This window comes from Ursus arctos, unplaced genomic scaffold, assembly GCF_023065955.2.
Source record: "Ursus arctos isolate Adak ecotype North America unplaced genomic scaffold, UrsArc2.0 scaffold_8, whole genome shotgun sequence".
NCBI classification, from domain to species: Eukaryota; Metazoa; Chordata; class Mammalia; order Carnivora; family Ursidae; genus Ursus; species Ursus arctos.
In genome coordinates this window covers 61,600,901-61,745,079 of record NW_026623100.1, presented here as the reverse complement: position 1 = coordinate 61,745,079, position 144,179 = coordinate 61,600,901, and the positions used below count along the sequence as shown (strand labels likewise).

Below are 144,179 nucleotides of genomic sequence, written 5' to 3'. Positions count from 1 at the left end.
AGGTGCCTGTCCCATTGCTGTCGAACCAGCCCAGATCAGGTCTATGAAGCCAGATGGTGCTGCCTCTTCCAGAACCACCTCCTTGTCTTCCTCCAGGAAAGAGGAAGGACCACACCTTTTGTCCCGGTTGAAGGAAGCCAGCAGTCATTCCCAGGTCTCGATTTTACCACCGCCTATCAGCAACTCAGAATACTTCCCACGTCCTCCCCTCCTCTCTGTGCTCCAGGCAGAGTTTCCACCTGTCAGGGAAGGGTTTTTGCAGTGTGCCCAGGAGGCAAAGAAAGAAGCAGGGATGGAAAACCCAAACCTCTCTCCAAAATCATGGAGAAGAGGCAATCTATGTTTTTCAAGTCAGTCTGGATTTCAAACACGCAGTGCCACTTGCCTGATGAGTTCCTGGCATGCTTATAAGCCCCACCATGGCTCCATCTGGGAATCAGAAGAAGTTGTGACAACCTGTAGAGCCATCCAGCTGACTAAGGGGACAGGTTCCCGAGCTGGCTGGAACTGTTGCTGTGGCATCACCCACGCTGAAGATAATGATGCCATGAAGGAAGTTCTCTCTGTTCTGGAAACCTAGAGGAATGTGTGCATGTCCTCCCGTCCAGCATTCAGCCACATACATACTCCCTGTCCTCGGTACAATTTCCGTGATGGCACGTCTTAGAGAGCACTGCACGGCGTTCGTCTGCCCAATGGGCTGCCTGAGTTGTAGATGGTGCATAGTGTCTTTCCAGAATTGCAAGACTTTCTTTTTTCTTTGGGATTACATTTAATCTTTTCCATGCAGTTTGCCTTTCTGGGAGAATGTTCTCAGGGATGAGTAACTTTGGTTTGCCCAGATGGTCTTCCTTTCAACTGCTTTCCATATTTTAATGATTCCTTATTCTTATGTATCTATTTTTCAAAGTGATGCATTTGATTTGGGGTTTTAGGCTGAAACCCAGCTTTTTACTACAAATTCCTGCCCGTATGCCATCGTTTTATTTTATATATGAGCTGATGGGGTGAAGTGTGGCAGTTAGTTGACACCATTTGGGCACCATTTCTCAAAGTAAGGTCTGTGAGACACCTGTGTGCACAGTGCTCTTCCGAAAAATTCAGACTGCTGGGTCTGGTTGCAAATACAATGAATGGACATTCTGGTGGAGCAGGAGGAGGCCTTGTAATCTGCATTTTTCACAGGCACAGCAGGTGAAGCCTGTACACTGTGGAGTCTGAGAACCACCGTCCCAGCTGAAGGAGCAGGTGTGATGTTTCCTGATGTCCTCCCAGGCTGCCTTTCTCCACGCAGCCCCTCAGGCTGGGGTTGGGTCTTCTCGCCCACCCTTGGGGCTTTCAGTAACTTTCCTATTGTTCAGAATCTTGCTGGCCAGGCTGAAGGCAAGCTGCACTGTTGAAGTTGGGTCCCATGGAGAGGATTCTGCCCCCAGTGCCTGGCATGGGCAGAAGGGAGCACCTCGGAGATGGGTGCTTCCCCCAGGTTCCCCCATGGAAGCATCACAAAAAATGATGACATTCGAATTGCATACTGAGATTAACAAATGCAATTTCCTGCAGCTGCAAAGTGCTGGTCTGGAGGCTCTGGTCTCCCCAGCCCTGGTCAGGCACCCGGAGGGCTGAGGAGATGGAACTCGAAGCACACCCGTGGTCCGTCTGTTTGGAAGCCCTGCGTTAGATGCCTGTGGCACTCGTCCAGGTAAGAAAAGAATGGAGGCCTGTAGGAATAGAGAGGAGGGGACCAAGCAGCACACATCCAGGGTGGGGATTTTAGATTTTAACAACTGATTAGATGTGGGGAACAAAGAAGAGAAGATGTCAGAGGGCGGTGGGGTCTGAGCCCAGATGGGATGTTGGGCCATGGACAGAAGTAATGATGGAGCCCAGCCTTGTTGCTGAGGGAACTGTTCTTTCACTTCTCACCTCTCTCCATGTCCTGCCTGAACCCATGTGCTCTTCCCCAGTCATCTGTTCCACGCGCTACTCCGAGAGGTCTGAGGCTGCGGAAGTGGGAGATGACTGCTTTCCCTTCCCAGCCCCTGGGCTCCTGCTAATAACCGTGAGGGACCAATTGCATGTTTCCCCGTTTTATTTCTTAGTTGAGTGAGGCACACACAGCCTATGCACCTTGTTCCCTGATTTGTCATGGGCTGAGGCAGGGGCTTCACCTCTGGCGTTTTCATCCTTAAATCAGTGTCTTGTGTGTTTTTGCAATCATCAGCACACTGACACACAGCAGACACATTTTGCTCTTTCTATCCATCCTGTGCGCTGTGGGTGGGTCAGGCTTCTCTGCGGCATTCTACAGGGGGGCCTCCTACGCTCAGAGCCTCTGTGGTGGCACCAAGTCTCCTGGCCTGCAGGTGGCAGAGCGGGGAGGGAGCTCTGCTTCCCTAAGGATGGCGCCCCCTTCTGCTCTGGGAAATCATCAAATTCCTTAGCCCAAAGTGCAATGCTCTCTGTGCCTTGCACTCCCCAATCTATCTGCCAGTCCTAAACGGCACCAATAGAAGGGGTCCGCTTCCAGGTAGGGCAGACCCAGGACACAACCCAGGGGATGGGTTAGGTTTTGTGGAGCCTGGAATTTATACAATTTTAAAACAGGGGACTGCAAAGGAGGGCGCGCAAAACCTCAGGTCACTTTTCCCTCTGCTTGCATCTCGCCTGGCACAGACGCAAAATTACAGTATCTTTGCATTTGAAAACATCACCTTCATCCCAGAGCCCTTGAGGACCATTCTACAGGTCAAGCTAATTATTAGATCATGAGAGAGCGGCTCCAGTGTGTGCTGTCTGCGTGAGCTCGGCCGCTGCCGAAACACCCGGGGAGGGCAAGTGACAGGCTTGCGAAGAGGAGAAGAATGAAGGGTATCAGGTCTGGACAGCAAAAACCAGCTCCGAGCTCACCGCTGTCAGGGAGCTGCCTCAGAGGCAGAGGACGGGAGGGAGGCCGTGGCCGTGGCTGGAGGAGGCCGTAGCCGTGGCTGGAGGAGGCCAGGGCACGTACAGACCTCTTCTCCGGAGAAAGCATAGCAGTGGGAATTATGCAGCCAGCTCAGCTCTTTGCATGCATTACTTCCTTCAATTCCCCAAACAACCTTTTAAAGTGGGGGTTATTGGGGTGCCTGGGTGGCTCAGTCGGTTAAGCAACTGCCTTCGGCTCAAGTCATGATCCCAGCATCCTGGGATCGAGCCGCCACATCAGACTCCCTGCTCAATGGGGAGCCCGCTTCTCCCTCTCGCCTGCTTCTGCTCTCTCTTGCGCCCATTCTCTCTCTCAAATAAAGAAATAAAATCTTAAAAAAAAACAATTAAAAAATAAAGTGGGGATTATTATTACTGAGTACCACGTGAAAACTGCAACCTCACAGCCAGCACGTGGCAGAGCCAGGGTTCCACCCCAGAGCGCCCTGGGTTAAGATCCCCTCTCTCTCCTATTTCTTTCACACACACGCAGAGGCCTCACCTTGCATTTATAAATGACACCCGCTGACTTCACCCCAGACCTGCCTTCCGTCAGGACGTCCCCTGGGCTGGGCAGTGTGGCAGTACGAGGCGTGCACGCCGGCCACTAGACGACACCTTAGTCATGTTCTTCTGGCCCCCGGAGGGAGGTTGCACGAGGCTGATGACTTGCAGGTGTGCTCTGTGGAAACCTCGGATGTCCAAGGAGCTTTCTGGAATGGGGAAAAGAAAGGGAGGCGGCTGATGGGGAGGGGTGGAGGAAGGGGTAGGGTGGCTCAAGAAACCTCCCTCCCAAATCCAGCCAGAGCAGCTGGCTCCTCCCTCATAGGATGGGCTGGGTTTCCTGATACACGTTCTTTTGAACAGAGGGTTCTGTACCCCCAAAACGTTTGCATGTCCATGTGGGTCCTACCAGCCCTGCACCCACCACACTGGCTGACTGGGGGGCAGGGTTATGCCAGGTGATCCGGGGAAAATGGGTCCTTAGCTTCTCTCTTAAGGCACTCTGGTGAAGTGTGTGAACCCCTCTCAGAGTCACATTTTTTAAATGCATGGAAGAGAATACATCAGAGTACAAAGGAAACCAATTACATTGAAATGCAGTTATCAAAATATTTTTGAAAACCTCAAATTGTGATGTCGTATCACACGTGCTTCTCTGTTACCACATCAGCAAGATCTAGGGACAGGTCTGACAACCGCCGTCATTCCGAAGCCGTGATGTGCTTAAACAACCATTTCAGCTCCGTCTGCAACAAGTGCGCCGTGTCTGTGATTTCCACCGCTGACAAATCACAGACGCCGCTAAAACGTCTGAGATCCCTTGCGAACCTTCCTAATAGCTGGAAAAGCTGCATTTTGGCTCAGTTAGTGAAAATAAAGATGCAAAAACCTTTCCCATCCAAGTTCACTGACTCCTTGAATTCTGCCCACGGGCCCCACGCCCTAAAGTAAACCTGTCAGCACGGGATATGGTAGCTATTCAAATTCTTAGCCCGAATCACGGGGTGCGGGGGTTGGTATTTTCTTCTGGCTCAGCTGGGCCCTTAGTGCTTTCTCCGTGCTCCACGCCCCGGTGACCAGAGCAGAGGAACATTTCTTCAACTTCTCACCGGATTCTGATCCAAGTGCCTCTGGCCCCGAGCCTGCCCCCTAACCTGTGTCTGCACCAGGGAAAGCTGCCCCAAGACCAGAACACTCATTCCTACCCTAGCCTGTCCTCCTGTACACACTGCAAGCTCATTCCCCGTGGAGTAGCTCCTGCCCCCTTGAGTCTCTCCGTCAGGGGACCACAGCTCTCCAGCCGGCAGCTCCCCCTGCCTCAGGCGGGCCTGTGCCGGAGCAAGGACCTTGTGGTGGGTGGTACCAGAGGCGCCCCCACCCTGTCCCCGCACCACCCAGAGCCAGTGCCCGAAGCGCCCCACCCCCAAGGCGACTTCGCCCAGGGGCTTTACAGTTGGGGGGTGTCCAGCATGGGCCCCTCCCTCCTGCGTTCTTCGAGATTGCGAGGCTCATACTGACCGCAGCTCCAGAGTGCTCTCACACATGACCTCCTTCTCCAACCTTCCATTTTGGGCCACCTGCAAACGTCCGCAAGTCTGCTGTCGGCAAGTCCCTGAGACACGGAGCCAGCGGCTTACTGTGACCGCCCTGGCGGTCTCCTCGGGGCCTTCTCCCCTGCCCTCTCCATGCGCCTTCACACTCTGCAAGGGGACGCGGGAGTAAAGAGCAAACGACCTTCCTCTCGACTCCCCCAGGCTTCGGAGCGAGGCTCAGCCTGACGCCTCAGGTCCGCTTCCATCCACACCTTCCCACTCCGAGGCCTGAAACCACTGAGGTCTGGGGCCTGTGGTGGCTGGTCAGGCACACAAGTTCTCCAGGCCCAAGGCCACGTAATGTGTCAGGGAGGATTGTTTGAGGCCCTTGACTCCCTCTCTATGGATCTTTCCCCTGTGTTTGTCCCCCATCCCCAACTCTAGACATCCAGTGTCTGCACACCTTCACGCCCCTGGCCTGTGAGGTTTGTTCCCATGAAAGCATTTAAAGCTCCCTGGCCCAAAGCGGACATGACCAGCTCAGTTCGGACCTCTCCTGGCTCTGGGAACATAAGAACTGAAAGAACATAAGCCCCCAATCTTGGGAAGCAGGGAAGGGGTTTGGAGCCATGGACTCACCAGAGGGTGGGGGGCGGGGCTCACTGGGCAAAGCCCCTCGTTCAAACCTAGAGGCTTGGCAGCTTCCCTGGCAGTGCGTGGAGGCTGTGTGAGGGCTGTGGGTCAGCCTCCAAATAAAACACAGACCTCCAGATCCTCTGGCCTTGGCCTGGGTCCACTCCTGCCTTTGTACTGGTGAGGACAGAGGGCTGACCCTCTCCTTTCCTATGTGGTTCCAGATATCTTCGCACCAGCACTCTGGTCCTCTTCCTCTTGGGCTGAAGACACGTGGCAAAGAGGGTGCTTCGAGCAGGCTCCCAGGTGGGAAAGCCACAGAGGCAGGACTGACCATGTTTTCTTCCCTCCTAGAAGCTTCAGGGCCCCCCTCCTGCCAGCTCCTAGCCTCTTCACTCACCATTCCCTTCATTCCCTCATGCGTTCTGGCCATAACTGCCCGGTGACAGCCCCCCAACACACCAGGCCCCTGCAGGCCTTTGGGACTTTGCACACACGCCTCCCTGACTCGATGCTGTTCCCTTGCTCGTCTGCCTCAAATGGGTCAAACCCTGGCTATTCTGCTGGGCCCCCCTGTGAGGGCGGGACCACGTCCTGCTCTTTGAACCCCCGTGCCTGCCACAAAGCTGGGCTCAAAGTAGGTGTTCCGAAAATATTTATTGGATGACTTTAGTATGCTCCAGCTGTGTACCATGCACTTTGCACTGTCTAAAGCATCAATGTCGTGTCTTCAGCAGCTCGATAAGCCAGGTGGAGAAGCAAGATAACAGCCCGGCCTGGCAGGAGATTTGCTCACTGAATTAGACATATGAATAAACAAGATTCAAGGAAAAAGAGGAGCAAAGCATGCAAGTGTCGTCTCTGCCGCTGGCGGCCTCCAGAGTGCGCGTGTCCACCTGCTCATTTGTCCTACGAGCAGGATCAAAATGTTGATTTTCTATTTATGTGTATTTATAGCCTTCTACTTCACTCTGTTTATATTTCCTGAGCGTTTGGGTGCGCATGAGAGGTTTGCACAGGAATTTATACCATCTAATTTAGAAATAAATAGGCATTTATGGGAGGGCAGGCTGCAAGATGTTTCACGAATGAGAGTATGGGATGAAGATGACTTTAAACCGTGCTGAGTGACAGCCTCCTGCTGGAGGGAATGCGAGGAGGGCTTCCTGGGCTCTGCCCCCCTCCCTGCCTCACGCCTCCCCCGTGAAGGGGGACACAGCCCCCTCCTTGCTCTGACTGCCTTCCCAGGAGATGGGGACTCTCGGTCTGGGCTCCAGCCCCTGTTGGCCGGAGCCATTGCCCTCCCAGGCCTGGGCAGTGAGTGGGGACGGAGTCCTCAGGCTAGCCCACTCCCTCGAGGAGAACCTCACTTGGTCCCCGGGGGGGGGGGGGGCTCAGTGGCGGGAAGGGGTCTCAGCCAAGCCAACCTAGGACAGCAGTTGACGTGAGAGCAGATGGAATGGGTTTCAGTTCAGCTTTCCCAACAAAAACCACTTGGAATTTATGTCCCTGTACATACCGTTCCAGGTTTCTGCTCAAACTCATCCTCCACGGAAAGCCGACACAGACGGCGGGAAGGACAGAGGCCACCTTTTCGTGGCCTCATTTTCAACCTGCTGTCAGGGATGGAGCTGACACTTGGCAGCGTGATTGGTCCTCCAGCAGACCCACGAGGTACAGATCGTCACCCTGTTTTACAAATGAAGAAACTGAGGTGCGGAAGGCTGAATAATGCTCCCTCCCCCCAAAGATGTCCATGTCCTAAACCACAAAACCTGCAAAGAATTTCCCATTCGTAGCAAAAGGTGCTTTGGGCCCGCGATGAAGGGTTTCGGGATGGGGAGATATCCCACATTATACCGATGGACCCCACGGCATCACCAGCATCCTCATAAGAGGGAGGCAGGAGGCCAGAGTCAGAGGAAGAGGCCCAGCAATGGAAGCAGAGGTCCCAGTGATGCCGGGTCCCCAGCCAAGGAACGCGGGCAGCCTCTAGAAACCGGAGAAGACACGGAAACGAAGACACGGAAACGGAGAAGACACGGCCTTAGAGCCGGAAGGAGCGCAGCCCTGCAGACACCTTGGTCTTAGCCCAGGGAGGCTGATTTGGGTGCCTTTCCTCTAGAACTGTATGCTGGTACAGCCGTGTTGTCCAAGGCATTTGTTTCAGTAGCAATAAAACCCGAGTCTACCAGGCATTCCTTCCCCCTGGCCACAGAGCTGGAAGAGGCAGAGGTGGCTTTTGAACCCAGGTCTGTCTCCACAGGTTCAAAAGATGTTAAGAAACTCTTCCTCAGAACCTGGAGCCCCAGAGCCGAAGGGGCTCTTGCTTAGCCCGGTAAGGGAGGCGCCCGGGGCTGCAGCCGAGCTGAGGGACAGAGGCTTGAGGCCCTGGGGGGGCCTCCAGGCTGAGTCAGGAGGTGAGGCGCCGTTAGACCAGAGACGCTCACAACTTCCAGTGGCTTCCTCCTAGAGGACTTGCAACTCTGTGTTCCCGCAGGGTTTAGGACGCAGGTGCTGCCCCACCGTGCCCGCTGCCGGCTGGGGGGAGGGGGACAACAGAACAGCTTCTGCCTGCCTTCACGGGGAACAGCCGAGAAGCATCGTGGCCCTCCCTGACACGCTCAGAGGAGCAAGCCCAGCTCTGTGTGACCGACCATGGGACCTGGCATAAATCACTCAGTGGCTCCTGTCCTCAGTTTCCCCATTGGAAAAACAGGAAGAAAATACCTACCCCGGGGCTGCTGGAAGGGTCTGTTGCACGTGGGTCTAAGGGGAGCCGAGTCTCAGCGGGCGTGCAGTCCCGTGGGCCTTGTACCTGCCCTTCGTCAGGCGCTGGAGTCCATTCTGGCTGGTAGGTGCCTCTGTTGTACCGGTGGCCAAATGATCTTGAGGGCGCCCTGGGGTCCAAGTCACGTGATCTTAGCTCCAATTACCTGCTCCAGCCACAACACCTGGTACACGTGCCTCTGCGGGGTTTCCCTCCGGTTCTGGGCCTCCAGTCCCCTGCAACAGAGAGAAGTAGCCTCTGGAGAACTGCCTCGCGGGGGACACATCTGGCAACCTGGCCCCTCTGGCCAGCGGCCCTTTAAACGGGAGCACATTGCTCCTGCCACCCCCCTTTGCCAGAATGCTGGGGGAGGCCAGGCACGGATGTCCCTTCCCCCAGGAAGTGCGGGCGCATGGGGGCCCGGAGCCCAGGAGAACCAGGGGAGAGAGCCAGCAGCGGCAGTCTCTTCAAGTGACTCGTTCCGGATCTGTTTGGAAAGTTGTGTTTGGTGACACATCTACTCATGTCGCTATATTTATCGGTGAGAGAGGCAGGGTATTTTTGAATGGATGTAATTTCTGGCTCTTTCCCTCGAAAAGAAACTTCTCATTCCTATTCCTCTCTCCCTGCCTCTGCTTCTTGCACACTTCTTCTGTATGCAGACACGGATGCGCACGCAGACCCAGAAACACACGCACATGCCCGCACGCAGAAAGGAGGACCCTTGGTTCAACAACTACTATCCCACGACTCTCTGTGGTTGACTCTTGCCTCTCTAGCATGGCAGACAGACAGACAGATAGAAAGGCAGAGAGAGGGAATGGAGGGAAAAGCTTGGAAGAAATTGTGGGTTGGATCATTTATTTTTTTCTTCCAACTTGACTGCACACTCACTCAGGATGAGGGAAATGGGCCAAAGGCAGGAGAGAAGGCCCGGAGAGTCACCTGCCAGGCCAGGGGTGGGAGGGAGAGGGGGTGAGGGGTGGAGCAGGCGGGAGGCCTCAGGTCCCCTGAGCAATTTGCTCTCTTTTGTCCGGTGAGACTGCTGAGCCGACAGAGGTCGCATGCTTGCTGCTGAGCCTAAGCTGAGCGCTGTGGGGAGAAATCAGCAAGAAGACCCACGATGGCCCGGCAAGCTTGAGAAACACAGCGGGACCTGCTTGCTACAAGGGTGACACCTTCAGTGCTGCTTTTAAATTCAAATAACCAGCAGCCAGGAAGTAAATCAGGGAGGTAGGAGCCTGGACACATAGCTACATGGTGGACGGGTCCAGGGTGCTGTCTCCCGAGAGCAAAGTCACAAGGTTTTTCTCCCAAGTTCCCTCTAGAAGTCTTATAATTTTTGGTTTTACACTTAGGTCTCTGATCCATTTTGAGGGGATTTTCGCATGTGGTGGGAGACACGGCTTGAGGTTTGCTCTTTTCTTCCTGCATGTGGATATTCCATTGTTTCGGCCTCGCGCTTTCAACAGGATATCCTGTTTCCCATTGCCTTGAAACCAGATAATGCGTTTTCTGCAACTTTGCTTTTCTGGGTCAAAACTGGCTTGGCTCTTCAAGTTCCTTTGCATTCCCATAGAAGTGTTAGCACTAGCCGGTCCCCGCTAGTCACAGTTTTGCCGAGGGTCTTCCTGAAACTGCACTAAACATCCACATCGACCTGGCGTGACCCGCCCTCCTCACGAGCCCCGACTTTAGGGCTTCCCCTCCTGCCTGTATCTCAGAGAAAGTTTCTCTTCCCTCTCTGGATCTGCCCTCACCATAGCTTGCTCTCGGTTGTTATTCACCACGTCCAAGGCTGCGGCTGGAGGTGGGGTGGGGGGATGTTCTCTGCTCTGCTCTGCTCAGCTTAGCATGCGTGGCCCTGCCCCTCCCCCGCCAGAGATAACTGGTCCCTGCATTCCCCCCCCCCCAGGGTTCACTTTCCCTTCTCCCAGCTGCAGGGGGTCCTCACCTGTGCCCCAAGGGCAACAGCGCTTGTTGCCCTTTACCCAATGGCCTATATTCTTTCTCTAAGGGAAACAGGGAAAAGGATCTGGGCAGGCTTCCCGCTTTTCCTGAAGCACCATTCCTACCCCAGACGGGGACCCAAGAGGGTTGCCCGCGCCTCCCAAGGGCGCTGTAGCTTCCTGCAGGCCCCACACTTGGCCTTCAGCAGTCTGCTCAGAACTTTGTTTGGATTGTTCTTTCCCGCTTGTGTGGGGTCCAACACCTGTAACAGGTAAGTGAGCACCGGTGTCGTCTCTGCTCAGAGGTGCGCGCTTTCCCTAAGATTTCAGCCAAGTGTATCGTCCACTTCAGCTCCGGGAGGAGTTCAAGGAAAGGGGTCATCTTGTGGAGTGTCTGGCCTTGCTTTTGATAAAGGTGAGAGCGATGCTCTTTGCAGAACTGTAGCGCTAAGCAAAAGCCAGCACTCCTCCAGCCTTTTTGAAATTTAAAGTCTAGAAGCTTAATTTATTGAGTGATGTAAGGGGGATCTTTGAAAATGGAACGGACGCCTTGACGTTCCGAATAGGGTGCACTACCCCGTGGGTCACCGTTCAGTAGCAGACACTAACAAGTCTCCCCCTTCCCTAACCCCCTCGCCCCCACTTGAATTCTCTCTCCAGGAAGCTAGTGTTCCTATCCCAGCAGGAGTGTTTAATGCGACCGCAGCAGAATGTCTCTATTCTTTACTGCTCACTGTTATACACAGGATAATGCACTTTGCATTCTGCTCTATTGCTTTGCTGTTTTCACCTGGAAATTCATGTTTTGGAGACCTTTTCCTGATCGACAGAAAGAGGTTCTCATGTTAGTGGCTCTGTGAGGACCTGCTGTCCCTCTGGGGTCCGCACCTCCAGCGGTGGGGGAAAGACAGGGCCAGGGTTGTCCCTGAGGGGTGGGGGTGGCAGGTGCACACTCCAGGTTAACCATAGCTAACTAGTTCTGATCATCTGCTGGGCTCATTAAATAAATGACCTTAGTAAGTCCTCTTAAGCATCTCTACAAGGCAGGACTATTTGCAGCCCCATGTCAGAGAGGAGGAAACCGAGGCTCTAAGTTCAAACAAGAGCATCTCCCTGACAGTCGCTCAGCGTGGAGGGTGGGGCCCCGGCTTCTCTGCTGCCAGCCCACTGCCCCGTCCAGACACCACGGGCACACGCCGGAGGCTTCTCCTCAGCCTGCTGACAGCTGGGCCACAGGGGGAAGGAAAGAAGATAGACTCTTCAGGGGACAAGCTGGTGGTCCTAGGCATGCTCTGGCCCAGACCCACTGGCCACCAGGCCCCAGCAGGACATGCGTCTGCACATGTGCCTTCCTGGCAACATTTGGGGATGAAGGGATTAGAGGCCACCCAGCCCAAATGTAATTGCTAAAGGAGTTCAGTCGAAGGAGGATTACCTGGGGATTGGTAGGAAGTCTCCCACAAATCACGGTGGCTGCCGGTGGCAAAGATTACTTGGGGATCGGAAGAGGTCCTGTTGGATGAGGCAGAGACAAGAGGACATTGCTTTCTTGGGGTTCTCAGCACCCCGCACAGGGCCTAGGCAGGGAGGGAGCCTTGACCGACAGGACCCTCCCTGGAGACTGGGCTCTGTGCACAGGGCATCTTTGGGGCGTCAGGGCCCTGGGTCCTCCTCCCTTCCCTCCTTGAGCCTCACAGTGCTACCAAGTCTACCAAGTGGGGCTCCTAGAACACCAGCAGGCCCCTGGCACGGAGGGCACTTGCCGGGCAGCTGCTGGGGAGACAGGGTTTGCCCTCAGCTTGGCCCCCATTGTAAACCCTCCCATCTGAGCGCACCGTCCTTTCTCTGCATGAGGCGGACAACTGTGCCCCTCCATGCGTTCTGTCCTGCTCCCTTGCGCCCAGCAGGGTCAGAGCTCAATCAACAGCCCTGTGATGACTGTCGCCAAGGACGTGCCTGCCCGGGCACACTCAGGGAGGTAACCCCCTAAGGGTCCATGACCCCATGCTGCCACCTGGCGGTCACAGGAAAGGAAATGACAGGGATCCAAGACGATGAAATGATAAGGCTGCCGATGGCTATCAGATGCGGAGCTCTTCCCTGGACGGCATCCCATAACACTTTCCACAGACCATCTTGTACACCTAACATCTCATAGCGAATAAAGTGCTGCTGCTATTTGTGACCAGAAACATCACTCGTGTTCTTTTAGTTAATCCTTACTACAACTCTGGCAGGTCAAGATTTAGTCTCTCTACCAAAGAGAGGGCAGCAAGGTTCAGAGATGTTAGGTAACTTCCCAAGGTCACACAGCAAGGGAATGGAAGAACTAGGACTGACACCATTATGCATTTGGAGCCAAGCTCATGTTTGTTTGAGCCCCATGTGCTTTCCCCCAGAGAGTCTCTTGATCCTCACATGGGCTCTGGGCCAGGGGAGGGGGTCTGGCAGGGAGGACAGGTCCCACCATGAGAGAGACTCAAGGGTTGGGAAGCATCTGCTTTTGTCTGCGATCAGCCCTGGACAGACACTGAGCTCGAGGTCACAGCCCTGCAATCTTCAAAGTCAGCCAGGCATTTTCCAAACAAGCGTCCCGTGTACACAAGGCGGGCACAGAAATGTGGATTCGAAGGCACAGCCTGGGAGGAAATGCACATCTCTGGGAACCACGATTAAGGAAGCCTTTTAATTTTCCTGTTTATGCTTTGTGTCTCTGTGTGTGTGATATTTCTCCCAGAGCATCCGAACTGCATCATATGAAAAGTAACATCACCAGGAAAGACCTCGGACATTGTCTGGCTGAGAGTCGGCACTCAGTAGTGTGGTTCAGTGAAAAAAGGAAGGAAGGAATCCAGGGAAACTAAGGCAAAGAGAGGGAGAGAGGTGTTCCCAGGGTCAGAGAGCTACCACAGAATTGGATCCAGACTTGGGTCTCCCGATACCTGCCTGTTCTCTTTCCACCCCCTGAACGGTACCCGGAGTGGCTGCCGGGTCGAGCAGGTGGAGGGAAGTCCAGTGTGCCAGAGCAAGGCACTAGGGAGCAAGTGAGGATTTTAGAGCAGGGGAGTTGCCAACCAGAACTATGCTTTTGCCATATAGCCAAGTCCTTTCCTGTTCTTTCATTTGGCTATGAAAAAACTTTTTTCAGGAGAGAGGGAGGGAGGAACTGATCTTACAAATCCTACACCCAGGCCTGTTATTATGTCCAGCCCTGGGCTGCATTTGCAGCCCTGTCTCCTGATTTATTGACAAGGTCACTTGGCCCAGTCTTGTTCTCAATTCCCACACCTGTGCCCACTCCCTAGAGAGCTCCCTGAGGGAGCTGAGGGGTGATGGAGGTGAGCGTCAGCATCCTCCTGGTCTGCCCCGGGCTTCAGGTGACCCCCCGCCCCAGCTACCGTGGGCCCCACTGTGGGCCCCACAGGCCGCGCCCTCTGATGTCACTATCTTACTTCATTCTCACCACAGCCTCAAGGGAAAGTATTTCCCTTCAAACAGACTTGAGGTTTTGAGCAGTTTTAGGTTCACAGGAAAATGGAAGGGAAAGTACAGAGAGTTCCCGCATACCCCCGGCCCCATGAGTGCCCATCCTCCCCGCAGCAACACCCCCCACCAGAGTGGGACCTTTGTTACAGTCGACGAGCCTACACTGACATGTCATCGTCTCCCAGGGTCCACAGTGGACAGGAGGGTTCACTCTGGGTGTCATACATTCTATGGGCTTGGACCAGAGGTGGTACTTGTGGGCGCCTGATTCCAGAGGAGGGCGGCTGGGCCCAGAGAGTGAGGGTCAGGCCGCACAGACAAGAGGTGGCAGGGATCCGGCCCTGGTCTGTCCACTCTACGCGGGGCCACAGGGCTCCCTGCAGAGGGCTGCTGTGGGGCAGAGCCCCTGAGCAGTCTGAGCTGGGGGGGGAGGGAGTGGGGGGGGAAGGAGGCACCAAAGCTAGTCTCCCTTGCGGTCACAAGGCCTTTGTCAGCCCGTACTGACTTTCTTGCATCTCACTGGTCGGGCCGTGTGACGTGGAAGGGTTTGAGCCGTTCTCCCCCTTTGTGGGATTCAACAGGCTGGCACCTGAGACCTGTCTGAACTGTCCCCCTTCCTGGAGGTGATTCGACAGGTGGCCATTTCTACGGTGACTCGGAAGGACTGACCAGATGTCGGAACATCCACACGGCTCCACTTACTGCTGAACTGAGTTACTGTTCCCTAAGGAGCCTCCGTCCCCAGCTTCCTCTGCCTGTCTCTCATAGTCGGGGTGTCTGGGTAGGTCCCCCTTCTCCCCACTGGGGTACTTCCGGGCCTCCTCCGGGATGCGCGGAACCAGCCCTCCTGGGGCAGCAAACGCTCAGCCTCTTTCGGGACTGGCCTGGCTCCTGGCAGCGCCCCGACCCTGGAGCTGCCTCTTCTCCCGAGGCCATGTGGGCCCACGGAAAGCGCAAGGCTCTGGAGTGACACCCTCGGCGTTGGCATCTCAGCCCTGCCTCTTGTGTCCGTGTGGCCCTGGGCGAGACCCTCCGGCTTCTCAGCCCACAGTTGTGGCATTGTTCCTCCCAACGAGGCATAAAGACTGGGGCTGGTGGTGCAGGCACCTGGGTGGCGGCAGGTGCTCCAAAGCGGGTGGTCCTGTTCCCGAGCCGGATGGGATTGCCGCTGGCCGGCTCTAGCTCTGAAATACCTCCCGTCTAGAAAAGATGCCGAAAGGGGCTGCTGGACAAGGGGGTCAAGGGGGTCCGGAACCCAGCCTTCAATTATCCAGCTGACAAGTAGGAATCAATTCTGGTACAGCCAATGACAACTCCATCACCCACGCTGGGGATCCATGCGCCCTATTTGATTTTCATTCAGGAACCAGGATCAATAGTGACCTCTCCACGGGGTGCTGGGGCTGCGAGGGGCTTGTTAGCATGAAGGCCCCCCTCCCCCATCAAAGGCCAGGCGGCTCCTCACTTTCTGCCTCCAGCCCAGTGGAGGCGGCGCTCCTCTCTTGGACTGCATCGGACTTCTGGGGAGTTTGTTGGCTGTAGTCCAGCCTCCCCCAGTCTCTTCGGTTGGAAAGTGCAGACGTAGGTCCAGGAGCCTTCTTTGTCAGCAGCCTCCCCGTGTCTCTGGTTTGGGAATCTCTGCCTTAGAGCATCCGCGGGGCACCTGCTGCCTCCCTAGGGAGACAGTCCAAGAAGCAATGGTGGTGACGTGAGCTCGTGGAGGAGGAGAACAGGATCTTATGGTCAGTTATCCTTACAGAAGGGGCCCTATTAGTGTGGCGGAGAAACACAGACTCCAGAATCCCACACACATCAGGGGAAACACCAGCTCCCATGCCGATGCTAGCGGCAGATCCTTCTCCCATAACTCCTAGCTTTTAGTGCCTTCTCAACATTAAGATGGGAACGCTAATATCTATTTCAAGGAATTCCTGAGGGGGATGCACAACACAGGGCCTGGGGCACAGAGTAGATATTTAACTTCAAATCCCAGCTTCTTGGCCCTACTTTGTAACTCTGGACTCAGCTGGTGCAATACCAGGCATGGCCAGAAGAGGGTGCTAGAAGGACACTGCAAGGCATACGGAGCAAGCGCTCCCCCTCCTGGCCCGAGGGTGCATTTCTCCTCCTGCAGGGTGACTGCACGTGGCATCTGGGCTCCCCCACGCAGGGGTGCTCTCTCCATGGTGTTTTCCCGGCGGGGTGGGGGGTGGGGGGAATCCTGCGCTCCACTCCGGCCCGCTGGTGCCCCAGTGAACTTCTCCACCACCCAGTGGGCTGCTGTCTCCAACGTGGTCTGAATCTCATCCAACTTCTTCATTCCTTCTTCAGGTCCTGCCCCTCAGCCCTAGAGGGGGCAGCTGCTGCCTGCACCTTCGGCTCCTGTCTCCCTTAGAGTCCTCCACGGTCCCTGCTAGTAGTTAACCACCTTTCACTAGCTAATAACTGTCTGTATTAAGTTTTCCCTATTCCAACAGCTGGTGTGATTTTTGTCTCCTGCCTGGACCCTAACATCTAGTTGGTGTTGTATGACGGCAGTGCACCTGCTCTCCGTCTCCAGCAAAGCGCTTTCACATGACAAGGGACGACTACCACACACCACCAGAAGCTGCGACAACCCTAGAAGTTGCGTCCCCAACGTGAACTAGTCACTTTCTTCTTCAAAGGACTGCGGAGTGCTACCCGTTACACTTCCCGGGACGGTGTGGGGGAAACCACGAGGAGTGAAGGGACAGCCTCGTCTAGCATTTTTGCAGTTTGCATATCAGAAAAAAACCAAGGTCTTCCGTGGAAATCACGCACCGCTCAAAGATTATACTTTGAGAAAAACTAATAAACCAAAGACCAAAAACAGGTGATAAGGGCCATGACCCAAGAGGCAGGGAGCCGAGCTCTTCCAGGCCCAGATGATGTGGGACTCAGGAAAGACCCGAGCAGCTCAGCCTGGTTGTCCTCAGCTGTGCCCCTGGGGAGACACCTGGGCCCACGGGGAGCTGCTGAAGCCGCTGCACATGACCCACTTCCTACTCTTTGTGGTTTGTGGAGTCAGCGTAGGGAGGAAGGTGTGTTAGCAAGAACCCATCTGCATTGTTCTTTGGGGATACATGACCCCTATGGACCCCACCAATAGGGCAAGATTCTGGCACCCAAAATGGGCAAAGCCAGCTGAACTGCCCCCTGTACCCCTAGCAGAAGGTTGGCTCAATGAAGCTTCCTTCTGGCTGGTTGTGTCACTTTCCCCATCTCAGCTGCGGACGGTCGGGCTGCAGCGGTCCTCGGCATGGAGCCCCTGCAGCCTGGTGTGCGACCCCAGCTCGTGGCTGGGTGGAGGTGGGTGTGTGGCATGATTGGGCATGACCCTGCAGATGGAGCCCCAGGGTTCCAGTGGTGAAGTCTGGGCTGTGCCTTCCCCGTGGGGATGTCCTGCCCATCACGGCGGCGGAGATCCCCGCCTGTGAACCATAAGCCGAAGGCCAAACTCCAGACTAAGGTCAGATGGAGAGACGGTTCCAGGGCACTGCTGTACTCACACTGGGGGTCACTGTGGCCCCTTAAGAGGTGGGGATTTGGCAAGGGTTGAGCTACAGACCCGGGCTGTGACTCCCGATGATGGCCACTAGGTGTCACCATCGCACCGCCATCAGCGGCCCCAGTGGGGCCTGATTCCACTTGACCCGGGCAATACCGTGGCGAATGGCCAATGCGGGGTGAGTGAAGGCGCTTTTGAACGTCCACGCTCACAAAGTTGTCAGAGGAGCAGTGGCTCCCAGGCCGACGGAGGAGAGCACCGTTGGGTTTATTTCTCCAGAGAGTGGGTCCCAGTAAGAGCGGCTGCGGCTGGGGGCTCTTTTTTCCTGGCTAGTGGCTGCCCCTGAATGATGATGACGGATTGGAATCCTTAGGACCCGGCTCCTGGAGTTTGCGATGTGGAAGGGACCTTAGAGACCTCCAACTCCAGCCCCTTCACTTTAGAGAAGGAGACCCAGAAAGAGAAGGCTACTTCCGGAAGCGCACACACAGCTGGCTGGAGGCCGAACCGGGAGCCTTACACGCCGGAGTCCTTGTCCAGGGCTCTGGTCTCTCCTTCACTCATTCTCTTGAGCATTTACTGAGCACCTACTAGATGCTTTTTTATTTTTATTTTTTTGTGGCTGGACATAATTGGATACCGTTAAAGATGTAAGATGACCTGCCATGCCACGGACCAAAGCAGGGTGGCCCCGCTGGGGGTCCGTTTCCTTCCCCTCGGTCCAGAGAATTTGCCAATATCATCTACTCTTCATGCAAAACACGGCCAAAAGGAAACCAGAATTCAGACAATAATGGAATCGGACAGACGACGGGACAATTCCACAGATGAGGCAGCTCACTCAGGGGACGCCTGCTTGGGCCGCGGTGGCTGCAGTCTCCGCGGGGCCACCTGAGCGGGAAAGAGCCTTTGGAAGGTGGACGCTTTGAGGCTGCAACCTCTGTGGCCGCCAGGGGGCAGTGTTTCATCACCTCCTGAGCGGTCAGAGAGCAGATTTTTCCCAGAACTGAAGAAAGTCAATCTTTTAGGGGAATGGAGGGGTGTTTATAATAAGAGTCTGAGCATGGAAAAGAGAAAGATACATCGTCTGGATTTGAAATGATCTCTCAAAGGCAGTGATTTCATCATTCTGTCTGTCTCTGCTCTCACGCCAGCAGCTTTATACTTGACACCGCTGTAAAGCTGGAGAATTACGTCTCTGGGTCCAACCCTTTCCACCGGCTCTTCTCCCGTGGTCCGGAGTTGGGGGCACTTGGTGGTCTCAGAAAGAATGTTGTGGAATCTCCCCAGCCCGTGGAGCGTCAAGCCAGCCCCCCGCCTCTCCTCTGAGCTTCTCCAGCCTGCAAAGTCGGGCCCAATGACCCGTCTGCCTCTGTCTTCTCGGATAAAGCTGTCGCCCGCTCTGCTGCAGCCCAGGGCTGCTGTATCGTTATTGACCATTCCGCTGGGATATTAAGCACTTTTGGCTTAGCTGGGGGATGGTTAATCAACAACCTTGTCAGAGTGATGGATTCTTCTAGGATTATTGCTTAATTAGCTTGTTTGGAGGTAAAAATAAACCAGGACATCAGTTCTCTGCGAGCGGGGAGGAAGGGACCGAGGCAGCTGGGAGCGGGGAGGGAGGACTCCGGGACAGAGCCCGGGCGCAGAGTGTGGCTGGGCTGGTGCCAGTGGGAGCTGGAATTCGTGAGGCATCTTACAGCCACTGCGGTTGCTGCGGCCAAGAGTGCTTGCGCCGTTTGGGATTAAGCCCTGCATCGGGCTCTGTGCTCAGCACAGTCTCCTTGAGATTCTCCCCTCTCCTTCTGCCCCTCCCCCTGCTTGCATGCCTTCTTTCTCTCTCTCAAATAAATCTTTTTTAAAAAAGTTATTTCAGGGGATTTTTATGCACAATAAAGTTTGAGAGTTATAGGCCTAACCCTGATCAGTGTTGGACAAGTCATTTCCGCTGCCATTGGCCTTCCAATGATTGCGCTCCATGACCAACACCCCTGTCCACACCCACAGGCCCCAGTCCTCATCCTTCTGTTCTGATGTCCTGATTTCGGTCTGTCATCCGCCTCTCCCATCTTACTCATTTTCTATTGCTCCCTGCCACGCCCCATCTGTCTGCCCCACTCCCGGAACCTTCCTTCTTCCTCTCGCTCTCCATATCCTTCTGCTTGTCTTTCCTTCTCTCCTTCTCTCCTTCCATCTCTCTCTTCTGTTGGCACCTGGCACTCCTTACACTCCCTTCTGTATCCTCTCCTGTCTGGAAGCGGCTGGAGGCCTGAGAGTTCCTGAGACACTTGAAGTTCCCCCAGTGAGATGCACTTATGCGCCATTTAGAAGGCAGAGGAGGGGCAGAAACCTTAGTCCTCTGCCTCCAGCGGGGGCGCAGGCACGAGGCTTCGGGAGATATGAGCTTTTGCCCGGCAATTACCCCACCTTAGGGCTGAGGCGGGCAGCTGTGACCACAGCTACCGTTCCCTGCAGGGTCTGGCTAGGGGGCGGCAGCAGCTCCTCATTCCCTGAAAGCTAGTGGTCAGCCTGGGAGTCATTGGCCACCTTCTCTGGCCTTTGCTCCTCCGGCCACTCCAGCAGCTCTGTAAGCACCTTGGTCCCTGTGTTAAATCCTGTTAAAACAGGAACAGAGTGGTTCCTCTTTTCCTGCCTGACACCACCCGAAACACTCTGTTCTTCCCATTTAACCTCCCTATTGCAGGCCCCGCCCCTTTACCTATTCCCACCCCTCCCCCCAACTGGCTGGTCTAGAGAATGGAAAGTTTAAAATACTTAGTTCTGGATAAGCTGTATCATCGTTAGTCTTAATGTCTAGCGTCGGTGAGTCGACCATTCAAGGTTGAGAACTCCCCGTGGAACTGAGCGGCGATATCTGAGCTTCTCCAAGGATTCTGTCCAAGGAGCTCAGGGGCCTTGCAGGAGCAACAGGGAAGGAGCAGGGCAGGGAAGAGGCAGGACACAGTCATGACAGGTCCCCTGTGAGTTCCCACCGTAAACCCTGCCTCTGCCCCCCTTGGTCCTGGAGGTGGCAAGAAGCGAGTCGGCAAAGGGGCCCACTTCTGCTCAAGAGAGAAGCAAGGCTGACATCACCCCACGCCACTGTGTGGAACTGCTTTCTGGGGCTGGGCTGTGTGTGTGTGTGTGTGTGTGTGTACCCACTGTCAGATGTTCCCCCTCGCTGGGGGGTTAAGCCCCAGCGCCGAGGAGCAGGCCTGTCCTCTCCTCCAGGCAGGGCCGGCCTAGGTCCCGCAGCTGCAGCGGGCCCAGCCACGGAGTGGAGGGATGTGGGTTTCAGTCTGGTATCAGCCTCCTGTAATGGGGCAGCCACCTCTTCTCGGGGCCTAGAGGGTCTCATCTATGGAATGCCAAGGGGAGCCTGGCCACCCTGCTTCCCCATGGAGTGAGTGGCTACAGGCATGGAGGCTCTGGGAGTCTGAGGCCACCCCATTTGGTCCTCGAGGGCTCCCGTCCTGCCCCGTCCCTCTCCCCGGTGCCAGCTGTGCTCCATGCCCACTGCATTTCCAGGCACAACCTAACCTGCTTCAGGGGGACATTCTTGACCTTGGCTGAAGGATGTGGGGAGCCCTGAGAAGGTAGAGCCTGGGGACAAGCGGCCTGGTCTGCCCTGTGCCAGTGTTAAGGGTCCAGGCCCTTCCCTCCAATGCAGAGATGGGGGCAAACTCCCCCCAGCCCCACGCAGAGAAGCCAGGCCTCTCCCCCAGGGCCACGCAAGCCCCCCAGCCCCGGTGTGGCTCTGAGAGTCAGCTTTTCAATTAATCAATTGAGTAAATGCTCCCTTTATATCCTGTTAGTTTAAAGAGAAAAGGAAAGACTGGTTCTTGAGCAAAGCGCTGTGAGGGAGGAAACTACTCTGCGTCCTCTGGGCACCAGTCCGAGGGAGCATGGCCGTCCCTGGGCTGCGCGCTGCCGAGCCTAGGTCTGCAAAATCCTTCCAGAAGTCTGGGGTGACATGTAGTAGGGGCAGCAAAGTACGCAAGTCTGTTGGGTTTTCCACCTGGGTGTTCAGGTGAAGTCCTGACAGAGGTGGCTCATTCATTCTTTCGGGCACCAGCCCCCCACCCCGCTCCTTTGTTAGCACAGTCTGTGTTGATTGGTGGGCACCAGTGCTCTGCACGCAGCGATCTCACGTGAGAGCCCAGGACTCCGGGGCCTCAGGCATTAGCTCTGCCTGCCTCCTAAGCCCATGCCGAGCATTGTGGCCGTCTATCCTGGTTACCTAAGCAGGGGGCCTGGAGGCAAAATGACCTGGCCCAAGCTTGCTGTGTGTCTGTCCTGCCATAGTTGCTGAAATGATCACGAACTCTTTGCAACAGGTTAGTTGGCTGCCTTTGTTCTCCGTGCCAGGATGTGCCCACTTCCGAATGCTGACCTTGTTCCGAGCGTGGGTGCTTGCCGTGGTGTACCCCTGCCCCATACCACCTGCCTTCTGATGGGGTCCGCTCAGAAGGTCTCCACCCTCCTGCCCTCTCGACACACGTATTTGTAAGGGTTCTCCCACTGGGCAATGCCTCTGGACACGCGTTCTCAAACCGCAAATTCCCAAGCGGGGTCTGGCCTGGTCACTCTCTGGAAACTTCTCTGCTGTAGGGGGCCATGCTCTTCTGGAGACACTTTTATAGATGAAGAGGGAGGGAGACACCTGCCTTGCTGGCTGGGTTTTTCCTTCCCCAAACATTTTTTTAAATCCAGAATTACGATCCTGCTTGTCACAGAGTCCAAGACCTTTATGGGAACTGTGTTTTATTTTGCCATTTGGCTGCAAAACAATCAGGATACAGACAGCGATAAGTATGATCATTTTGTAACACCCCGCGGACCGCTCCCAGGTCACCCCCAGCACCCTGTGGGTGGGCAGACTGGCTCATTCTGGCTTTTCCTAGAAATGTATTGGACTGGAGGGAAGGGGCCGAGATGAATCTTCTCCCCTTTTTCCCACAGTGGGAACATCTGCTTCATCATCCAGGGCATCCCAGGCTGGTGTCCCAACGTGGTCAGAGGACCTGCTCTGTGACCTCGGGCTTACTAGAGCCTGACCCCTTCGTGGCCCAGGTTCCTCAAAGGCAGCTTTGACTACATTTCAGGCAGGGCAGGTTTCAACGTATCACATTCATGGGGGCGGCACCGCCCACTGCAAGGACAGCCAGATTCCTGAGCGACCACTGGGAGCTTGTCCTAGAGAAAGACACAGATGCTCAAATGCAGAAGGGCCAGGGGAGAGTAAAGAAGCTTTTCCTTCCCTTGAGGGAACACAGAGGCCTGGACCCGCTCCCACAGATACTGTGTGGGACCAGCAGACAACGGAGGAAGCACATGGACCCCGTGCTGCTGAGGCTGGGCCCGTTCCATCACACCCATGGCCACCCAGTGGACAGGAGTATCTCCACCTCATTCTCCAAAATTCCTCGGAGGCAGCCACTGCAGGTACTCTGCCCTTAGTCCACACTGCAGCCCGTTAAGCACCTGAGTGCCTGTGGCAGAGTGGCGGGCAAGGGCTGGAGTGAGCAGGCTGGAGGGGCTGAGACCAGGAGCAGCTAGGACGACAACAGCCCTGTCCTCTGGGCCGGCAGAATGCTGGTCTGCTGGCTGTGGATTCCCGTAGAAGGGTGGCTTTTCTCATGCGCACATCTCTTGGATTCAAGTGATATTCTTGTATGGATATTTCTTCTACAACTATAGTCAGCCAACTTTCCTGGCCACGTGGTAAAGACTTGATTCTTCTTCTCTATCTCCCTCCTCTTCTCTTGAGTCTTAAACTCTTGTCTCAGTCTGTTTACTAGTTTGCTTATTTATTTTTCATAAAAGTCCAGCCTAATATATATAATTTAAAAACTCCAATTGTATAACAAGGCAGGGAGAAAAGCGGCAGTCCCCTGTCCCATTCGCGCCTTCAATTCCTCTCTCCAGATTCGTTCTTTGATGCGTACCTCCATATTTCCAAGTGATATGCCCGCACGGTTATCCCTGGACTTGTCAATGTTAAATGCCTAACTTCTCATGCTGGAATATTGGGCTGGCATGCTCCTGAGCCATTCCATACCTGCACTTCTCCCCTCCTTTCTCCAATAAATTTATGTCACATCTTTTTTTGTTAAATCAATATTCAATTTTTAGTTTATTACAATTATGTATGTACTGTTCACTGCTGAGTGAAAAAAATACTCTAGGATCACTTTTTTTTTTCTATAACTTTTTGTTCTTCCAGGAGTTAATAATTGCCTCATTTAAAAAATCTGCTTAGTCTACGTCATTATCCTAGTAACTCTTCCAAAACTCTCCAGCAAAATTTTAAAACTCTTCTGAGCACAATTTTACCCATGATTAAGCAATCAGATAAACTACTGGTTCCATTTTTTCCCAAAGATCACTCTTCCTCCTCGTTGGTCTTCTTCTGCTCTCTTTCTGCAGGACTTTCCTAGCTAGTGAAGGACCAGGGCTGGATCTTGTTTCCTGGATGCCAACTCTTCCTCTCTTGTGGTTTCTGCCCTTGGAGTATGCAAGTCATTTTTTCTGTTGGATACAGTTCTCTTTAAACGCCCGATCTGGAAGGCTGGACACCCTGGGTTCTACAGTAATCACCAAGTGTATGTTGGCCAAAGCAGGTAGGGAGTTTCACCTCTCTAGAGGCAAATCCAGACTCCCAACTCTCAAAAAGAATGTCTTTGGTCTACAGGACAGGAGAGGTGGATTTACTAGGAGAAAACTGTTGTTGGTAGATCAGCAAGATTAAGACCACTGCTGCTCATACGTCACCTTCATGCAGAGTAGGAGAAAGTGGCCCATTCCCCAGGATAGTTTACTTCCATATAGTGGTAAATTGTTATAAATAATAACTTTGTTACACTGAGGCACTTTGCTGCCATATTGAGAGTAGATCAACACGCATGTGGAAGACATTAGCTAGACAGACTCTCAGCAGAGTGTGACTTACAGTACATTAAACCTCTGGACTTGAAATCAATTAAGATCAACATAGCCTTAATTCTCCAAGCACCATATACCAATACATTGGGTGTTAGCATTTTTTAAAGCATGAGCTTGATACTTTAAAACTATTTTAACATAAACATGGCCTGCAAGAGGACAACGAGGGTACATGCTTCATTCAAAAGAAATAGGTATGATGGGAGGGGAGGAAGAAGAGTTGTCTGGTTGCATATGTCTATATCCTACTTTACTAAGTGAGAGCAGAACAGATGGGTTAAAGATGAGAGAGAGGAACAGAAGTGTTCTCCCAATGGGAGTACATGCCAGCTTGCCTGGTGGGTCCAAGCAGACTGATGAGGGGGCTTTAGCAACCCTAACCTCTGGGGAGAAGCTCACTTAGCTCATCTGACAAGGCCTTTGCTTGTTCTAGTGAGAGCCTCATTTCCCAGAGAGGCCAAATAAACAAGGAGAGGGAATTTTCCTCTTGGTTGGATGTTGGCCAATAGTGAGAGTCTCTTTGCTAACCTGGGAGTGATGGAAATCCTGGAAGAAAGTAACTTTGACTTTGTAGTAGCAAAATAAGAGAATGTTGGGCAGAGTTGAAATGTGCCCTGGTGGGGGGGTGCCAGAGTGGCTCAGTTGGTTAAATGTCTGCCTTTGGCTCAGGTCGTGATCCCAGGGGCCTGGGATCAAGCCCTATATTGGGCTCCCTTGCTCAGCGGTGGGTCTGCTTCCCTTCTTCCTCTGCCCCCTACCCCTGTGCTGCTTGCTCCCTCTCTCTCACTTTCTCATTCTCGCTCTCTCAAATAAATAAATAAAATCTTAAAAAAACAAAAAACAAAAACGGAAAAAGAAATGTGCCCTGGACTCAGGAAAGCAGATTTCAAAAGGGTAAGAGGATCAACAGGTCAGACAACAAGCCTTCTATAAAAAAAATATAGGTCATGATGTACTAGAGATTATAACAAGATAATGTTAATTATCTGCTTTCCAGTAATCCTGATGGGCAAGAAACTAGACAAATAGCTGATAACAGGAAGAACTGGGTTGAAGACAACATTTACAAAAATTGGGACAAGAACAAAGGAAGACACGAACCTGAAAGGGCAATTTCTCTCAGTCATTTGGGAAATTGTTATTGAGTGGTTCCTCTGTGCTACGCTTTTTGCTATGTGCTAAGGAGATAGCAACAAAAAGACATTTCTAAGCTTACAGTCCAGCAGGGAATACAGACATCAAGCAGGTAATTAAAAGCGTGTTGAATCAGCAAACTACAAATAGAGGGGAACTTTCTCAGCTTGACAAACAGTATCTATGAAAATCCCACAGCTAACATTATATTTGGTAAAACACTGTTTTCTCCCAAGATCAGGAACACCAAGGAGACAAGGGTGTCTGCTTCCTTCACCTTTAGTCAGCATTGTCCTAGAAGTTCTAGCCAAGGAAATTAGATAAGAAAAATAAAAAAGGCATCCAGATTGGAATGGAAGAAATAAAACTACTTGTAGTTCTACAGATGACATGACTCTGTAGATATAAAATCTTAAGGAATCCCCTAAGAACCATCAGAACTCATAAATGAGTTCAGCATGGTGGCAGAATATAAGATCAACGTATGAAAGTCAATTTTATTTCTATACATTAGCAATGAAAAACCTGAAAATGAAATTATTTATAACGGCATCAAAAATATAATACTTAGGAATAAATTTAACATAAAAAATGCAGGACTCCTACATTGAAAACAATAAAACTTTGCTGGAAGAAATTAAAGAAGATCTAAAACAATGGAGAGAAATCTCGTGTTCATGGATCAAAAAGCTTTAGACTGTGAAGCTGGCAATATTCCCCAAACTGATCGACAGATTTATGTAATTGCTGTCAAAATCCCCCTCTTTTTTTCCTGCAGAATTTGTCAAGCCGATCCTAAAATTCATACGTAAATGCAAGGAACCCAGAAGTATCAGAGCAAACTTGAGAAAGAAAACCAAGCTGGAAGACTCATGCTTTCTGATTTCAAGACTTACTACAAAACTGTAGCAACCAATACAGTGTGGTACTGGCATAAGGACAGACATAGATCACTGGGACAGAATGGAAAATTCAGAAATAAATCCTTAGATTATGATAAGTGGACTTTTGAAAAGGGTGCTAAGACAATAAAATGGGGCAAAGAATAGTCTTTTCAACAAGTGGCACTGGGACAACTGGATATACCCTTGCAAAAGAACGAAGATGTTACATCACACCACATACACAAATTACCTCAGACAGGACCAAAGACCTAAATGTAAGAGCTAAAGTATAAAACTTTTAGGAGAAAAACACAAGAGTAATATTCATGATCTTAGATGAGGCAATGATTTCTTGTATACAACATTAAAAGTGTGACACAAGAAAAAAGTAGGTAGATTGGACTTTGTCAAAATTAAAAATTTGTGTTCTATAAATGATACAACCAAGAAGCTTAACAGACAACCCGTAGTATGGAAGAAAATGTTTGCAAGTCACATAGGTGATAATGGACTTGTAACTAGAATGAATATATAATATATATATAAAGAACTCTCACAAGTGGGTAACAAAAAGTTAAATAAGCCAATTTAAAAATGAACAAAGGACCTGACTAGACATTTCTCCAAAGAAGATACACAAAGGGTCAGTAAGCACCGAAAAGAGGCTCAACATCACGAGCAGTCAGGGAACTGCAAACCAAAACCACAGCGAGGTATCACTTCACACCATCGAGGACGGCTATAATAAAAATGACAGACAATCATAAGTGTTGGCAAGGATGTAGACAAGTGGGAACGCTCATTCACTGCTGGTGGGAATGCAAAATGGCGCAGTGGCTCTGGAAAACAGGCCCTGAAAATGTTAACATTGTTACCATATGATCCAGCAATTCCACTCCTAGGTATACACACAAGTGAAATGAAAGCTCACATCCATGCCAAAACCTGTATACAAACATTCACAGCAAAATTCTCCCCGATATGCAGAAAGTAGAAACAACCTGAATAAATGTCCATCAATGGATGAATGGATGAATGGATGAAAAAAAGATGGTATATTTACAAAATGAAATATTATTTAGCACTAAAAAAAATGAAGTCTTGATACATACTACCACGTGGATGAAAGAAATCAGTTACAAAAGACCACATGTTGCATGAGTCCAATTATGTAAACTGTCCAGAATAGGCAATATAGATTCAGAAAGCAGATTGGTGGTTTCCCAGGACTAGAGGGGCGGGGCAAACATAGGAAGTGACTGCTATTGGTCATGGGGTTTCTTTGTGTAGTGATGAAAAATGTTCTAAAATTATATTGTGGTGATGGTTGCACAGCTCTGTGACTACACTGAAAACCACTGAACTCTGTATCTCAAATGGATAACCTGTATGATGTGTGAATCACATTTCAATAACACCCTAAAAAAGGTAAGGAGTGGGCAACAACAATAAAGAGTTTTGAATGTTATGATCAGGGTAGTGTGATAGTGAGTAAATAATATGAGAACCCAATCGGGTTAAGACCCAAAGGATCAGGACTTATGTAACTAACCCCAGGGCTGAGCAGACAATAGGGGAAAAGGACATGAGGTTGGGAAAAGAATGAAACACTAGAGGGAATAGAGGTAATGCTGGGGTGGTGGGAATAGAGCACAGGAAGGAGGAGAGACATAAGTTATGGTTAGGTAAGTGGGCAGCAGCCAGATGATACAGGCCGCGTTCGTGACTTTAGATTTTTCTCGAATAGTAACAGGAAGACATCAGAGGGTTTTAACCTGCGGAGTACAGTGATTGGATGTGAATTTTTAAAAAGTGTGCTTAGGGGGGCGCCTGGGTGGCACAGCGGTTAAGCGTCTGCCTTCGGCTCAGGGCGTGATCCTGGCGTTGTGGGATCGAGCCCCACATCAGGCTCCTCCGCTGGAAGCCTGTTTCTTCCTCTCCCACTCCCCCTGCTTGTGTTCCCTCTCTCGCTGGCTATCTCTGTCTCTGTCGAATAAATAAATAAAATCTTTAAAAAAAAAAAAAAGTGTGCTTAGGCTGCAGGAAATTGACTCAAGTGAAGTGGGTGGATATAGGAAAATCAGATAGGGAGCCAATGCAAAAGTCAGGGAAAGAGATGATGTCTGAGAAGTCCAAATTGAAGTAGTTCGAGGGGAAAGTGGGAGGTGAGGATGTAGAGACAATTAGCTCTAGTACGAAGTTTGGCTGTAAAGGGAGGAGATGGAGTTGTGGCTGGAAGGGAATAGGAGAGGGAGGAAATTTAAAAGATAAGCATGTTTCGATGGGAATTGGAAGACTCCAGAAGAGAGAGAGAGAGGAAGATTTAGTATTCAGAACACAGAGGAGAGAATTCATTCCTTCGGGGTCTTGTGAAGGGGGAAGGTAATGAGATCCAGAACACCCTCAGAGACAGATGCCCTCTAGCATAACAGGAGGAAGGTGGGAGGTGGCTATAGATGAAAGTGAGTTTGTAGATTTGGATGCAGAACTTCTTCACTCTCCTGCCTCCAATTCTGCACAGCAACCCATCAGCCAAGAGTGAATGGATCTACTTTAAAAGTATGATGTCAGAGGGCCATGATTAATGAGGAAGACAGGGGAGTACTCTTAGGGATGATGACAGGCATTAGTGAAAGAGGTGAAACACACATAACCTTGCATCTTATATTATACTTCCTTCTTACCTAATGTTCAGAACAGGAAGTGTAGAAAAATTAGTTAAGAGGGAATTGGGACCCTGTATAGGAGAAAGAATAATGAGAAATAGTCCAGTTATTTCCAAAGTTCAGGCTTTAGGTCCTGCATGCTGAATTAGCTTAAAGATACAATTGAAGAATCATTCCTGACGTTAGAAATCATGCTGATTGGAATAGGAATCAGGCAGACTGGAAATGGGAAATATTCACATGCTCTATTTTTAAAAAGAAATGAAAGGGGAATTCAAGAAAATACAGGTGAATCTAATTAACTTTGATCTTTGCAATGTTTGTTAACTTGTGTTCGTTAAGATGCACCAAGAGTTCATCGGGAAATATTTATGCTAAAATATCATTTCTTTATGGAGAGAATGACTGTGTCTTGATTTCAAGGTACACAGTTGGGGTTTCTGCTATAGTAGTGTGGGGTGTGGGCTATGTATCTCTAAGGTCTGTTCCCTGAAAATAAACACATAGAAGAAATGTGACATAGGCATTAATTTTTCAGCACACTCCTGCTAGAGGGATAGATGCTAATGCCTACAGATGTGTGAACAGCTGCATAGTGAGGTAATGGTAGAGCACGGCTGGACCCAGCTCTCATCTCCCCAGGGTCTGATCATTTCTGTTGCTCCACACATTAGCCTTTCCTGCGATGACTGATTGCCTTTTCTCTTTGGAATTTCAAGTTAAGAATTCTAGAGTGAAATTGGGCCTCAATGTGAGCCAGGAATCCATCAAAATCCTAGAGGAGAACATAGGCAGTAACCTCTTTGATGACGACCACAGCAACTTCTTTCATGACATGTCTCCAAAGGCAAGGGAAACAAAAGCAAAAATGAACTTTTGGGACTTCATCAAGATAAAACGCTTCTGCACAGCAAAGGACACAGTCGACAAAACTAAGAGGCAACCCACAAAATGGGAGAAGATATTTGCAAATGACACTACAGATAAAGGGCTGGTATCCAAGATCTATAAAGAACTTCTCAAACTCAACACCCAAAAAACAAATAATCAAGTCAAAAAATGGGCAGAAGACATGAATAGACACTTCTCCAAAGACGACATACAAATGGCTGACACATGAAAAAATGTTCAATATCATTAGCCGTCCAGGAAATTCAAATCAAAACCACATTGAGATACCACCTTACACCAGTTAGAATGGCAAAAATGGACAAGGCAGGAAACAACAAATGTTGGAGAGGATGCAGAGAAAGGTGAGCCCTCTTACACTGTTGGTGGGAATGCAAGCTGGTACAACCACTTTGGAAAACAGTATGGAGGTTCCTCAAAAAGTTAAAAATAGAGCTACCCTATGTCTGTACCCCCAAAGATACAGATGTAGTGAAAAGAAGAGGCACATGCACCCCAATGTTCATAGCAGAAATGTCCACAATAGCCAAACTATGGAAGGAGCTGAGATGCCCTTCAACAGATGAATGACTAAAGAAGATGTGGTTCATATATACAATGGAATATTACTCAGCCATCAGAAAGGATGAACACCCACCATTTGCAATGACATGGATGGAACTGGAGGGGATTATCCTAAGTGAAATAAGTCAAGCAGAGAAAGACAATTATCCTATGGTTTCACTTATATGTGGAACATAAGGAATAGCACAGAGGACATTAGGGGAAAGAAGGGAAAACTGAAGGGGGGAGTCAGAGGGGGAGAGGAACCATGAGAGGCTGTGGACTCTGGGAAACAATCTGAATGTTTCAGAGGGGAGGGGAGTGGGGGGAATGGGTTAGTTCGGTGATGGGTATTAAGGACGGCACGTGTTGTAATGAGCACAGGGTGTTATACATAAATAACGAATCATGGAACATTACATAAAAAACTAATGATGTACTGTGTGGTCACTAACATAAAATAATAACAACAACAATAATAATAATAATAATAATAATAATAATAAAAGAAACTGGGCCACTATTTTATACCACGTACAAAAATCAACTAAAAAAGCATTCAAGACTTGAATATAAGACCTGAAACCCTAAAACTCCTAGAAGAAAACATTGGGGATAAGCTCCTTGACATGGATCTTGGCAATAACATTTTAGATTTGATACCAAAAGCAAAAGCAACAAAAGCAAAATAGTCAAGTAGGCCTGATAGACATTTTTCCAAAGAATACATACAAATAGCTAACAGGTGCATGGAAAGGTATGGAACATCATTAGTCATCCGGGAAGTACAAGCCCAAACCCCAATGAGATATCATCTCACACCTGTTAGAATGGCTATTACAGAAGAGACGAGAGATAACATGTGTTGGTGAGGATGCAGAGAAAAGGGAACACTTGTGCACTGTTGGTGGGAATATAAATTGGTGCAGCCGCTGTGGAAAATAGTATGGAGTTTCCTCAAAAAATTAACAATAGAACCATCATATGATCCAGCAACTAACTACTTTGGTGTATTTATTGAAGGAAACAAAACACTAACTCGAAAAGTTATATTTACCCCATGTTCACCACAGCATTACTTACAAGAATCAAGAAATGGAAACAACCTAAGTGTCCATCAGTAGATGGATGGATAATGAAAATACATTTTAAATACAAAGGAATATTACTCAGCCATAGAAAACAAGGACATCCTGCCATTTGTGACAACATGGAGAGAACTTGAGGGCATTATGCTAAGTGAAATAAACCAGAGAAAGACAAATACTGTTATGATCTTATTTATATGTGGAATCTAAAAACAAAACAAAACAAAACTCATAGATACAGAGAACAGACTGAATGGTTGCCGAAGTTGGGGGTGGAGGGGGGGGGAAATGGGTGAAGGTGATCCGAAGGGACAAACTTCCAGTTACAAGATAATTAAGTCCTGGGATGTGATGTTCAACACTGTGGCTATAGTTAACAATACTGCTTTGTGTACGTATTTGAAAGTTGCTAAGAGAGTAAATTGTAAAATTTCTCATCACAAGGAAATGATTCTAGAGCTGCCATGTCTTACCTGCGCTCTGGGGTTTGCTCCACTCCTTGCTTCAGTTGTACATGACCAGGTTCATCCACTGAAAAATAAACATCATCATTATAACAGTTCAAAATTTGTTCGCTTAATATAGAGCAAGGCAAATGATACCCTCCTCCCTTGAAAGATCTGAGTCTAGTCTTATCAAACCTTTCCAGCTAATTTCAACCCAGCAGGAGGTCTCAAGCCCCCATCAGAGCCTATCTTTCACTACTCCCTGAGTAGGTAGGCAGTGAGAGGCATAGCCGAGGTTGACCAGCTGGCTGAGCCAGCCAAGGTTGACCAGCTGGCTGGGCCAGGAGGCTCTTTCTAAAGCTCACTGGGAGTAAGTTGAATGTACAGTGAGCTCAGCAGGTGTTTTTCAGTTCCCTCTTGGATTTATGACTCCCACATAATCCTCTGCTTTATTAAGCTATTGGAAAAAAATAAAATCTGTCTGCCAAGATCCTAAAGCAGCCTTGGCAGCCAGCAATATATAAAGGCAGTAATTGGAGGCAGGGGGGCCGGCAGCTTGGCTGGCCTTTGACAGACTATCCAATATCCTCAGGGAGAAAAATGCCCCCTGGAATCAGGAGAGGAGAGGTGGCCTGGGACTGTGCCCTGTGTCTGGGAGAGGAAGGTACCTCACCTCCATTTCTGTCAGGTAGAGTCCTCTTCCATCCTTGGAGAGGTTCTGGAAAGTCTCTAAAGAGGAGGAGAGAAATCAGGACAGGTCAAGGGACATAAAAGCAAATATGGTGATTCTACGTAAAGTACTCTCTCACTCTCTGCAGTGTGCCCAGCCCTCCTCCTTGTCTCTTGCCAGCCAAATCCCACACCTGTGGGACAGCTCTCTGACCGCTCTGGCCCACACACGCTTCTCCCTCTTCTCAAGTCCTTGCACTCTGCACCCTTCCACATATGGCTGAGGGGATGTGTGGGCCTGTCTTATAAAGCATACTGTAGGACGCCTGGGTGGCTCAGTCAGTTACGTATCTGTCTTCAGCTCAGGTCATGATCCTAGGGTCCTGGGATGGAGCCCCGCATCAGGCTCCCTGCTCTGTGGGGAGCCTGCTTCTCCCTCTCTTTCTGCCTGCGGCTCCCCCGCTTGTGCTTTCTTTCAAATAAAATTAAAAAAAAAAATATTCTATGGGCACAGTTTGGGGAACCTCCCTTGTCCAACTGAGAATTGTCTGGAGGTTTATACCTCACCCTTCTCTTTTATGCTCCCCTGACTCTGTTCTCTTTATTAACTGCCTGGCTCAGAGCTGTGGGGTTTACAGACTCCTGCTGGGGACGGGGTGAGGATTAAGGTACGGCAAGGCCCCACTTCTACCCCAAACACAGCTCTTGAGCTGTATTATGGCTTGAGGTTTCACATAGGATTTCACTGAAAAAAAGGGGTAGGCTGTTAAGAAGTGTCCAAATGTCTGACCTACATAGTTGAATTTCTGGAGCCCTGGGAACCCCCCCATACCCCCACCTATTCACTCGTGTGTGAATTCCTTCAGCAGAGACCCCAGTCATTCATTGCAAGACTACAGTTTAGGTTTAAACTGTAAACAACATGGAGAGGGGACACAGTGAGTTAAATTAATCTTGTTCCTAAAAGACGCACTAAATAGGGTGATGAGGAAATGAGAGACCTGGGATAGGGGAATGTCCTGGACAGAAAGAGTACAAAAGGGACACAGGGGACCCAGACTGACTATACCATTACACAGGCTAACGTTGGCTCTGCGTCTTGGAGCAAGGGCTCCTCATGCACGACTCCAGCCCACCCCGCTACTGAGGCCCTGTCTAGGCCTGGGGCAGGAGGGCATTCCTGATCCTCTCCTATGTTTCTTGGTCATTGAGAAGGTCTCCAGGATGTCGCCCAGGTGACACTTACTTGCCATGGCTTCAAGCCGCAACAGGAGGCAGACCAGGCTAGGGAAGCTGACCCTGCCGCTGTTGTCACTGTACCGGAGGGTCATGAGCTCCAGCAGCTCGTCGCTGACGGAGGTCCCTGCAAGGAAGTCTGGGCCACGGGGCGGGTTGGTGAGTGGGAGGAGCTGGGAGCAGGTCCGGTCCTCTGACATGCGAAGTCTGAGAAGCCCGCCCGGAGTGGTGGCCTTCCAACACTCTTTCTTATTCAGTCTGGCTCAGGGGCCAGCTCACTCCACTTCCTATTTTTAATGGGTTTAGAGTTGCCTCCTCCTCCTTGGCTGCTGGGCCCCGGTGACATTGTTCTGGAGTTTGGCCAGATGCCAACTCTAGATACTCAAGACACTGACTGCTCTGGGGACACGTTAGCCTTCGCCACCATCAGATAATTTCCATGTATACGGGGGCTTCCAGGACCCCTGGAGTTTGCTCCCAGCCCTGCCTCTATCAGGCCTCTCTCTGTTGGTGACCTCGTGAAACCACCTTGTTCCCCGACCCCATGACTGCCTCTGCGTCTTCGGTGTGAATGCTGCCAGTGTGAGCAAGTATGGTCCCTGCAAGTGGGAGATTCAGTCCTAAGTTGGTGGGTCAGGAAAGAGGCTGGTCCTCAGAGAGGAGACCATAGTCAGAAGGTGGCCACAGGTGGGCGAGACACAGGCACCTTGCTCTCTTTGGGCCTGGCTGTCCTGCGTGTTTAGCTATGAGCTCCAGGAGGCACCAACCCCATAGCAGACAACAGCTAACTGGCGAACGGCCATGCCTGCAAGCCTTGGGGGCCAGCAGAACCTTGCAAGCCAAACCATCCATCAAGGGGGTGAGCCTGGTGGCCTGTGGGCCCCGTGCACCAGACACATTCTGTTTCTCCAGCAGGATTAATAAAATATGAATTCGAAATGCCATTACATAGGTCATGCACTCTCCAGCTCGCCACATTAAAAAAATCACCCTTTTCTTATGCTCAGCTCCATGGCCCCTTTCCATTATCTGCTTGGTCCTTGAAGACTTTTTAGTTGGATTCCAACTATTCTCTGCCTCTCTTTTATTGTTCCGGAGTCATTAGTGTGGTCTCCTGGAAGATTTCATTTTTTGCTGTAGCTATTCACGGGTTCTGAGAGTGTGGTCCCCAGACGAAGAGCATCGGCCTCACGTAGAAACCTCTTAGAAATACAAATTCTTGAGCCCCACCCAAGCCCTCCTGAATCAGAAGTTTTGGATGAGGGACGAGGCTCATCAATCTTTGCTTTAACAAGCTTTCAGGGGATTCCAGTATACACCCAAGTTTGAGAACCCCTGCTCTCTGGTAGGAAGAATTAAGGGGAGGACAGGCGCTAAGGGAGAAGAGGCTTCTCCCTGCTCTCTGGGCCGGGGGCCCTCAGGAGAGAGAACAGTGGAGCCTCTCCTTCCAGCATTTACCTGGGGGACTCTGATCTTCCTTTTTTTTTCAAGGAAGGTGGCAGTTTTCTGACTTAGCCTGTTTGCAATCCACTTCTGCCGCTGGCACAGGGCGGATCACAACTCCTGATCAGAGCATAGTGGAGACAATCAAGTGAGATGACCTGAGCACGAGCTCTCCCTGAACCCTGAAGCTCTCAGGCGCCCTACGGTACCCCTATCATCATCCCAGGACTGCAAGCTCCTGCCTTCTTGAAGCAGACAGATGGCATCTGACTTCACTTAGCTCCAAACCCTCTGTGAGGAAAGCACATCCACGGGCTCTCAGGGGTTTAACCCTGACAGCCCCGAGGTTGAGATGGAGTCCCTAAGGCCAGCTCCAGTTCTGGGAGGGGCTCAGTGACGTGGGGTTATTGCCACACAGAGCTGTTTAGAGACAAAAGGCAATTGGGAAAATTTACTGGCACACGAGAACTCAGATTGGGAAGGACGGCGTCTGAGCCATGAGCCTGGAGGCCCATAGAGGCTGGGGTAAACCAGGGGAGGACATGGAGGCTGCCGCCCTGCTCTCTCCTGAGCACCCAGCTCTGACACGCCAGCCTTGCCGACAGCATGGGAGCGGCGTGCACCTCGCTCTCTCTCCCTCTCTCTGTCTCTCACACATGCATCCCACCATCACCACGGCCCCAGTCATGACGGCTCCAAGGAGCCCCTTGCTTTACCTGTATCCTTTATAGCCTTCCACAAATCCAAACTCAGGAAAACTCCAGAGCGCTGCTGAGTGTTCCAGAAAACATTCTGATTTGGGAAAGGAAGCAAAAAGTGCATGTGAGTGCCCTCGCCCACCTTGAACAGGATGTCCTGGGGAGAGAGAGGTCCTGGAAATCCCTTTCCCATCCCTGGAGGCTGCTTTAATAAACCTTGAGTGGGCCCAGCTTGGAGGCAGCTCGCTAAGGCCCCGGGGAGGCAGCAGTGGGCGCCACCTGGTGACACCGACCACCCTGGCCGCCCGCAGTGGGGCTGTGGGTTCCCCTCCCAGGCCTGTACCTTCCTCTCTCCCAACCTCCTTTCGTCCTTCGCCACCTCCTGGACTGGGCTCCTGACACGTGGCACCGTGCTGCGTCCGGAAGGGGGAGAGCTCTCTCAAGACTCTGCAGAGGCTGGTGGTTAAAAGGGCAGGTTTTGCAACCAAACCACTGGGTTTAAACGCCGGCTCGACTATTTACCGCCGCGCGACCGCGGGCAAGTGACTTCATCTTTCCAGGCCTCAGTTTCCCCACCTGCAGCACAGCGCCAAATGCAGTACCTGCCTCACAGGATGGCTGCTAGGGGTCAATGAGCACGTCATTAGGAAGAGCTCAGGAGGGCGCCTTGAGCGGTAGTGAGTGCGTGTAGCAGGCAGGTGGGGACCGCGTCCCGGGTCCTGGCCCAGCTGTGGGACGTAGCGGCCCTAACACAGCCTTGGCCAGGGCGGCTCTCTGTGCACCCCGGACTTTTCTACCTCTCCCCGGTTCTCACCTGAGCCCTGATCAGCCCGGCCCTCCCTGGGTGGGAAATGGAAGCTCGGGCAGGTGACCTGCTGGAAGGAAGCATGCAGCCGCCCCCTGGCTGGACTCGGGCTCCCGTCTGGGCCTCTGCTCAGCTGCCCCACAGGAGTTGTTCCAAGGCAAAAATCCCCAGCAGGTGCGTGACCCAGGCCCACAGGGGCAACGATTACTGTGAAATAGCAGCCCAAGAACGTTTTCCGGCCTTATGTGGCTTTTGGTGAGTATATAGAAAGCCCTCAATTGGGAGTCTACTCACTCATTCACTAATTCATTAGTTTGGTCCTTTGTTGGGCATTTTTGCATGCCTGCTGTGTACGAGACACTAAAAAGGTGCTGGGGGAAACAGATGAACGTGAGGGCGCCCCTGCTCTGCAATCTAACGGGGTTGGGGGGACATATCAGCCATTATAATGCCCTGTGCGTCCCCCAAGTCAGGGACTAGGTGATACATCAGGGGATAGCCCCACGAGAACCCCTTATTATTGTGGGTTCAAGTGTTAGGAGCTGAGGGGGACGTAACTGGGCTTGGGGGCAGGCGAAGCCTCCCAGGGAAGAGATTCCTGAGGCTGGACCATCAGGGAGTTCGGTCCTGGCCAGGATCCAAGTGTCACAGCTGGGGGCTGCAGGAATGAGTGGGAGGAGTCCAAGGACTCCTCCTGGACCCCAAAGCAGGGTCTCAGCTCCAGGGTCTTGTGTACAGCTCCAATAAGCTTAGACCTTGTCCTGAGAACAATGCGGAGGCCACACTGAGGCCACAGGCCACATGGGTGATCTTGTATCTGGCAGATGACAGGAAGGGAATGAGATGAACCAGAGCCCTGGGGAAATGTCTCAAGGAGCCGGGGCGGGGGGGAGGGACAAGGGGGGGCAATGCTGGCTGGCAGTCTTAGCTACTGTCCACCGTGACCCCTCTCTCCTTCAGTCTCCTAGAGCGCCCCTCACCCTGCCACGTACTCGGGCATTGCCTTGTATCTTCTAGTGGTGCGTGTGGTCTCCCTGCACAAAATGTGAGTCCTCTTGAGGGCAGGGCTGGGTTTCTCTTCTTTAGTGCCCTCAACTCTGTGCACATGGGGCACCCAGTAGAAATTTGCTAAACGGGACACAAAGAGAACATGCTGGTGGGGCGCCTGGGTGGCACAGCGGTTAAGCGTCTGCCTTCGGCTCAGGGCGTGATCCCGGCGTTATGGGATCGAGCCCCACATCAGGCTTCTCCGCTATGAGCCTGCTTCTTCCTCTCCCACTCCCCCTGCTTGTGTTCTCTCTCTCGCTGGCTGTCTCTATCTCTGTCAAATAAATAAATAAAATCTTAATAAAAAAAAAAAAGAACACGCTGGTACCTGGCAGTGGACAAGCCGGCCCCACAGCCTTGCAAACTCCTCTTGCTCAAGCCGTCCGTTCACTTTCAGCTAGTGGGGAGTTAAGAGTGGACCGTGCAGCGCGTGGGGAGCAGAGGCCCCGCCCACAGAGCCAGAGACAGTTCCATCCATCAACTAGCAGCACCGTCAGCCCAGTGTCACCTGGGTGTGGCTGCACCCCAGCCAGCCCCCACTGTCTCTGCAGGGACCTGGCTTAGCTTCATTTTACAGAGGGAAATGGACAACTAGAAGGAGAAAGATGCCCTGAGCAAAGGGGGCCAACATCACGTGCATTCAGGGGAAGAGAGAGCCCAGAACACAGCCTGCACAGGGTGGAGTGGGGCCCCTAGCAGGGGAGAGTGGGGAGGAGCATGAGGGGTCATTGCAACCCCCAAAGCAGCATGAGGATGCACTTGAGCCAGCCCTGGTCACCCTATAGCAGTACGATGGGTTTACGAGAGCCAACGCGAGGAAAGGAATCTATCTCTGAGTTGCTGGAGGGGAGCGGTGGGTGGGCCGGAGGAGGGGTAGAACAGACTTGTCTGCTTTGCAGGGCTCTGGCAGACACCACCTCCCCCAGGGTTACCCTGGGGCTGTGGGGGGGCCATGGGGCCCTTCTGATTCATCTGCGGGGGATGGGCAGTGTCCCCAAGTGACTCCAAACGAGGGCCAGCAGAGACAGGGCTTGATTTACGATTTCATCGAAAAGCGCTCTTGTTCGACAGTCGCCGGCCTCCCATTCCCGGTCGGGCCTTGTTAACAGTGAAGGAGCCGGATCGGTCTCACTCCAGGGAGGCTGCATACACTGAGGGGAGGGTCACAGGGTGCAACTGGGAGCCAGTCTCTCCAGGGGCGGGCAGGGGGTGACTCCTTGGAGGTGGCAGTCAGGACAGGAGTCAGGAGCCCTGGGTTTGATTCCCAGCCTGGCCACTGGTGCCCACGGACTCCTCCCACCCCGGCCCCCAAAGACGTAGCTGGGGCATGGTAGCACTAAATGGGGTATGGCTGCTGTGTAGACCGAGGCGTTTTCTCCAAGTTTCGGGGGTGGTTCTCTTGACTGAGTTGGGGCTTGTTGAACAAGGGATTGAGGGAAGACTCAGCCAGTGGAAAGGGGATGGGTGGGTGGAACACAGCCCCCACTGGTGCTGCCAGGAGGCCATGCAGAATGATGCTAGGACACAGATTTGGAGGCTGCAAACGTCAAATCAGGCACGACTTCTGACTGGCTGTGGGATTACTTAACACACTGCTTAGCCTCTCTGAACCCCTCTCTGTGTGATGGATCACACTTCTTACGTCACAGGGGTTATACTGCAAGGACTACAAGGAAAAGGGTATCCCAGTTCTATTCTCAGCAAGCCAAGATGCTTGACAAATGATAACCACTGACATTGTTGCTGTGGTTGTTCGGGAGAGGTAGTGAGTTAGCACAGAATCCACAGGAACCTGGGCTCTTCGGTGAGCCCTTAGAACCGAAGAAGAGAAAACACTGCCAGTGAAAAGCATTCCTAATGTCCTAATGAACAGGCTCTTAGAGTTGCCAGAGGAGGGGAGGGGGGACTGCAAAGGATACATCCATCAGAGCCACGATGCTCCGGCACTCGTCCAAAGAGAACGTGTCCCCTGGAGTTCCTGGAAGGATGGAAATGTTGGGGGTGTGGCTGACTCAGCAGTGGGGGTGAGGGTGGGGCCAGTAGGCCTGTGGGTCTGACCTTACCTTTCAGGAGCTCCTGGTTGAGAAGGCTCTGAAGCTGGGTGGCATCCATGTTCAGTCCCTGCACCAAACAAGAGTGGGAGACAGGAATCCCATCAGTGCCCAGGAGCTGAGGGGCACACCTGCCTGACTCTGACTTCCAAGCCCTTGTGCCCACCCAGCACATCTAGCCTGTCTTGAAGCCGTTCCCACTCGCTCCAGGGCATGGTGACGCTCCCTCCCTGAACGTCTGTAGTGCTCATCACTCCGGTCGGTTGATACCACGTGGCGGTCACCTTGCATTCCGCTCTTCCTTCATCATGGGACCGAAAGCCGTAGTTGCTTCCTCCCCCCATACCTGGCACTTGGCAGCCCCTCAGGAGAAGTGTTGTTGAGTGAATCAACTCAGCCCTATAGGTGTGTTTCCCCGTCTGCTTCCAGAAAGGGATGGAGAGAAAAGAGGACTGTTGAGTGTGTGAGTGTGAGCACGTGTGTGCACGCGTGCGCAGACAGAAATGAAAGTGCCAGGATCTAGGCTAAGAGAAACTGCTCTAATTGAGCGCATCACTTAGCACTAGTCTTCGTCACCACCGAAGCAAAAAGGAAGACATGGTTTTCCTTGGATTAAACACAGGAAGCAGGGGCGCCTGGGTGGCACAGCGGTTAAGCGTCTGCCTTCGGCTCAGGGCATGATCCCGGCGTTGTGGGATCGAGCCCCACATCAGGCTCCTCCGCTATGAGCCTGCTTCTTCCTCTCCCACTCCCCCTGCTTGTGTTCCCTCTCTCGCTGGCTGTCTCTATCTCTTCAAAAAACAAACAAACAAACAAACAAACAAAAAAACCAGGAAGCAAAGGAGGCTGAGGGGAGAGACACTTTTCTCAGCCTGAACTTCTGAAGTTGTTAACTGCATTCCATTTTCTCCTAGGGACGCTGAGCAGCTGTATGGGGGCCATCTTTCATGGTGACTCCACAGAGAAGCAGAGCCATGCTGCGCAGGGCCATTTCTCACATGCAGGCTGGTAAAAGCGGGTGGGGGGCGGGTGTGATGTGACTTCAGCACTCTGGGGGAGCTGCACACGGGGGACGTGCCAGAGTGAGGTCCCTCAGCAGGGGGCTTTGCAGAGTGGGACTGGGTCAGGCACCCCACAGACCCACACACATGCTGTCCCCAGGGTTGGCCTTACCACCTAACTGAAAGCAGAAGCAGCCCTACAGCCTGTCCTCAGGGGAGAACCCCTTTTAACGCCCCTGAGAAAAACATGCTGCCAGTGTTTAGTTGGCCCTCGGGCCATCCCTCCCACGTCTCACTGGCTGGGTTACGTCAGGAGAGTCAGCACTGTGTGCCCACTATCGACAGAGTGTTTTCCTCAAAAGAATCACGGCACCTAACTTCCAGAGCAGAGGGCAAGGAACTCTAACTTATGTGGAGTCACCAACGAGAATATAAGCAGCTTTAGGACGTGGGCCCTGTCTCCTTCCTTCTGCATGTCTCCCTACCCTAGGACAGTCCCTGACCTGCACCAAAATGTTTGAGGAGATGAGGATAGGAGTGGAGATGAAGATTGCCTTAAACAAATACCCACAGAATTGCACGCCGGTCTCCACCACCTCAACACAAGAGCCCTGAGGACTGATGCCGCGCATTCCCGAAGCTTAGTGTGGTACTTGGAATCATCCTAGGTATTTGGTACCTGTTTGCCAATTGAATAAACGGATAGATGGACATGACCTGACTGAGAGGCTGGGTTATAGCACCATCACCACTGTCACGGATAGATGGACATGACCTGACTCAGAGGCTGGGTTATAGCACCATCACCACTGTCATGGCTGATGAAGGTAACTCACAGTAGTGGTAACGTGTCATTGCGTTTGCTGAAGGCTGGCTAAACAGATACAAGAGATCAAGAGAGGACTCAGTGAGTGCACGCACACACATTTTGCTTTCACCTTTCCTTTGAGGCTACAACCTCTGAGGATAGTTCATAGGTTGTGCAGAACGATGCCAGGTTGGCCCTGTTCACGGGTGCTCAGCCAGGGGGTGAAAAGGGGGTGAAGGTCAGTCTATTTCACTTCTGAGCTCTGCACCTTGGCACAAAGCTGCATATGTCTTTTATTTTAATTCCTACAAAGGCCCCATCTGGACTACCAGTTACCCTCTATGAGGAGACATTTGGTGGTTGTTTGGAAAAACCCTGATTAGAGGGAATCTGTACCATTTGTCACACGACAAATTGTATTTTTTATTTCAGACGGGCAGGTGCGTGAACCACGCTGAGGATTTTGCCATCTGCCCCTGAACGAAGCCTGGTCTCAGGTATCCTGATTAGGTCCTGCTGATTGCCTCGGGGCAGTAAACTGAGTTTGGACATCTGCTCTGGGGGAGCTAATCTGTCTTAATTCAATGCAGATTGAGTACCTTCTCTGGGCCAAGGACAATGACATATTGGGGACAAGGAACGCATATGATACCATCCTTGCCTTTGGGAGCTCACACACTGGGGATAATCATCTGGGCACACCTTGTTTTGCATCAAGTGAAGTGCCTTCTGAGTCAGCCTGGATGTGGACCTGGATCCTGGGCCCATATTGATTTCAAGGAGGTCCATATTGAGCGACTCCTTGAAACACATTCCGCTCACGACAGGCACATTCTTCATTTCTCCTTGCTTTTCCCTCTGGGCCCAGGCTGCCTGAATAATTTCCCTTTAAGCGGCTTCCTAGTTACCCTACTAGCCCTCTGAATGCCTGGCATCCTTCCTGTCCTTGGCCTCTGCCTGGCCCAAGACTGGCATGGTACACATGGTCATATCTATCACTTTGCACTTCCCAAACCAACATGACTATTATTGGCAAAAAGCCCATTGTGCAGAGCCCTTGGCAACTGTTTTTATCCTGGCAAGTCAAGGAGTTCTTTATAACGGTTTATTAAACCATTAAGAAAATCCTCTGTGCACATAGGTGACTTGGCAGGAAAGACACCGTTGGTGCTTTCTGAAGCTGGCTAGCTCCTGGGAGGAATGATGCCAAGGGAGGTGGCAGAGCAGAAGGAAAGATTTCAGAGGGTAATGCCAATTACTTGTTTCAAGATTTAAAATACCCGCCCTTCCATCATTAGCCCCACCCTCACCAAGCCCTACATTCCAGCCCAGATGTCACCCAGGCTGGATGCTACTTCTCTCCAGGGTTTGGTAGCCAGATCAGTTCTGGAGACATCCAGGGAGAGAGTCTGATAAAATGACCCACCAAGTCACTTTTCTTCCCTGTATCCTGACAAGGGCCTGGGGTCCCACCATCACTCGTCCCCGTGCTGAGTACTATACCTGTTGAGCGTATTTGTGGAAGATGCTTTCTTGGGAGTCATTTTCCAGAAGACTTGCCTGGATCAAAGGGAAAATAGTCAATATCAGATTTCTGGGCAATGAAGCTATCTGTCTGGTACAGCGAAGGCACAAGAACCACTCCCCACACCTGCATCTGAGACAGAGACTTCATCCAGCAATCAGATAAAACTTGTAGGGGAATGAGAACACCAAAATTTGTGGAAGGAAGATGATCGGTTCCAGCCTGACCTTGGAGGCTTGGTCTTTTCCCCTCTGCCCTGCCCCTTTGAGCCATCATCAGCCCATTATGGTGTCTCTGTTTTCATTGGTCAGTGCTGAGGTAAGAAGGAGACAGATTTTCCTAGGACTAGGATGTGGCCAATAAAGTTTGCCAATCAAACCTTCGCATACCTACCTTTGGCGCTGTAAGGTTGAAATTGCTGTCCAGAGTCCTAGAAAACGAGGGAAACAGTGTGACAAGGATGAATGGCTCAGTATTTAAAGGAAGCTTGCACATGGAGGACACCCTAGATGGCACTGGACATTTACAACAAGGATCTGAGTGAAGGGCCCTCAGCACACTGGGATGTGACATGGGCAGCCGTGACAGCAGACAGATAAGCATCATAACCACATGTCCAGTCTATTGACTGGCCATCATCTGGTCCTCAAACTATTTAACAAATGGCTTCTCTCACAACCAGATACAGGTACAGTGACCCCCATTGCCAAGACGGCAGATACGCTTTGTCTTACGTTCCAGCCCTGGAGGTACAGTGGCCATCTGGCATGAGGGACTGAGGCACCACCCATGCTCAACTGTAAAGATGGCCGTGATTATAGTGACGTCTGCCTCAGGCCCCACAGGGGATAAGGTGCCCAGCAGGACGTATACTTGCTGATCCCAGTCTTGACCACTGACTTAGCACTAAAGACTCTCCATGACGGGACTATCTTTCAGGCCCATATTGCACTGTCTCCCTGACGTACCCCGCCCCCCTTTCTGGTCATATTTCAGACAACTGCCGAGCATGCCATGTACGATCTTCCTGGGCATATGGCTGACATTGTGCTCACCCACTTCCCTGCTTCTGCTCATGCTTTTTTCTACCTGCACTACCTTTTCCTTTAAACAGTAGACAATGTTTTCCATCAAGGACTAGCTCAAATGCCATTTTCTCCGAGAGGCCTTCCTCAATCCCTCTTGCCCGAGGTGGGTCCGTCTCCTCTGTCCTCCCATGTAACTCTGCACTTCCAGTGAGCAATGGCCCCCATCCTGGTCATGGTCTACTTGTTGGTTCAGACTCTCTTGCCACCCTTTGTGGTGAGCTTCTTGCAAACGAGGCCTGTGCCGTGTCCCCTACTGACACAGTATCTGCAGCCCAGGATGACACACTGTGTTTTTATAAAATGAAGTGGAATCGAACATTCAGAAGCCCAGTGTTTCTGTACCTGTCATCATCTGGCATCTTCAGGAAGATTCGGAGCAAAAACTCAACTGCTTCACTTTGGGCAGAGATGACTACCACGTAGGTCCCAGGTCTCAGATTGAAGGACTTTGTGACATTGCACTTGGTTTTAAAAACTATGCCCTCGATAGCATTTCTGAACTGAGAAAAGAAGGTGGGTGGCAACCTCTTCCAGAAGGGCTGGAACTGGAGGAAAACATGAAGATGGTCAGAAACCCCTTGTCTGCATGGACCCAGCCCCTGGGAGAGACCCACCACCTTCCAGACCCCTTTCCATTCACCAAAACAGTATTACAGGCCCTGAAAAGAGAGACTGTGCTTACCTGGGTTTTCAAAATGCCACAGAATTCAGAATGTTATTTGATATAGACAATGACACCACAATGAATGCAAAAAAAATATTGTACATGGTTTTATCTCATTAAATCCCACAGTATCCTGGGTTTTGGGGTTCATCTCTCTGCTTATAAAGACTTCCATGGAAACCAGTGAAATTGTTCCAGCACTGAATTACTTTTGGAACCCCTGATGCCCCTTCTCTCCTGAACTGTTTACAGTCCTCTTTGGACTGTATAGCTCAGCAGAGTTGGACGCCTCCATTCCCTTCATTTTGTCTTCCCAGCAGAGCCCTGGAATTTCTTCTCATTGGAGAATAATAGGCTCTGATCATTTTCCTTTTATTTCAATATTTTCGTAGAGATAAAACAATAAATAAAATGCAGTTCCCATTACCAGATGTCACATACGTATTACATAATAAAAACCCTTTACTAAATAAATTTTCCCCAATACAGTCGAGCACAGGGACTCCATTTAGAATGGTTACGCAGCGTGAAATGATTATTTGTGAGCTCTGCCTTGGGGAGAAATAGGGAGAAAGGGAGAGTTTCTTTTCAGAGGGTGGGAGCAGGGCCGGGCTACAGGATGAGACAGGAGGCAGGTCCCTGTCCCAGGTAGGCACCAGGGGCTGGATGCAACCAAAATCACCAAAGTGATTTTGCAGATGCTAACAGGGGCCCCAGTAGGTTTGGAGCCTGACTTGTGTGAGCCCTTCTGGCAAAAGCAACGACGAGAACAGTTCTTCTCCAGAAAGCCAGCACCGCCCTATGGCTCTGGGTACGTACGTGTGTAAGCACATGCACGTGCACATGGGGAGGCACCATGTACAGAAGTGTGTGTGCCTCCTACAATCCAGAATTTCCCTGCTTCCCTGCTCTCCTCTCTCCATTGGACTCTTGCAGCCTCGTCCAGGCTCCCTAGCCTCTGGGGTACACTTGCTCAGCGGCAGCCAGAAGTGTGAGTCTGTGACACGATGGGAGGCTCTTGGTCTAGTGCACAGAGACCCAGCATCAAATTAATGCAGGCCTAGTTGCACACAGACCTGACCCTGTAGTTCTAGGGATGGGGCTTGTGCCTTTTCCTGGGTCAAATCCCCACTTCTCGCTCCAGCTCTAGAGATTTGTTCCTTGCACCTGAGTGCCTCCCTCGAAGCCCTTCCAGAAGTTCTACTCCCATGACCAGGGTGCTGGAAATGAAAATCAGATCCTAAACCCCGCTCTGTGGCTGGGCCGCTGCTGTCCGTGGCCTCCCTGCTGCCCGCTTTCTGCCCGGGCTTCTGAGTATCCTCTGCTTGGAGAGCCCCTGTCCTGGCCTTTGCCTACCTATTGGGGCACCCCTGAAAGGCCTGGAGGAGTTTCCCTGGACCCAGAAGCATGCTATAGGTACTACCCGTTGGTTGTGGCTACATCCTTGGTCCCCAGGCACACGCACCTCCCCCGGCAGCCACAGCCCCATAGAGCCCACATCCATTTAAGGGGTCTGCGTGCCCGTTAACTCTATCTGTCCTTCTCTATCCTTGCTCTTAAACACCCTGTACCAATGCCGAGCCAGCATATCTGCTCAGGAGAGGTGGCAATTTGGTTGTAAGAGGAGCTAGATATGCCCTGAAGGTGCATTTGCAGAGCGCGCATCCTTTGGGAGGTGGATTCGGGGGCTGACAAAGACTATGAGGCTGAAGTCCCCCTCAGATGCCGAGAGCTCTGCTTCTTATCTTAAATAGGAAAGAACCGGCTGCATCAGTCTTATCTATCGGAGGCCAAATTCTCAAGGATGCTTTCACGGTTGCAGCCCCTCTTAGATTTCAAACCAAAGAACAGCTCGAGGGGTCCAGCCTTTAGACCAGGACGGCAAAAATATGTCCTGCACGGTCGATCTACTTGGAGATTCTAAGTTTGTTACAAGACAGAGCAAGACTAAATTTGTAGCCACCGAACAGCAGGAGATGAGCCAGAGTTACGGGTGTTGGAAGAGGCGTAGCAGTTTACCAGTGCACGGCTACGGAGGCATGGGAAGGTGCTGAGTCATACCTGAGGGTCCACCTGCAGGGAAGAAAAAGAAAGGCCGATTCAGGAACTAAACCAAAACACAAAGGCAAGCAGATCCCAGCAGCCTGGCTCAGGGCCCCGCGTTCCTTCCTCCTGCGGTCAGCCTCTTCCCTGCACACCCCATGGGATGGGAGCATGACTCATTCCCTATGCAGAGATGTGGAAAGAAAACCTAACCTGTTATAGGTTGTAGGGAGCTCAAGGGGGAAAGAAACAGAGGAGGAGTCTCTCCCTTCGTCAGCTCAGCCACATGTGGTTACTTTTTATAGCAATGATGAGAAATCAAGGGAAGAATGAGATGTCGATGGGGCAGGGGTAAGGCAGAACCTAGATCAAATGTCAGTTTCCCAGCATCAGGAGCTCCAATGCAAGGAAATTTCTTTTATTCCATCGTGCCACTGTAAAATATGGCGGGAATTTGTTCTAGACCTCCCGGTGTTTGTAGGGAAGGTACGTGTGCATCTGACTAGGGAAATGCCTACATTCTGTCTTTCCATGTGGCAAAGGAAGCACTGAGGATGCAGCCCCATTTTTTTTTTTTTTTTTTTTTTTTAGAAATATTGCAGCCCCATTTTTAAACCACTCTGCCATCCACAAGGTGCTTCCCTGTAACCCTGAAAGCAGACGCTGGGACCGTTTTATGGATGTGGAAACAGTCCCAGCAGTCTAAGGAACAGAGGTGGGAATAAAGCAAGCTGCTTTGCTTCCTTGGTGATTAAGACCCACTGCCCAACACCGTCTTCCATGGTTACTGTGGGTTTTGGTTCTTTCCCCCTGCTGATACTACCCCCGACCCCCTGCAACCATGTGTACAGACCACTTGATTTGCCCAGGCAGACTTTTCTGGAGACCAAGAGTGAGCTGGAAGGAGGTGGAAAGTCCCAGCCTGTGAGGAGGGGGAGCCTTGGGGTGAAGATGAAATGGCTTGTCCGCCCCTGTCCTTTTCCTCTGCCTATTCAGACACCACCTGTGTTTGTTGTGATGGAAGACATAGCGGTGCTCCCGGAGTTGAGGGTCGCAGGACCACGCCAGGGCCAGAGAACCGTACGTAGCCGTCATACAAGCAGCATTTACCCACAGACACCATCAGAGCCCTACAGACTTCTGAGAGTCTGGTGGCTGGCATGCACATAGTGTATTTCTCAGCTGAACTGGGAAAGGAACCCAAGTGTCTCTTGAGTTGCCATAGTCTGGACAGTTTTTTGGTGTTTAACTCAGTCAGGATCCTGAGAGATCCATTGGGACCTGCAGGGAGCCTGAGGAGACCTCAGGTCTGAGAGTCTTTTTAGCAAAGTGTACAGCTGAGAAATGCATCTCTGGCTGAAAAGTAGATAAATGGGCTCGGCAGCATTTAAAAACAGATAGGATTACAATCGTGCCAGGGCTCCTGAACTATAAAGATTTTGAGCAAATCAGTTAACACAAACAAGGCTGCCGTGATATGATGCCTCATAGATGGCAATGTGAACAGCTTCCCCAGTTGTGTGCTGAAGCAGCCCTCTTTCCCTCTCTGGGCTTCTGTCTCTCATCAGAAGAGGCAGTAGTCCTCATCAGGAGAGAGTAGCAGGACTATCCTCTCCTGCTACTCTCGCCTCGTGAGAGAGAGAGAACTAGTCAATCCTGGCTGGGTAGACCAGATGCCTCAATTCCTCCCCAGTCCCCTTCCTTTTTTCTTCTCAGAGGTGAGTTAGGAGACTCTGAGGACAAGAGTCCTCTCAGAAGGTACCTGAATCACTTAGGATTCTTGGTTGGAAGCAAAGGAAACCAACCAGGATGGGATGAGCAAAAAGCCATTTACAAGAAGTCTAGAGAATGCAGCTGGGAAAGTGGGTGGGAAGCAGTGGGAACAGCTACACAGCTGGATGCCAGCCCAGGATCTGTCTGCACTGCTGCTGCCGGGCCCCAAGATTTGCTATGAATAATCCCTTGGCTGGTCCTACCTCAAGAGTCCAAACCCAAAGTGACTGAGATTGTGGGGATGGGGGAAGCGGGCATGAAAGGAGCATTTAACTGGACAAGACTGGCTCACACATCTACCCCTTTGCAACCAGGGGGTGGGGAGAGGAAATACTTGGCCTCTTTGGTTGCTGCGGTGGGAAACTAGGCCCTGCCTTCCACCAAGTGGAAGAGCGTTCAGGTGCGTGGTGGTGAGGACAATGACAACTGCCTATCGCTGCACCTTTCAATGTTCTTTGATGGCCTTGGCAGGTTTCAGGCACCTCAGAAGTACTGTGCCAAACCCCAACCATTGCTTCTCCATTGATATCACACAACTGGGAAGTAGAAATGTGCTCAGAACTAGAACCCAAAGGCCTCTCCTTCTTCTAGAGCCAGAATCACTGTTTTCCTTCAAGCCGTGAGCATCACGAGGAAAGCAAGCACCTAAGCCCCACTGAGAGACCGGGACCTGGGACCAGGAGCTCTGGTATCAAGCACTTTTCTGTCACCTCCTAGCTGTACCTTGGGCAGGTCACTTATGCTCTCTCAGCTTTGGCTTCCACATCTATAAAATGGTTTTTGAAGCAATGAATATGAACACACTTCAAAGTCTGAAGTGCGGTATCACTTGAAGCCTTCTCATTAGAGTGAACTACGGCCAGGACACAGGACTGCCCCAGCGTGAGCAGAGTACCCAGGAGCTCTGCCTGTCACACATGCGCTGACCTGTGCTTCTGACTGTTGCCCTAGGCTCAGTGGACAGGAATGAAGATTATTCCTAGAGATGTTATAATCAGAGCCCCAGCCACAGAGGTGATGGTTATGTTTGACTGAAGGCCTGGGGGACATCTGCGCCCAATCCCCCACTCTGCCGTTAACTCGGACCATGTCACTTCACTTGCTGGGCCTCAGTTCCTTCATTTCTACCATAAAGACAGTGGTCTTAGTTATCTCAGTGCAGAGAGGGTGTGGAGCATATGATTTAAGAACCATTCACTTTATCTTTGGTGTGCATTAAATTATTTGGTAAAGGAGGTGGGAGCAGAGGTATCAGATTTTCTTTTGTAGCACTTTTAAATAGTATTTTAAAAAATGAGCTCCCTGATTACTTGCTCCCAGTGGGGTGTGTGCAGACTTGCGGGTGGGAGGATGGTCCCTCAGGAACTGCAAAGCTTGTTGGGAGTGCCATGGTGGGAGAGGACGCCAGATGGAGAGGAAAACCTGACCTTGGGTGAGTAGCCAAGCAGATGCCCACAAGCCAACCACTAAGCTGTAGGGCTGGATATTGGTTTAAATACAAGAGAAAACATACCTCCTGGTTTTATACCCAGGACTGGTTTTTTTCCTTAAACTCCTTCCAAAGTTTAGTCAATGATTCTCAAACTTTAATTCACATAAGTGGCACCCAGGGAGCTTGTTACAATGTGGATTTTCAGACTCTGTCCATGGAGGTTCAGATTCAGAAGGTTTGGGACGGCCCCAGAAACCCGCACTGCAGCAACAGATGGTCTTGGACAAGACTACGTTTTGAGTGACAAGCATTTGAGCCTGCAGCATACCAGGAAATGCTGACAAGTGACACTGGAAGGAGGTGTGTCCCACTGCAAGCCTGGTCAAGCCTGATCTCCTGTCAGGCCCAGGTTTTTATTTATTGAACCAGGTGAACCCTAGAGCCTTTTGTGTTTGATCTCTGAGCCCTTTGTGTTTGGAATCTCCCAGCCTGGTCAGCTGCTCTCTCTGCCCAAAGAATGCACAAATGCCTGAAAGGGTAAGCCCTGATACAGGCTGCCTTACCTTGAACACCTTGAAGCTTAGCGGAAATTTGTCTCTCGCCTTTAAATTCTGCGGCATGACGTTGACGGACATGATGACATTGTTGCTTTCCGTGCCTTCTGGCACAGAGAAGATGTACTGCGTGCCCCTCGGAAGTCCTTCTGCATGAGAAAGAGCTGTCACTGGAGCTCGGCTGGGCTTCTATGACTCCTAGACCTAGGCATGCTGATTCAGAAAGCTCTGGTGGCTTGTGTTGGAAACTCTGGATTTGGAGACCTAAGGCTCGGGTCCCAGTCCCCACAGTTACTAGCTGTGGCACAACCTTCTTCATTTTGTAAGCCTCCGTCTCTTCCTCTTAAAAACAAGGAGGGGAAGTATATCCCCCCTTGGTGAAAATGTTTCCTTAACAGTAAAGTTGAGGGCTATTTTTATCATAATAAGAACTCAGATATGTATGAGCTTGTGCATTGGCGATAACCATCAGAGCCTTGAAATGATGTCAGTCCCCAAGCACCAATGGAGACAGAGGAAAACAGGCAGAGGGGTGGCAACTCACAGGACTCTACTACCCAGGTGTGCTCATCAGAGCCAGAGCCCAGCGCTTTGGGAGCTCTTGGGAGCGCTTTTGGGAGACAGAAGTAAGGTGATTAAGGCAGATTCAAATACATGGAAGAATGAAGGTAAGTCAGGATAGAGATGAATCAGTACACATCAGCAGGGTCAGGTCACAGGTTGGGAAGCTCTGAGAGGGGAACGGACAGACGCAGAGGCTCCTCCTTGCGAGGGTTGAACACGATGATGCATCCAAGTGTACCTAGCGGTGCCCAGCACGTACTTGCTCGCTGGCTCCCTTCCCTCTTTCCCACGCAAGGAATTGCTAAGAATAGCCCCAATGTAACATTTTGCTTAATTCATTGATATACGCTATATCCAGGGAAGGGGACTTTGGCCCAAAAGTCAGACAGATGAGGCTCTGGAAGGTGAATCAGTCAATTTACTGCCCAAGTGTGACTTGGCAGTTCCTTAGAGTCCACCCGTGGCCTCCTGGTGCCTAGGTTCTCCGACCGGCAGAGTGAAGATCCTGGAGGTTGAAAAGAGGGACACCTGGGGAGTCATTCAAGCAAGCCATTCTCAACAGGCAGGTGCCAAGGAGAGGGAATGGTCACATCTAGGTGCAAACACACACTCACACACACACTTGTTTGCACAGCTTCTCCGCTCGAGGATGCGTAAGCATACTCAGGTTCGTGTTCACGGGGAGCTAGTTCACTCATCTGTGTGGCAAATGGGGAGCTGGAGGTGCGGTGAAAATATGTGACCCTCCCAAGGTCACATTCAACAAAATTCATCTCAGGGGAGCCCGAAGACAGGTTCTGAGGTGCCCACCTCTGGGATCTCAGTGTGCTGCTCCAGGATACACCAACCAGCATGGGGCAGGCATATTCTCTTATGTCTGGATGGTGCTTTTTGGGGCAAAGGGATAGTGTAACCCAAGCCCTGACTTTTGTCTAGTGCTGTTTCCACAGCTCCCCACCGTCCTGGGTAATTACTGGAGAGCAGTGAGCCTGTCTTCCTCCTGGGAGATGGAAGTTAGTAGGATGGTGGGGGAGCATGACAGGGCAGGGGAGGCACACTTGAGATTCTCCCACCCAGCCCACCAGCAACGGTTTCCCTTGAAGAAGAACAGCTGTCCCTTTAGACCAGCAGATTCCTCTCCTTTCAAGTTCAGGCTGATGGTCTAGAATCAAAAGCCATTGAGACTTGAAGCCAGGACAGGGCTAGGGCTGGCTGTTCCACCTAGCAGAAGATTACCAAGGTCATAACTACCTGTGGTGTCTCCTGGAGTTGTCCGATTCTTAAACGTCATTTGGGACCATCTGTCATGAGGCATGCTTCCTTCATTCAGACCGACTGGAAATTGGTTACATATATACAGGCAGGAGAAGTTGTCTTGGAAATCTTGACATGACATCCTGTTATAAACAGATACAAGTCATTTTACCGGTTTTGTCCCTAGGGTGAGGGTTCCCATCTCTCCACTCTACCTTTGTCCATCAGTTCCAGTATTTGTGGACTTACCCCTGTCCTAGCCAAAGACCTGAGCCTCATTCTGGCTCACTCACGGTCAAGTACACTTCGCCCTCCTGTTGGGAGGGCAGGACTGAATAAAATTCTGGGTTCCGCATGTCCCTCTCATGGCCATGAAGGATGACTGTCGTCTCCCTCTGCTCTGGGTCCTACATGGTGCTAGGAAAACTGCTGTTCCCTCACACTCTACCCCAAATTCATTGTTGAGATCCTTATCAGAACAGTTTCAACATCTAAAGTCCCACCTTGTATAATGCCCAGTGCTTATCACATTATACTCAACTGATAAATTGTTGGGCACGACATCTGAAACTAATGATATACTTTATCAGCTAATTGAATTTAAATTTTAAAAAAGGGCAGAAAATAGGAAAAAAATAAAATCCCACCTTGTATTGTGATTAAAGTGGAGATATTGGAAATATTTTTCCTTTCTAATTTACATTTGTCTCTCTGCTTCTTGATTCCTTAGACCCAGCGTCCTTTTCCCATGTGCTAAATTCATTTAAATACTCTCCTAAGCAAACCATACAACCTCTCAGGGAAATGTCCTTATTATCCTTTAAGATGTGAGCACATGGCTGAGAATGTGTTTTTAAAACATCTAGTCCTACATAGCTGTCGGGTGAGGACACTGATGTCTCACCCAGAGCTCCAGAGTCAAGGCTGGGAGATTAATACTGAATTGCTCTTTTGGAAGACTGTGGAGCTCCAGGGGGACGCTGGGTCCTCATAAGGTGGTGTGGAAGGCACAGCTGTGATAATCAGGCATCCTGGCTTCCAGGAAACTACTGATTTCAAAGCTTTGGGGCCAGCATTCCCTTTTACCATTAACATTTCCTGGAAGTTCCAACATTTTAGAACTGAAACACCTTTCACACAAAGAGAAAGCACACAAATAATCTCCCATCCACAGCTTTTGTGTCTTGGTGGAAAAAAAGAGTCCCCTTCTACACAGGTCTCTGCAAAGCTAATCTCTAGTCCCACGGAAGTTTAGGGAAAGGGGTAGGGATTGAGGGTGCGAGCAGTAAGTGAAGCTAAAAGAAAAATACCAGAACTCGCCATCTTCCTTATTCTCACACAGCAGTCTTTTCTGCTGGTCGTGGGCTTTCTGCCATTCCGGAGACCTGAGTGCGGACAGACAGACAGGGTGAGAGCTCCCGAAGCGCTGCATCTCAGCAAAATGTGCCCCAGCAGGAGCCCTGGCCTCCGTTAGTTCTGGGGGTGCACGTGGAGGGTCTCATTCTCTCTAGGGACAGAATTCTGTCATTCTCTGTACGCTGGTAGCTTCTAAATGGTCTCCAGTCAGATCCTCTTCCCTGAGCGTTAGACGGATACACGCTACGGGCCATGCCGTGTCTCCACCTGAGCCCAGGGTGACCTGGAAACCAACCTATCCCAAACCGCACCTCTCTTCTCGCAGGGCCGTGGGAAGGCGAGAAGCCACGTCCTTATACCTCCCATGTGCAAGCAACCACCAAATAGTGATTTATGATTCCACCTCCAAAACTCCTCTCAATGCCACCCACTTATGTCCAGTCCTCCTGCAGCTCTCCTGGTTCATGACCCCTCACCCCCTTCTTGGACTTCCCACTAGTCTCCCACCACGCAGTCGTGTCCACTTCCCTATCCACTCTCCACACTGCCATCAAAATGATCTTTCTAGACCCGAAATCAGATTTCTGACATCTCCCTGCTTATAACACATCGGGGGTTCCCTTTCCCTCTCAGGATGAAGTTCAAGCTCCTGAAACAGGACCTTGGCCTCTGCGTACCTCTGTGGCTTTACCGAGCAGCTCCCTACTGCCCCCCACACCCCACCCTTAAATTCTGCGCTCAGAACATGAATGTCTTCATCTCCTTGGAAATACCTGTCCCTGCCCTGGCCTCGCCGCCAGGCTCCCTCTGCTTGGGCTAGTCTTCCTCCTCTCAGTCCTGTAACCCGAGGACGTCACTCATCTTTCCTCCTAAAAGCCACCTCTGTTGGAAACCTTGCTTGTGCCCCCGTAGTGCCCCTACTCTACTTCGAGAGTCAGTGCCCCCCCCCCGAACCCACAGAGCGCCCTGTACCACTTACGTCTCAGCACTTAGTACCCCGCGTTTCAAGTGCTGCTTTCTTTCTTGCCGTCCCTCACTGGACTCCGAGCTCCACGAGCTCAGGGAGACTCTCTCACCATTACATCGTCACAGGGGTTAACACACCATCTTGGCACGCGGGCATGCAATAGCTTTCTGCTTGCCTAATTCATAGAGTTGCCCAGTTCACTGGGATAATGTATCCCAGAAGCCAGTCCTAGGGTCTGTGGGGCAGGAGGAGGCCCTCACAGGCAGAAGGGAGCTGCTGTCATTTCTTCAGCCAGCTCCTCGTAGCAGAGACATGCTCATAAGCAACAGGTCCCAGAGGCGCAAACGTGTCATGGCTCTGTCTCTAGGAGTGGCTGGCGTCCTGCATCGAGGGCCTGGGTCAGCTCTGTGCTGGGAGAGCAAGGCAGGGCCCACCACTTAGGCTTCGGGCGGCAGGCTCAGCCAGTGAGATGTGTTATTGTAAAGCGGCAATTTTATAATTAAGTGATAATTACATTTTCTGCAGTGTGTAAGGGAAAATAAATGTAGTGTAAATCAATATGCTATCGATTCATGCAAGTTTGCCTTTAAGTGTGTGCGTCTGAAATTTCAATTATGGCCGAGATTAGACCATCCGGCTCCCTCCATCCATCTCCACTCCTTAGAAAGCAGGGAGGGCACTGACCATCTGCACGGAGATGGTGATCGTGTGGCCCTGTCACTTTCTTCCAGTCCCTTCCTGTCACTTTCTGGAGGGACGTGGTGAACCTAAGCACAGCCAGGTGCGTGACCCTCAGAGCGCTGCCAGGCCCACCTCGCTGTTCTCTGCCCTGCACGTGTCTCGCCCTGTTGAAGGGCCTTCAGAAATCCCGTGCCCGTAGGGTGTAGACCCAAATTCCCAAGCTGGCATTGGGCTCTCTGGCCCCAGCTCCCAGCACTTCTCTCCCTGGACGCACTATAAGCATTCCTGGCTCAGCACAGTTGTCTACATGTCCCCACCTTCCTGGTGATAGCTTTTTTTTCCTGCTTGAACTTAAGTTCGACTCTATCCATGAAGCTTGCCCTCAACATGCCAGCCCATGGGAAGCTTCTCTTCCTTAAGGTCTGGTGCCCCTGCTGCCTTCACCAGTCACGCGATATTTAGCACAGGAGACGTGGTGGAATCTGTCGCCTCTTCTCCTCCCCAGGGCAAATGTGTCATTGACATTTGCCCTTCCTGCACTCCAATCCCAGCAGCCAACCCTGAGTCAGGGCTTCTGTTAATCACATAGCCCCCCTGGGCCATATTGGCAGCTTGGGGTAATGACTGAGAAAGGGAACTGGCAAAGGACAGAAGTGGCTAAGATTTATATCGGAAGAGGCAAAGGATATCCCCAGGAAGGAAGAAAGAATAGAGGCAAGATAAAAGGAGAAGGGGAACAGCGAGTGAAAACACAACGCTGCCCATGGTTCATGCGCCGCAATTTCAGGCCCCTTCTGTGGAGGGGATTCAGCGGCTCTGTGCTCCAGGGGGCATCTGAGGTCCCACCAGGTTCTTCTATGAATCCATGTTGCCTGCTCCCCCTCTTCCGCCTGTTCCCCCTTCTCTACCCCCAGCTCCAGTGTCTGTGCATCTTCCGTTTGCTGAGTGCCCGCTCGAGCAGGCACACAGGCTACTGGGGCTCAAACGTCAGGCTGGGTTCTGGGCAGCCCGAAAGTAGGGCAGGGACGCTGGCCAACTCTGCATTTGCCTTCCAGAACTCACTTCTCACTGTATTCACTGCTGTTGGGTGCTGTTCACCTGTTTGTCTGAACGCTTTGCATTTCCTTTCCAGCCTTGTTCTCTTTCCCACCATTGCCTCCCCCTACCCTGCCGGCTGCCAGAGGAGCAGGGAGCCTGTCCCTGGCTGGCCCTCTAGGGAGAGCTGTCTTATTCTTAGCCACGGATGGGGACGAGAGATCAGTCTTCTTGGCAGCTGGGAAATGCGAGCCCAGCTCCAGGGAACCACTGACCACAGAGCCGCGTCCCCACTGGCCAGCTGGGGCAGAGAGCAGCTGAGTGGTACACGGCCAAGGGGCCTCTGACACTCGCTCAGCTCCGGTCACTCCTCCTATGGGCAAGGTGTGAGCCCAGACACCAGTTACACATCGGAGTCCAGATCAGTAGGGAGGACGGACAACCCAGGAGGCCAGATCTTTGCCTCAGTGCCCCAACTCCCCCCAAAATGAAGTCTTTTCCTGATGGTGTCATCAGGATCAAAATCCCATGGGGTCCCTTATGGGATGACGCTCCTTCTCTCCATCTCTCTCTGCCAAGTAGAACTTAACATCTGTCCTACTCCTTCCCCAACCCTTTAAAAAGTCAGCTAATTCTGGGTATGTGGGTTCAGAGTGCTAGACTGTAGCCTTCTGGGGGCTGGACACTGGGTCTTGTCATCTGTACACATACCACAGCACCACCTAACACAGTACACTCAGTGCAGAGAGCACACAGGAGGGGTCTAATAGATGCATGCTGAATGGCATCATGGGAATGGGAGATGGACCAACAGCCACACATAGGTGTGAACTGGACAGGCCTGCAGTGAGATGCACACCAGGTGAGACAGGGGCCGCCCTCCTGGGGCAGGTGCTCTCTGCACACCAGGCCTTCATGAAGGCTGGAGAGAGGTTTCCAGAAGCCATACCCATCACTCCAGCGTCCTCTCCATTCGGTCTTGCCCCAGGGGTTCCACAGGCGGATAAGATCTTCCCAGCTCCTCCCGTACTGAATCTGCAAAGAACAGAAAAAGAACCTGTCAGTGCACTCCAGCAAAAGTCAGCAGAAAGAGGGGATATGAATGCGGCTGCTTTTTACCTCCAAGGACTAATTTAACTTCTGACCTCATTTGGCTGCCGCAAGAAAAAAAGAAAAAATTGAAGGGAGAAAAAAATCAATGTCTCTCTGCTGCCTGCATGGGGTTGGAATGAGGGAGAGAAAACGGCCTTTCTGCTGAGCACCTCGAAGGGCAGACCCAGCTCCATCATTCCAGATGAGCACCTCCTGGAATGTGGGCGAGCTGAGACGTAATGGCAGATAAATAGCATGGACCGTCGCTGTGGGCTGCGGACGGGGGATCGTGATGGGTCCCCGGCCTCCTGCAAGCTCTGTCCCCACCAGCATCTCTATTCTACACACACAGCTGCTCTCCTGCCTGTGGCCCACTGGGAGCTGTGCCAGGGTCCCTGCAGAGTGGTCCTGAGCGAGGATGTGGAGGAGGCTGATTTGAGGAGTGGGACAGCCTGGGGGTCAAGACAGCCCAGGTTAGCCCTCCTCCACTTGCACCTCTGTCGACAAGCAGGTACCTGACGGCGTGAATTTTTCTTCCTTCCCTGGTTCCCAGATATGGAGGCTGACTCCTTCAGACGACGGAGGCCAGAGGCCAGGACCCTTGATAAGTTACAACAAAACAAACTCAACCCTTTGAAAGCACATTCCCAGATCCAGAAGCCCTCAGCCTGGTGAGAGGCCTTAAAGCATGTCTGCGTTGTAGCTGTGTCACTGATGGGTACTGAGGTTGTCTGTGGAGGCGGAGGCCTTGCCGGGGTGAGGGAAGGGGCCCACTTGTTCTGTGGTTCCAGGTCAGAGGCAGCGGAGAAAGCCCTAAGTGCCGTATCACCATATGGAAAAGAACTCCACATGCAGGGGTGGGGCTCCAACTGCCAGAGGATGTTTACAGAACCCTTGTCTTGCACAGGAGGTAGCTGACCACCAGAGAGGCTAAGCAAGTTTCCCCAAGGACACAGCATAAGTGGCAGAAGAATTCTCATCCCAGCCACTGCCAGTCTCTGAAACCTAGGCTCTTGATTTGGGGATGGGAGTAGACAAAGATACAGCTGCTCCAGGGCTCTGACCACTCTCAGATGTGGCTACAACCCTGACCTTGCATCTCACCCCTAGGCCACCTGGCCAAGGCCCATGTCATCACCAACAGGGCGATACCACGCAGCAACAACGCAGTCAGACAAGGGCCAAAGAACTTGGCTTGGATAAGGTTCTTTTCTGTCCACTTCTATCTGGCTGGCCCTGTAGGGGAATGTGTTTGGCTTTTAATGCTACATGGGATGGGGGGGCTCCTGGCACTGACCCGGGCTCCCTGCCCCTCCCTCCCCCACCGCTAGGCACTCCAGGTCTTGCACATGGTGTATTTATCAACCGTCAGTGCTGCTGGAGCCCATGGAGCAGGGATGTGAGAAATGGTTGCCCGGTGGCCCAAAAAGCTTAATGAGCCACCCTTAGTGCCTCACACAGTCGGGGCTCAGACGGGCACGGGAGGAAAGCGGCCAGCGAGTGAAGGAGCTGAAGGCCGGGCTAAATGAGGCGTGCAGATAAACACTCACCCCCTTGCCCAGGGGAGTCACCGACCGAGCTAGGTGCGTAATAAAAAATGCCAATTTCATTTATCTTCCTGACTGTGTCCCGCCCAGAGGAGGACGAGCAGATTAAAAAACACACGGCATTTACAGGCTGGTTTAATCTTAGCACTTGTGGTCAGTTGTGACCTCCTCTTTCTGGAGAAGAAATCTTTAACCAAGTTCCTGGGCCTTGGCAGAGAGGCTCAGGGGTCACACTCAAGGCCAAGGTCACGACGACCTCTGAGAACATGCACTTGCTTCACTCTCCTGGCTACTCACCGTACCCCTGGCTCTGGTCAGCTCTCTCAGAAAGGGTACCCCAGGCAAGGGGTAATCCAGATGGTCTAGTCTAGGATAGTATTTCCTCAAATGTATTCTCTTAAATGCTAGTCCCACGGGCGTTAGTAATTAGTCCTAGAAGAAGTGGTTTCGTGGCTCATGGCAGATGAAAACCAAAGGCTGTCTCAATAGACAAAGGGCCTTTTCCAGGAATGGTGGAGGCCTCATGCAGGTACCATGGCTCCTTCGTTCCACGTCCAGCACAGATCACTCATCGATCACAGTTCTTTCCCCAAATCTGGAAGCAGTGCCAGAGTCCTGTCAACACAGTCATCCCGCAGCATTGCCAACAGATCAAGGTTGGCACACAAGGAAACCAATTTGTTATCCCCAGCCTAGACTTTCCACATCTGGGACGGGGATTCGTGGGAAGCAGGGTGTCCCTACGTGGCCTGGTGTGACGATGGCACTGGCTGCCCCCACTGAGAATTCTGAGACGGCTTTGGGAGAATTCAGCGCAAGAGAGTCTGGGGCTGCTGTGACTGGGATCTCTCCTGGCCAGGGTTAATCAGGGTGACCTCCTCCTTGCTCGTGGGAGATGTATTTAGAGCCCCTCATATCCATTCTGTGACAGAGGAGAAGGTTCAGGGATGTCATCGTCACAGGCCAAAGAGGGGTGCGTTCATTCACGCGTGCAAGCGCACTCATCCACTAATCCCATGAGCATTTATTAGGTGCCTACTGTCTCCCAGGTACTGTGCAGAGGAAAGCATTTTGTTACGGATTTCCTTAAGGAGAAGAGCAGGGGCAGAAGATACTGTCTCTAATGTGTGGAAGACTCACCAAAACACAAAACAACGGAGCAAGTGGCCTGAGGTCACAGGACAGGAGACAGACTGATACCGACAGAAGGCGAAGACGAGAAAGCAGGCTGGAAACGGAACCCGACACTGCATTCTACTGCTCATAAGCACCTGTGGAAAGTGTACCCTGGAGCTTGCGACACTGTCTCTCCGGGCCTAGAGGACATGATTAGACCTCAGGAGCTGTGGGAAACACAGAGCTGGGGAACGTGTGTGGGAAATCGTCACGAGGCCAGGAAGCATGGTTACCACGCAGCTGGTGTGTGGGCCCAGCCATTTCAAGCCGCTGTGTTAACCCTGACCTTCCCCTCTCAGGCCTCACCTTCTCACTTATGAATGGAGGAGGCTGGACTTCAGTCGTGTTTTCTAGACCTAATGATACTGTTCACGAATCACATATGCTTTTGTCCACTGCAAGTCCATTCCTGCATCAAGGGGAAACACTGTCCTCCAAGAGCCATCCTCCTCTCTTCCATGGGAATAAAGTCTAGCTGGGCATATGGCGGCCCCACTAGACAAAATGTTTCCCAGACTCCCTTAGGCCTCTGTGAGGCATGTGATTAAGTTCGGACGAACGGGCTCTGAGAGGAAATGGCGTGTGTGTTTTCTGAGGGGTGCCTTTTTTTTTTTTTTTTTAATGATTTTTTATTATATTATGTTAGTCACCATACAGTACATCCCCGGTTTCCGATGTAAGGCTCGATGATTCATTAGTTGTGTATAACACCCAGTGCACCATGCAATACGTGCCCTCCTTACTACCCATCACCGGTCTATCCCATTCCCCCACCCCCCTCCCCTCTGAAGTCCTCAGTTTGTTTCTCATAGTCCATAGTCTCTCATGTTTCATTCCCCCTTCTGATTACCCCCCCCTTTCTTTATCCCTTTCTTCCCCTACCGATCATCCTAGTTCTTATGTTCCATAGATGAGAGAAATCATGATAGTTGTCTTTCTCTGCTTGACTTATTTCACTTAGCATTATCTCCTCCAGTGCCGTCCATGTTGTAGCAAATGTTGAGAACTCGTTCTTTCTGATAGCTGAGTAATATTCCATTGTATATATGGACCACAACTTCTTAATCCAGTCATCTGTTGCAGGGCATCTCGGCTCCTTCCACGATTAAGCTATTGTGGACATTGCTGCTATGAACATTGGGGTGCATTGGCCCTTCTCTTCACTACGTCTGTATCTTTGGGGTAAATACCCAGTAGTGCAATGGCTGGATCATAGGGTAGCTCAATTTTTAACTTTTTAAGGGACCTCCACACTGTTTTCCAGAGTGGCTGTACCAACTTGCATTCCCACCAACAATGTAGGAGGGATCCCCTTTCTCCACATCCTCTCCAACAATTGTTGTTTCTTGCCTTGTCTATTTTTGCCATTCTAACTGGCGTAAGGTGGTATCTCAGTGTGGTTTTGATTTGAATTTCCTTGATGGCTAATGATTTTGAACATTTTTTCATGTGTCTGTTAGCCATTTGTATGTCTTCATTGGAAAAGTGTCTGTTCATATCTTCTGCCCATTTTTTGATTTGTTTATTTGTTTCTCGTGTATTGAGTTTGAGAAGTTCTTTTTTTTTTTTTTTTTTAAAGATTTTATTTATTTATTTGACAGAGATAGAGACAGCCAGCGAGAGAGGGAACACAGGCAGGGGGAGTGGGAGAGGAAGAAGCAGGCTCATAGTGGAGGAGCCTGATGTGGGACTCGATCCCAGAACGCCGGGATCACGCCCTGAGCCAAGGCAGACGCCTAACCGCTGTGCCACCCAGGCGCCCCTGAGTTTGAGAAGTTCTTTGTAGATCTTGGATACCAGTCCTTTATCTGTAGTGTCATTTGCAAATATATTCTCCCATTCCGTGGGCTGCCTCTTAGTTTTTCTGACTGTTTCCTTGGCTGTGCAGAAACTTTTAATCTTGATGAAGTCCCATAAATTCATTTTATCTTTTGTTTCTCTTGCCTTTGGGGATGTGTCATGAAAAAGGTTGCTTTGGCCGATGTCGTAGAGGTTGCTGCCTATGTTCTCCTCTAGAATTTTGATGGATTCCTGTCTCACATCGAGGTTTTTCATCCATTTGGAGTTTATTTTTGTGTATGGTGTGAGATAGTGGTCAAGTTTCATTCTCTTGCATGTAGCTGTCCAATTTTCCCAGCACCATTTATTGAAGAGACTGTCTTTTTCCCACCAGATGTTTTTTCCTGCTTTATCAAATATTAGTTGCCCAAAGAGCCGAGGGTCCATTTCTGGGCTCTCTATTCTGTTCCATTGGTCTATGTGTCTGTTTTTGTGCCAGTACCATGCTGTCTTTGTGATCACAGCTTTGTAGTACAGCTCGAAATCCGGCATTGTGATGCCCCCAGCTTTGTTTTTCCTTTTCAACAGTTCCTTGGAGATTCGAGGCCTTTTCTGTTTCCATACAAATTTAAGCACTATTTGTTCCAGTTCTTTGAAGAATGTCCTCGGTATTTTGATCGGGATAGCATTGAAAGTGTAGATTGCTCTGGGTAGCATGGACATTTTAACTATGTTAATTCTTCCGATCCATGAGCATGGAATATCTTTCCATCTTTTTATGTCTTCCTCAATGTCTTTCAAGAGTGATTTATAGTTTCTAGAATATAGGTCCTTTACGTCTCTGGTTAAGTTAATTCCAAGGTAACGTATGGTTTTTGGTGCTATTGTAAATGGGATGGATTCCCTAATTTCTCTTTCTTCAGTTTCGTCATTCGTGTATAGAAATGCAACTGATTTCTGAGCATTGATTTTGTATCCCGCCACGTTACTGAATTGCTCTATAACTTCTAATAGTTTGGGAGTGGCTTCTTTTGGGTTTTCCATATAGAGTATCATGTCATCTGCGAAGAGAGACATTTTGACTTCTTCTTTGCTGATTTGAATACCTTTGATCCCTTTTTGTCGTCTGATTGCTGTTGCAAGGACTTCTAGTACTACGTTGAATAATAGTGGCGAGAGTGGGCATCCTTGTCGAGTTCCTGATCTTAAGGGAAAGGCTTCCAGCTTTTCCCCATTGAGAATAATATTTGCAGTAGGCTTTTCATAGATGGCTTTTATGAGATTGAGAAATGTACCTTCTATTCCTACACTCTGAAGGGTTTTAATCAGGAAAGGATGCTGTATTTTGTCAAATGCTTTTTCGGCATCGATTGAGAGGATCATATGGTTCCTGAGTCTTTTCTTGTTGATATGATGTATCACGCTGATTGATTTGCGAATATTGAACCACGCTTGCATCCCAGGTGTGAATCCCACTTGATCGTGATGGATAATCCTTTTAATGTACTGTTGGATTCTATTAGCAAGTATCTTGTTGAGGATTTTGGCATCCATATTCATTAGGGAAATCGGTCTGTAATTCTCCTTTTTGAGGGGGTCTTTGCCTGGTTTGGGGATCAAGGTAATATTGGCCTCATAGAATGAGTTTGGTAGCTTTCCTTCTGTTTCTATTTTTTGAAATAGCTTTAGGAGAATAGGTATTATTTCTTCTTTGAATGTTTGGTAGAATTCCCCAGGAAAACCGTCCGGGCCTGGAGTTTTGTTATTTGGAAGGTTATCACCGACTCAATTTCTTCATAATTAATTGGCCTGTTTAAGGAATCAATTTCTTCCGGTTTCAATCTTGGTAGTTTATAGGTTTCCAGGAAGGATTCCATCTCTTCCAGATTGCTTAGTTTATTGGCATATAGCTGTTGATAATAGTTTCTAATAATCCTTCCAATTTCAATGGTGTTCGTCGTGACCTCTCCTTTTTCATTCATAATTTTAATAATCTGGGTCCTTTCTCTTTTCTTTTGGATAAGTCTTGCCAGTGGTCTGTCAATTTTATTGATTCTCTCAAAGAACCAGCTTCTAGTCCTGTTGATCTGCTCTACTGTACTTCTGGTTTCTGCTTGATTGATTTCAGCTCTAATTTTGGTCAACTGCTTCCTCGTGCGTGGATTAGGCCTGTCCCTCTGTTGCTGTTCCAGCTTCTTGAGGTGAGAATATAAAAACTGCATTTTAGATTTTTCTATTCTTTTGAGTGAGGCTTGGATGGCTATGTATTTCCCCCTTAGGACTGCCTTTGCAGTATCCCATAGGTTTTGGACTGTTGTATTTTCATTCTCATTGGTCTCCATAAATTGTTTAATTTGATTTTTGATTTCCTGGTTTATCGAGTCATTCCTGAGCAGGATAGTTCTTAGTCTCCAAGTGTTTGAGTTTCTTCCAAATTTTTCCTTGTGGTTGAGTTCCAATTTCAGAGCGTTGTGGTCTGAGAATATGCAGGGGATAATTTCAATCTTTTGGTATCGGTTGAGACCTGTTTTGTGTACCAGAACATGGTCTATTCTTGAGAATGTTCCATGGGCATTAGAATAGAATGAGTATTCTTTGGTTCTGGGGTGTAGTGTTCTATATATATCTATGAGGTCCAACTCGTCGAGTATGGCATTCAAAGCCTTTGATTCTTTGCTTAGTTTTTGCCAGGGTGTTCTGTCTATTTCTGATAGTGGAGTGTTGAGGTCCCCTACTATTAATGTATTTTTATTTATACGTCTCTTTATTCTGGTTAAGAGTTGGCTTGTGTATCTTGCTTCTCCCCTGTTGGGGGCATATATATTTATAATTGTCATATCCACTTGTTGAATACTTCCCTTAAGAATAATATAGTGTCCTTCTGCGTCTCTAACTATAGTCTGTAGTTTAAAATCCAATTTATCTGATATGAGAATTGCTACCCCAGCTTTCTTTTGAGGTCCATTTGCGTGAAAGATGGTACTCCATCCCCTTACTCTCAGTCTGAATGCATCTTTGGGTTCGAAATGAGTCTCTTGTAGACAGCAAATGGGTGGGTCATTTCTTTTTATCCAATCTGCAACCCTGTTTCGTTTTATGGGATGGTTCAAACCATTTACATTAAGACTGATTACTGAGAGATATGATTTTAATGGTGCCATGTTGCCAGTAAAGTCTTTGTATTGGCTGTGACTTTCTGTTCTGTATCACTCTTGGGGCCTTTTTACTTTTATAGAACCCCCCATAATATCTCCTGTAGGGCTGGTTTCGTGGTTATGAAATTGGTTAGTGACTGGTGATTCTGAAATGTCTTTATTTCTCCATCAATTCTGAATGAGAGCCTTGTTGGATAAAGGATCCTTGGCTGCATGTTTTTCTCTGAAAGAGCTTTAAATATGCTCCCCCAACCCTTTCTCTCATTTCAGGTCTCTGTAGACAGGTCTGACGTAATTCTGATGCCTTTGCCTTGGTACGTGAGAAATTTCTTTGCCCTGGCCGCTTTCAATACTGTATCCTTGCATCTAATATTTGCGAATTGCACTGTGACGTGACGTGGCGTAGGTTTGTCGTGGTTGAGCTTGGGAGGGGTCCTCTCTGCCTCTTGGACACGAATGTTTGTTTCCCTCGCTAGATTAGGGAAGTTTTCAGCTACAATTTGTTCAAATATCTCTTCTAGACCTCTGTTTTTCTCCACCCCCTCGGGGATGCCGATGATTCTAACATTGGATCGTTTCATTGAATCAGTAATCTCCCGTAACCTACATTCGTGGGCGTGGATTTTTTTAAGACCATCTTCTATTTTCAGTTTTTCCTCTATTAACCCATCCTCCAATTCACTAACCTGTTCCTCTGCTTCTGCGACCCTGGCCGTCAGAGCCTCTAGTTTTGCCTGCATTTGGCTCATAGAATTTTTAATTTCTGTCAGATTCGTTCTCATTTCTGTCCTTAGGGATTCTATATTCTCAGTAACCTTTTCGTTAATAGTTTTTTCAATTCTACTCATCATTTTGACCATCGTTACTCTGAATTCCATTTCTGATAATTTGGTTACATCCATATCCATTATTTCTGTGGCAGAGGCCACAGACTCACTGTCTTTTCTTTGATGGGGGGGCTTCTCCTTCTTGTCATTCTGAGGAGGAGAGGTTGCGGGGTTTCCAGAGCCCAAATTATTGACTGGGTCCCAGGCCGTGCCCCTTGTTTTATAGGGATCTTAGGGATGTGGGCTTCTTCTTTAATGATTTTATTTATTTATTTATTTATTTATGTGGCAGCCAACCAGCGAGAGAGGGAACAGAAGCAGGGGAGTGGGAGAGGAAGAAGCAGGCTCCCAGCGGAGGAGCCCGATGAGGGACTCCTTTCCGAACGCCGGGATCACGCCCTAAGCTGAAGACAGGCGCTCAATGACGGCGCCACCCAGGCGCCCGGGTTGTGGGCTTCTTGATTTTTCAGCCTGCCTTCTGGGGGAGGGGCCTGCCGCGCCGATACTCAGGCAACCCTGTTTGGGTAGAGTCTCCGTGTCCCCTGCGAGGGGGGATGGGGATGGGCACTCCCTGAGCCGGTATTTCTAGGCTTTTGTTCTCTGGCGGCTTTCCCTGGCGGCCGGCTATGCCTCTTCTGAGAGTCAGAGCAGCAGCGGCCGAATTTCAGCCTCTGTCACGGAACAGAGGGATTGCGGCCCGTTCTCTACTAATGTTCTGGCCACTTTAACTCTGTTACTGTTGGTGCTGCTCAACCCTGCAGCGTCCGGGGATGTGCGCCCCACACCCGGCGTCCCAGCCCTCACTTCCAGGGCCGGCGCGTCTCTGTCCTTTGTGTTTCTAACGCCGCCAGCCGCCCCGCGCGCGCTCCCGGATCTCCCGGTCTCAGTCTGGATCCAGTGAGCGCACCGGGATTCCGGTGTTCCGCGAGATGCCTGGTGGCGCGCGCACCCGGCTCACGGTCTCAGTCTGCTGTTTTGCGGGTGCCGACCACGAGCCCGCCCGCTCCCCCGTGCAAGTGGCTACCGCTTCCCGGCGCCTGAACGCGGTGGCTCCCTCCCCCTTCCGTTTATCTTCCGATATCTGTGCACGGTTTCATGGCTCCCCGCTTCGTACCTCAATACTCAGCGCTGGAGATGTTCATTTGTAGAGATCCAGATGCATCTTCCTGCGTCTCAGGCTGATTCCGTGGTTGTTTAGGCTGGTCTGGTACCTCTCCAGCTCGACTCGGAGGACCGGCTGAAAACGGTGTCTCCTACTCCTCCGCCATCTTAACTCCGCCCCCCTGAGTGGTGCCTTCTATACGAATGTGTAAGTGTCCCCTGGCTTCTTTTTCTTTCCCTGGCCGGGAGATGAGGGCCCTGGAGCAGGTGCCCTGAGCTCCCAGGGAGAAGCCCCGTGTTGCCGTGGCAGAGTCCTCATCAGCTCTGGATTTTCCCGCTTAGCTGAGAGCAATGAGCTTTCTCTTGTTTGAGCCCCTGGACTTCGGAGTGCCTTTGTGGTAGCAGTTTAGCTGCTGCATAACCAGGAAAATCCTGTCAGGGCTTGCCCTGGTCCACTGGGCGGTTCTTTCTCCTTTCCTTTTGGGAGAACCCTGCAGTCTAGCTGGACGCTCAGCCTGAGACCAGTGCAAGGATGGCAAGAGCTCTGGTGGCTCCCTGGGGGATGAAGCTGCTGGGCGCCAGAACTTCTGGATGAATAGAAGGGCTGGGGCTGTGGTGGGCTTGCTGAAGGCGTGTGATGCCGACTCCTGTTTCAAGGAGCAAGAAAGCCGGGCACAACCCGTGAAGCCTTACCCGCTCCGCTCCAGTCACGGTGTAGGCATGCTGACTCACCAGGCCGCTCTCCATTCTCCTGGCCTCACCTGTTGGCTTCAAAGGAGGAAATCAGACCAAGCATTACACATTCCCAGATTCTTCAGAGAAACAGAAAAGCACGATTCAATCAGCAGCTAAGCTGTGGCGGGTTGGGAAGCATCCCATGAATGCAGACTGGAATGGCACATGTTTTTAGAACTCTTTTCTAGAGGGGCAGGGTTTGAAGGCTGCTGGGTGGTTGAGGCCCTGGGCATTTCATACCTCCGGAGACTACCCCATGACTGACAGAACCCCACTGAGTCCCGGGGCTGACCTGGACTGTTTCCTCCTCCAATCCCTGCTCCTCAATGACACATGGCACAAAACGTGTCTGCTGGGCATCTTGAAGGAGTCAGGAATACCCACCACCCCGTGCTGTGAGCCACTGGGGTTTAAAGTGCATATTAGTTTTTGGGTGGTGTTTCAGATTAGGGGTGTGTGACTCAAAGCCCACATGTTTACAGAGTGCTGCAAATATCCTCACGGATAGGGAGCTGGCTGTCTCAGGGTAGACTCCAAAATAATTTGGAGGGCTGTCCAAGCTTTTCAACATGGGACACACTGACCTTGGGACAGCACCTTTGGAGCCAGAGAGAATCAAAGGGCTGCCCGGTCCCTCTGGACCCCACTGGGCCTGGTCACACGGCAGGGCTAGGCACAGGCTTCAGAGTCAGGCAGCAGCATTCGAAACCAGCTCAGCCACTTACTGGCTGTGTGATGCTGGGCACTTTGCTTAGCCTCTCCGAGCCCATTTCCTCTTTAGTGAGCTCTGCAGCCTCTCGCTCAGACGGAGGGCTGCTGTGAGGATGACATGAGGCATAGCACCCGCGCTCCGTGGCGCCCCCTTGGCCATGCCCCTGACTGGCTGTACGGGCCGGTGGCTAGATACCCCCGGGTGAGCAAAGGCTCAACCCCGTGCAGTCTATTCACCTGGGCCGGGGTGGCGCAGGTCATCAGGGAGCCTGCCGTGGCCGCTGTCTTCACCAACATCACCAGGTCGGAAGGAAAGTGCAGGTCGATGCTGGTGACCACCCCTCCTGTGAGGTCCACCAGGGCGTCAGGAAGGAAGCCGTAGTGCAGGCTGGCATAGGAGCCATGAAACCTGGAAGGGGGAAAGGCACATCAACCCCCGTGGTGAGTTTGGCGAGACGCTCCCGGAAAGGAGGTTGCACACCTGACCTCTGCATGTTGTCCAGCGAAGGACTGTCTGATCTAGCCCTGGACTGTGGTCACCTGCCTTCTATTCTCCTGGATGAAGTTTCCAGTGAAGTGCTGCTATCCTTCCCCTGGCCTCCCGGGGCTGGGCAGCCCCACAAGCAGACATATTGTGCAGAGGTTAGGCGGGCAGGTGCTGGAGCCTCAGGCCCGGGGGTCGAGGATCGCCCTCTCCACGTACTGAGCTGCTTGACCTTAACAAGTTACTTAAGCCGGCACACAGCAAGCCCGGCACGGACACTGGATATTAGGATGAGTATCCACTGTTTCCTCTTCAGTTTAACAAGAGTGGTAAGTCCTTGCTGTGTGAGGGGTGCCATGCTAGGCACCGAGTGTTCAAAGGTGGGCAAGACCTCCAAGAGCTCAGCCAAGAACCCCGGTGCCTGCGGCGGCCACAAGCAGCCTCTGTTCCCATGCCGTGCGAAGTGTGGTCCAGAATCCCCGCTCTCAGAACCCCCGCATGTCAGGATCATCAGGGAGGCTAGCCGACTGTACTGAAGGGAGCATAGGCGAGGACGAGTCTACCTAACACATCCTCAAAGCAAGCGCAGAGCTCTGGGCCTGAGCTCCTCCCTGCTGCTCCTCCAGGGTGCCTGCAACCTTCCCTTCTGGGTCTTTCACCTGGCAACGGTGAGGTTGACGAGGTAGGCTCATGGGGCCCCTCAGTCCCTTCTCCCATATTCCCGCTGCTGCCGCTCTCTCCACCCGAGCATCACCCAGAATTCACGTAAATTTACTTGGGCAAGTACATGTCCAACAGCCACTCAAAGCAGGACAACGTCCCAGGAGCAAATGCCATGGACGGCTTAAAAGTCCTTTATAACAGAAAGCTAAGGATACACAGAAGGCCATGCTGTAGAAACTGCCATGTGACAGATTATCTCAACTTGTTATAAAACTGGTTCTAAATCTTATCTTCTGTCTCTCCCTCTCCCTGACCCAGGGTTATACCTGGTACTAGATTCTTATCTCCCGAGTATTGACTTAGTCAAAGGCAAAGCCTGCCTCTGATAATGGTCATGCCCGGTCGGCTCTGAACGCCTGACCCTCGATTTCCCACACGTATACTGGCTCCAGTCCCGGATTAGGAGGGCTTTGCTGAGGGTCCTGGAAGTTCACGAAGACTGGGGTTCTGGAACCCATTCTAGAGCCCACCAGTGTGACCTCACACACTGCAACAGCCCCTTCTTGGCGAGGCACTCAGGGGCCTTCCTTGGCTTTAAACAGGGCTGCACCTAAGCCATTCCAGAAAAGCAGCCAGCCCTGTCCTGGCACTTCTGGCCCAATGCCTCAGTGTCTAGGGGCCTCATCTGAGGCTTTGCACTCACACCACCTCGCAGTTGCCACAGAGAGACCCAATGCCTGGGGAAGGCCAGCAGCCCCTCCCTCACTGTCTCTCCACAGTGCCCACAAAGCCTGTCTCAGCCGCAGCTGGGTATTTTGACAAGGAGCTATCTCTCTGCTTCACAAACACAAGCTCACAAATCCTGCTGATGCTTCAGGAACATGGCAACTATTCTTAGCCCCCTTTACTGACAGGAAACAGAAAGGGAAGGAAAGATAGAACCGTGTTCACCACACCTGTCACTACACCTTGTCACTCGAGCCCAGGAATTCAGCGAGCGCCTTGTTCTCATCTCTGTGCTTCAGCCTCGTTTGGGGGAAATGTCTATCTGCCCAGCAATGCTAGGAAAGAGGGAAGAATTCAGACGTCTAAATCAGAATCAGAAAGGCTGCTAAAATGCTGGGATTCTTAACTGCCCAGATTCCGTATGGGACGATATGCAGCCTAACGGATTTTGTCCTGTGATCTCCTATTTTATGACCTCTGGGGGGAAAACCTGCCAGTGTAGATCTGACTCAACCAGTTCATTTCTAGACTCGCCAGTTGCAAGGGTAGCTGAAAGTCTGGGATACATGCATTCACTGGCCTACCTTCATGGGGGGGAAGGAGGGTCATCCATGGGGATGGATGGTTCTCCATATTTGTACTGTGGTGGTTGTGTGCCCGACACTGAGTTCCAAAGAAGCAAATAGACAAATCTTTTTCCTATAAAATCAACAGCATCAAGGGATGATGGAAAAGCCTGCGACAAGAACAGTTCTCATCCCAGCTTGGCCTCAAACACCACATGACCTTGGGCTGCTCTGCGTATCAGTTTCTCCATCTTTCAAAGAAGGAGATAGGACTCGAGGCTGACAGAGGTCCCTTCCAGCCCTGATAGCTCTAATTCCATTGCACTCACTTCTACGTTCTATGATTCCCTTCTTTGGATAGAGGGGAAAGCTTTTAAACAGCTTACTAGTTTGAAACATTTTATCCTCCACTAGATATCTTTAGGCGGTTGAATGTGGATTCCGGGTCCAGTTTCCCATTTTCTTTTCAAGCTGAATGATTGCTTTAGGTCGACTGTTAACAAAATGGGGTCAAAGTCATCATTTCATTCCACACGGTTTCTAATTCTCCAAGTGAACTGGCACGCTCCCCCTTTCACAGAAGGAAAAAACGAAGCCCCGAAGTAGTGAGAGTTGACTCCATACTGGAAAGGGATGGCAGCGTTTGAGTAAGTAGCTTAGAAGCAAATTAACCTCCCCGAACATATGGATCGGTTCAACAACCTTGGCTGTTAGCTGGGGTTCCTTCTCAGATGCTAATGAACAGCTCTTCTTGACACTGGAAATGAGCAATAGCTTTAGTTTTCCACAAATAGGCTCAAAAGACAGAGTGCAAAAAAAAAAAAAAAAGAGCTCTTGAGATGCATGGCTGTTCAGAGTGTGACCTCTGGAAGGACAGGGACTGGGGTGCTGGGGTGATCTGTGGGGTTGTTAGCATCCTCAGGGCGCAGGACTGGACCCAGCAGGGTCTTCTGCTGTCCCTGGGTCAAATAACTGAAAACCCCACCGGATTCCGGCTACTGATGACCGTCACGTGACTAGAGTCTTGGCTTCCCAATCTGTAAAATGTGGGTGGTGGTGATGATCTTTAGGGAACCTGATTTGGTGACACTCTGCTAACTCACGGTTTCCTGAAAGGGACGGTCCCTTTGTCTCCTAGCTTTGATCCTGAGCTCTGATGTGCCCGCACCTGTGTAGGTCTCTGCGACAGGGACCTGTTCCACATAGCACACACTCCTGCTCACACCCACTTAAGCCAGTCTCAGAGTCTCACCGCGGGCCAAGCACACCGCCCGGCCTGTGGTTACACGCTCAGCACTCATCCGAATAGAGGTAACTCAAAGGATCTAAATCAAACATAGGATTTACAAACTAGGGTGTTTGTAAGTCCTTGAGCTTGTTAACCCTAGTTATAGTACAACCTAGTTATATGGCTTGCGCCATGTAATAACCAGCAAACTCCTGCCCTGCCTCCCCCCGCCCCCTGCCCCTTGTCCCCGACACAGATCCAATTTCATAGTAGCCATACCGGGCCCCCAACTGCCCGACCTCACTTTGAACTGTCCTGCCCCTAGGTCTTCACTTGAATCAGTCTCATGGTTGGGAATAACCGTCCAACACGTCCCCTTTCTCCTTGCTGAAATTCTACCCATCCTTCAAGGCCTCACTCAATGCCATGTCCTCTATAGAGCCTCAGATTGACTCTCTGTGAGTCAGAAAGTCAAGAATGTTCTCTCTCTGTCCTCTCATCAGACTTTGACCATCAGCCATGATATTGTATTTTATTTGGGCTCTTATCCCAGCTCTTGCAACGACAGTATTATTAGTACATACCTCTGTTTAGTCCTGCCCTGCCCACCTCTTGCTATGTATCTCGGGGTTCCTCCCCTGGCCCCAACACAGCCTTGCACACAGTGATTGTTTACGGAGGATGCCCAGCCAGGTGGCAAAGGCTCTGATGCTCTCAGGGCATCACTTGCGTGCAGAGCTGCCAAAAGTCCTGGGGCTAGCTGCTGTGCAGCACCCATCAGGGCAAGCGCTAGGCAGGCAAGGCCAGCATTGAGGCGCTGGTCAGAAGGACAGGCCACTCTTACTTGGCATAAGCTTTCTCCAGCAGGCAGGGCCAAAACTCCTGATTGTTGCGAGGATGCACAAAGAGGTACTCCTTTTTCAGGACAGGTAGGCGATCATCAACCACCACTTCCACCCACTGGCCACACTGCCAGAACTGGAAGACAGATGAATAGATGCCTTAGTAGAGCCGGGGCAGAAGGGAGCTTCTGGACCCCCAACCCATGCCAAACGATAACCATTGTCATGGCATGACCTCATCAATGTAACAACAAACTCTATCGAGAACAAAATCCCAGCCCAGGTCAGTGGACAGGGGCCTGGCATGTCAACTGCACCAGACAGATGAGTCACAGATCAAGTGAGTCAAAGAAAATATAGGCTGGGCGGAAAGAGACTTGGGTTTTAGTTTGACTTTGCTACTAACTCTGGTCTCACTTTGGCAAGTCCTCTAAGAGCTTCGGCACACATGGACTTTCCAGGTTTACCTTGTGCACGAAATGGCAATAGAGGGAAAAGATGCTGAACAACAAGGAGAAGGGTAGATACAGAGTGTTATAATGGGGCAACAGGAGCGCCTACTGGGAGCCGGAGGCTTGGGGGTGGGGGCAGGATTTAAATAGGTGGCAAGCAGGTGGGAAAGACATCCCAGATGGCAGGGACAGTGTAGGCAAAGGCCTGAAGGCCAAATGATGAGGAATGCTCAGGAGGACCGAGCACTGATGGTCTCGCTCTGGCCGTCTTCGCTCCTGTGAAGCTGGCCCTGCCATCAGAGCAGCGGAAATGAAGCTGGCTGGCACCGCTACCGCTAAGAGCACAAATGAACCAGATGTTCCTCTCCAAAACAGACTGCTTTAATCTTCGGTGTTCAACTCTTAATGGTTCACCTGGGGACATCACCAAATGCGGAAAATTCATAACAAAGCCAGCCTTTTGGAGTTTCTTCTTCGGTCTGCCCTGTGTTGGATAAGCAGCAGGGCCTCCAGCTTCAGGTCTGAGCCTTGATGAAGGCAGGTCTCTGACAGGCGGGTTCGGAGTAAAGCTGGGTGGATGTGATCTATCATCTGGGAGTGACGGGAAGCCATCCACATGGCCTTTTCCACAGCTGGATATCCCAGATGTTGGGCCATTGCATCCAGCTGAGGATGTGCTTTCCAAGTAGAGATGGAGACTGAGATGGGTGTCAGTGGAGACAAAGCAAAGATGTTTTCACGGTCATTAATGAGCTCAGTGCACTGCAGCTGGTTCTGGCATAGCTGTGGACTTGTGTCCCTACTGCAGTAAAATGTGTAGACAGGTGAGGTTAAGAGCCAATAGGGGTGTTACTAGGAGGGAGGTCATGAAACATGTTTGACACGCCAAGGGAAACGAGAAGTGGGGTACTGGAAAAACAACCTGATCTGGATAGCAAAGTGCAGTGGACAGTGGCCAGTCGTTGGAACTGTGCTTGAGCCCCGGTTTTCCCTTTAGTTACCTGAACAACAGACACTGGTTAAGACACCGAATTCTCTGTGTCTCAGTTTCCTCATCTGTCAAATGGTGATAAAGTAAGAACCTCCTCATAGGGCTGTGATTGGGATCAGACGAGATTGTGAAAGTGAGATCAGTTTTGAAAGCAGAAGTGGGGGGTAAACAGAAGGAGGAATGAACCATGACAGACTGTGGCCTCTGGGAAACAAACTGAGGGCTTCAGAGGGGAGGGGGGCGGGGGATTGGGATAGGCCAGTGATGGGTATTAAGGAGGGCACATATCGCATGGTGCACTGGGTGTTATATGCAAATAATGAATCATGGAACCTTACACCCAAAACTAAGGATATACTGTATCGTGACTAACATAACATAATAAAAAATTATTTAAAAAAATGAAAGCAGAAACTATTTTTCTATAGTTTCTTTGTTCAGCACCTAGGATAGAGCCTGGTGCAGAGCAGACCATCAGGAATGAGTGAGTCCTGACTTAAATGAGCTCCTCTGGTTGGTTTCCAGCTAGAAGTCACCTTCACCCCAATATTCCCACATGAGTAATGCTGACCAAACTTGCTATCCTCATACAAAGGGAATGCCAGATAAGATCACTGTTCCCAGAATGAAGTCAAGAATGAGGCCACCAATCTGCATTTCCCGGTTCACCTCACTAGGTGCGGAGGGCTGGCATCTGAATAATGTCTGGACCCTCTAAGAAGCATGCTGGTGCCATTTTGTCAGCCCAAGTGTCTGAGGGAAGCCAGAAGTGTTTTGCACAAAGCAGCCACATTGCTTGGGCACTGGGCTCTTTCCAGAGAGTAGTGCCCAAGCACAGAGTGATGAGAACAGATGTACGGAGATCAACACTTCAGCTCTTTCTGGAGAACTGTGGAACTTTCTCACCGTTTAGAAGGTCAGAGCGTATTCTGCCTAGGACTCGGTTTCTCCTAACCACGTGTTACTACCAACACTTGCAGCCTGAGGTGAGCTCAGACAGTAAACCTTGCATCTTCTAGCTCACTCTTTGGTCAGATCCTTGGACGAGCAACATCAGCATCCCCTGGGAACTTGTTAGAAGACCTAGTACGCAAATAGTTGGACTTCAGGAAGAGACAACAAAATAAAGGAGGACATCCAGAAATAATGAAGGGAAATTTAGTTGAGCAGAAAAGGGGCTTTCTCAGAATGAAAGAGCTCACTGAATCCTAGACAAGATTAATTTCAAAAAGGCACACATCTGGACGTGTTCCAGAGAAAGTTCTGAACAGAAGGAGCCAGAGTACCTCTCCCTAAAACTGCAGTTTGAAAGAATACGTTGCAAACAAAGCCAAGAGCATGGATGAGCATTGGATTTTCCTTCTGTAACATTGGAAGCTATGAGACAAAGGACTAGTTTACAGATATTTGAGGAAAGGGAATGTGATCCAAGAATCCCAAGCTCCACTGACGTATTATTCTTAAGTAAGAGCGAATGAAAAACACCCATGTGATTGGAGGAAATTATTCAAGGAACTACTTACCTAATGAGGATGAAATTAGAACAAAAACCTTAAGAGGAAATGAAGGGTGAAAGCAACAATGATGGGCAGTGAGTTTTAAATATGCTATGTACAAGAAACACAGTGGAAGTGAAATTGATAATGAGAGGATGACCGAAGATGTAAGAGGAAAACATAAATGACAGGAAGCTGAAGTAGCAATGTGAACATCAGATAAAGAGGAATTCAAAGCCCAACACATTAAAGACAAAAAAGAGAGCTATTGTGTGAACTTTATTCCAACAGCCGGATAGCAAGAACAAAAATCGTTAGGTACCGTAGAATATAACAGGAAAAGTTTAAAGCTAGAATATCTGAAAACATAAGAGGAATCCTCCAAGGTATAACTTTGGGGAAGAATTTTAATTCACCTCTTTTAGAATTTGATAAATCAAGCAAACAAAAAGTAAGCCAAGATAAAAAAGTTATTTGCAGATACAACAATTTGCAAATCAGAAAGCCTGATTCCATATGGACTTTTGCCTACTGGATAGTCTCATATATCCACGAAGCATTTGCAAAAACTGTTGTAGACTTGGACATAAATAAAACTTTAATAATTCCCCCAAATATAGAGATTTTATGACTATATTCTCTGATCATAATTTAATAAATCTAAAATTCTACAACCAAAACTAAAAGTATATTATCTTAAAATTAATCCAAGACATTTTATATCAAACCCTATAGATATAGATAAGATCTATAAAAAGAAAAGAAAAATTTATAGTCTTACCCTAAAACCCTATAGATATAGATACAATCTATGAAAAGAAAAAGAAAATTTATAATCTTGAAAGTTTTTATTATTAAACAAAAAACAAAAGTGAAGAGTTTCAGAAAACAAACAAAAAACAATAAAATTAAAGAAAGTAAACAGGAATTAATAAAAATCAATTGAAATCAATTATATAGAACACAAAACCCCAAAAGAAAAATAGAATAATGAAAACCAAAAGTTGATTTATTAAAAAACCAATAAAAAGTTTGGTTTGGTTAAGAAAACCTGGCTTAAGAAGAAAAGGAAAAATAAGAACATACTACAGGGATTGATAAAGTGGATTTAACCAAGATTAGAAGAAATCAAAAGAATTTTCAGAGAATCACATAATCAAGTTTTGGGCAGTAAATCTGAAACCACAGAAGAAATAGTTGGTTTTCCTGGCAAAATATAAATTTCAAGAGTTGGTGATGGGTATTAAGGAGGGCACGTATTGCACGGTGCACTGGGTGTTGTTATACGCAAGTAATGAATCGTGGAACTTTACATCAAAAACTAGGGATGTACTGTATGGTGACTAACATAATATAATAAAAAAATATTATAAAAAAAGTGAGAGAACATTTTCCTCCCTTTTTCCAAATCTTCTATTTGTCATTTGCAAATAGTGTATCTACTTTGGGAGAAAGTTATTGATAAGACTATTTGAACCTGATGTAAGGTACCACAATTTATCTGGAAAACCCCCAATTTAAAATGGGAATATCTATTTGGTATAACATTTCTTCCTTAAGTTAAAATTTTCAATAGGCTTAAAGTATCGCATTTTGTGATTTAATGTATAAAATTTCCTGAATTATAGATATTCCAAAATTTTCTAAGCAGATTTTTTTAACTAAATGCATTTTCCCATACAATACTTTAATAACATTTTTTAAGGAAGTTAAAAAAATGTAAATAACAATACTGTTTCAGAACCATTAATAACAGGACAAAAGGATTGGGGGAAAAAAAAAAGAATTAACTCCAGAAGAAATAAGAGACACAAACATTTCAATAGCTGTTGAACACACAATAAGAGTTAAATCATGTTGAAAAAGGAAGTAGTTCCAAATGATTTAACTATTGTCTGTTTTACTTTCAAAGAACAAATAATCAATGATTAATAACCATTGTTCAAATTATTTCAGATCAAGATATATAAAACTCAATGGATTCATTTTAAAAAGCCAGCATAACTCCAACATGGCAAAAATAGCTAGAAACCAATTCTACATACGATATTGATGCAAAAATTCTAATAAAATGTTTATCAAATTGAATCCCACAGTGCATCAAAAAAATTGGCACAGCAGGAGAGAACATCACTAAAATCAGGAGAAGGCAGGACTTTGCTCTTGCCATTCTTATTTAAGATTGTGACCTTCTATAATGTGACAAAGAGCAAAGTAAGTTCTAGAAATATTGAAAAAAGAGACAAAATGATCTTTATTTGCAGAGAATATTAGTTAACTAAAAAACTGAGATACTCTACTAAAAAAAAAATGGAACTAATCAAGAAATTTGGTAAGGTGCCTAGATACAATTTAATACATAATAAGGACTGGCTTTCTCTTGTCAGCAACGTTTAGTTAGAAATGAGGGGGAAAATCTCATTCATATTAGCTACAAAACTGTAAAATATTTGGGAATACATTTAACGAGAAGGGTGTCACACCAATATGGAAACATAACTATAACATTTTATTGAAGGGCATAAAACCATTTTATTGAAGTTCTGAGTAGATAGAAAGATATACCATGTTTCTGGAAAGGAATAATTAAAATAATAAAAATGTAATGTTTCCAAATTAATACATAAATTTAATGCTGTTCCACTCTGCATCACGGTGGCTTTTTTTAATTAGACACAATGATTTTAATATTCTCACGGAAAAATAAACGTGCAAGAATTACCAAGATATTTTTGAGGAAAGAATAACGAAGGAAAACTTATTCTACCAGATGTTGCGACTGATTCTAAAGCTACTGTAATCAAAATAGCAAGATCCGGCACAAAGGCTCAGTGATGGACAGGGTTCTTGATTAATGACTTTTTTTTTGTTTTTTTTGCTAATTGTTTCTGCCGTTTCTTTTTATTTACATGAAAACATTTTGACTCTCATGTTTCCTATGTGCTTCCAGATGTTGGGCTCGAATTCTTTTATGGAGATATGCCAAGAACTTAACACGTAGGGGACTCTTCCACCTCACCCTAGCAGACTTGAGGGCATTCAAGACCCCCCCCCCCCGCCCGTGTTCTCAGAGAACCCATCCATGTGAGGAGCGCCCCAGCAGGACACACACCCGGAAACAGAAGATCCCCGCATACTGGTGCGAAAAGCTTTGGTCCATCAGGATCTTCTGCAGATGCTGTGGGTTCTGTGTCAAGGAGCCCAGTGCTGCCAGGAACCAGCAATCTCCTGGAAAGGGACAAAAGCCATGAGAGGTCTACCGAACACATCTGGAAGCCCCACCCCACACATTTCACAGGTCTCCGTACACCTTCTTCTGAATAATGTGTTTATTTTTTTTTTTCTGTCTGAGAGGTGAGAACTAGGGAAGGATTCACTAAGACCAGTTCCAAGCAAGACAGAGAAGGAGCTGGTGGTGATGGGGGTTAGTGGGGTGGGGGAGATGGGGGCAATGGGGGTTGGGGTGGCTGGGAAGAAGGTGAAGGGGGTTTGAGGAACAGCAAAGAATATGGTGAGGGAAGTCAAGAGAGCCCCAGCCAGGCTTCAGCAGGGCTGGTGGCCCAACCTGCCTCTGATTCTCATTGTGCCAGAGGAGCCCAGAGCTGAAGTTACAGGAAATGTTCTTGCCAGTGTGAACAGTCCATCCACAGCAGCACCAAGGATGCCAACCCCGCCTCCTCAGAAGCTGGGGCAGAACTCTGGCGTCTGGGTGGGACTCACCTTCTGTCCGTCCCTACCTGGAGGCTGACTTCAGGCAGCCCGCTTATTCCGGGGCCAGGAGGAAAGATGTTGAGTCCTTACCGGTGTCTCCTTGTTGGATGTCAAATCTGCTTGCGCCTTCCAGGATGAAGTGAGGCTCTGATTGACCCTTTAATATATCCTTAGGCAAGAGGGAGAAAAGACATGAGCATCTTTCATTCCTCTATGTCCCCATGTGGTACCCAAGACATCACTCATTTTGTCTTTGAGGCGTAGAGGTTAATTTTTAAATAGGTGCTTAAAATCTGAGTTAGGAAAGTTCCCCCCATTCTTCAGGTTTGATTGCTATCAGGAAGGCAGGTGTCAAAGGGGTGTGTATGTCAGTGACAAGACAGGCAAGACACGCATTAGCAAAATGCATGAGGACATAAACATAAACAAGGACTTGGGATCTTTAGATCAAATAGTCATCCCAGTCTCAATAAGCAGTGTTTCAGTAACAGGTTATAAATAAGCAAAAAAGAGATGCATTTATTAGAGGACACTTTTATAAGCATAATAAAGCTTTCCTTGTGGAACGTCCTCTCTCAGAAGTCAGTATAGGCGTCTGTGCTCCAAGTTCGAGTCCAGCCACGTACTGTAGAGGATGCCAGATTTGTTACTCAGACCTTCGCCCACTCCCCGGCTAACTCACAGACTGATTCTGGAAGACCCCGGGCCCCTTGCCTTGAGTGCTGTTATGCAGCACCCAGTCCTGCCCCAAACTCCAACACCCAGAGCCCCTGGCAGCCACAGAAAGGGGTTTGCTAGAGGGTTCTGCAGGGCTGCAATGTCTGGGGAGAATGTCTCTCAGCAGACACAAGGATTGTGAGAGTTCCTGAAGGGGCTCCCCTGGGTCCAGGGTTCCCAGGAACTCCCCAGCTTTCCCCTACTGGAAGTCTGCAGGATTACGCTCAGCATCCTGTCTGCTCCTGGGGCTCTTCCTGCATTGCCACTGCATAAATCTGCATTTGCATACTTTGGTCATTGTTCCTGTATCATTTCTTTTCACACTGACAAATAAGTCCCCAGAGAACAGGGCCAAAAAGTGGAAATGGATTTATCTGCTCAACAGCCGTGAATGTACGGAGCCCTGTGCCTTGAGACACCTGCCAGCCCTTCATAAACCGCCAGTTTCCTGGTGGAGACGCCACGAGACAAACAAAGGCGTGCGTGTCTGCAAACACCTCAGCCCGCTTGCTCACCTCGCTAGGCCGGCTCCCGCTGCCTACTCTGCAAACACTCTCGGCCCAGACCCTCCCCAGGCGGAGGCGCCAAGGCGCCCGCCAGGTGCCCGCATCTGGGCTCCAAGCCCTGCCCCCAGAGTCCCCGTGTCCTCCCCCAGTACAAGTGAGCAGGGCAGACCTCTGCAGGGCCTTAGAGGGAGTAACTCGCCCAGTTCCACACAATTTGGGGCACTTCCACTAGCTGTCCCCACCCTTTCTACTGCAAAAAGGAAGTGAAGGTTTCACTGGAGTTTGCTGTCAGCCAGCAGATGCTTAAGATCTCCACTCACAGGAATTAAAGAGAGTGGAGGCCAGTGGGCTTGGCACTGGGAACAAAGACAGCTTTGCTCGGCTTCCCTGGCGGCCCGCAGCCCCATCTCTCCTCTGCTGTTTGCTCCTGGTTTCCCTGCAGCGACCGCAGAGGGGGAGCGGGTGTGCTGAGACGCATTCACGCAGACCTGGTGTGGCACCATGCTGTGTATTCGCCCTGCGTGACCTCGAACAACTCCCTTGACTTTGCTGAGACTCAGTTTCCTTGTGTGCAAAATGGAGACGCGGGTGGTAAAGTGATCAAGGCACTGGCTGCCTTGCTGGGGTCCGGGGGCTTTATTCGCCAGCTGTCTCCCACTAGCCTTGCAAAGCAGGAGTCTTCCCATTTTACAAATGAGGAAGGACGTGAATACTCAGCAGAGCATCAGACAAGGTACATGGTCAATAAATATTGATTCCCTTCCTCTGTAATATTTGCAAAATTAAAAAGGCCATACTCACAAACCCAGAGCCTCAAATGCATTCATTATTAAACATGATAGAATAAAAACATGAATTAAACAATCAACCCATAGATGTTAGGAAGACGAAAAGAGCCTCAAACATAGGCAGAAAAAAATGATAAAAAAGGACAATTAGCAAACTCTAATATAGAAAAGCAGCAAGATCAATAAAGCAAATAACTCATTCCATTTGGGGGAGAAGGTTTACAGAGACCCCACCTTTGGCAAATATGGTAAAGAAACCCAACTAAAATTAGAAATACAAATGAGGTTTTAGCAATATAAAAACATGATGTAAAATTCTATACTAATCAATTTAAAAATAGTGAGGATTTTCTGACTAAAATAAACATGACCAAAAATGGGTCAAGTTAGTAAAGAAAATGAAAAAAAAAATCAATAACCTTGCAATATTCAAATGATCAAAGAATATCTCCCTAACAGCTCTGTAAAGGCTTCTAAGGACACGTGATTTCCTGCGGAATTCTCTCAAACTTTCAGAGAAAAGACAATTTCTGTGTCCCTTACAGTTTCAGTAAAAGAAAGAAAGGAGGAAAGAAAGACACTGCCACCATTTATTTTAAGAAGCCAGCATCGCCTGGGACAGCCAGAGCACAACACACACACACACACACACACACACACACACACACACACACGACTGAGACTGATTTCACTTATGGAAATATACCAAAATAAAATACCCAGCAAATGAACCAACAAGAAATTGTTAAGACCAACCCTCTAAAATCAAGCAGGGTTTGCCCTCAAAATGAAGGATACCAGGATAGTTTCATATCAGGATATATAATAATATAAAGTAGCCTTTACACGGGCCAAAGGAAAAACAATTTATATCCCTCTAACAAATGCACAACTGTCTCTGATTTACCAAAATGATAAACATTAAATTAAAAAAAAATGTAGCTAATTAGGGACAGAAAGACATTATAATGGTGTGAAAATTAAATGTCAATTATTGCGAATCAATAGTCAATATCAAGTTTATGGGCAAACACTGGAATCGTCTGCATCAAAGTTGGGCCCAAGATCTGCATCTGCGTCTCCTGTCCTCTGAGCTGCCTGTTTCTTTCCCAGCCTGGGCTTTAGAGGGGTGCTAGATGATCTGACAAGAGCCGAGGTAGGGGCCCCTGGGGGGCTCAGTGGGTTGAGCACCTGACTTCGGCTCAGGTAGTGATCTCGGGATTCTGGCATGGAGCCCCTCGTCGGGCTCCTGCTTGGTGAGGAGTCTGTCCCTCTCCCTCTGCCCCTTCCCCTGCTCATGCTCTCTCTTTCTCTCACAAATGAATAAATAAAATATTTTTTTAAAAAGAGAAGTAGGGTGGGGCGCCTGGGTGGCACAGCGGTTAAGCGTCTGCCTTCGGCTCAGGGCGTGATCCCGGCGTTATGGGATCGAGCCCCACATCGGGCTCCTCTGCTATGAGCCTGCTTCTTCCTCTCCCACTCCCCCTGCTTGTGTTCCCTCTCTCGCTGGCTGTCTCTGTCTCTGTCGAATAAATAAATAAAATCTTTAAAAAAAAAAAAAAAAAAAAAAAAAAAGAGAAGTAGGAAGAGATGGAAATTATACCCAGAAGTATTTTAGTCTGTGGGGCTGACTTGCTGAGAAAATAGGCAAAGATGAATGGATAAAGAAAATGTGGTGTATATGTGTGTGTGTGTGTGTGTGTGTGTGTGTGTGTGTGTGTATATATATATATATATATATATATATATATATATATATATATATAATGGAATATTACTCAGCCATCAAAAAGAATGAAATCTTGCCATCTGCAACAACTTGGATGGAGCTTGAGAGTATTATGCTAAGCAAAACAAGTCAGTCAGAGGGAAAAATAAGGGGGGAGTAAAAGAGAGAGAGAGAGAGAGGCAAACCAAGAAACAGACTCTTAACTACAGAGAACACACTGATGGTCACCAGAGGGGAGGGGGTGGAGTGATGGGTGAAACAGGTGATGGGGAGGAAGGAGGGCACTTGCTGGGAGGAGCACGGGGTGTTGTCTGCAAGTGTTGAGTCATTACTATTACACTGTGTTAACTAGCTGGAATTTAAATTCAAACCTAAAAAAAAAGAGAGATCGCCCTGCTCTGCAGGGGTCAGGTGGGACGAGCACACCAGGGCAGTGAAGGCTGACAAGACTGGCAAGGAACAGTCGCCACCCTGCACACGACTCAGAACCACCTGGGACCTTCGTAGACGGGCAGACCGTTGGGTGCCGCCTCCCACAGCCTGGATTTAGTGGGCCGGCCCAAGGCGGCATTCAGGGTTTATACAGCAACGCCGGGGATTCTGAGGCCCCGCCAGGGCAAGGGGGCAGGTTCAGGGAAGCTGAGCGATTTGTTCCAGACTCCACAGGAATGGCTGTGAAGCAGGCAACGTGGCTCCATGGTGCCTAGCTCTTCCCCGCTGTCCACACCGGCAGACGGGCTTCTCTGTGTCAGTGTTGGCCGGTTCTGTGAGATGGGCTCTTTGGGGGTTCTGAAACATCATTTGTGCAGAAAGCAGTTGTGATGGTTAATTTTAGGACTTGACTGGATCATGCGGTCCCCAGATATTCAGCTAGACATGATTTCTAAGTGTGTCTGTGTTTCCAGATAAGATTAGCATGTATTTGAGTGGGAATTTAGTAAAGCAGATTGCGATCCCCAGGGTGCACGGGCACCACCCAATCCGTTGAGGACATGAATAACACAAAAGGTAGAGGAAGGGAGAATGTGCCCCACCTCTGCCTGACTGCAGGCAGGGACGTTAGTCTTCTCCTGCCCTTGCATGGGGAATGACACCATCAGCCCCCAGTCAGACTAAACTACACCACTGGCTTGACTGGGTCTCCAGCTGGCAGACGGCAGGGGTGAGGGCCTCACAGCCCCCATAACCACGTGAGTCAGTTCCTCACAGTAAGAACATCAAAGGCTAAATCTGTGTATTTCTTATTGGCTATATCCTATCAGGTATATAGATATATAATAGATGTATACACACACACGCCCTAGGAGTTCTGTTTCTTTGGAGAACGCCAATACACAAGCCATCAGCAATAGTCGTACTAAGTAATTTTAGCTACTTCTGCATTTGCAAGTCCTTTCCGTGGACTTCTGTGTTATATTAGGTATGTCAGAAGCACATGGAATGTGAGAACACCGGGAATCTTAGAAAATACTCTCTTAAGTGGTACCAAACCAGGCACTCTCCTGCAATCGTCTCTGGAGACGTCTCTGCCAATGCAACATGACTTTGTATATTTTGGAGGGATCCTTGCATTCATCAAAGGCTGCTAATGCACTGTCCCGGATGGTGTGCTGCCTCTTGGATGAGGGAACACCAGGTTTAGCATCTTGGCATTCAGACACACACTAAATATATCTTTCAGAGGGTGGCCAGAGTTCAGGCTGGGCAGGTGGCAGTGTCACTCCCTATTTTTGCTAGAGAACTTTGTTTTATTGGTGTCAAAGTTCTTTGGCTCAATGGCATTCGGTCCTGGCATGATCACTTTGTTACCTTCTGTTACCTGTTGCCTTCGTAACGTACACTCATACGTCCATTTTATTAACCTCTTCCTTTTCTGAAGAACTCATTTTGGTCCCAAGGTGAATCATTTCTAGTGAATGATCCTTTTAGAAACTCCACTCTGGCTACTTAAAAGATGAAAATTTGTTTCCTGGGTAGGCAATACTTCATTCTAGGATGACCACAGGCCAGAAGCCACAATGGTGTTGGGTTTGGAGCTCCAAGCACCCATCAGAGATCCTGCTTTGGGCCCACAACTCTTTCTTCAGTTGAGAAGTGAAATGTTTTTCATGAAAGAATGGGGGCAAAGATGAAACTGCAGTCTCTCCATCTGATAAATGCTGGTGACTATGCTACGAAGATCTGTATCTATAATTGTGTGCTGTCCAATATGGCAGCCACAAGTCATATGTGACTACTTTAAATTAGATTAAAACTTTAGTCCCTCAGTTCTACTAGCCACATTCTAAGTACCCAATAGCCACATATCACTAGTGGCTACTGTACTGAACGGTACCAAAAGACTCTTCCTGCCATCATGGAAATTCTGTTGGACAGTGCTCTCTATTGAATAAGGATAATAATATTATCTACCTCACAGGACTATTACGGTAATTAAATGAAATGTTGTATATAAAGTGCTTAGATTAATACTTAATGCATGTACATACTTGATAAAGGGGATTTATTATTATTTATGAAATTAAAATTCAAAAAGGAAGTCACTCTAACATCAACTTTCATTCAGGGAAACAATAGATACTCCATGTACAAGTCTAATTCTCAGCATTGTCTCTTTCTGACATGCAGGGGTTGCAGGCAGTGCTGAGGCTGATGAGGGGTTGGGTCTCATCATCACTATTTGCCCAGTGCAGGGTCACAGGCTGTTCCAGAACCTGATTGCCTGCCAATGGGGAGAGTGTGACAGGTGGGCTGGAAATTTCTTAACAAAGAGAAGCCAAATGAAGCAGGATATGAAGGAGCTTCTATTTCAAAGTTTCAGCAGCAAAATGGATTAGGTTGACTGTTGGAAGGAGGGAGGAATGGAAGGAGAGACAAAGAATCAGAGAGAGAGAAAGAGAGGGAGAAGACATCATGGGACATTCAACAGCTTATCTGCACCAGGCATAGAAAACTGAGTCTAGTTTTATGCCCCTGACTCTTGGGCTATTAGTGAATCTACCAAGCCTAAGTGAGTACTCAAGGTAGAATGATCTCCACAATGGTGTGACAATTGCCTAGAGGATGGAGGGTCCCCGTTGTCTGGAAAAGCCTAGGATGTGAAGGTGGCTTCAGAAGCCTAGGTGACACCTCAGCCATTATATAGTTGAGCTTTAAGGAGTGCCAGCCAGACCTCTGGACAGTGACTGGGCAAACTCTAGACTGGGAGGCAACCTTCTAAAAGTAGTGAGAGGCAGCAGAACGTGAGAAGAAAGTCACTCTCCACACTCCCTGCCAGGCTGCCTTAGGCCCTCAAATGGTTTCATCTGACCTACATTTCTCCCCTAAAAGTGTCTGTTGAAATTAGTTGAGGGTTGAAGCTGACTGGATTATGAAAGCCCAAGGGATCCAAAAGGACAGCCCCTGAGGCTGCTACCCTATGCCATCCCTCCCAAATTAATTGTAGTAACAATAGCTAACGTTTACTAAGTGTTTACAATGTGCTAGACACTCTTCTGAGTATTGTCTTCATGCTTTCCTTAAAATAATCATGTGAGGTACACATACAACATTTCATTTTTACCCTCATTCATTTTCACCTAAAAGATGGAAAGAAGGCCTGAACATAGACATTGATTCCTGGTTACCCAGACAAGCTGGGAGTCTATTGGTGCACAAAATATTTGTGGAAAACAGGAGCCCAGAACACAACATGAGCTTATGATGAGGCCCAACAGGAGACAGTATGGTGTAGTGACAGAACAGGTCTTGGAGACAGAGTCCAGGACTCAAATCCCAGCTCTACCACTGGGTATGTTACTTAAGTCTGTTTCTATTTCACATCTGTAAAATGGGGCTAATAATAGTACCTCCTTATAGCATTAGTGTGAGCATTCAATGAGTCAAAGCCCCTAAAGCCAGGCCTGCCATATAGTCAGCAGTATGTAAATATTGGCTTTTACAACTAGGATTGAGCCACACTGGCCATGGCTCCTCCTCCAAGGCTCTTTTCAGGAACAACTATAAGCTTTGGCAGTTGAAGAAGTCGCCATGTTGAAAGGGTGAGTTCACTGGCCTTCTCGTCTACCATCCTACTTGTTAAACAAGTCAACCTACGGATTCTCAGTTGCACATATGGAGCTTGAAACCCACGTCAAGGACCTGTAGATAGAGTCATTTCTTCATCCACTCACATAGTTATTCATTCATTCAAATCCTAACAGAGTCCTGCTGGGCACACAATCCATGTGAAGAAAAGTGCAGCGTGTGGAGTCAGGAATTTTAGTTTAAAACCCAGGTCCTTCCCTCACTAACTGCCACCTTATGCAGGTTGCATCACCTGTTTGAACCTGTGTTCTTAATATAACTGGGAAAGGACAAGAGACAAAATAAGAGAAGACACATGGAAAACTCAGGAAAATATGAATGTAAATGCTGTGATGAGGGACGTGAAGACATTTGTCTCAGCTTTCAGCTGAGAAGAAGAATGGGAATAAGACATATCTGCCTCGGAAGTTCCGTTTCAGGTTCCCAGCAGAATTCTGTGGAAGTCATCTCACTTCTGTTTGCCCCAGCTTCTCCTTGCCTCTGAGATACAAAATTTGAGATGCTGCTAGAATCAGATAATAAGAAACTCTCAGCCCTTCCTCTGAAAGCCCTCCATCTCAACATAGAAATGTTCTAAATTCTTTAACACTATAAATATGAGTCCCACATCTATTACTCAGCACCTTGGAGAAAAAAAAACTTTCTAAAAGGATCTCAGCTCCTAAAAATAATAAAGGGAAAAAATATAACCCTTCCAAACTTTAAATAGAGTTCTCTGTTCAGCTCTCTGTAGGAGGGGAAGGCCAGAAGAAGAGAATCATTACTGGAGACTTTATGCCTCTGGCTGGTAAGATGGATCCTAGAAGCCTGAGGTACCACCATCTGATCCTGAACCCTACTGGACCCCCACTCACCCTCCACTCCCCAAAACTACAAATCTGTCCCAAGTTAGGGCAAGACTTGGCATCTCCAGAGTTCAAGGTCTTATTGTATGTCATCAGAAAATGCCCCTTCTGTATAATCTAACCTTGGTTTATTGAAAGTAGAGTGCTTGGCATTTAATCAGTGCTTGATAACACTTGCTGATACTGTAATTATTAGCTTACTAGATATTATGTTATTTTCTCTTGTTCTAGGTTCTGCTGGGTGCTTTTGGAAGCAAGAACAGGAAAGTTGGGCATTAAGGTCCCCAGAGTGGTCCTCAGCTGGGTCCTTTGCATCAGTAATAGCCGTGATGAGATTATAAGAATGTTAAGTGGGCTGTGAAATTTTTCTTGGGGATTCATGCCTTGAGATGAATATAGTTGGAAAAACCAACCAATAGAGTGAGATTTGGGCACACAATCCATGTGGTTAGTACTCTGTTAGGATCTGGATGAATGAATAAGTGTGTGAAGATGAAGAAATGACTCTATCTCACCACAAAGTTGAGTTAGTGGCCATCTGCTGGAGTAGTTGAGGAGGGGGTTTTGAATGTTGCCCTGAAATAGCTCCCTAATTTTACAGCTATCTGAAATTCTTTTATAAGTGATCTAGTCTTTGCAAGATTGAAAATACAAGTATAAATGAGAGAGGTGAGGCAATTATTTAAATTTATCCTATTGTATAAGTGACTGACATGATATCTTCCTGTTGAGTAAATTCCAACAAAGAAAAAGAAAAAATAAGGACAGTGATAAGGAAAAGAATAAGGAGTGATGGAGACAGATGGGCTCAATTATGGAGATGAGACCAACTACTACATTCTTCCTACCCATGGTTTCCCATTCTTCAGATGAGAACATGAGGCATGCAATCTAGTGATATGCTCAGTGATACAAATGGGTTAGAACACAGGGGTCCTGGGTCCTGGTACAGGGTCCTTCCATTCCACTAAGGATACAACACTGCAGCTGAGGGACCAGATAAATCTCATTCTCCTTCCCATTTGGTTTGGGCCATCCTTGAAAGCCAGGTCACAGGTCCATCTTTCTTTCAGTGGGAGGTACCATGGCAGGCAGCTCAGAGGGCCCAGGAGCTGGGTATGTTCCTGAGGGGCTCACTCACCTTTGGCCGCATCCACCTCAGGCTGGACAGGTCTCTTCCCTGGAGCAGCTTCAGACCTATGGAAGGAGTCTCTGCAGGGAATGTCTCATCCTCAAATGGTAGGCCTCTGCTTAGGCAACGATCCCGCAAGGAGTTAAAGTCCTGGCCATTGAATTTGATGACAGTGGTCTTGGCTAGAGGCTCCTGGTTGTGCGCCATGACTCTCCTTAGAAGATGTCTAAGGCCTTTTACTTCTGGTAAGAAAGAGAGATATTTTTAGGGATAAGTTGTCAAGACCTTTGCATCATTAGATGTGAGCCTTGGAAGGGCACTCGGATGTCCCCCACCCCCTTTTACAAGTGATGGTACTGAGACCCAAAACACATCTGTCCCAGTGACACAGCCAGTTGGTGGGTAAGCCCGGACTAGAATTCAAGCATTCTTTCTCCCAGTTCAATTTTCAATCTGCTGTACCAAAGAGCTACTCAGTATGCTGTTATGTGCATGAGAGACTATGGGGGGTATTTGTACATTAATGAACATTTATTGAGTGCTGACCTTGTGCCAGGCACTTTTCTGAATGCTGGCAATCCAAAGATAAATACGACATGATCTTTATCCCTAAGGGGCTCATTATCAAGTGGGAAAGATAGATAAGACATTTCAACAACTTGCTATCATTCAACAGAAACGGTCTAATTAAAAATGTGTACATAATCCTGTGGATATAAAAAGGAGGAGCTATCAACTGCCAGGGAAAGTCTGGGATGACTCTCCCACAGGCAAGGACATTTGAATGGGGCCTTGAAGGAAGAAGACTATGCCAGGTGGGGAACTGGTGGGTGTAGATGTATAAATTATTCCATATATATAACAGTCTGTCCAGGTTCCCTGAGTAGCAAGTGTGTGGAGGTCCAGGAGTTGGATTGGAAAGGTCATGAGTGTTAGAGAGAATGGGGGGAGCAGTCTGGAAGGGTCAGTGGGGTAAGGGTTAGGGATAGGGAATGTTGGCAGAGATGGCCAGGAAAGTAGGTTGGAAAACTGGACTGTGATATGTTTTATGCCCTGCAAGCACGACAGGGCCACCGAAGAGGTAGGTCATGATCAGATTTGTGTAAAGGATTGTGGAGTGAGTTGGAGGCCATATGGAGGGAATGGGTAGGGACTGAGACAGGGAGGAGGAGAGGATGTTGCTGCACATGTTCACGGTAGAGATAGTGTTAGACCATTAGTAGTGAAAATGATGGAAAACAGATCCTAGAGTCATTTTATAGGTAAAACTAATAGGATTCCGTGACGAATTGAATATGTGGGCAGAGGAAGGAGATGTGGGGCAGGAAAAAAAAGGCAGTGTGGTGAACAATCAAATGAGTTTTCAAGTTTGCTTTCTGCTCTCACCACCTTCCTACTGGTTCCACAACACGGAGTAGTATTCAAGCCTGTGAACCTACTTCTCCATCTGTACAGATTAATGATTCCAACCTCATAGTGTCTGTTGGACATTAAATGAGAAGAATGGCTGGCATACAGTGGGCACTCAATAAAAGTTGGCATCCTAATTTCCTTAAAGAGATGTCAAGGAAGTCTGGAATTTCTTGTTCAGGAAGCCATAAGGATGTACTGATGCCATTTACCAAAATGTGTACCATATCTTCCAAGCTGACTTGCATTTGAATCCTGAATCCACACTAACTGACTGCGGGACTTGAAAAGCTTCCTTAGCCCTTAAATTAGTACATTTCAAGCTTCTTCGACTCGGGCACAGAAGACCCCAAGATCCATAGGTCCTGTCCATTCCCACTTCACAGTGAAAAAGGAATCAGGTGATGATAAAGAACAAAAGAGGCACATAATCGAACAACTCAGGAAGAAAGAATATGAGCTTACAATCAAGATCTTGGATCACACGAAAAACGTGCAAACTCAATTTAGCAATGTTCTTACAGTTAACGTTTAATACTAGGACGTTGCTGATTATGTAGATAACAAATTCACAGGCAGAGTATCATCTATAAAGTGTCACTGTACACACATATTTGGAGGGAATTATACACACAAATGTCTAGCAAATGAGGTAAAAATACTTTATATTTGAACTACTCCGGTTGGACCAGATGAGACTGTCATTTTTTAGGTCAAAAACTCTTGAATATAGTCCATTTCATATAGCTTCAGCTAAGGTAAAAATGTTTGAATGTAGGCCATTTCATTTGGTTTAGTCCAATATGTTACATGCATTTCTTTAATCTAATTCTTGGGAAAAAAAGAGTGAAAATATGTCAATATACCTCGCCCCTTGCTATAGGGTTAAGAGGAGAGCCCACAACAAATTATACAGAAAGCTGAAATAACAGTAGGATATCATTCAAGAGCAAGAAAACAGTAATAGAAGTTGATTGCCAATTCAAGACAAAGGCAATGGCACCTGATAATGGAGAGTTGTGAAAATTATGGGTTTCCCAACTCTGCACACGCTCGTGGACAGGTGAACCAATACAGCACTGCCAAGCCACCTACTTCGCAGTAAAATATTGAATTAGAGTGTGTGATAAACTCCAGCAATGAGCTCATTTTAGTTTAGGAAAACCAAACAGTACTTACTCTTAATAACACAATTACGGGATGTAAGAGGGAGTGTGTATGTACAAGTGAGTCTGAAGAATTTGGCTTGACTTCTCCTTCAGAATCTTGCAAAGGCCTTACTTACATTTGGAAGTCAGCTCCCAGGCCATCTGTAGGGCCCTCATTGCTCACCACTGCGCAGTGGACAGTTAGGAATCCCTAAGACTTGCTTTCCTCATTTGTGAAATGATGACAATAATGTGTACGTTGTAGAACTGTTCTAAGACTCAGATGAATCCATGCTTGTCAAGTACTTAGCACTGTGACTGGTATCCAGAAAGTGGTCAATAAATCATGGTTATTAGCAGCATTATCATTTTGAGTATGAAAGGACTGTGCAGAAAACTCTACACCTTCTAAGATGAGGACTTGCTCTTATGATTGACAGCTAGTCTCGAATGGGCCTGCCGGGGTGAGGGCTAGGGGTGAGATATCACACCCGTGTCCTCAGCTCTGCTACTGCTTTGCACTCGCTAACTGAGAGCCCAGGAAGGGAAGGAAAGACTCTGGGGGTACAGGTGGCAGGTCTGGGTGTCTGTTGGTGGAGGAGGTGGTCTGCTGCTCTGGGAGAGAAGAGAATCTTGATGGGAAAAAGAGAAAGTGGGAAGGAAGGGGAGGGAGCCTCCCCACTCCAGGCACAGACCTCACACCTACCAGGTTCACCCTGCTGCCCCCTGGATTGCTTATGGCTTTGCCAGAAAACCACCTGCAGACTCACTTTCTCAAGCAGAAAGTGTCCACAGAACTTGACATTTCACTTTGGTGTGCAGCAAAGAAGGCCAACCAACTCTCCCATCTGTCATTTTAGGGAGGGCTTTTTGGCTTATTTATTTTTCCATTTTGTTTCACTGTGAAAGGTAAACAAAGGCAAGAGAAGACCCAACTGCCTAGGGGAAAGAGAGAGAGAGAGAGAGAGAGAGAGAGAGAGAGAGAGATGGAAGATTTTCCTGATATTCTGGATAAAAAGCTATCTTACTACAGGGGTATCTCTTGAGTTGAGCATGAAAAAATGGCACAAGAGGAGCTGGAAAAAAGGCAGAAAGAGTTTGTGTAAAGTTCCTAATGTGAGAGACTGTGTGAACTGATGCATCAAGCCTCAGAACTAGGACGAGAAGTAGGCAAGAGATGCACTTGGTGGTTTAAAACCTGTTCTGCTCTCCACCATATCTATAAAGTGAGTTTGATTCGGTCCTTCCTCATGTCCTCTGCTGAGTTGGGTGACTGTCTTAGTCTGTTCAGCAAACAAAAAAATACCACAGAGTGGGGGCTTAAGCAACAGACGTGTGTCTCCTCACAGTTCTGGAGGCTGAAAGTCTAAGATCAGGAGGCCAGCCTGGTCAGGCTCTGGTGAGGACTCTCCTTCTACCTTACAGACAACTGCTGTTTTGATGTGTCCTCCTATGGCAGAGAGGGCGAGAGAGAGAGGGTGAGAGAGAGAGGGAGAAAGAGATCTCTTTCTCTTCTAAGGCCACAGTCCTATTGGATTAGGGCTTTACTCTTATGACCTTATTTAACCTTAATCTCCTTTCTGGGCCCTATCTCCTGAAACAGTCACAATGGGGGTTAGCATTTCAAAATATGAATTTGGAGGGGAACACAATTCAGTCCATAGCAGTGACTAACCCCAGGCTGTCCCAACAACTCTCCTAGCCCTGGGTGAATTTTTTAAGCAGTTTGCAATCAAAAATGAATTGTTCAACACTACCACAAAAACTTATGATGTACTATATGCTGGCTAACTAAACATAATAAAAAATACAAATAAATAAAATATGGATGAAAACTAAAAAAAAAAAAAAAAAAAGGGAAAGCGGGCATATCAATAAGGACCTCAGGGGATAGGCAGAGGATGTCAGTAAACACAAGTGAAAATGACCTAATAGTGCTGAGTATATAAACATTATTGAAATTCATGGAAAGATGATGAGGGCTCCCAAATGGCAGAAAGGTCTTAGATACTTAGATGATAGTATCTTCGGTCTGCTAGCACCTAGTGCCAGGCCTGGCACATAGTAGATATTCTATAAAATTCCTACAAGTGTTGGTGGGATGAATGCCTCGAATCAGCTATTTTTTTTTTAAGATTTTATTTATTTATTCGACAGAGATAGAGACAGCCAGCAAGAGAGGGAACACAAGCAGGGGGAGAGGGAGGGGAAGAAGCAGGCTCCTAGCGGAGGAGCCTGATGTGGGGCTCGATCCCATAACGCCGGGATCACGCCCTGAGCCAAAGGCAGACACTTAATGACTGCGCCACCCAGGCGCCCCACAAATCAGCTATTTTCAAGTATGTTCTGTGGAGCAGAAGCCTCCATAAATAACAGATTATGAGGTCAAATGGTTTGGAAAATATTTCATATCAAATAGTCTCTATGGAGATTCACAAAAGCTTCCAAGAAGTCCTCAAAAAAAAAAAAAAACCTTAAGTTTGATTTCAGGATTTCATACATATATAATCAGCAAGTTATTTATTGAAAAATTCTTATTAACATATGGGAAAGATGCACAGAAGTTAAATGACTCAGAAGAAAAAAGAAAAGCCCCAAAGTTAAATGGCTTTAGAAGACCCCAACTCAAGTCCTCATTCTGCCCCTTATTAGCCACATGATCCTGAGAAAGTTTTCTAAGCATTTAGCACCTCATAGAAGGTGCACTTGAATGCATAGTCTGAACTTGATTAGATTGACTCCTGCTTTTTTTAAAAAATCAATGATCTCCAGAGGATTATAATAGAACACAGATTCTAGATAACATAACATTCATTGTGCCCAGGATACAATCACAAACTACTCAAAATTAAAGAACTATGACACTATGATCTATTCTCAAGAGAAAACACAATTGACAGGTGGCAGCTTTGCAATGATCTAGATGAAGAAACTGTCTGAAAAAAAAATTTTAAAGCACTTTCATAAAATAAAAGAAATACACGTGAAATGAATGAGAGGATAGACAGTCTCAATGGAGAAATAGGAGTTATAAAAAAGAAACAAATGGAAACTTCAGAGTTGCAAAATACAAAATTTAAAAAACAAAAATTCACTGGATGGGCTTAAGAGTAGAGTGAAGATGACAAAGGAAAGATTAAGTGAAATAAGAGGAAAGAATAAGAAAGTATTCAATGGAAAAGAAAAAAGCCTTAGGTGGACATGTGATACGACACCAAAAGGTGTGACTTACATGTAGTTGCAGGCCCAGGAAGAGAGGATCAAGATATTAGGGCAGATGGGTAGTAAGGAGGACACGTATTGCATGGTGCACTGGGTGTTATACACAACTAATGAATCATGGAACTTTACATCAAAAACCAGGATGTACTGTATGGTGACTAACATAATATAATAAAAAAATATTATTATAAAAAAAAAAGATATTAGAGCAGAAAAAGTATTTGTAGAAGTGGTCAAAAACTTCCCAAATTTGGTGACAAATTTATGAATTCAAGAAGCTTGAAAAGTCAAGAAAACCATGACTGGCACATCATAATCAAGCTGTTGAAAACCCAAGATAAAGAGAAAAAAATCTTGAAAGAAGCTAGAGAAAAATGACATGTGAAATCCAAGGGAGCAATGACACAAAGAACTACAGATTTGTCACCAGAAGCCTGGAGGACAGAAAACAGTGGAATAACTTTAAAATTGCTGAAAGTGGGGCACCTACCCAGGCTCGGTTGGGTGTCCAACTCTTGATTTCAGCTCAGGTCATGATCTCAGGGCATGAGATCGAGCCCTGTGTCGGGCTCTGCATTCAGCAGGGAGTCTGCTTGAGGATTCTCTCTCTCTCTCTGCCTCTCCCCCTACTTGTGCACTTTCTCAAAAATAAATAAATAAACCTTTAAAACAATAATAAAATTGCTGAAAGAACGACATGCCAAACCAGAATTCTATATCCAGTGAAAATATATTTCAGGAATAATAGTGAAATAAAGATTTCAGATGAACAAAACTAAGGGAATTCATCATCCAAAGACATGCTTCAGAAGAAATGATAAAGGAAGTTCTTCAATTTGAGGGGCAATAATAACAGGGAAAACTGAATTTGCAGGAACGGAAAGCAGTAAATATATGAGTAAATACGTAAGACTGTTTTTTTTCCTCTTAAATTCTTTAAAATACATATATGTGTTTAAAGCAAAAGTTACAACATTGTCTGGAGAGATTTCAAAGTATGCAGATATAATTCATACTACAACTTAACACAAGGAACAGTAGAAGAGAATTAAAGGGAGCTATACGGCTGCAACTGTTCTGTATTTTACATCAAGTGGTACAACAGAACTAGGAAGACTGAGTATGTGTATTATAATCCCTAGACAACCACTAACAAAATAAAAAGAGATATAGCCCAAAGATAATAGAGAAGTTAAAATAGGATACTAAGACATATTCATGTAATCAAAAGAAGTCAATAAAGGGGGAACAGTGGATAAACATACAAAAAATAGACATAAATCCAACTATATCAATAATTACATGTTAACCTCAACTGAAAGGCAGAGATTTGCAAAGGAGATAAAATTGCGAAACTCATCTATATGCTGCCTATAAGAGGCACTCTAAATCAAGGCATAGACAACTTGACAATAAATGGATGAAAAGAATATACCATACAAACAGTAAGCATAAGAAGGCTGGGGTGGATATTAGGAGATTGATCAAATCGACTCATAACAAACAGTATTGCCAGGGATAAAGTGGGGCATTCAATACTGGTAAAATTTTATCAGGAAGAAATAAAATCACTAATGTGTAGGCACCTAAAAATAGAAACAGAAAATATGTGAACCAAAACTTCACGGAATTAAAGTGAGAAACAATCCCACAATTATAGCAGGAGACTTTAGCACTCACATTTCAGCAATTTATAGGCCAACTAGACAAAAATTTTAAAACTCAGTGAAAACATAAACGATCTGAACGGCACTATCAATCACTTTGATGTAATTCGTACATATGCTGTACTGTATCTCAAAACTGCAGAGTACACATTCTTTCCAAATGTATGTGATATAGTCACCAAACCAGACAATACACGGGGCCATAAAACCATATACTTCCAAGCACTGAATCACACAGGTTCTCTAACCACAACAAAATTAAAATTAGAAGTTAATACCAATAGGATAGTTAGGAAACCCCCAAATACCTGGAATTAAACACACCTTTAAATAATTCATGAGTCCAAGATGATATCATGAGGGGAATAAGAAAACCCAAGTAGAAGGAAGTAAATAATACAGGAAGTAAATAAGGAAGTAAAACAAGTAGAAGGAAGTAAATAATACAGACAAAAGAAGAAAATCATAACAGAGAAAACCAGTAGAGAAAATTAGCAAAGCAAGAACTGCTCCTTTAAGATGATCAACAAAACGGACAAATCCAGAATCAAGTAAGTTGAGGACAAAAGAGTGTGAACACAAATCACCAATATCATCATTGATGAAGGGTTTATCACCACAAATCGTATAAATATTAAAGGATTCATAAGAGGCTACTATGAAGAAACTAATGTTAAAAAATTTGCTGTGACATGAAATGGATGACTTTCTTGAAAGATACAATGTATCAAAGTTGACAGAAGAAGAAACCGAAAATCTGAATAACCCTGTGTCTAATCAAGATATTGAATTTGTTAGTAAACGCTTTCCCCAAAAGAAACCCCCCAGACCCAGGGAGGTTCACGGGTGGATTCTCTTACTCTTTCTAGGTCAAAATAACACCAATCTTGCACAAACTTCTTCAGAAATTGGAGGAGAAGGGAAACACTGCTGAACTTATTTGGTCAGTTCAACATAGCACTAACAACAAAGTCTCAGGAAAGAATCACACCACAGGAAAAAAAATTAGGGATCACTATCCCTCACGAACAGAGATAGCAAAGATCCTTCACAAAATTTCAGCAAATCAAATCCAACAGTGCAAAGAAGAAGAGAGAGAGACTAGTACATCAAGCTTAAGTGGGGTTCATTTCGGCAACGTAGGTTGGTTTAACATTAAAAAAAAATCAGCAGTGTAATTAACCATATAAAAAAGATTTTTAAAAAGCCAATAATTAAATTAAACGTATTTTGACAAAATTCAACATATATTTATGGTAAAAACTCTCAAAGGAGAGTTACCTAGAAAAAGTAAATAACGTTCTCAAACTAATGAAGGGCATCTATAAAAAAATCGACAGCTAAAATAATCCTTAGTGATGGAAGAGTATTTTTCTTTTTTATAATCACGGTTAAGGCAAGAATGCCCATTGTCACCTTTTTTTTTTTTAAGTGTTATCACTTTTATTTATTTATTTATTTTATTATTTTTTTTAAGTGTTATCACTTTTATTTATGTACTGGAGGTCCTAGACAATTCAATAAGAAACTAATTCTAGAATTATTTTATATATTTGTATTCAGCAAGATACAAGGTTAATATAAAAATCAGTTATACTATTATATACCAGCAGCAAACAAAAGGAAAACAACAGCATTCTATTACAAATACTTGGGGAAAATATCTAACTAAAGACATCTAAGCTCTTTACATCAAAAACTACAAATCATTGCTGAGCAAAATTAAAGAAGACCTAAATTAATTGGAAGGTTCAGTATTGCGAAGATGGCAATTCTCTCCAAATATATCTATAGATTCATTACAATTCCAACCAAAATTATAGAATGCCTTTTCATTTTTAAAGAAATTGACAAACTTATTCTAAAATTTACACTTAAATACAAGGGACCTAGAATAACCAAAGAAATTTTTTTTAAAAAGAAAATGTTGGGGTACCCGGGTGGCTCAGTTGTTTAAGCATCTGACTCCTGATCTTGGCTCAGGTCTTGATCTCATGGTCATGGGTTCAGGCCCCACACTGAGCTCCATGCTGGGTGTGGAGCCTACTTAAAAAAAAAAAAAAAAGAAAAGAAAACATTGGAGGACTTAGCCATCCCAACTTCAATTCGTAAAAAGATGTACAATTAGATCAATGGTACAGAGTGGAGAATCCAGAAACAGACCACCATATAAATGGTCAATTTATTGTTGACAAAGTTTCCAAGGTGATTCAATGGAGATAGAAACACCTTTCAAAAAACAATGCTGGATCAATTCCATATGGAAAAAGTTACAAAACAACAACAAAAAATGGACCCTTACTTCATACCACATATAGAAATCAAGTCAAAATTATCACAAATCTAAAAATAAAATTTAAAATTATAACACTTTTAGAAGAAACAGAAGAAAATACTGACATAGAGGAAGACATAGGACAAATGTTTGCAAACTTCAGTGTAGGAAAATGTGTCTTTGACAGGATGCAAAAATATGAGCCTTACAAGAAAAAAAAAGGATCAATTAAACTTCATCCAAAACATGAACGATACCATTAAGAAAACAAAAATACAAATCACAGACCAGGAGAAAATATGTGTCAAACAAAAATCAGGGAAATGACTCATATCCAGAATACATAAAGAAATCTTTTAAATCAATAGAAAAAGAACCCATTAAAAATGGTCAAAAGATATGAACACTTTACCAAAAAACAAAAACAGGCAATTACCAACATGAAAAAATGCTTTACATCTTAAGTCACCAGTAAAAGGCAAATTATTACTACAATGAGAAGGCTAAAATTTTAAATGCTGACCATACTAAGTGTTGACAGGGAGATGGAACAATTGAAATTTTCATATGGTATTGGTGTGTATGTGAAGTGGTGGGACCACTGAGTGGAATTTCTGGGTTTCGTCTATGATACATTCAACTTCACTAAATATACCAAATTATTGTCCAATGTTGTACCAATTTCTAATCTCACCAGCAATGTAAAAGCTCTATCTCCTTACTAGCACTTGGCATTGGTGAGTGTCTTATTTGTACCCATCTGGTGGGAGCAAAATGCCAACCCCTTGCAGTCTTAATTTATGTTTCCCTGATTACTGGTAAGATTGAGCATCTTTCAATATGTTTATTTGTCACTCGTAGTCCCTCTTGCGTGAAATGAATATCCACATCTACTACATTGTCTTTTTCGTATTGATTTGCAGGAATTCTTTATTTACTCTGGATAGTCAACTTTTGCTGGTCATATGTGTTGCAAAGATCTTCTCCTAGTTGGTGGCTTATCTTTTTACTTCCCTGACAGTATCTTTTGATGAACACAGATATTTTTACTTGATACAAATAGAAATGTGTTATGACTATTTGCTTGGAAGTTTACTTTCTATAAATTGAGCCAAATGTTAATTCTTTCGAGAACTTAATATAAGAAACTTCGGGAGAGAGTCTCTTTTTGAAACAGGAAGTTTAACTGTAATTAACACAGTCATTTTCCTGAAGCATTGATTTAAAAATTGTTTATAACTCTACAATAATATTTTTAAGAAGTAGGATAGTCACAGCAACATTCTGAAATGGACTTGCAAAGAAACACTTTGAACACTGAGGAAATAATGCTTGGGTTTCTAGAAGCAAATATAATCTTGTCAAAACCAATTACTTAACTTTCCTTCTCTTTTTCTTTTTACCCTTCCATAAAGAAGTTTTGACTTTAAAGGAACAGAAGAATGCCACATCTATGTGGTCTTGTGTACTGAGACATATAGAGAACATACCTTGATTTTTTAAAAAATATTTGATAAAATTTCCCTTTATTCCCTATATATAAGATGGTGAAACCAGACTAGACCGTAAGACTGGGTAGGTTGTATCCTACATCACGGTAGAAATACAGGTAACATATAGCACACGAAGAGTATACAGAATCACAGTTCGAGGCAGAGATCATGGATAAATAATTTTGGATTATCTCAAAATCACTGTACTGTAATAGCCACAGAACTCTGTCCCTTGTCCTGTCCCGTTTCACATTTTTATCTTCATCCTGGAGGAAGATGTTGAAATGAAAATAAAGATGTGTCTCAACATTTTCATCATTTTTAATGCTATAAAGGAAGAACAATTATCCAAGCAGATGGCAGCATTAAAATTCTAAAGGACCTCAAAACCAAGAGGATGGAAGTTACCCAAGGAAACTGCGAATCTGTCTTCTCATTTAAAAGTTAACTGTGCAAGTAAATAGTGAGTGGGATTTGCCTTGGCTCCATTTCATTTTGAGAAGATTCTGTACGGCTTACTTGGCTTCCTGTTGTAAATGGGGCACCGTGGTGAAAGATGTCCCCGCTCGCTCCGAGCTGCTGCCACTGCGGGAAGGTGTTGCCGTAGACACCACGGTATCTCCCCCCAGCCCCCTGGTACGAAGCTTTTGATGCCTGCTGGACACCCAGTCCACTACTGTTTAGTTCTGGGGCCACACTGCCAGCCACACATCAATGGTAGCCAAAGCAGGGTGTCAGGGTAACACAGGGCACCTGGCCAGGATGGAGCCCTTTGCGTGCAAACAAGGTTTCCTGGTGAGCAGTTCTATCCGCTGGGAAAAAAGTGGGAATTTTTTTCTAATGGTGCAAAAATGCCACCAACTAAACACACAAGAGATTACTTTCTGGCAAGGTGAAAATCTAGAAATGTTTACTGGGAGAAAGACAGACCAAAGGACTTATAGCGAGTGTCAGACCCAGCCCAGAAGTCCTGTTGCCAGCCGTCCAGAAGAATCCTGGCCTGAGAGAGTGGGGATTTAGCCATCCTGGTCCCATAATCAGGCCCCCTTTCTGCTTCTCTGACCTCCCAGGGTTATGTTCCTGTTCAGAAAACTGGACTCTGCCTTGTCCCTTTAAAAATTAACAATTAAAAAAAAAAAAAAAAAGACATCATAGGACGTTGGTCAAGAGCATGGGGAATCAGGGGCGCCTGGGTGGCACAGCGGTTAAGCGTCTGCCTTCGGCTCAGGGCGTGATCCCGGCGTTCTGGGATCGAGCCCCACATCAGGCTCCTCTGCTATGAGCCTGCTTCTTCCTCTCCCACTCCCCCTGCTTGTGTTCCCTCTCTCGCTGGCTGTCTCTATCTCTGTCAAATAAATAAATAAAATCTTTAAAAAAAAAAAAAAAAAAAAAAAAAAAAAGCATGGGGAATCAACCTGAAACTTTAAACTTAAGTTTGACCTCAGATGCTGCTCAGTGACTGAGTGATCTCCTACTATCCAAGCCTCCTTTCCTTACAAATGAAGTGGGCTGGCGGTGGTGGTAAGAAACCAGCCTCAGAGCACCAGGTGGGTATTAAACGACATGATGCTTATAAAGCGCTTGGCATGGGACATAAGAAAAGCTATGTGGGAGGTCTCCTGATGATTGGCTGGTCAGGATCTCCCCAGGGGCCCACTGCCCTAGCTCCGAACCTGAGCCCAGGGGCCATGTCCCTGTAACAGGCGATGGGCATGCCAGCCATTGCCCTGTTGCCTCCAGGACTTCCCACAGTAAGTCCCTCCAGATCCGCAGAGTGGTGCCCAATAGCCCAGCACACGTGGCTACGGAGCACTGGAAATATGGCAAGTGCAACTAAGGAAGTGAATTTTAAATTTTATCTTATTGTAATTAATTTATATTTAAATGTAAATATCCACACATGCCCGTGGCTGCCTTATCGGATGGCGCCAAAGCAAAGATCTGCGGAAGGCACGAATGCCCACGTGCACTCTTCAGTGGCAATGGTCAAGCTGAGGTCGAATCATCTTAAGGGGGGGGGGTGGCACCAAAGAATCCATGCACTGGGCAGATTCTTTCAACTTTGACCTGCTGGGGTTCCCCTCAACCACTCCTCCTCCACATCCAAGTTTTGCCACCAAACCATCCAGTCACTTTGTGCCAGGGGTCCGAAAGGACCGGCCAGCAGCTCCGCAGGGTTCACAGTGACAGGTGCAGGGCCTGAGCTGGTGTCTGTGGCCCCAGGAGGACCTTAGCATGTCCCAGAAACACAGGCTGGTGCTGTTTGCATTTTGTTTTCAATCAGCTGAGAAACAGGAAGCCCGAGTTCAATTGTTCCCTGCCCGGGAGTGATGCACGCAGCTCTCTCCTGGCTGGTGTTTTTCAGAACAATGGAAATAAATCTGATGTAATGTAGCAGAACATGACAAGGGATGGTTTTCCCCTTAACAAATACTCATTTGAAATGGTGCCCAAACCCTGCACGAGGAGCGATCTATTTCCCACAACAGTGTTCCAGCAAAACCCATTACTAATTCCACAACTCAAATTAAAACTAACAGAGCTTGAAGGCTGGGGCTGACACTCTCTCTGCTGACAAGGAGCGAGGAAGGAGGGTGGGGGAAGGGGCCCGGCGCACTCGCGTGTGTATGTGTTTAATTACACTGTTTAACACATTGAGAATAATTTAGCCACCCGAGCGGAGAGAATAAGGCACTTAACCGCTCTCTGGCGGAAAAAAGCCCCGTGCAAACCACTCTCAGCTCTCTGACACCTAGGCACACCTCAGGGCTTCGGAGAGAGAGAAGGGGGGTTGGAGCGAGAGGTAGACAGAGTATGGGAGGAAGAGGGGGAGGAAGGAGGAGAGAGGAGGAGGAGGGGGAGAGGGAGAGATGAAGGCAGTGGGAAACAGGGGAAGAGGAGTGAGGGGGGAGAGGTAGATTAACAAAAGGAGAAAAAGGGACTTTTGTACATATACAAATGGTGAGTTGGGAAGGCACATGACTCTTTCTCCAGACCTAGTACGAGGGGGCGTAAAGGTGACCATGAACATGAATTTTAGGGCTTAGAAAAGAACTTGACACCTAGACCCGTGCTTCCCCCACTTCAGAATCAGCTCAGTGAGTTTCCGGCCTTTGTGGCCTGAAAGCCGTTGAGTGGGGTGTGTGGCCCCTAGAAAGGCAGGCCTCGGAGGAAGACTCTGTGGGCTCACTGTGCAGAAGGAGAAACTGAGGCTTCTGGTCAGAGGAGTCTGGCCAGCACTTAGCGGAGACTCCCACCCAGTCCCCAGCTTCAAGGCGGGCAATCTGGCCTACAAGCTGAGCAGGTTACTGTCCCTGCCAAGGGGCATCTTCTTTTCTGTGTCATTAGGGCTGGGAGGGGTCTGAGGTCCTCTCTAACCCACCAAGGGCCATGGGAGCCAGAGAAATGGAAGAAGGTTCTAGCATGGCTTCAGATTTGGAAAGCTCCCAGACCTGGAGCCAGTAGCAGAGGAGTAAGTGCTCCGAACAGAACCACCCCTTGCCTTCCAGGGACTCTGGGTTCAGTACCCGGGCTGACAGCCAAGGAGATGCACAGCCTGGTGTGGGAGAGGCGGAAAGCCAAAACCACGCTCTGGGGCCCCAGACAGGGCAGCCCCATCCTCCTCGCTCCCTGGTGTCCTCTCTGTGTGGACTCAGCCCCTTCCGGGACCTAGGTCTCCAGAAGCTCAGAGACCTCAGCCGATGTTTCCCTCGCAGGAGCCCCCATGGGGTAACAGAAGGGTCGCTTGCCAGGCAGAGGGGATCTGCACTGCTCCACGGAGGCCGTGAGCCACGGGCACGCTGCCCCCCTCCCCTTGCCTGTTTCCCCCACTGGAACTCTGGGGAGACTGGACTTTCTTGTAGCTGCTTTCCAACATAATGTTATGTTTCTGGAATGGAGAATGTGGGTTCTTATGTACCCTGATATTGCTGGGCAGACAATGAAATAGGAACCCACTGAATATACTGTTCTTTTCAGTTAAATTGGGTTCATCATGTGCAAACATACAAAAAAATGAAACTTGCCTTTGATGAAAAGACCCTCCTTCCCATCCCCGAAGTTCTCCAACAAGTGTCATTTAATCACAGAGGAAACCTAGAAAGTTCCTCTGTAGACCGGTGACATATTCTGAGGAAAAGGTAGAGCGTCCTATCTGGGTTCTGTCACTATATGCGCCCCAGAAACTCTGTGTAATATTTGGTATGATCTTGGGATTTTAGGGCATGGATTTTTTCCCCACCCAAAAACAGAAGATATACTTTCTACTTAGCTAATTCCAGCTCCTTCTTAAGCAAATTAGGGGGCCTTAGGACATTGGGGCCTGTCATATATAATCTGGGTCTTACGAGCTGCTATTTCTGACCCACACTCCCCAGGTAGCCCAGGCCCCAGACTGCTCACCTCCCAGAGGCACGATCCAGAGAGGTGTAGGGAGGCCCCATGGGCCCTGAGTTTAGGACCTTTTCTCTTTAAGTTTCTTTGGAAGTGGATACCATGGTTAGATAATCAATTTCTTCTTAAATGATTTCCTCTTGGCCTGTTTTCTTGGGCTTTCAGCAGAGGCAGACAAAGAGAAGGAAAGGAAACAGAGGAGACAGAGACACAGGGAGAGGGACAGAGAGTCCCGACACACAGGCGCAGGGAGACGGAAAGACAGAGACAGCCATTGGTCAGTGGGGATGGAGACCCCGAGGAAGAACAGGAGAGCAAGAAGGCCAAAACCTGCTACGGAAAGTCCTGCTCACGCAAGCCCAGCATCCCGTGGTGTTGAAACGGAGCCCAAACATCGCTGGCTTTCTTACCCCTCAGATGTGAGCACTTAGGTGTACAATGGCAGGGACTCCCCAGAGGGAGCACTCTGAAGTCCCCTCCTGTGACAACAGGTCCGTAGGGTGAGATCCAGGGCACGGCTCTGGCCACAGCACGGGGACGCCAGCAGCTGGGGCTCAGGCATCCCAGTGTGCGCCTGGCACTTCTGGGCATCTCAGGCTGGGGAGGCCACAGGGGTGACGGGGCAGAGTGCGGGACTGGGAGCCTGGTGCCGGCTCTGCCTGTGGCTGCTTCCCACATTGGTGTGGGGGTGGAAGGGGTGGAGAGAGAGGGTTAGTAGCACCAGCAGCCAAGCACTCTAAGCGAGAGACTCCCTTGGCCAGCCAGCTCCAGGACTTATGACAGTGGTGTGTCCCGAGAAGGCCCAGGCTGAGCTGCTTGCTCTGAGCCTTTTCTGAAATCAAGGATCCACCCAGGTGGATGGGGTCACACTTGAGGGGACACGGACAGGGCATGGGTCAGTGGGAGAGGAAAGTCTTTTGAAAAGATCTTCTGAATTAAGTATGTCAAAGAGCACCACAAATGAAAATAAACTGAGTGTGTGTGTGTGTGTGTGTGTGTGTGTGAGAGAGAGAGAGAGAGAGAGAGAGAGAGAAAGCAAGCAGGTGAATGAAGCAGAGAAAAGCAGGCTGAGGGGGGTTTAGGCCTCTGAGGGTTCCCATGCTCCTTCCTTCATTCTTTCTCATTCCACCATTTAAAAATTCCAAGAAGGCCAGGGCATTGGAAGGGGGCAGGGGTAGGCAGGGGAGATGGGAGAAAGAGGAGCAGAGGGTCTAGGAGCCTGCCTGCCAGGGCTGTGAAAGGCCCTGGTGGGAAGGGGAAGGGGCGGGCCAGGAGGGAGAGGGCCCGTGCCTTCAGAACGTCAGCTTGAGGCAGGAGGAGATGCCACCCCAGGAAGCTTCCGCCTCCCTCCTGCTGCCTGGGCTCTGTGCCAGAACAGGCGAGGCCCCAAGGGAGCCGTGGGAAGGCCCGTGCCCATCTGGGGAAGGTGACGTGGTCACAGGAAGAAGGCAGGGTTTGCAGACCGTGTCAGAGCGAGACGGCGGTGCTGGATCAGGAAGGCCTCGGAGTTGAAGGGATGTGCCCGCGGTGGCTGGCGGTCCGGGGTCCTAGGAGCCAGCCCCTCCTGAAGGCCTCTGCCCCTAGTTTCTCCCCAAGGTAAGGCCGTCTAAAAGTTTAACTTTAGTACTTGGCAGGATGCCGGGGATTTGGGACATGCAGCATAATGATGTAGTCTACAGGTTGGCAGCCACTTCTGGCGAAGGATTAGACTGGGGACAAGCCGTGATATTTGGCGAGAACCTAGGACCTCTCCTGTGCCCAGCACTGATCCAGATGTGGGTCACCGGCCACGTCTCCTGAAGCAGGTGTGTGGTCACTTCCGATGGAGACACACCTCTCGGGGTCTGTGGTCCACACACTGTGATGGGGTCCGGCTCAGTTCTCTGAGCTGCAGGAGGTCCTGGGCAGGCCTGAGCCACGGGTATGGGAGGCGGACACCACAGGGCTGACCCAGCCAGTGACTGGAAGGCAGAGTACTGCCCAAGGGGCCATCATTTCAGAGAGAAATGAACCAAAGTTCCCTTGTGGCTGTTTTGGCAGAGTGAGAACGTTCATCCAGAGGCCAAGGGCTCCTGGTTGTTTATTGGGGGAACCAGCTTTGCAGACTGGTGGGCATGCACAGCCTTTCCATTAGATCACAGAATTTTTTATTCAAAACGATTTGTGCAAAGCAGAAAGCAGTGCATGGTAAAGAAGAGTTCCCTGAGAATTCAGGGATCAAGACAGAAGCCAGACGGCACCCAGGATGGCCAGGGCCCGAAGCAGTGCTTCCAGCCCGGCTGTGGGGAGGGGAAGCGCTGGCCTACTCAGTTGGACCAGTTTCTTTGTTTTGGCCCTTTTCAGAGCCTTCCTATGCGAATCTGCATCAGGACTGTCCCGGGGAAGGAGGGGGGAGAAGGAGGCGCAAACACCTGGGTTAGATTCTTGTCACCCAATGTGCTAAGTATTGAGTCCTCCTGAAGATATCACCCAGGGGAAAAAAAAAAGTTTAGGTCCAGCTGGGACAACTGGGACAGGTGGAACAATTCAAGAAGATAGGCTGAAATCACTCTTATTGATGCCACCTGGGGATCAGCGAAGTTCTGTGTCTTTCCTGGGACAAGCAGGGCAGTTGGCAGGTCATAACCCAACTGTAACTGCAGAGGGAAGAGGTTTGCACTTACTCTAGTCTCGTTAGCTTGGGTTCAAGCCCAACAGCCAGAGCTCTGTCTCCCTAAGCACAGAATCACATCTCCAGATGACCCCACCAGAGCCGCCCCAGAGGCACAGGCATTGACTATAAGCTCTAAGGGTCTCAGGAGACGTCTCAATCTCCGAAGTGATCAGGCTCGTGGTTAACCCAGATTTTTCAACTTTGTTCTTGTAATTATTAAGCTAGATCATTAGAAAACAAGAGGCAAGGCCTGGGCCCCATTCTTTCCTTCCGCAAATATGAAACATGAACTACGTGTCAGAAAGTGAACATGGGTGAACAAAGAGACAAGATTATTCCCATCAGAGTATCCCTTATGGTCAGGGTAGCCCTCGAGGTTGGGACTTGGAGCACAAAAGCAAAGGTGACTCGCCGTTAGAGGCATATACAGGCTTAGATGATCTCTTAGGGAGCCAACTCGTCTTTCGCCCTAGTTTTCCTTCAAGCCTAACCTCGGACCATTTGCACCAGAAGTCCCAGGTTTTTGGAGCTTCTGAATACATCTCTCTGCTGGGGAGACTTAGAATCTATGTAATTAAGACGCTCTCTAGGGGAATTCGTATGCTCACTGCAGTTTCGACCATTACCTTGGTCCAAAGCCCGGGAGGTCACCACTCACATCCTACCTGCTTCCTGGACGGGCGGATCTGAGGTCAGCGGTATTCCTGGCGGGAGCCAGGTGAGGGCTGGCCAGGTTCCCCAGGTTCAGCAGCAGCAGCTTTGTGGGATGGTGAGTGTCAGTGGCAGAGGAAGGTCGCAGCCTCGGGAGGAGACACAGGCCAGCAATGTTGGCAGAGTCCGGGCTTTTCTCCGCAGCAGGCTCCTCCTTATATAGGGCTCACCAGGGAGAGCCCCACCTTAGTTAAACAATGACTCCTGGACCAGACCTCCAGGCCTCCTGGAGAGAGGATATTGTGTTCAACTGCAAGGTCTTCCCCGTCCCGTCCCCTCCTAATCCCAGCTCACTTCCGGGAGCCCCTAGCGGAGCGGCCAATTTCTTGCCTGCCTGGGGTGTGGTTTTTTCATTGTTTCCAAGTATTTACACCGGGAGTCAGGAATGGGCGAATGCGTGTTTCTACAGAAGCCCTCTCAGAGCATTCTCAGTGAAGGGCGGTTACCATGCGTTGCATATCAAGTAAGTCATATCGCATGGGCTCTCTGCTGGGGCGAGCATCTCTTTCCACCAACAGGTGGAGGAACACATTAACCCCTGGGCTTGGTGAGCCCCAGGGCAAGGTCTGCATCCTTGCTGCTTAACAGATCCCAAGGAAAGAGATGAGAACCCCGATAGCACGGCTCACCCTGTGTTCCAGGTGAGGATGATAAAATAGGGAAAGCAAGAAAAAAATGTAGAAATCACCAGGAACTGATGTGACTGGATCCATCCTCAGACTGCGATGGTTGGGAAAAGATGGATCTGGAACAGGGAAGGAAGAATTGGAGCACTTGCACAGTGTGGCTGAGATCGAGCGCCAGGGAGGCAGCCCGGTGGATGGGGAGGGGTCCCTCAACCATTGGAAGTGGGCTTTAATCCCACTTCCACAATTCCTAGCTGTCTGACTTGGGCCAGTCCCTTGCCCTCTGAGTCATGGTTGACTATGTGATAGGAGGGTTATGAGGCTTGCCTGGTCTCCTTCCTATTTATTTACTGGAGCGCCTGCACCCCAGGGGATACACGCTGCTGGAACTTTAACTGTAAATACAGTCAGCAATAAACACACTATTGTATGAATATAATTAATGAATAAATAGATCTCTATTTGTGGTGTGTATGCAAAATGATTTTACTAATAAGGCATGCTATCAAAAACACTTGAAAGCCAGAGTTTCAGAAAAATACTGTGTGAAAATGCTTTAGAAGGTCCTACCCACATAAGTGTATCTTGAGACAGTGCCTAAAGAAAACTAACTGGGAGTTTTTCTGCTTACTGGTGATTTTTTCTTCTCCCATGTCATCAAATATTTTTTTGATGTTGCCCCAGGGCAAGATTTGGGAGTATGGAGTTAGAAGGGGAACTGTCTCAGGACACCTGGGTGGCTCAGTTGGTTAAGTGTCTGCCTTCGGCTCAGGTCATGATCCCAGAGTCCTGGGATCGAGTCCGGCATTGGGTTCCTTGCTCAGTGGGGAGCCTGCTGCTTCCCCTGCTTGTGTGCTGTCTCTGACAAATAAATAAATAAAAATCTTTTAAAAATGGGGGAGGGGAATTATCTCCCAAAGGCGCATTCTTGATGCCAGGAGACATACAAGTAACTGGGGATGTGTGGGGGATTCTGGAAAGAAGACTTTTCAAATCCAAGGGGCTCTTTTCTTTTGGGGCTTCACTGGTTCTTTGGTGTTCTCCTTCCTCGTTCATACGTGCTCTTTGGAAGCCAGCCCTCAGGGATGTGTTTTCCAGAGAAATCCAGCCTGGGGCTGTAAACTGGGTGACCTCTATCATAATTTTCTGGCTGGTCTTCCTCCAGGTGAGAAGGAAGTGTGGCAAGCCCCTCACATTCTTCCCTCACTGAGCAGTTCGCATTTGCCCGGAGATGCGGTCTCTGGTCCCCACGTAGGACCCGCCTCCTCTTCCACTGAGTCAGGCCTGCCTTCAGGGCACAGGATGGCCCACCCCGGCCTCTGCCATCACATCCAATGCGCAGACCCTGCTGGGGCCGCTGGATGTAGGAAATGCAGGCATCACCCCAGGCTGAGGTCACCTCTGCCAGCGTCACGGCCATCCCAGAGGCTGCCATCTGCACCCTGCAGCTGACTCCCCCTGCTCCCCTGCTCTGGGTCCTACAGAACTGGCAGAGAAATTGCTCTAGTGTGCCCCCTCCTCTGAGCCAGGAGAACCCCTGAGCCAGGCTGCGCTCGGGGTCTCCGCCCTCCCTTGGTGAACCCAGGCTGCAGTCCTGGAGCCAATCTCGCCCACCGTGAGTCTGCCTTCCCTTGGGGTGACTTCTTCCTCGGGAGAGTCTTCATCTATTCAAGTAAACACTCCCAAGGGCTCCCTCTTGCCCATCTCTAGCCATACCTCAAGATGCCAGGTCCCGGGAGACGCAGCTCTTCCCCGCCCTGCTGCTGCTTCTCCTTCCTCTCACTTCCTTCCCTCTGGCCCTCTGTTCTAGCTCTCCTCCCGCTTCCCTCCCTCCCCCCGCCATCATTCCTTTACAGAGGCCTCCATGACAGCCAGCTGTGCCAGGCACTGTGCCAGGCCCGGGAGACACAGCAAGCCCGGCTGCTTGGAGTCTAGCAAGAGAGACGTACATGACAAAAATAGTTGGAGGATTTTACTTGTGATCAGAGCTGTGGAGGGGTATGTGCATCTATGAGCGCCTATACCAGGGGCACCTCAGCTTGACGGAGGAGTCGTGGGAGGCCCCCTAAAGAGGGATGGATGGAAGAGGACCCTACCAAGAGAAGAGAGTGGTGGAGGTGGTCCAGGCAGGGGTCAGAGTGGTGAGAAAGTACAAATCCCAGAGGACAGCCTGATGAACATTTCACGGCATAAAACCCAAGTTACCAGCACGCTGATGATGAGACAGACCATTACTATTACCCCAAAGACCTCTTTGTAGCCCTTTCCCATCACCTTCCTCTAGGACGTCCTCAAGGTAAGCTGTCCCCAGTCCTGTTCATTTTGATAAGTTCCATCCTTTTTTTTTTTAATAAGATAACAAATACAGTGTTGATTTAGGAGATTAAATCAAATGTCCCTTCAAAATACGACAGGGGACTGTTGTGATAGGGCAGACAGGTATGCAGAATGTTTGCCATATGGTTAAAAGATCATCTAACCGTTTCATTATTTTTACATTCCTCCGTGGGTGAAAAAACCAAGTCAACAAAGTGGGTTGATTTTTGTTAGTGCCAAAAAGTATGAAGTGGCCGGAGGCTGACCCAGCTTGAGTTTGCTGGGCCACGGACTGTGTTCCGGGTGGGTTATGAACTCCCCAGTCACGTTCTTCGGCTCAGATCAAGAGGTGACAGATCCAGCATTACCTTCAAGGGAAGCATTATACGCCCTCGAGTTTTCAAATCGTAGTGTCCGGGCCCCAACACTTACTTCCTGTGGAATTTCAGACAAGCTACTTAACTCCACACCTGTTTCCTCAACCCCCAAATGCTGACGATAACAGACTCGAACTCAGCAGGCACCGTGAGAATGAAAACAAGCAAAGGCAGCTTAGGTGCTTCATGCTCCGTCCGGTTCCCAGGAGCGAGTCAGTAAGTGGCGGCTACGAGTTAGTACAACCAGACATAGTACCTGGCTGGTGGAAGTTCCGGAGAGCCAGGTGAGAAGAGAGCTGGGACTTCTCAGCTGGAAACCAGGGACACGTACGGGAAGGACAGAGAGGATAACCCAGGCCGGAAAGGGAAAGCCAACGCAGACAAAGAGAAGGTCCAGAGAGGGGAAGGAAGGCATGTGCGCGTGTGCGTGGAAGTTCTGTCTCAACGGCAAGTCAGTCTGCACCGTGTAAGACCTGCCTGAAGAAACCAACAGAGACGGGTGCACACGGTTTGTTTCTGGTGTTGCCGCGTGTTGCTGAACTGAAAAAGAGAAGCATCTGGCCCAGGAGAGCCGAGCTCTGCTACTGATGGAGAATCCTTGGTCGTGGGCGCGCTGGGAGAAACGCCCCCCTCCCCTGCCTTCTGGTGTGCTCTTGGACAGGGCCCGGAGAGACCCACGTCCTGCTTGTGCTGAAGAGGCAGGAAGGCAACGCTCTGGGAGATGCGCGTCTACATCAGGGCAGGGTTGCTAGGCGCTTGCTCTGCCCCTTTCAATGTTCCAGCATCCCTTGGGGTGAGCGACTTGGGTGGACCCCGGGGTGGGGGGAAGCACAGTCCAAGGGTGGTCACCGTCACCGTAACCGGAGGAGGACGCACAGACCAGGACTGTCCTGGGACAACACGTGGTGAGGGGACAGGAGAGAGGACTGTCATGGCTGCTTCCTTCTTTGATTGCATCTCCAGGAACCAAGTTCTCAGGAATTTGAGGCAAGGAGGCTTAGGCAAGTCAATGCATGTGGGTGGATGAGCAAGGGTTGGAATAAGCCTTATTGCTTACTTTCATTCTTTAGCTAAGCTGGGGCCCTGCGGAAAACCCATCCTTCCTCCTGAAAGGAAAACAAAAATGGGATGGAGTGGGGCCAAGTACAAATAATAAGTGTGCAAAGCTGGTGCAGAATGGCTTGAAGACAGGGGAAGGGCGTTGGTGAACACGTGGGGAAATATCCCACTTGCTCAGAAAAGTCTGTGACCAATCTCTGGGGTGACCAGACCTTGAGGAGGAAGAGGGGACGTGCCCAGAACAAAGGAGTCACAAGCGGGTTCTCGCAGGGACTGAGAATCCACCGGATCTAAATCGCCAAATTCACATCGGGCTCTTAGTTTTGAGTCAGTTGCCTTGAATAGAGGTCCCCCGTCCCGCCCAATGGGAGAGACCCCCGGGATCCTTGAAGAAAATGTTCTTGGAGGGTCTGGTTAAACCAGCACAACTTCCTCCTGTGGATTTCTGGGCTTCTCCATCTGTCCCCCAACATACTGAACAAGAAAACTAATGAAGCCCAGTTGGGGGGACCTAGAGAAGGGGGTGTCCCGAAGGGACTGTCTGCATCTAAGCCAGTCTTGGGTGTGACAAAAATACTACAAGAGGGCAAATAAATGAATCCCCAAAGGAAAGAGGAAATCAGGCAGGGGCCTTAGAGAAGAGAGAAAGGAGGAGACCCTGGGGTCTGAAGCCACTGAAGATCCTCGTGGGGTCCTTGACAGGGCAGCTAACTGCCCACTGACACACTAGTTATGAAAGATAATCAAAATAATTTCATTAATATGGATGCTGGCGCCATCACAAAGTAATGAAATGAGGAAGCTGAAACTGCCAAGCACTACCGTCGATGAGGAACAGAGATATGCCGGTTATGATCACAGAAAGCCAAAATGGGAGGTCAGAGAAATAGTCGTGCCTCCTTGATAAGGCGATGCTACTGGGAGGTTGTGTACAAGCCTATTAATATCTATTTTTATCCATCCTAGAGCCATACTTACATCTTGAGAGGTCAATCATGACAATGGACCGAGCATAGAGATAAGTACAGTGTGTTCTGTTGCAAATTCTGCGTCTGAACAATCAAGCTTTATTCATTTCTTGTTTGCTCATCATGTTAACCTTTTATTATGCAAAACTGTCAATTCAACTGCACAATGTGAAAAAAAAAATATTTGGGACAATTCACTCAGCGATGTAGCGATGTTTACCGTAGCTGCTAAAAGGAAAAAAACTAACCCTAAAGGTTCCACGGCAGAGGATTCTCCCACTCGGCTCAGACACTCGGATACTCATCAGCAAGCTGATTGGCTCACTGGGGAACTTGAACTCACGCCTACTCAAGTGCGAGCAAGGAAGGAGTTGGGAGACCTCCTTTCCTGCATCAAAAACGAAACTTCCACCCCAGTGAACTGGCGTACGAGATGTAAGAGAGAGCTCTCGGTGGTGAGCTCTCAGCAGTGCTTCTCGAACTTAGATACCTAAGGTTCGCTGGGGGAGGGGTTGTTACAAAATCTAGAGATTTCCATTTAGGAGGTTTGGGGTAGGGTGCGAGAATCCACAGGTTAACAGGCGTCCCAGGAGACAGCTCTGAGAACAGATCCCTGTAGCAGCCCTGGTTGCTGCTGGCCCACTGCTTAGGAAAGGCACCCCCCACCCCACATGCACGCATGGGCCCTGCCAGGATGCTGGTGGTGTCAGAGGGTCGTCGGGCCTTCACAGGGTCAGGAGGTAGGGCTGCCGTCTGTGAGCATGCCAGGGGCCCTGGAGGGCATCTTCGTGGTAAGTCAGGGCCGTTCTCCCAGTGGTCAGAGTAAACTTGTAGATAATAGAGGCCACCTCTGCCCACCTCTGTTCGCCAGATGATTCTCGAGATCTTGGCTGTGCATTAGAACAACCTGGGGAGATTTTTAAAAAAATACCCTCCCCCAGATCAGTCAAGTCGGACACTTGGGGTTGAGTAAGGGCACTCCTGGCAGTAATAGAGGGGAGGGGGTTGGGGGATGTGTTAGCCCGGTGATGGGTATTAAGGAGGGCATGTATTGCATGGAGCACTGGGTGTTATACACAAACAATGAATCATGGAACACTACATCAAAAGCTAATAATGTACTGTATGGTGACTAACATATCATAGTAATTAAAAAAATAATTTAAAAAAATAAAGGTCCTTGAGCAATTGTAATGTATAGTTTGGATTGAGAGCCATGGGTTTAATGTCTTTCTTACCTCCTGGGTCCCTCTCTCCTGTCTCCCTCATGAGTGGGGGCATTTCCAATTGCTCAGTGCACGCGCCACCCCCTCTGGCAGCTGAAAGTCCCCAGCTCTGCCACCCCACCCAGCCTGCTCCTTCTCAGAGTGCTCTATCCGCCTACCGCAGCCCTCTCTTGCAGAGAAGACCCTCTTCCCTCAGTGTGGTACTAGGGGAGTATGCTAGATTCCAGGAGTTGTGGAAGGAAAATGTGTATTTCTATATCCCCTTCATTCATAGCATGCAAATGATTAATCGTCTAAGGTCTTAGGGCAAGTTCCTGAGAAACAGACTCCGAGAAGGAGCTTTATGTGCAGAAGCTTTACTGGGGAGTGTTGCTGGGATCAGAGCCTACAGGGCAATGAGGGAAGTGGGAGGTGCTAGGCAGAAGGACCCAGATAGAAGCTATCGCAACAAAGGTCTCGGCGGACCCCCATGGCTGGTCTAGACTCTGGATGGACCTTCAGAATTGTTCCACTTTGAGGCATGAGGGCAAGCCTTTCATATCCCCCACATGGCCCAGTAACTGAATGCAAGCGGTCTTTGGGGAGGTGGCGTGCTCTTGGATGGCGTGACTCTTCAGTCAAGGACAATTCAGGGCAATGCCTGGAGTCTCCTTACTTGGCAGAACCATCGGCTCTCAACGTGCCAGCAGGTGGCTCTCAGTCGAGTAGAGAGACTGCATGTCCCAGTCCTGAGCCAGGACCTACCTATCATACCACTTCATCCACTCTACCAACCATACTAGGGGTCTTTATTTTCGGAGAGAAGATTTTCAGTAGGAATGAATATCTTATTAGTTTGCTTGAGGAAGGGAGGCTTCTCAGTGACCTCCAGAGGCAATATGGTTGTGGTGTAAAAATCTCTGGATTTGGATTAGAATCCCAGCTTGGCCCCTTGGTCATCAAAATCTCTAGGCCTCCGTTAATTTGTCTTTGCAATGGAGCGGATCAGTAAGGACCATGCAGAGTCACTAAGCACTAAATGCAGTGGGTGGGCCGTATCTGGGGTGGCGGAGTTTGTGCAAGCTGGACCTTGCCCACCTGAGCTGACTCTCGCCATCTCTGACCCCACAGGACACGTAGGACAAGACTTGTCCCCAGTTCATGTGGATTGTCCTGGTAGCTAAGATACTGAGAAAACATTGGCGCTGTTCCTGGGGCGACAGTTGTCCCATGTTTAGACCCAGACTTGCTCACTTCTCTCACTGAAGTACCAACCAACAACAGGTGCCTTGCCCAGTTTTTCTTTAATTAGCGGCCTGGCAGGAGGGCTTGCAATCTGAGGGGAGTGTTGTCATGGTAAACAACGGCCCCCTGGGTCTGAAGAAATCTTAAAGTCAACGTGAAAGGCAACCACCAATGGAGCCAAAGAACTGACTCACACTGAATTTCTGCTTCATCAATGGGGTTGCCAATCTCCCCCACGATATTCATGATGAAGTTGACTAATAACCAACTTTAGCAAAATGCTATGAAACTATCAAATGAATAAAAAATGGAACTCAAAATAATATATTCAATATGATTTCAATTACGTTTCACAATGGTTCAGGAAAATTCTGGAAGCAAAAATGTCAAGATGTCACAATAACTGCCTCTGTATGGTAAGACTGTGGCTGATTATATTCATGCCTTCTTTGCATGTTTCTGTAGTTTAAATTTTTTTCATGAGGAGCAGTGGGTGGAGAAAGAAAAGGAAAAAGAAAATGGATCATGCACTCCCACCAGGGGGAAGGCACATGCCAATGTTTTCCACCAGCTTTTCCCACGGACCACGATGGGCCTGTAGGGGGGTTGCAAACCTGTGTGTCCATTTCACTTCCCCGGGCTCAAGATGTCTGTGTGAGGAGATGTTAGTGAAGCAGACACTGGTGCTAAGAAGCACTTGGGAGCTTGGCTGCTGGGTGTTTTGGGGGAGACTTGTCAGCTGCAAGCTGCCTGCTGAGTGGGTGTGTCTCCCTGCCTTCATGGGATAATTTTGTCACTAAGGACAATATTTGTAGTTCTGCATCAGTAGCTCTCCTGGTGAGGCTGAGGGGGCCGCTGTGGCTCAGGTACCAGAGCTGAGGTGAAAAGGCTGGTATTCCAGATGTGTGAGGAGATGGGAAGCTGTTAAGTAGGGCTGAGGGGCATGTGGAGTCCCAGGATGATGGGAACTGGGCTTGGATGGGTCCTGGTCAGCCCATCTGTCCTCAGAATATACCCCACCTCTGATGGCCCACTGCCAGGATATCTGGAGGCCAGCAAAGAGGAAGACATGACTGGCTATTGGGGAAGTTAGAAGACTGTCCTGGCAGCCGGCAAAAACAAAGCAGCGAGAAACAAGATCAAACCAGACAGGCCCAAGATGGCGGGTGCCATGACAGGAAACCCTTGACCAAATAAGGAAGAAAAAGCATGAAACCCTGCTTCCAAGAAATCCCCACTACAAGCAATGAATATTCCACCCTCTTGTTAACATCAATACTTTTATAGAAACTATATAGAAACCCGAACTCCGAGGTGCGTGCAGCCCCTCCCCCATCTTTCTCTCTCTCTCCCTGCCCCCCACACCCACTCTCACATCTCAAGTGTGTACTTTCACTGAAATAAACTTTCTGGCTTGTACTGCTCACCCACCATGCTGTGTCTGCTTTTGAATTCTTTCTCAAAATGAGACCACGAGCCTTTGATGACATCTTTGAGACAGGCTGGATCGAGGCTTCAGGGCCCGAGGTCTCCCCAGTTTACCTGGCAACACTGTGAGCCTTAGGACCTTTAGAGACAGGTGTCATTTCACTGGTTTCAAGTGTTTTTCAAATGTTTAACCCATTATTGAGAGATTCCTTAGCAGAGAGCCAGGCACATGGGAAATAAACATCAAATGGGTACATGTTGATGAAGGGAAGAGAGATTTTAGAGCTGGAAGAGGGTCTAAGATCACCTGTCTTACCCATTACAGGGGAGAAGTTGAGCCCCAGAGAGGTTCATAATGAGCCTGGAGTGACCTCTGTCTGAATCAAGACCAACATTCTGCAGTGGCTGCTGGAATGTGCTGTGAGTTGAATTATCTGCCCCAGAATAACATATGTTGGAGTCCTAACACCCAGTACCTCAGAATGTGATGTTATTTGGAAAGATGGTCTTTACAGAGATGTGTAAGGCACACATCTGTGTGTAAGGCAAAGCACAACTCTAAAAGTTGACATCTGAACCCACCTGAAGAGCCCTGGCCTATACAAGGGAAGATGGAATAGATTAGTCATTCTGAATATATTTTTTCTTTAAAATAAAATCAGTGGAACTGTCTCTTCAAATTTTAATTAGAAGCCCAAATACATAAAAATTAATAATTTAAAAAAAAATGAGTTGCTCTGTTTGAAAAGTGAGCAAAAGACTTGAATAGCTATTTCTCCAAAGAAGATATATTAATGGCTAATAAGCACAAGAAAAGATACTCAACATCATTAGTCTTCGGGGAAATGCAAATCAAAACCACAACAAGATACCACTTTACATGCATTCCAGTGGATATTATATATAAAAAAGGAACATACCATGTATTGGCAAGGATTTGGAAAAATCAGAAGCCTTATACACGGCTGGTGGGAATGGAAAACGGTGCAGCCACCACAGAAAACAGTACAGAAAACACTGCAGAAAGCCATTCCTCAAAAAAATTAAGTATAGAATTATCACATGATCTAGGGATTCTACTTCTGGGTGTGGATCCAAAGGAAGTGAAAGCAGGGACTCAGACGGATATCTCTTCACAGCAGCATTATCCACAGGAGCCAAAGGAGGAAGTGACCCAGATGTCCGGTGATGAGCGAAAGGATCTTAAAGATGTGGTACCTACACAACATAATATTCTCTAGTCTTAAAAAGGAAGGAGATTCCGACATGTGCTACAGCACAGACGAACCTTACAGACCTGACGCTAGGTGAAATAAGCCGGTCACAAAATGACGAATACAATACGATTTCACTTGCGTGAGGTACACAGAGTGGCCAATTTTAACACACGTGCGCACGTGAACACACACACACACACAAGCTGTTCTCATGGAGCTGTTGAATTTATGTTTATATATTTGGGCTTCCAAATAAGTTTCGCCCCTTGTGCCCCTTCCTAGATGCAAGGCCTTGAAGCACGTCAGGAGGACCTGAAGGGAATATATCTAAGAAACCCTGGGCTCCAGGATCCAGAAGCTCATTCCAGTTCTGACCTCACAAGAGTTCACGACCTCTCCCAACCCTTCCCCTCCAGGAGCACTTTGTCTCTGGTATATGTCATCGAATACTGTAATCTAGACCTTCCCTTCTCTACGCTGTTCTCTGCTTCCTCCTCTCTAGTTAATAAATACGGTGGTTCTGCTTTCCAAGCTACAAGTCCATATAAAGAATTATAAAGAAATGAAACACCCTTTCTCAAGAAATTCACTATCAAAAGTGAAAATCTGTCACAAGATTAAACTTACTTTGCAAACAAGATCATGGAACCACCTTACTTCTGAGAAATACTTATATAAACAGTAAATATGTTTTTCTTTTTGAGGCTGGTTCACCATTTAGGTGAACCAATTAACCAGACTGATCACAGCAGGACCTTCAAACAGTTTGATCTTGACCCCTCAGGGACCTGTATAATTTAAAGGTGTGCTTTTTCCTGGCTGATACTGGGATAAAATTGGCTATGGACTATAAGATGAAAGGATTTCTCTTGGTTTCAAAATTTTATGTGAGAATGAAGCTTCTCAAAGGTTTCATATCAAGAATTTTTCTGTTAAAAAAAAGGGAGTGTGGAACTGAGTGTAAGCATGACAACTCACAGAGCTATGATCTATTGATTAAAACTTTTTGGAGAGAAACAGTATATACTTTTTAATTTTTAATCATTTCTATTTTATTTTATTATATTTGGTTTTATATCATTTTATTTATTTTATAAGATATGGTAAGATTTTGCCAGACTGAATTTGAGCACAGGTTGGAAGCTTGCATATTTCCCAATATTCAATTTCTGCACCTTATTTAAAAAATGTGTTTTTTAATCTAGTTGGGTCCTTGGGAGACCAATATGCAGATAGTTAAGATGCAGCACTGCTTAACATGCAGGTAATCCCTTTCTAACTGTTAGATTATCTTCTTGGGATGATCCCAGGTGTTTGGGGTTGTTCATACGTGTATAATCCCTTAAGTGGAGAGTCTGTGAAAGAGAACTTTGTTTTGCATCATGGTGGAATAAGATGTCCTTCATTTTTGTCCTCCCTCTAAACAAAAATAATTCAGCATCTATCCAGGGACAAAGATGGCCTTGTGGGAGCTATGGGATCTAGCACCATACACCAAGAAAACTAGGAGGAGTCTTGCCCACCTGTGTGTTAGGTAATATGCATACAGATCTTGGTCTTGGCTGTGGTACCTTCAGTGGCCCATGAACTGACTCCAGTCCCTCTCAGCTGCTGTCTGGGAACCCCTGCAAATCTAGTAAACACTGTCTTAGGCAAGCAATCACTGACAAGACACTCTGTGGAAGTCCAGGTTTCCAGAAGAGAAGCTCCAGGACACTACTGGAGGAAAGGAAAGGAAAGGAAAGGAAAGGAAAGGAAAGGAAAGGAAAGGAAAGGAAAGGAAAGGAAAGGAAAAGAGGAGAGGAGAGGAGAGGGGAGGGGAGGGGAGGGGAGGGGAGGGGAGGGGGGGAGGAGAGGGGAGGGGAGGAAGAAAAAGAAAGAAAGAAAGAAAGAAAGAAAGAGAGAGAGAGAGAGAGAGAGAAAGAAAGAAAGAAAGAAAGAAAGAAAGAAAGAAAGAGAAAAGGAAAGAAAGAGAGAAAGAAAGAGTTGGTTGTATTGGAGAGTGCAGTTAGTGAAGACTGGAGGAAGTGAAAACACTTTATATTTGAAGGCAACAATGCAAAATTTCAAGGAACATGAAAACTCAAGGATACATGATACCACCAAAAGATCAAAATAATATTCCAGTAACCTAGCCCAAGACATAGAGATTTGTGATTTAACTGATATAGAACTCAAAAGAGCTATTTTAAGGAAATTCAATGGTCTATAAGAAAACACAGAAAGACAATTCAACAATACCAGGAAAACAATAAACAAACAAAATGAAAAGTTAAACAAAGAAATGGAAATCACAGAAGGGGACGAAACAGAAATTCTGGAACAGAAGAATACAATGAATGATGTGAAAGTGCAATAGGCAGGCACCAACAGAAGAATGAATCAAGCCTAAAAAAGAATCTGTGAGATAGAAGACAGGGACTTTGAAATTATCCAGTCCAAGGGGTACAAAGGAAAAAGAGTGAAAAGAGTAAAGTAAGACTACATGATCTGTAGGACACCTTCAAGTGAACCAGTTCGCAAATTGCTGGAGTTTCAAAAAAAGAAAAGAGGTAGAAGAGGCAGAAAGCTTATTTAAAGAAACGATAGCTGAAAACTTTCCAAATCTGGGGAGAGATTTGGATATCCAAGTTTATGAAGCTCATAGCTCACCAAACAAATTAACTTAAAGAGATCCTCTCCAAACCACTTTATAATAAAAGCAACAAAAATCAAAAACAAAGAGAGAATCTTAAAGCAACAAGAGAAAAAAAAAACTTGCAGTTTCCAAGGGGAAGCCCCATTAGGCTTTCAGTGGATTTCTTATTAGGAACCATACAGATTAGCAAAGTGTGGGATGATATATTCAAAGTCCTGAGAGGAAAAAAAAAAAAAAACCAAAACCTGCCAACCAAAAACTTCTATCCAGCAAAGTTATCCTTAGGAATGAAGAAGTAAAGACTTGTCAAGACAGCAATCACAACAACAACAACAACAGGATGGAATTCATCACCACTAAACCTGCTACAAGAAATGCTGAAAAGAGTTCTTCCAGCCAAAATGAAAGAACACTAATTAGTAACATGAAAACTTATGAAAATGTAAAACACTCTGATAAAAGTGAGTATGTAGTCAAATTCAGAATATCCTAATACTGTAATAACAGTGTTATATTTACCACTTAGCTCTAGCATAAAGGTTAAAGGACAGGAGTATTAAAAATATCTATAGCTACAATAATTTGTTAATGGATACACAGCATAAAAAGAGGTAAATTGCGACACCAAAAATATAGTGTTTTTAAGGCGGTTGAGGTTAACTCATTATCAGTGTCAACTAGACTGATGTGTCTGTAAGATGTTTCATGTAAGCTCATGGTAACTGCCCCAAAAAACCCATAATAGTCACCAAAGGTAAAGAGAAGGGAATCAAACATACTACTATGGAAAAACATCAACTCATAAAGGAAGGCAGCAGCAGAGGAAGAAAGGAACAAGGGAACTATAAAAAGCTAGAAAAGAATTAATAAGATAGGATTAATAAATCCTTATCAATCAATAATTACTCTAAATGTAAATGGATTACATTCTCCAATGAAAAGGCAGAGCAGATAATGGATTAAAAAACAAAGAGATTAAATTATATGTGGTCTACAAGAGACTCACTTTAGCTTTAAGGACACACATAGGCTCAAAGTGAGGGGATGGAAAAAGATATTCCATTCAAATGAACATCAAAATAGAGTAGGGGTAGCTAGCTATACTTTTATCAGACAAAATAGACATTAAGCCAAAAAATGGTAACAGTAGATAAAGAGAGTCATTATATAATGATAGAGGGGTCAATTCATCAAGATGATATAACATAAAATAACCTAATTTTACACCTCAAAGAATTACAACAAGAACAAACTAAGCCCAAAGTTAGCAGAAGGAAGAAAATAACAAAGATCAGAGCAGGAAAAAGAAAAGAAAAGACAAGACAAGACAAGACAAGAAAAGAAAAGAAAAGAAAAGAAAAGAGAAAAGAAAAGAAAAGAAAAAAGAAAATAGAAACCAGGAAAAAATAGAAGAGATCAACCAAACTAAAAGTTTTTTTTTTTTTTTAAAGATAAGTAAAATTGACACAAGTTTAGCTAGGCTATGAAAAAAAGAGAGGAGGATCACATAAATAAAATAAAAAAATGAAAGAGACATTATAACTGACACCACAAAAATACAAAGGGTCGTAAGAGATTACTATGAACAATTATATACCCATAAGTTGGATAACCTAGAAGAAATGGATACACTCCTAGAAGCATACAACTTACCAAGAGTTTTCCATGAAGAAATAGAAAATCTGTACAGACCAATATGACTAAGGAGATTTAAGAAGTAATTAAAAACCTCTCAACAAAGAAAAGCCCAGGACTAGATTATTTCACTGATGAATTCTACCAAACATTTAAAGAAGAATTAATGCCAGTCCTTCTCTAGCTCTTCCAAAAAACTGAAGGGGAAGGAACACTTCAAACTAATTTCACAAGGCCAGCACCATCCTGATACCAAAGTCAGATAGATAAAGACACTACAAAAAAATTAAAAAAAGACAGAAAGAAAAAGAAAACTACAGACAAGTAACCGCCATAAATATAAATGTGAAGATTCTCAACAAAATATTAGCAAACTGAATTTAACAGCACATTAAGAGGATCAGATATCATGATAAAGTAGAATTTATCCTTGGGATCCAAGGATAGCTCAATATATGTAAATCAATAAATGTAATACACCACATTAAGAGAATAAATGATAAAAATCATACGATAATCTCCGTAGATGCAGAAAAAGCATTTGACAACTGCAACATCCTTTCATGTTAAAAATTCCTCACAAATTGAGCGTAGAAGGAACATATCTCAAAATAATAAAGGCTGTACATGATAACCCTGCAGCTAACATCATATTCAATGGTGAAATGTTGAAACCTTTTCATCTAAGGTGAGGAACAAGACAAAGGTGCCTACTCTCACACTCTATTCAACATAGCACTGAAATCCTAGGCAGAGCAATCAGGCAAGAAAAAGAAATCAAATACATCCAACCAGAAGGGATATAAAATTATCTTTGCATAGGATAGGATCTCATGTAGAAAATCCAAAAGACTACACCCCAAAACTGTTAGAATAAATGAACTCAGTAAAAATGCAGAATACAAAATCAACATATAGAAATCATTTGAATTTTTATACACTAACAACAAAATATCTAAAAAAGAAATAAAAAGCTCCAATGCCATTCACACATAATAGCATCAGAAAACAATAAAATACTTAAGAATAAATTTAACCAAGGACGTGAGATATGTATACTGAAAACTGTTAAGACTTTGATGAAAGAAACTGGGGAAGAAAAAATAAATGGAAAGATACCCTATATTTATGACTTAGAAGAGTTAATATTATTAAAATGTTCATACTATCCAAAACCATCTATAGATTTGGTACAGTCCCTGCCAAAATTCCACTGTCATTTTTCAGAGAGATAGAAAAAATAATCCTAAACTTTGTAGGGAACCACAAAGACACCTAATACCCAAAGAAAGCCTAAGAAAGAAGAACAGAGCTGGAGACATCACACTTCCTGATTTCAAACCATACTACAGAGCTATAGAAATCAAAAAAGTATGGTCCTGGTATAAAATAAACACACAGACCAATGGAACCCAGAGCCCAGAAATAAACCCATGCAAATATCATCAACTAATATTTGACAAGGGAGCCAAGAATGTTTAATGGGGAAAGGATAGTCTCTTCAGTAAATGGTGTTGGGAAAATTGAATAACACATGCAGAATGAAATTTGTAACACCATTCACAAAAACTAACTTGAAATGGAATTAAAGACTTAAATATGAGAACTGATATCATAAAACTCCTAGCAGAAAACATAGGGGGAAAGATCCTTGACATTGGACTTAGCAACAATTTTTTGGATGTGACCGTGATACTAAAAATGCAAACAATAAAAGCAAAAATTAATAATGAAACTATATCAAACTAAAAGCTTCTATGCAGCAAAAGAAATAACAAAATGAAAAGGCAAACTACCGCATAGGAAAAAATATTTGCAAATCATATATCTGATAAGGGTTAATACCCAAAGTATTTAAAGAACTTATACAACTCACGGTCTCAGTCTGCTCTCTTGAGGGTGCCGGTCTGCGAGTCCGCCCACTCCCCAGTGCAGGTACTGTATGGCGACTAACACAATATAAAAAAATATATATTATTATATAAAAAAAAGAACCAATACAACTCAATAGCAAAAAACTAAACCACCCAATTTAAAAGGGGGCAGAAGTACTGAATAGAAATTTTTCCAAAGAAAACATCTAACAGGTACATCAAAAGATGTCCTGTATCACCAATCATCAGCAAAAGAAAATCCAAACTACATGGGATATCCTGTCACACCTGTTAGAATGACTATCCTCAAAAACACAAGAGATAAGTGTTGGTGAGGATGTGGAGAAATGCGCACTGTTGGTGGGAAAGTAAATTGGTTCGGCCGCTATGGAAAACAGTATGGAGGTTCCCCGGAAAATTACAAAGAGAATTACCATGTGATCCGGAGGTCCCACTTCTAGGTATAGATCCAAAAGAAATGAAATCAGGATCCTGAAGAGTTATCTGCATTCCCATGTTCATTGCAGCATTATTCACAATAGCCAAGATATTGCAACATCCCAAATTCCTATTAATGGATAAATAGATAAAGAAGGTGTGATATATATCTATATATATGTGTCTATTTGAAATATATATATATAATGTGATGTGATATATATATCTTTTCTATATATATATATATGTGTGTGTATATATATGATATATCTCTCTCTCTCTCTCTCTCTCTCACACACACACACACACACGTATGTAAAATGGAGTATTATTCCACCACAGGAAAGAAGGAAATCCTGCCATTTGTGTCAAAATGGATGGACCTTGAGGCCATTAAGGAAAATGAAATAAGTCAAAGAAAGACAAATATTCACTTACAAGTGGAAACTAAAAAAGCTGAACTCATAGAAACAGAGAGTATAATGATGGCTATCAAGGGCTGGGGGCTGGAAGAAATGGGGAAATGTTGGTCAAAGGGTACAAAGTGCCAGTTATAAAGTTATAAGCCAAATAAATTTGGGGGATCTAATATACAGCATGGTGATTATAGTTAACAATACTGTATTATACACTTGGAAGTTGCTAGGAGAGTAGATCTTAAATATTCTTGCCACAAAAATGAAATGATAATTATGTGAGTTGATGAAAGTGTTAACTAATGCTACAGTAGTAATTGTTTCACAATATGTAAGTGTATCATATCAACACTTTGTAAATCTTAAACTTTCACAATCTTATATGTCAATTATAACTTAATAATGCTAAAACATTTTATACAAAAACACATTTTAAAGAGATGCTTTTATTGATCTAATTAAGCTATACCCTATAAATAATAGAACATTTAGACAATAGAATATTGTATAGCCATTCACACATACACACACACATGCACACATGCACAACATTTAACAACACTGGGAAATGCTCACAGAATAATGTGGAGTAAAAGAAAAAATTATAATTGCATAGATAGCATTAACTAAATAATTCTGTTTGAGAAACACAAATCAAATCAGGCTAAGCCCATGAGGGTAAAGTTAAAGAGAACAAAGATTAGACAGAATTATTTCAAAATGTAAATACTGTTTATCTCTGAACAGTGATATTATGAGTAACTTCTATTTTCTTCTATAGTCATTTCTGTATTTTATAAATGATAAAACACGTATATTATCCTTAAAGTTAATGAAAAGATATTTAGAAAATATTTTTGACCACTATGGAAAGCAGTATGGCATTTCCTCAAAAACTTAAATATAAAATTACTATACGATCCAATAATTCCATTCTGGGCATATAACTGAAAGAATTAAAAGCAGGGACTCAAACAGATATTTGTTTTGTTTTGTTTTTTTAAAGATTTTATTTATTTATTTGAGAGAAAGAGAGCAGAGTGAGAGAGAGGGAGCAGAGCAGGGGGGAGGGGCAGAGGGGGAGGGAGAAGCAGGCTCCCCGCTGAGCAGGGAGCCCTACAGGGGCTTGATCCCAGGATCCCGGGATCACGACCCAAGCCGAAGGCAGACGCTTAACTGACTGAGCCACCCAGGTGTCCCTCAAACAGATATTTGTATCCCCACGTTTATAGCAGCGTTATTCACAAAAGTCAAAAAATGGAAGCAACCCAATTTTCTCTCAATGCATAAAGGAAAATACAAAATGTGTTGTATATGTAAAATGAAATAGTCTTCAGCCTTTCAAATCTGACACAAATTATATGAATGAGCCTTAGACATTATGCTAGTCACAAAAGGGCAAATACTGTATGATTCCACTGATAGGAGGCAGCTTCACCTATTATAAATGAAAGAAAGGAGGAGGAATGGTGGGAGAGGGAATGGGAAGAAGACAGAGGGAATGGAAGAATGGAGAGCAAGAGAAATGAAAGAGAATGGCAGGAGACAGGAAGATGAGATTCGAAGCTGCAAACAAGAACAGACTTTTAAATAAGGCCCTGAGTCTGCACTGAACTTTTGACAATTATGGTTTGTCAGCATGGTAACTGATTCATAATTATTTTATGGGAGTTTAGCAACTCTGTATGTAACTGGCTCAGAGCAGTTGCAGAGCTGTTAATCCTGAATGTTTATTACCCACCATTCAATAAATAGCTTAATAAATCTAAAGAAGTCCAATTTATGGGGATGGTTATGGCGTGCTATTCAAATTCCAAGCAATTACAATAAAACCATGTCTATTGAGGGTAATGTAGGTTTTTTTTTTTTTTAATTTGATATTGGAGGATGCTGGTACTTGACACCCCTTTCAGCTATTCTTTGCTCTCTGTCTGGGTCATAGGGGCAAGGCAGAGGTCAGAGGCTGCCATTTTGAGTCTGCCAGGCTGATGGAGCGAGATGGGACACAGGCTCGTCATCTTCCATGCTGTTTGGGGATCTAGGATTCTGGGGACAGTGACATTACAAGACTATTTGGTTTCTTGTTCAGGGCTTACCTCTGACCTTGGGGTGATACAGCATGTCACAGCTGATGTTGGGTGAGTTTTGGGCATCTTCTAGAAGGTGAGTGATTTGGGAAGAGTCAGGAGTGACGACTTCTTTCCTCATAGCTCCTGTCAAGATCAGGGACTTCTCTGCTCACTTCTCGGAGCCCAGTGCAAATACACAGAGAGCTGAGGGTGGATTAGAAAGGTGATAAGAAACCACATACACACACATACACACTTTATGACATTACTTACCCTTGGCCCATGGATTTCCTCTCATTCCCTGACACTTTGCCTTGTCTCCCATTAGGGAGGGAACTGGGTGGAAGTGATTCAAAGTGGGAAGATACTAGCCTAAAAGAGAGCAGATCTTGTCCTGGCCTTGGCCCTTACCTTTATTGTGTGGCATTGGACAGGTCACCTCAGTGGTGGGGCCTCAGTTTCCCCTTCCAGTTCTGACACTGGTTTAATGCTTCAGTGAAAGAGGACAGCAGGTGAACAAGAGAGACAGTCAGAAGAGGTGCTCTATAGAGGACAATTCCTGTCTGAATTGGGGTAAGACTTTACATCGTCCTAAGGCAGAAGTCTGAATCTCCCTTCTTTCAGTTCAAACATTTATTGAATACCTATCTATTCAACGTGCAGTTCAATATTCCAAACTGCACATGAATGAGACTCATTCCCCTCCCTACTAAGAGTTCAAATCTAGTAAAATAGGAGACACAGACTTCAATAATTATAGTATGAGAGCTAAATGCTGAACTGGCATTTCTGAGAAAGCGTTTTAGGAGCATAGAGAAGGAAAGTCATTCATTTTGAGTTGGGGAAGGATGTGTTTAGGTCAGGCTTGATGGAGACATTGGTATTTGAGCTGGGCCTTGAAGATAGGTGAAGAGACATTCACCACGGAGAAAAGGGAGGGAGGGCAGGTAAAGGGAACAGCAAAGGTGAAGAAGTGTGGAAGTGTGTTCATTCACCTCCAACGTGCCCGAAATGGTTTGGGGCACTGAGGATACAATAGTAAATAAGACGGCCTCTGATTTCATGGAGCTTACAGACAAGTGCATAGCGACAGGTATTAACAGACAAGTATATCAGAGAATAAGGTGGTCTTAAGAAATGGACAATCCCATGTGCTCGATGTGTGGGTGCATAGTGAGGAAAAACTGGACATGAACTTGATAAGATACAAACTTAAAAGATTGTGGAGGGTCTTACGTCCTTAGGTAGTAGGAAACTAACGAAGATTTTTTTTTTTTTAGTGGAGAAACATTACCAGATTTATGTTTTAGAACTAAAACAAGAACTAAAACCAAGCAAAGAATACATTAGCGTGAACGAGGCTGGCTGCTGAGAAAGCAATTAGAATGTTATTACTGTAGTCTAAGAAAAAGATGATGAGAATGGACGTAGGGCCATAGCTCTGGTAATGAAGACAAGGAGACAGATTTGAAAGGCATTTCAGAGGCACAAACAAGATCTGGTGACATGAGCAGTGAATGAGAACGAGGCGGAGATGGTACCATTTACAGACTGAGTGACTTGGGAACTATTTATACCATTCTCAAAGACAGAGAATACAGAAGGAAAATCATGCATTTGGATTGGAGGTGCCTATGGGACAGCTAGTAAGTTCCCAGTTAGCAGTGACAGCTTCGTCTCATACCATCCAGGCTGGGGCTAGTGATTATCAATCCAGGGTATTGTAGTGATTGTCGGTCCAGGAGAATTGTCAATCCAGGGGTATAAACCGAAGTCATGGGAATGTATGAGTTCACTCAGAAAAGAATGAAGAAGACTAAGCCACACTGATGAAACTCATGGAGGGAATGAGTGAAGAAATTCAGCATGCACACTCAGGAAGAATGATGTCCTAGGATCAAGGAAAAAATATTTACATGCACACTCACAAATATATACACACATCTATCTATCTATATAGATATCTATATCTATCTATCTATCTATCTATCTATCTATCTATCTATCTATCTATATGAGGTATAGAAAGGAGATGTAGATTGAAGGAAGAAAAATTTATTCCTTCTGGTGGAGAAGTCAAGGAAACTTCCTGCAGAGGTGCCGTAGAGTTGGGTTTTGAAAGACTGTAAGGATTTTGCCGGGTGGATGAAGATGGGGCATTCATTCCGGAGACTGAGGATAGTATGTGCAATAAAATGAAGGCGAGAAGGAAAATGTCATGTATTTCAGGAACTATAAGCAGTGTGGTATTGTTGGAGCATGAAGCGTGTTGGGGAGTGCCAATGGATGGGGCAAGAGGCAAACAGGGAGCAAATCATAAATGGCCTTCAGTGCCATGCTTTACGCTAGGAAGTTGGTCTTCACCTTGTAGATGGAGATAAAAGTTATAAGCAAGGAAGACTTGGGGTTTTGAAAGATCTCTTTGGTTTTAACTTTTCCCTTTATTGATTCCTTTTTTTTTTTTAAGATTTTTATTTATTTATTTGACAGAGAGAGAGAGACAACCAGCTAGAGAGGGAACACAAGCAGGGGGAGTGGGAGAGGAAGAAGCAGGCTCCCAGCAGAGGAACTGGATGCGGGCCTCGATCCCAGGACTCTGGGATCACGCCCTGAGCTGAAGGCAGACGCTTAACGACTGAGCCATCCAGGCGCCCCTGATTCTTTTTTTCTGATTGGTTTACTTCATGGTTCTTCTAGTTTAAGATGAGTGCTTGGTTTCATTTTATTTTTCAGTGTCCTTCTTTAATAATTAAGTGCTGCTTGTAGAGTATCTTGCATTGTTTTTGTAGGGAGTGTTACATTTTCATTGGTATATTGGTAGTAAGTCATTTCTTTTTTAATTTCCTCAATGAAATCAATGATATGGAAATTTTAAAAATAGAAAGAATAAATATATCCAAACTCTGATCTTTCAAGGAAACCAATAAAACACATATACCTCTTGAAAGCTTATTAAGGGAGAAAAGAAGAGAAAATAAAAATAGACAAGATTAAAAGTGAAAAAGAGACATGTGCCACCATTATATGCTCAAATCGTATAGTAACAAAATTGAAAATTTAGAGTCAATGTATTAATTCCAGGTAAAACATATCATATTAAAACTGATTTAAAAGGAAATGAAAATCTTGACTTCCCTCAATTACTAGAGAAGAAATAAACTGATGAGTGAGTTTCCACTGACCTAGAAATGGGGATTTTATATAACTTAAGAATAGGCAATTCCTATTTAACTATTCCAGACACTAGAAAGAAGCTTGACAAAGACAACAAAGAAGGAAAACCATATCCCAATATCACTTAATTCTTAATACCTTAATTAAGTGCAAAATTCTTAATAACTTAATTAGGTACAGATTCTAAGTGAAATATTAGCAAACAGAATTTGGCAATGACCTAAAGAATGATATATTATGATTAAGCAGATTTTATAGTAAGGGTGGTTTAATATGAAAGAATCTATCAAAACAACCCATTATATCATTATATATTATTATATCAATAAATTTAATATATATGTGTATGTACGTGTGTGTGCACAAATATGTATATTGTTTGTATCATATATACATATATATTTATATATACATATATAATATATCCGATATTAGTATACCTGGTATTTCTATCTATAAATATTAGCCTAGGAGACTACAATCTAAGGTTGAAGAGACTCTACTAATGAAAGTGGACACCCAGAATTAATAAAACATGGCATAGACATATTTGATTATATACAAATTAAAGTAGGCCTTTATATGAAAATACAAATTAAAATTAACTTTACATGAAAACAAAGATATAAGAGATATCAGTGAAAATGGTAGAGTAAGGACCTCTAAAATGCTCTCTTCCATGAAGACAATAATAGTACTAGCAAATGTTCAGAATGAACTTTTTCAGAGCTCTGAAAATTAACCAAAAGCATGCAGAAATTCAATGGGCATTTATATAAGAAAAATGGCTAACGTTTAGCAAGAACAGCAAACATTTTCACTTGTCCTACTTTCATCTCTCTCTACCCATGCAGTATTCATGAAAGCCAAGAGCTCACTATCACAGTGGAAACCAGCAGCCTGGCAGCCACCAGGGTCACTACTTTGGAAATAACTACCAAAAAAAAAGTAAAAGAAGTGACAAAGAAATTAAGGTATACTAGAAGATATTTATTTAATACAAAAGGACAGAGAAATGAAGGAACAGAGTAACAAAAAGGACATAGATATGTACAAAAAATAGCATAGTGGCAGATGTCAATGCTTTATTAGTAACTAATGCAAATGCATTAAACATTAGATGTAAATTACTAAACTCCAATCAAAAGGCAGAGATTGACAGAATAGATTTTTAAAAACCCACGATATGCCGCCTACAAGAGACACACTTTGTTTTTTTTAAGTTTTTAAAATTTATTTAAGTAATCTCTACACCCCACGTGGGGCTCGAACTCAACCCTGAGATCAAGAGTCACATGCTCTTCCGACTGAGCCAGCCAGGCACCTCAAGAGGACACACATTAGATTCAAAGATATAAATAGGTTGAAAGTATAAGGATGAAAAAGTATATTATGCAAATGATAACTAAAAGAGCTATAATGGCTATACTAATATCAGAAAATAGACTTCAGGACAAAAATTGTTATTACAGACAAGGATATCTTACTAGGACAAATACAAACATATAGGCACCTAACAACAGACCCACTCCCCAAATACATGAAGCAAATACATGACAAATTGAAGGGAAACACAGATAACAATAATAGTTGGGCCCTCAATACTTCACTTTTAAAAATGGATAGAACAACTAGACAGAAGAGCAATAAGGGAACAGAGGACTTCTATATACAGAACAACATTATTAGGCAGCTCGCTCTAACAGACATCCGTAGAACATTCCACCTCAAGTGCACTTGAAATATCCTCCAGGACAAGCCATACGTTAGGCTGTAAGACAAGCCTCAATACGTTTAAAAGATTGAAATTGCACAAAGCATTTCTCCATCTACAATGGAACGGAATTAGAAATCAAAAACAGAAGAAAATTTGAGAAATTCACAAAAAGTGGACATTAAACAACACCCTTAATAACTAATAAGTCAAAGAAGAAATAATAAGGAAAATTAGATATTAGAAATAGCTTGAGAAAAGTGAAAACGAAGACCTAATTTTCTAATACTTATGGGATGCAACAAACACAGTGGTTAGAGGAAAATTTACATCTGTAAAGTACTATACTTAAACAGAAGAAAGAAAAATAAATAAAAAGAAGAAAGGTTTCAAAACAAAAACCTAACCTACCTTAATTAAGAAACTAGAAAAATCAGAGTAAACAAAATGCAAAATGAGCAGAAGAGGGAAATAATAAAGATTAGAATGGAAATAAATGAAATAGAAAATAGAAAAAATAATAAATAAATAAAAACAATAATAAATAAATAAAAGCAGTCACACTCCTAAGTAGAGACCTAGGAGAAAGGAAAACACACATTTGTGTAGGTTCTCTGATAAAAAAAAATCAACAAAATTGATTAATCTTTAACCACATTGACAAAAAAAGAAGACTCAAATTACTAAAATTAGGAATGCAAAAGGGAGCATTACTATTGACCTTATAGTAAACAGGGTTATAAGGGAATACCATGAACAAATGTAGGCTAACAAACCAAATGATCCAAATAAAATGGACGTATTTCTAGAGAAATTCATGCCGACTCAAGAAGAAATAAAAAATCTGAATAGACCTAAAACAAGTAAACAGATTGAATTAGTAATGAAAAAAACTTCCCACAAAGACAAGCCCCGACCAAGTGGCTTCACTAGTGAATTCTACCGAAGTAATAGAAAAGAATTAGCACTAATCCCTTTACAAACTTTTCTGAAAATTAGAATAGGGAGGAAATTGGAACCCTTATAAATTACTGGGGGAATGTAAAATGATGCAGCTTCTTTGGAAAACAACTAGCTTGGCAGTTTCTCGGAAGTTAAATATAGAATTAGCACATGACCCAGCAGTCACACTCCTAAGTAGAGACCTAGGAGAAAGGAAAACACACATTTGTGCAAAAACTTGTATATGATGTTCATAGCAATACATAGTCACTTAGCATAGATTCACAACGGCCCACAGGTGGAAGTAACCTAAATGTCCATCAGCTGATGAATGAGTAAGTAAAATATAGTCGATCCATACAAGGGAATATTGAACCATAAAAAAGGAAGGAAGTTTTGACACATGCTACGTGAATGGACCCTGAAAACATGCTAAGTAAATGAAAGAGACACAAAAGGCCACATATTGTAGGATTCCATTTATAGAAAATGTGAAGACGAGGCAAATCCAGAGGGACAGCCAGCAGATTTGTGACTGTCAGGGTCTGGGGGGAAGAGGGAAAAATGGGCAGTGACCGTGAATGGGTGCAGGTTTCTCCAAGGTGATGAATATGTTCTAGAATCAGGTAGTGGTGATGGGTGCACAACCGTGTCAGTACACTAGAAACAGATGACTTGTACACTTAAAAAATGTATATTTTATGGTGTGCAAATTATATCTCTGCAAAAAATTTAGGTTATACATTTTGATTAAAACAAAGTAATAAGACATGCAGTAGATCCATAAAAATGTTTGTAATTCAGATGGTAGCTACAGGGTTAATTCCTCTACTTGCAGAGAGAAATTATAAGTTGACAGAAAGAATAAATCACAATAAACAGAAAAAAATGTTATCAAAATACAATTCACAGAAGGCCATATGCAAATGGCACCAAATATACTCAATTCACTGATAGTCACAGAAGTCCAAATTAAAATAACAATGAGATATCTTTTTGTACCCATCAGACTGGCAAAAATTAAAAAGCACTCTCATATCTATTGTGGGCAGGGATGTGGGGAACGGAGGGTTCTCATACACTGCTGGTTGGGATAGTGATAGAGTTACAGCTATTTTGGAAGCCAGCAAGCAACAATTATTAAGATTCAAAGTACATATATTGACCCAGCAATCTCATTTCTGTGAATCTATCCTATGAAAATGAAAATAATATTTTCTAAGGGCACAGACACAGATAGAGATACACATATACATATATATATATACTTGTACATAAGGCCAATTCATAATTCATATGAATGAGATATCTTTTCTCATCAGTTGATGAAGTTATCTTTTTCAACATCAATATCTTTTTATTATTAATTCATAATTCATTACTTGGGCATATATACAAGTAGATATATGTATATATGTGTGTGTATATATGTGCATACATATATATAAATATAAATATATATATATATGCTTGCTGAATTGGCTATTGATGTTTATAGTGGCCCTCAACTGAATAGATTGTGGCACATCACAGATTATACTGCGGAATATTACGTAACCACAAAAAAGTATGTATTGGAGAACTGCCAGCAGACTTAGAAGGAATTCCATGGGTTTTATTGGATGAGAAAAGATACAGAAGGGTATGTATAATATAATCAATCCCCTTTTAATAAAATAATTACAAAGAGCAGTAGAGTGTATATGCATATACTGGATATATAAATCTATATATGATTATACTTTTACTATACCTTTTAAAGTAGAGCAGGGGAAAAGATTACTCTGGTGTTAGTGGTTGGGAAGATACTTAACAGGAAGCAAAAATGGGTGCTACAGAGACCAACTGGGAGGCTCCTGCTGTGGTTCACCTTGGGTAAATCAACATCAGAGCCCAGGGGATTGAGCATCTCTCAAAAGTTCTGCCGGGCCATCTTCTCTGGGGCTCTCTTTTGGATGTCAGAGTCCCTGCTTGCCTTTTTTCCTGCAGACTGGGCAACAGGCCTGCTGGGTTTCTGCTCCACTGCCAACATCCATTCTCCATCTTGGATTCTCTCTTTCCCACAAGGCCAGAGTCGAATGAAAGCATCTTCACAGTTTCTCCCTGCCCCCAGGCTTGCCCCAGTCATTGTCCTGAGTGTGCCCTCATATCCTTTTGACATTCTCCATGAATTTGGACCATGGAATCCCAAAAAACAGACCAGGTCAATGAGACATCCAAAATGATATCTTAATGGCCTTTTCCTATATTTATCCCTGGTCTGTATGGATAATAAAGACATCCAGCTATGGCCTTCCTTTACCTCTGCATGTTTTCTGTCTTTATCGTTCTTCTGTCTCCCACTCTGTTTGTCACCATCTGAACTTCTGAGTTCTCCCAGAACTCCATGTGTGCCTTCACCTGAACCCAATTCTCTTTTCTTCAGACCTAGACTAGCAATTCTCATGTTGGGGGTGGGTTAGTATATCAGATTCCTTTGGGGAGAGATTTTCAAATTATACATGCCTGCTCTCCTCCCCAGTGTGTCATAAGTTCTGGAAAGATGTGATAGCATTAAGATGATACCATTTACTATCTCCATTTTACAGATTAGGAAACTAAGGATCAATGAAATTAAGTGATGTTCCTAGGACCTTCTGACTCCAGAGCACATGGTATTTCTCCTGAAAAAAAGAAAGCAGCCAAACTGTGGAAGGAACTGAGATGCCCTTCAACAGACGAATGGATAAAGAAGATGTGGTTCATATATACAATGGAATATTACTCAGCCATCAGAAAGGATGAATACCCACCATTTGTAATGACATGGATGGAACTGGAGGGGATTATGCTAAGTGAAGTAAGTCAAGCAGAGAAAGACAATTATCCTATGGTTTCACTTATATGTGGAACATAAGGAATAGCACAGAGGACATTAGGGGAAGGAAGGGAAAACTGAAGGAGGGGGAATCAGAGGGGGAGAGGAACCATGAGAGACTATGGACTCTGGGAAACAATCTGGGCGTTTCAGAGGGGAGGGGGTGGGGGGATGGGCTAGCCCTGTGAAGGTTATTAAGGAGGGCACATATTACATGGAGCACTAGGTGTTATATGCAAACAATGAATCATGGAACACTACATCAAAAACTAATGATGTACTGTATGGTGACTAACGTAATACAATTTTTTAAAAAAAGCATACCCAGCTTTTTTTTTTTTCAAATCATTCATTTTATTTATTTTTTTAAATGATTTTTTATTATATTATGTTAGTCACCACACCCAGCTTTTTAAGAGAAGGCACCAAAGGCTCTGAGGAGGTGCTTTTACTTCTTAGAGGAACCGCTGGGGGTCTACTACCCAACAACCTGTTTTAGTTTTCTGCAAGCAAGCCCTGAGCTTGTAATCTGTGCCAGGCTTTACGGTAGTGCTTGGAGCTGGGGGTGAGCGAGTTGAAGGACAGGCGTGGAAATACAAACGTAAACGAAGCGGCAGCTACTTCCGCCGAGCGCCTGGCAGGTGGGCGAGGCCATCAGTGAAGAGAGACTCGGTGCCTTTACAGGCTGGAGGAGTTGGGGATTTACCTCACCTGTGAGCACGTGTGACACCTCCCAGTGAACAGGTGTTTAGGATACACATATTGGGGGCACCTGGGTGGCTTAGCTGGCTGAGCATTCGACTCTTGATTTCGGCTGAGGTCATGACCTCAGGGTTGTGAGACTGAGCCTCGTGTCGGGCTCCGCGTGCTGGGTGTGGAGCCCGTGTAGGATTCTCTCTCTCCTCTGCCCCTCCCCCCACAAAGACCCACACGACATACATGGGTCAACTTAGAATTACCTGTTTCTAAAAGGGAGTAGTCCTGTCCCTCCCTCTGAACACGTAAAGCCTACCGTCGTGGGGCCCATCATGTTTAACCCGGGGGGCGGCTCAAAGTAGAACAAAGTCTATTTCCCTGCGATTTCTGAGGGCTCTCATGAACTCGGCCGCCGTGGGGCTTTGGCGGTAGGACCTGCCGACACTTCACAGCCTCAGGCAGATAAAACAAACGTAGGAACAAACACAAAGTGAATGGGTCTTCAAAGTACTTAAAGAAGTGTCATCTCACAGGAAAGAACAGAGGTTCAGCAAGTGAAGAAAAAGGAAGAGAAGATGACGCAGAACAGATCGGGGACTATAAGCGGAGGCAAAAGTGCAAAATGCTCCCTGAGTCATAGACTGCGGCCTGCGGAGCTAGCCTGCCTGGGTTCGAAGACTGGCTCTGCCACGCCCTAGATGTGTGGTCGTGGGCCACTTGTCCAAAACGAGCAGGACATTTCTAATTCTAAAACAGAGAGAAATTTGGGGAGGGAAGTGGGAGGCAGCGGTGACGTTATAGGTTGGTTCCAGATCGTAAAAGATCTTGAATGAGTTTGGACGTAAGTTGGGGGAAATTGGGAGCAAGAGTAGATTTTTAAGGTGAGTGTTGCAAGGTCAAAAAAATTATTTTTAATCATTTCTCCATAACTCCCCTGTGGTTTCCTACCTGGCAGGGATTCCCGTGAAGCATTTGCAGAATGCCTGTGAATGGAATCAGCCACAGAGAGATGGCAAGAGAAACACACAGCTGCATGGACCGTGCCGTGTATCTCTTCCAAGCAGAGTGGAACCTGGGGAAGGAGGGAGGTCCGGGGTGAGAGAGTGGGAGGGGCCCTGCAGAGCCAAATGCTGCTGCAGCTTCTGCCTTTTGGGCCCAAGGACTTCTGAAATATCTGCTCTCCCTCTGTGCTTTCAACCTATAAAAACTGCCTCTTTGATCTAAAAGAAAAAAAAAATGGATTCAGCCTCTAGGTTAATGCTGTTGGTTAAGTATTTCGGAGAAGCTGCATGACTTGGCCTGAGCAGAGAACCAGGCATCAGAAGCTGTGGAAATAAAGCCAATGCACTTCACCTGTATGAATCACAGTGCTCTCATTTATAAAGTGGGTGAGGTAACCATTCCATCCCAAGGAAGGGACACAGGAGGTCATACAAGGCAAGTCTTTTCATCAGCTGCACGCTGATACAATAGTGACCTCAAAACCACAGCGGCATACAATAGTAGACACTGAGTTAGCTCACGAGTCTGTGGGGTCCAGCGGATTGGGCTTAGCGGCTCCCACCTGTGCTTCCTCGAGTGCCCATGGGCAGCTACAGGTCACCTGACTGGCCGTGTCGATAGGGACTGGGCTCTCTCGTATGACTTGGAGTTGGCTACTAGCTCTTCCTGATCTAGGACGGCCTTGGGACAATTGGGGTCCTCGGCTCGTTTCTATGGGCATGTTCTAGCGGAGATGGCGTAGGGAAGGAGTGGAAACACAAAGGTGCTTTTCAACCCGCTGCATATGTTACATCTTCTAAGAGCCCATTAGCTAAAGCGAATCCCATGGTTAAGGCCAGCAACAGAGTGGGAGGTCACTGCAAAGTTACAGTGGCATAAAGTGAGGAGGATGCCGGGGTGTGTGTGTGTGTGTGTGTGTGCAGAATTAGGACGATTTTCGCCATCTACCATGGCGTCCGTAAACTGTAAACTATGCAAAGAAATGTAAGGTGAGATTACCATCCAAAGGCAATTTAATCAGTGTATGCTTGTTGAATTGATTTACATGGGCATTGGCCTGTCTCAGACCTGATTACTTTCACAAGTTTTTCCAATTGCCCCATGGTTTTTCATAGCTAAAATAAAACCCCATTTAAAAACAATCTATAAATTTTTCTTGGCCAGCTGAAGCTCTCCGCTTTCTCTCCGTCTGATACAATACTGTGGGGGGGGCGGGGGGGGGATGTTAGTGGTGATTTTCTGTTTCCATTTAGCTTAAGTCATCAGCGATAACTTTAACTTGGCAGTTTCATCAGGGCTCTTTCTAAATGTGCTGACATTTCAATTAAATGTCAGTGGCATCATTCTGTTCACCAGCTGGAAGATTTGTAATGGGGAATATTGGTAGTGCCAGAGACTAGAGATTTCCATTTGGTGAAATGCCAGCCAATGCCTTTTGTCTCAATGACACCCTGAGGGTTCTCTGCATGTGCGTTTTGACAGACTGATTGTCCCTTCAATGTGTCCCTGGTGCTCTAGGTCAGGAATTTTCAAACTGTTCCCTGAATCCTAATGGGGGTGTTTCTGGAGTTAGGTTATTTATTTATTTTTGGTTAGGACACAGAATAAAACTTTTAGCCTTCCCAGTTTAACTGAAGAATAGCCCAATTTTGCAGAGTGGTCAATTAAAAAGTTATCATTTATAACTACATATTTATATACACAATTGACCTCTGAACAACACGGGTTTGAACTGCATGAGTCCACTTATAACCAGATCTTTTTTTCAATATAGTACAGTACCGTAAAAGTATTTTCTCTTCCTTCAGACTTTCTTAACATTTTCTTTTCTTTAGCTTAGTTTATTGCAAGAATCCAGAATATAATATATATATCACACAAAACGTGTTAATCGACTGTTTACATTATCGGTCAGGCTTCTGGTCAGCAGTAGGCTACTAGTAGTTAGCTTTTTGGGGAATCAAAGATTATATGTAGATTTTTGAGTGTGCCAGGGGGTCAGCGCCCCTCACTCCCGCCACTGTTCAAGGGTCAGCTCTCTTAGGTTTTTCACAGGGAGGCACAAGAAAATAGTTATTCCAATCACAGACAATGGAGATAGCCTGCCTGGGTTTGAACCCCAGCTCTGGCCACTCCGTAGCTGTGTGATCTTGGGCCACCTCCCCAGGTCTCTGGGCCTCCGCTTCCTCATATGAGCATGAGAATATTATCTATCAGAGTTCTGAGGTTTAAGTAAGTTAAAATGTTTGAAGCACTCAAAGTGGTGCTGACGTATTAGTTATTATGCATAATTAATATGATACAAGCAAAATAAAATATGGATATGAATCAGAAGCTGCAGCTGTGTAAAAAAATGCAACTATCATCCCTGGTTCCTGATCTAATCTTATTTGTTAATCAAAACAACCTCATTATTGTCACTGATTGACTGTAAAAAAAGAAAGTAGTATTATTAATTAGGAATTACAAAATAAACACATACGTTTCAGATAGATTTCGTTTGAGGGAAAAAAAAACGTTCTGCTGCTTCAAAAATTTAAAAGTCACTGTTCTTAGCCATCTCACACGATTCTGAATTAGGGGCTGAAAAATCAGATCAGGTAGGGCTCCAGCTCCCAAGCTCTGCAGCCCCGGAGGGCAGGTTCTAGGCTGAGTGTTAACTCGCAACAGCACGGAGATGAAATCATTCCACAGAGGTTTCCACCAGCACATCCTGGGGACCCAACAATTCGTGAGAGCATTTGGTGACAGCCACCTTCCATGGAGACAGTAACTGCCTTGTGCACTAACCAGGGTCTGCAAGCGGCCCTCTGAATGGTTGCTACGGCTGAGAAGCCCAGGGTATGTGTGGCCGGCATGGGCCACCCCTGCATCTAATACTGTGGTTCAGCAAAACCCACAAACACAGCAGGAGTCCAGGGGGAGCTGGGGCAGGTGCCTGCCTCTCCACTCCTGCCACCGTGTGGACAGACTGCAGCAAATCAATTTGATTCCAGTTAAGGAAGAGCCTAGGGGGCCAGCAAGTCCAAACGGAGCAAGAGCAGTGGTTGGCCCCATCTTCGGGGGGGGGGGGGGCGCCATGGTGAAGCGGCCCTCACCCTCTCGGGGCTTGGAGGAAGCACGGAACGGGGTAGCTTCCTCACCGAAGGAGCAGCAGGGGGACACACGAGTGGGAGTGCTACCGGCTGCCAGTTGTGCTCAACGCAGCTGCCTACCGTGGACAGCATCTTCCCCATTTTACAGATGGGCACACTGAAGTCTCAGTGACCTTGATGGGCCTTGAACTAATGGTTTCAGACTCCAAGTCCATTGTGGTATTTCATCTCCCAGCTACCCGCAAGGGACTGCTCCAAGAGGAGCTGGCAAGGGCTGGAAACTTGAGCTTATAAATAAATGCAAAGTTGATTAATTCACGTTATCGCTATCTTTGTTGTTATTAATATGGGGCTCAATTCAGCCATTTCTGGTTTTTCTCAGTGCCCTCTATGCCCCAGAGGTCTCAGAGAGATCCGATCTATTCTCCTTCAGCTGTTTCCAGTGTGGGCAGCCAAATGCTCCCTGGTCATGGGCTCCTACTTCCATTTTAGTGGCTTTATATTAATCTACAGAATAGAGTTACTCTAGTCTTAACATTTCTGTTGTGGTTGACCATGTACGCTGTTTTTACTTTGCACTTTTCACTGTAATGGATAGATGGCTGTAATAAACATCTTAAGGTTTAATGCCGAAACATCTTTGTCAGAACACAGGTATGTAATTTGTTTTTAAACGTTGTTGTTGTTGTTGTTGTTGTTGTTGTTGTTGTTTAGCATGGCAACAAAAAAAGCTCAGTTCTGAAAGTGCTGAAGGAGTGTAAATGTCGGGTTTGCTCAGACACGTTCCTTGACTGAGTGGGGATGGGGGCTGCTGCAGGGGAGGGGAGGACCAAATTGTGGAGGGCCTCAAATGGCACCTGAAGGTATTCTGAACTTTTTTCTTGGTAAAAGGGGATGGCTAAAGAGGAACGGAGAGCGGTATCTCTGTGCGAGCTGGGTGTGGGGCTGTATATCTGAGGTCGAAGGAGAGAACAGAGTGGAGCACCGAGAGAGGAGGTCAGGCCCTGACTGCTGTGTGATTACAGCTCTCTGTGTCCTCATCCATGGGATGATTGGAAATCTTCGAGAACAGAGGAAGAGTCCCAGCCTCGGAGCCAGCCAGACCTCCAGGTAAATTCTAGCTCGGCTACTTACCTCCCTGTAAAATGGGGGAGAGTTTTACAGACCCCAGAGCGTCACGGTGATGACCACAATGACGGTGTAGAGAACACGGTCCAATGGCTGCACAAGCTTGGATAAGCAGGAACCACTCCGTTTGCATTAATTTTACAGCCTGGAGATTGCCTGAACTGTCCTCCAGCTCAGATGTGCCACGGTTCTATCATGTGATGCGATAACAATTTAGAAGAATGAGGGCCCAGAAATTAAATCAGTGGTTAATTAATTCATGGTTTAATCTATTTAGAAAAAAAAAAAATCCCCTCCTGGGACGAACCTCACCGAAAATAGCAGTAAAGAGCCACACGTTTTGCAGAGAAAAAGTGATGTTGACTAGAGAGCTTTCCTTTAAAGAGTGTTTAATTCACAGGACTCGGCTCTGCCCAGGCCTTCCGGGTCAGTTTCTCCCAGCTCCCGGGTGAGGAATGGAATGACACGAAGAATACACCTTGAAATTCTTGGATGATAAAAAGGATTAAAAATCAATAGCCTTTCTGCTTCAACTCTCCCAATTTTGTTTTCATCTCCCTTCTGTAGATAGAAGCACAGCTACTGAAGAATGACTGGTGCATCTGGAGGGGAGGGGCTGGTGTGTTTTGCCAAGGGATGTGGGGAAGTTTCTCTAAGTGCCATTGCCAACTGCAAACTTTCACTGCGTCAATGTCTGGCAGAGGCTGTGGCTGGGCCTTGGGAGAGTGTTAGAGCTGGGCCCTCCCACCTGGTAGCCACTAGCCACAGGAAGTCACACAAGCCACATTCCAAGTGCTCCCAAGCCACATGTCCAGCACGGCTAGGGAGCATTTCTCTCACTGCAGAAATAGTTCTACTGCACAGCACAGGTCTAGAGACGAATTTGCTGAGTCCACAAATATTAGGGAGCACTGACAGATATTACAGATGGTCTAGTCTTGCCCCAAACCAGACCAGGAGGCAGAAGATCTAGTTCCAGTCCCAGCGCTGCCAAAACTCCTATGTTGCCCTGGCCTATCAACTAAGGATCACATGCCTTGGTTTTCTCATCTATAAAATGGGTTTAATCATTCATTCAGTCTGTCAGCTAATTATTTTTTATTTGTATTTTTTAAAGATTTTTATTTATTTATTTATTTTAGAGAGCCAGGGCATGCACAAGCAGGGGGAGGGGGGCAGAGGGAGAGGGACAAGCAGACTCTGTGCTGAGCGGAGAGCCCAACATGGGGCTCGATCTCACAACCCTGAGATCATGACCTGAGCTGAAATCAAGAGTCAGATGCTCAACTGACTGAGCCACCGGGGCGCCCCTCAGCTAATTACTTTTT

The 144,179-nt window shown here is 46.9% G+C and overlaps 1 protein-coding gene and 1 long non-coding RNA gene across 2 annotated transcripts; one reads left to right on the top strand and one right to left on the bottom strand.

Annotated features, from left to right (window-relative positions):
• Positions 1-32,008: 32,008 nt before the first annotated feature.
• On the bottom strand, positions 32,009-108,932 carry CAPN13 (calpain 13). Its single transcript, XM_057309334.1, has 21 exons — positions 108,687-108,932; positions 89,771-90,003; positions 80,049-80,127; positions 79,360-79,475; positions 73,311-73,444; positions 69,037-69,208; positions 68,047-68,121; positions 57,626-57,711; positions 53,948-54,022; positions 52,635-52,780; positions 50,817-50,968; positions 44,696-44,898; positions 43,659-43,695; positions 43,244-43,300; positions 39,944-40,001; positions 39,800-39,858; positions 38,209-38,277; positions 36,047-36,122; positions 33,898-34,026; positions 32,656-32,711; positions 32,009-32,067 (listed from the first exon to the last, which is right to left on the bottom strand). Exons 2-21 carry the CDS (start codon positions 89,966-89,968, stop codon positions 32,041-32,043), a joined length of 2,004 nt encoding a protein of 667 aa, XP_057165317.1. The 5' UTR covers positions 89,969-90,003; positions 108,687-108,932; the 3' UTR covers positions 32,009-32,040.
• Positions 106,836-138,972, top strand: LOC130543172 (uncharacterized). Its single transcript, XR_008958305.1, has 4 exons — positions 106,836-106,964; positions 118,282-118,376; positions 136,662-136,912; positions 138,582-138,972. It is a non-coding gene; the product is annotated as an uncharacterized LOC130543172 (long non-coding RNA).
• Positions 138,973-144,179: the final 5,207 nt, after the last annotated feature.

Excerpts from the sequence above, each read along its gene's own strand:
- CAPN13 (XM_057309334.1), bottom strand. The coding sequence starts at position 89,968 with ATGGCGCACAACCAGGAGCCTCTAGCCAAGACCACTGTCATCAAATTC. Across the intron at positions 57,712-68,046 it reads CCGTGACTGGAGCGGAGCGG|ATTCAGTACGGGAGGAGCTG; the intron begins GTAAGGCTTCAC and ends TGTTCTTTGCAG. Across the intron at positions 39,859-39,943 it reads CAACCAGGAGCTCCTGAAAG|GAACTCCAGGGGACACGTTC; the intron begins GTAAGGTCAGAC and ends CCATCCTTCCAG.